Below are 121896 nucleotides of genomic sequence, written 5' to 3'. Positions count from 1 at the left end.
TCAAGGAAGTGTGACTGGCCCAAGGTCACCCAGCAGCTGCATGTGGAGGAGCGGAGACGCGAACCCGGTTCCCCAGATTACGAGACTACCGCTCTTAACCACTACACCACACTGGCTCTCAAACCCAACATTGTGCGTTCAGTGTAGTGGGCCCAAACCTGTGGAACACTCTCCCAACTGAGATTAGACAGGCAAAACTTCAGGTGCATGACTAAGACTATCTTGTTCCAACAGACATTTTAAGATAAGAGTTTGGTTTCATGATTCGTTTCTATTATTGTTATTGCTGTTATTATTACAGCAAGAAGGCGCAGGTCAATTCTGTGTCCAGAGCAACAGTCTACCACCTCCATCTGGTATGCAGGCCGAGACCCTACCTGCCCACAGACTGTCTCTCCAGAGTGGTGCATGCTCTGGTTATCTCCCACTTGAACTACTGCAATGCGCTCTTTGAAGGTGACTGGAAACTATAACTAATCCAGAATGTGGCAGCCAGACTGGTGACTGGGAGTGGCCACCGAGACCACATAACACCAATCCTGAAAGACCTACATTGGCTCCCAGTACGTTTCCAAGCACAATTCAAAGTTTTGGTGCTGATCTTTAAAGCCCTAAACAGCTTCGGCCCAGTATATCTGAAGGAGCATCTCCACCCCCATTGCTCAGCCCAGACACTGAGGTCCAGCTCTGAGGGCCTTCTGGCGGTTCCCTCATTGCGAGAAGTGAGGTTACAGGGAACCAGGCAGAGGGCCTTCTTGATAGTCAAGGAAATAAACAACTACAGTGGTACCTCTGGTTCCGGTGGTCCGTTTGTAACCTGAAACTGTTCTTAACATGAGGTGCGCTTTTGCTAATGGCGCCTCCCGCTGCTGCCGCGCCGCCGGTGCGCGACATCTGCTCACATCCAGGGGCAAAGTTTGTAACAAGGAGCATCTACCTCTGGGTTAGCGGAGCTCGTAACCTGAAGCATTCATAAGGAGGGCAGTACGTAACATAAGGTTCCACTGTATCTCACAGTGGAGGTTCCACTGTATTTTAGAAGACATCTGAAGGCAGCCCTGTTTAGGGAAGTTCTTAATCTTTGATGTTTTATCACATTATTATTATTATTATTATTATTATTATTATTATTATTATTATTATCATTATTCTGTTGGGAGCTGCCCAGAGTGGCTGAGGAAACCTTGCCAGATAGGCAGAGTATAAATAATAAATAATAATAATTATTATTATTATTATTATTATTATTATTATTATTCACCCTCCACCAACAGGTCCCAGTGTAATCTCAGAATTCAAGGTTAAAAGCAGTTAAAATAGATTACAAGCGCAGGAATAGGGTGGGCCTTGAAATTTTGTTTTTTTATTTGGTCCCATTTTCTGTGGATTGTTTCACCCCTGAAATTGAAGGTGAAAGGAGCTAAAAAGGAGCTTCCACTTTGGGTTCTCTCTGGATGTTAAAAAGTTAAGTAAAAACGTGAAGAATACAGTAAAAATAACCGTGTTGTAGTCTTGATGTTTACATTGACAAACGGTTTTGGATTGACATCTTCAAAGGATGCTGGAAACCTCATGTACTTTAAATTGAGGTGGCATCTGCATCTTGCTGTGACTTCATCATGAGTTTCTGCCGCCATGTACTCATCCTGGCTTTGGGCATTGCCTGGAAGCCAAATCCTGCATGTGTTGGTGGGACCATATGTCTAGCTCACCACAGACTGGAAAGCTTTGAAATTATAGTAAGCAAGTGCCCAGGTGTGACTCAAAACTGATTCCCAAGTTGAGCTTGCTATAAGGCAGACTGGATAACTTGCTTCGGAGTGCAGGTGGCACTGAGCACCACACAGGTAGATGGATATTCAAAATTCAGCACAACAGGTAGCACTTTTTAGGATGCTTTTGGTTTCTCCTGTTTTATGCTAAAGCGCCAAGATGCCCAGAAAGCTCCCATGCTGACGTCCTCTAAATAGCATTGGACACCATTCAGATACCAGGACCTCTCAGGCAGAACCTCATCCAACAGCTCATTATGACAAAATAACTTGGCACGCACTTTTTAGGGCTGTAGATTTTGCCAAGCAGTTTTCCTTTGCGACGCACATGCATCGTGCCGCATTTAAACTAATTTAAAAACACTTAATATTCTAAATATTGAGTTTCCCCATTTCCTTTCCAAAAGGCTCTGGCTTTATTAAATCTATATTATTTCCAAAGCAGTCACTTTTTTAAAAAAAGATTTACTACAATTCTTAGTTTTTGTATTTTATCCCTATTTTTTCATTGCATCCCACTCGTCCACCTCCCATTTTTTGTGATTTGTGTGTGCGTTGAAAGTGTCTGTTTGTTCACACCCACCCCATGAATTTAAATTTCCGAACTGGCTTGATATACATCACACAATATAAACCTTTCCCCTAACCTGAGAAGAAGGCACAGATGAAGCAGACCTCTTTCTTGAAACGCTATGATATGGAAGTAGTTTGTAGCCTCTCAGCAATATTTTTACTGTTCTTAAGGGACACACACAATTTCTTCTGCTTGGAGTGTTTATATCACAATATCTGATTGGTGTCTATGAGGCTAGTGTGAGGGAATGTTTCTTGTGATTTCAAACATTTTTAGATTGCATATAAAAGGGTAAACAGATCAGGTTTTCTAAGTTTATGCAGCATAGTCAGAATAAGGGCTGGAAGGACCTGTCACTTTTGGTTCTCTCGGTTTCTCATCTTCCCAGTCTTAAATTCAGTTTCCAACATTCTTTCCTTTCCTTTTCCTTCCTTTGAACTCGGGGCTTTCTAAGCACATACAACAATGGGTAGTGTTCTGGCCTTGATTTGTTTTTCAAGCCCAGTGAACAGGTATTGTGTCCCAGCAACTTTCAAATGAGAGTACAGTGGTACCTCGGGTTAAGTACTTAATTCGTTCCGGAGGTCCGTACTTAACCTGAAACTGTTCTTAACCTGAAGCACCACCTTAGTTAATGGGGCCTCCTGCTGCTGCCGCGCCACCGGAGCACAATTTCTGTTCTCATCCTGAAGCAAAGTTCTTAACCTGAAGCACTATTTCTGGGTTAGCGGAGTCTGTAACCTGAAGCGTATGTAACCTGAAGCGTATGTAACCCAAGGTACCACTGTATTTCCAAGTAGGAAATGAGAACAGCATCTGCCAAGCCAAGCCAAGCCAAGCCAAGCCAAGCCGAGCCAAGCCAAGCCAAGCCAAAACCAAACCAAACCAAACCAAACCAAACCAAACCAAACCAAAACCAAACCCAAAACCAAAAACAACAATCAATCTCTCTCTCTCTCTCTCTCTCTCTCTCTCTCTCTCTCTCTCTCTCTCTCTCTCTCTCACACACACACACACACACACACACACAGAGAGAGAGAGAGAGAGAGAGAGAGAGAGAGAAGGGCCTTTTTTCAGTCGTAACTCGCTGGAACTGAGTTCCAGCACCTCTTTTTCTAGAAATATAGCACTGCACACAAGCATCTCAAAAGGCAAATGAATTTTTAGCTAGTCTGAGCTGTTAACATACAGTGATAACCAAGCTAGAGACAGAAATGAAGTAGATGTCAGCGATGCCTCTTGGGAGCAGGAGTTTATCAGCCTCTTCTCTGGTCCTCCGTTTGCTTTTAGCTATTGCCAAGTCTGGCCTGGGTAGACTGGCCTTCTCACCCAGTTGCCTTCTTCCACTTCTGCCCCATTCTCCTGGTTTGCAATTTCTTTTGAAAAAAAAAAAAAGAAGTCTTCAGGAAAATTGTTCAGCATGTTAGTGTGAATTTCTCCTAAGACAAACATTGCTGTGTTAAATTTTTCCTGAAAAAAGCAATTTCCCCTAATATAAAATGATATTGGTTTTTTTTTATTAATATATGCATTTACAGTGGTACCTCGGGTTAAGTACTTAATTCGTTCCGGAGGTCCGTACTTAACCTGAAACTGTTCTTAACCTGAAGCACCACTTTAGCTAATGGGGCCTCCTGCTGTCGCCGTGCTGCCGGAGCACAATTTCTGTTCTCATCCTGAGGTAAAGTTCTTAACCCGAGGTACTATTTCTGGGTTAGTGGAGTCTGTAACCTGAAGCATATGTAACCTGAAGTGTATGCAACCTGAGGTACCACTGTATATGAATACTTGACCCTAGTATGCACATTTGGGATCACACAACTTGGCTGGAGAACTACCTTGCAAAATCCGGAAACATTTTGAAAGCTGTGTTTGAGTTCACATACAAAGTCTGCCATGTTCATTTTGAATGCAAACTGACTAAAAGATTTCTGTAATATCCTTTCCTAATACCATGACCTAATATTGATGTGTCAGCTGCTTAGCGTGGCTGCCTAGTGTTAAGTTTATAATTATCTAAATTGAAATTGAAATTGTGAGGCTTAGTAGATGTGAAAATGGCTTGTTTTACTTGTTTTATTTTTTTTCTAGTTTCACTAGGATTGCTTTTTAAAATCCAGCTGATGCTTCTTTCCTCTGGCAGATTCTAGTCAACCACAGATCACACAGTGAAAATCATGATGTCACAATGCTATGTAGCCAATCAGAATGGGCAAGCCAAGTCATTTGAGGAGAAGGGCCATGCTCCCTATATTAGTCACATCTAATCAGGACAGTGGGACACAGGTGGCGCTGTGGTCTAAACCACAGAGCCTAGGGCTTGCTGATCAGAAGGTCGGCGGTTTGAATCCCCGTGACGGGGTGAGCCCCCTTTGCTCAGTCCCTGCTCCTGCCAACCTAGCAGTTTGAAAGCATAAATAGGTACCACTCTGGCAGGAAGGTTAATGGCGTTTCCGTGCGCTGCTCTGGTTCACCAGAAGCGGCTTAGTCATGCTGGCCACGTGACCCGGAAGCTGTATGCCAGCTCCCTCGGCCAATAAAGCGAGATGAGCGCCGCAACCCCAGAGTTGTCCGTGACTGGACCTAATGGTCAGGGTTCCCTTTACCTTTTAATCAGGACAGCAATACCTCAAGGACTGCCTCTCTCCATATGAACCTTCCCAGACCCTGAGATCATCATCTTGAAGCCCGTCTTTGTGTGCCCCCTCCACAAGAAGTCTGGAGGGTGGCAACACAAAAAGAACCTTTTCTGCAGTGGCTCCCCATCTGTGGAATGCTCTCCCCAGGAAGGCTCGCCTGGTGCCTTCATTATACATCTTTAGGTGAAAAATTTCCTCTTCAACCAGGCCTTTGGGTGTTTATAATCCTATACCTTTTAAAATGTGTTTGTGGGAGGGGTTCGTTTGTCCTTGTTTTTATTATGTATGCTATGTTTTTATCCTTAGCTAGCCCTGGGGATTATCTAAAGCTTATTTCCCCTAAACTGATTTTTGAATTTTGAATTTTATTGTTATTCATGTTTTTATACTGTATTTTATGCTGCTTTTATAATTAAGTGTTTTAAATTTGTTGTTAGCCGCCCTGAGCCCGGTTTTTGAACCGGGAAGGGTGGGGTATAAGTAAATTATTATTATTATTATTATTATTATTATTATTATTATTATTATTATTATCATCATCATCTTGAATTTTTACATTGTGAACCACCCTTTAATGAAAGGTGGTATACAAATTTAATAATAATAATAATAATAATAATAATAATAATAATAATAACCAGGAATCATGCAGTTCATACATGAAGGGTATTGACTTCCTGGTCATCTAGAACAATACCAATTGAGTTCTTCAATCGCTATGGTGCGCTTTTTAAATATTATATTCTTTCATTGTGTTTTGTACTTAGAGAGGACACCTGGTTACGATTATAGACAGCATGCCTCGCTTGGTGTCCGCAACGCAGAAGTCTCCCGTGTTAGCAGCCACATTTCCAAAAGCCGTCGCGGCAATACACTTGCTTATTGCAATTCTTGGATTCTTCTTTGAACTCGATAATCATCTGCAGCCTGTTCCCCCCCCTCCATATTTGCCCATGATTACTGGAGGGAGCAGGCTTCCTCATCCTTTCTCCATGGTAATTGGTCTCAGTGCAACCAGGAGAGGGGAAGGGGAAGGAAGATTCCTTCTTTTCCTCCTACCTTAAATTGATTCTTTTGTCTCGGAGGCTAAGCAAGCCTCACTTCCTGGTATGCCCCAGGGCTTGGAAGATGGAGGCCGCTTGATTGATAGGCCCAAACAAAGTAATGGGCAGTGGTTGTACCAGACATGACACAGACACAAAAAGTAGTCTGCTACAAGCAGCTTCTGATGGATGTCAACATTAATTATTCACCAATCCGGATGTGCGTTCGACAGTAGCTTTAGAGCAGCACGAGAATTTCATAATGAAAATATTCTGGGTTGTTTTTTGGGGGGTGCGTGTGTATGACTGGTGTCCATTTGTTCTTTGCTGTTGTTGTTGTTTAGTCGTTTAGTCGTGTCCGACTCTTCGTGACCCGGTGGACCAGAGCACGCCAGGCACTCCTGTCTTCCACTGCCTCCTGCAGTTTGGTCAAACTGATGCTGGTAGCTTCAAGAACACTGTCCAGCCATCTTGTCCTCTGTTGTCCCCTTCTCCTTGTGCCCTCCATCTTTCCCAACATCAGGGTCTTTTCCAGGGAGTCTTCTCTTCTCATGAGGTGGCCAAAGTATTGGAGCCTCAGCTTCAAGATTTGTCCTTCCAGTGAGCACTCAGGGCTGATTTCCTTCAAAATGGAGAGGTTTGATCTTCTTGCAGTCCATGGGACTCTCAAGAGTCTCCTCCAGCACCATAATTCAAAAGCATCAATTCTTCGGCGATCAGCCTTCTTTATGGTCCAGCTCTCACTTACCAGGAGCCAAAACATAATGTCTTTCTATGGATCCACCTTCTGCCTGATGCACAGGGAGCTTCTTAGTGCATTTCTTAGGCATCAGTGGTGGCTGGTGCCGACTAGACCTGGTGCACTCCTCGGAGGTCACAGGGCCATGGCAAACGAGGGGTCACAGGGGTGTGGCCAAGATCTGGCTCCTCCCCCACCTCCCTCCCTTGCAAAGCTACCATGGGCACTTAAGCATTGCAATCTTTCAACTAAACTGAAAAGTGTCTTCCTTTTTTCCAGAAGGGGTCCAGACCCTCCAAGTGTCCCTATTTTCCAGGGACAGTCCCGGATTTACAGAAGCCATCCTGGTTTCTGATTGGATCCCGGAATGTCCCACTTTTCCCTTTGGACATCCCTATTTTCATCAGAGTAATGTTGATGGGTTCGGTAGGACATCCCTATTTTCTTTGGAGAAATGTTGGAGGGGATGGAGTTACGTGACTCCTGAGCCAAGCAGATAAGTAACCATGCAACCTTTAGAAGAAATCTGAAGGCATCCCTGTACAGTGGTACATCAGGTTACAGACGCTTCAGGTTACAGACTCCACTAACCCAGAAATAGTACCTCTGGTTAAGAACTTTGCTTCAGGATGAGAACAGAAATCGTGTGGTGGCAGCAGGAGGCCCCATTAGATAAAGTGGTACCTCAGGTTAAGGACAGTTTCAGGTTAAGAACGGACTTCCAGAACGAATTAAGTTCTTTTTTTTTTTTTAAATAAATTTTTATTTGTTTTCCAAACACATAATTAAAAACAAACAATAAACAAACTAAAAACATACAAACATATAAACATGTATAATTCCGTTATCTTGTTTTCATACACCTTATTTCTCCGACTTCCCCGTACCTCCCTTTTACTGCATCCTTATTTTTTACATTTCTTTAGCAACTTTCAATAATTAATTATTTAATTCACTTTCATTACAATCCTTTTTCTTTAACTTATTAGTTACAGCTGCAATTCTCTATTTCTTATTCCCTGACATCTAGCACTCCTCAATTTTACAATAATTTTTAAGATATATCTTGAATTTCTTCCAGTCTTCTTCCACTGTCTCTTTCCCCTGGTCACGAATTCTGCCGGTCATCTCTGCCAGTCCCATATATTCAATCACCTTCGTCTGCCATTCTTCCAGAGTAGGTAGTTCTTGTGTCTTCCAATACTTTGCGAGAAGAATTCTTGCTACTGTAGTCGCATACATACAAAACGTCCTATCCTTCTTTAACACCAACTGGCCGACCATACCCAGGAGAAAAGCCTCAGGTTTCTTAGAAAACGTCCGCTTTAGGACTTTCTTAATTTCATTATAGATCATTTCCCAAAAGGCCTTAATCCTCGGGCAGGTCCACCAAAGGTGATAAAAAGTACCTTCAGTCTCATTACACTTCCAGCATTTATTATTGGGCAAATGGTAAATTTTTGCAAGCTTGGCTGGGGTCATGTACCACCTATAAATCATTTTCATTATGTTTTCTTTTAAGGCATTACATGCCGTAAATTTAACACCGGTGGTCCATAACTGTTCCCAGTCAGCAAACATAATGTCATGACCGATGTCTTGTGCCCATTTAATCATAGCTGATTTCACCGTTTCATCCTGTGTATTCCATTTCAACAGCAAATTATACATTCTTGACAAGTTCTTAGTATTGGGTTCTAACAATTCTGTTTCTAGTTTGGACCTCTCCTTCTGGAAGCCTATTTTCCTGTCCTGTTTAAATACCTCATTTATCTGATGATAATGCAACCAATCTCGTACTTTAGACTTTAATTTCTCATAACTCTGTAATTTAACTTTTTCACCATCTTGTTCTAAAATTTCACAATATTTTGGCCATTTAGACTCCATATTAAGCTTTTTCACCTCTTTAGCTTCCATTGGTGACAACCACCTGGGAGTTTTACTTTCTAACAAATCTTTATACCGCATCCAAACACTGTATAATGCTTTTCTAACAATATGATTTTTAAAGCCCTTATGTACTTTTACCTTGTCATACCATAAATATGCATGCCAACCAAATCTAATGTCGAACCCTTCCAAATCCAAAATGTCTGTATTCTCAAGAAGCAGCCATTGTTTCAACCAGCAAAAAGCTGCCGATTCATAATAGAGTCTTAAGTCCGGCAGGGCAAACCCCCCTCTTTCTTTTGCATCAGTTAAGAGCTTATATTTTATTCTGGGCTTTTTGCCCTGCCAGACAAATTTAGATATGTCTTTCTGCCACTTCTTGAAACAGTCCATCTTGTCCAAAATCTGCAACGTTTGGAATAAAAATAACATTCTAGGCAACACATTCATCTTAATAACAGCAATTCGGCCTAACAAGGAAAGTCTCAGCCTTGACCATATATCTAGATCTTTCTTTACCTCTGTCCAGCATTTATCATAATTGTCCTTAAATAAATTCACATTCTTAGATGTTAGATTTACCCCCAGGTATTTCACTTTTTTCGTTATCACTAAACCTGTTTCACTCTGAAACTTCTCTTTTTCAGCCATTGTAAAATTTTTCTCCAACACTTTCGTCTTCTGTTTGTTCAATTTAAATCCTGCCACTTGACCAAATATCTCAATTAATTCTAATACTCTTTTGGTACTAGTGTCTGGCTGTTGCAAAGTCAATACTAGGTCATCTGCAAATGCCCTTAATTTGTAATGTCTAGCTCCGACCTGAACTCCTTTAACCAGCTGGTCCCCTCTAATCATATTTAACAAAACCTCCAGGACTGATATAAAAAGTAAAGGGGATATTGGGCATCCTTGTCGTGTACCTTTTTCTATAGATATTTCTTCTGTAACCACATTATTTACAATTAACTTTGCTCTTTGTTTAGAATATATCGCACCTATACCATTTTCGAAGCCTTGGCCTACCCCCATTCCTTGGAGATTTTTCTTCATAAAACTCCAGCAAATATTGTCAAAAGCTTTCTCCGCGTCCACAAAAATTAAAACAGCCTTCCTATTAATGTCCACTTCTAACATTTCCAAAATATCTATAATGTTCCTCACATTATCTGACATATGTCTCCCCAGAAGAAAGCCAGCTTGGTCTTTATGAATCTCCCCTAACAACACTCTCTTTAATCTTTTTGCCAAAATGTCTGCAAAAATTTTGTAATCCACATTAAGTAATGATATGGGGCGGTAGTTTTTAACCTGGTTCTTTTCATTCTCAGTTTTCGGTATAAGTGAGATGAAAGCTTCTTTCCACAATTCGGGTGCCTTTTTCCCCTCTAAAATTTCATTACAAACTTCTTTCAATGGTTGTATTAGCCATTCCTTCAGCGCTTTATAATATCTGGCGGTCAAACCATCTGGTCCTGGAGATTTTCCCAATTGCATATTCTGGATGGCACCCTCTATCTCTTGTCCTGTTATTTTCTCATTCAAGATCGTTTTACTTTGCTCTGAAATTTTTGGCAGTCCATGCTTCTTAATAAATTCTTCTATTTCTTGTTCGTTAATTGGCCCTTGTGCATATAATTTCCTAAAAAAACTTTGAAAACAATTACTTATCTCGTTTGGTTTGGAGATGATTTTTCCGTCCACTTCTAAACTTGTCACAGTGTTCATTTTTTGCCTCTTTTTCAGTTGCCATGATAGAAGTTTCCCACATTTATCCGCCGATTCAAATGTCTTTTGTCTCATTTGCTTTATTTTCCATTCTATCTCTTGATTCATCAGTTCCATGTATTGCTTCTGATAATACTTTATTTCTCTCAAAATCTCATGAGACTTTGGTTTAGACCTCAATTTCTTTTCACCTTCTTTCATCTTTTCCAAAAAAAATTCTTTCCTCTCATTCTGTTTTTTCCTCTTTATAGAATTCTGTTGTATTAGGAAACCTCGCATCACGGCCTTGCTTGCGTCCCAAATTATTCTTTTTTCCGTTTCTGTTCTTAAATTTATCTCAAAGTAATCTTTCAGTGTTTTTTGGGCCTTCTTATAGATCTCTTCATCTCTGAATAGGGTGTCATTCATTCTCCATCTAAAGGATCCAATTGATGTTAGTTTCATCTCCATCTTCACCGCGTTATGGTCGGAGCAAGTCTTTGGGCAGATTTCTACTTTTTTTATCCTTGGCGCCATACTACTAGTTACCCAAATTTGGTCAATTCTTGTCCATGTCATTTTTGCTTCAGAGAAAAAAGTTCCCTCTCTCTCAAGAGGGTTCCTTGTTCTCCAAATATCAATTAAGTCCATAGTTTCAGTCATCTCAAAGAAAGTCTTTGGTAGTCTCCCTTCCTTGGAAATTACTTGTCTCTGTGCCTTATCCATGTTTGTGGAGACAACTCCATTCATATCTCCCATCAATGCTACTTTATGGTCTAAATAGTCCATTAAGATCTCATGCAACTTCTTAAAGAATTCAGCCTTCCCTTCATTTGGTGCATAAATTCCGACTATCAAAATTTTTTCTCCTTGAACTTGTATTTCAATTGCCAGGTATCTTCCTTGTTCATCTTTAAATATCATCTTTGGGATCATTTTTTCTTTTGCATAAATCACCACACCTCTTTTCTTCACTTTATCTGATGAAATAAATTCTTGTCCAAGTCTCTTATTTACCAACAATTTTCTATGAACCCTGGTCACATGGGTTTCTTGTAGACATATTAAGTCTAATTGTTCTTTCTTCAATATATGGAAAACTTGGCATCTTTTTCGGGGAAGGTTCAAGCCATTACAGTTCCAGCTAAGAAGTTGCAGAGACATTTTGTTGTTAGGTACCTGTTCCTCCAACTGCTCCTAACTTTTGTTCCTCTTCTGATGGTGGTATAAGTCCAAAAGATAAGTTTGCGATATCTGTCGATCCTCTTTCTTCTGTTGTTGTTTCTACTGTTCCTTTCTGCAGGTCCTCCAAATATCTCTCCAAAAACTGTTCTTTGTCCTGAACTGTTTTTATTTTAATTTTCCTTCCTTTAAATTTAAAAGACAGTCCTTGTGGAAACTCCCACCTAAAAGGTATGAGATTTTTCTTCAGCAGAAAGACCAAATCTTTGTAGAGGGTCCTCACCTCCAAAATATATTTAGGGATATCTTTAAAAATTTGTACTTGACAATTTTGGATCTCCAAGGCCTTTTGGTAATGCAAGTTCAGTAATTTGTCTCTTTCTTCCTTGGATCTCAATGTGATTAAACAATCCCTTGGCTTCTTTCCTTGCCTCCTGCCCAGCCGAAAGGCTGCTGTTATTTCAAATTCATCTTCCTCCAAATCTTCTAACCAAAATTCCGAAAAGTTCTGTGTAAGGAAGTCCACAAGGCTATCACCCTCGTTTTCAGGAACCAATCTCAATTTCAGATTTTTCTCCTTCCTCTGTAGCTCCAGCAAAGACAGGGCTGCATCATGTTCATTCACTTTTTTTGTAATCGGTGCAAGCTTTTCCTTTGTCTCCTCAGCTGTATTTTTAGCGCTTTCGGCTATCTTTCGTGTTTCAGAATTCTCTTGAATCAGCTTATTAATAGAATCTGTATTAGATGCCACACTTGCTGTGTTCAAGTCCAGTCCTGCTGTCAGTTCTGTCAATTTTTTAGAATTTTCCGTGGACTGCTTTGTCAATGCTTCCAGAGATTGGTTTATTTTAAGCAGTGCCTGTGTCATTGATTCCATAGATGCTGTTGGTATTTTTTCCTGTGCAGCTGGTATTGTGCCTGTTATTGAGCCCCTTTTCTTTTGTGTTTGTTTTACTTTAGATCTAGTTACTATCTCTTCTGCTGGGCCGCTCATATCCTCAAGGTCGTTTCTCACAGGAAAAGTTTGCAAGTGGAAAATCCCACTGTTTCTTTTTGACTATAACAGTTTCTCTTTAAACCCTCTAGAGGGAGCATTCAATTGTATCCAAGTGAAAAGAACAAAGAAGAAACATAGAGCTATGAGCCAAGAGTTCAAAAGTCCACAATAAAACTGACAGCTCACTTTCCCGGTGCCTTGCTCAGGCAGTTCAGCCAGGGGATTTGACAGTGAAAGATCTCTCTTTTTTTTTGTTAAATTCGAGCAGGGTAGCAGTGTCCAATTTTTCTTCCCCCTTTTCCCCGTTTATTGGGGGAAGTTAAAGTCCGATGTCAGTTAGTCAGTTTAAAAGGTTGTTTTCTTTTAAATGCAGCTTTGATTTTTCGTTGCTTTACTTGTCATGCAGTTCGGGGAGGCAGACTTCCTTAATTTATGCCTTTCCCGTTTTCAGCCAAAGTTCAAAAATTTAAATTTCTATGTCCCGTTCAATCCCTCGATCTTACTCACGGGTGTTACGGTCAGATTTCTGTTTCAGGAAGGGAATCGGCGCTCTCCGTTCATGGCGACGCGGCTTCACTCCACGGGCTGGGTTGCGACTCTCAGCACCGCGCTCACTCCCGATGCCGCTCCGGAGCCTTTAAAAAGGCTCTTTCACAGTACCGGGGAGCGCAAAAGGTGCCCACCGAGTCTCCTTGCTCACAGGCTTCCGCGCCTGTGATTTTAGGGGTCCCCCGCTCGCCGTAGCGGGTCAGACCCGAACTCGCAGAGCAGTCCTCCTTCGGAGCTCGAAGCAAGGACCGCCATTAAACGCTGGCGCCGACCGGAAGTCAGAACGAATTAAGTTCTTAACCCGAGGTACCACTGTATAGGGAAGATTAAAAATAAAATAAAATGTTATGATGTTTTTATATGTTGGAAGTTGCCCAGAGTGGTTGGGGCAACCCAGTCAGATTATTATGGAATAGGATGTTCATATTTTCATTGGAGAAATGTTGGAGGGTATGAGATATAGACACAGACATTTAATGTGGCTGGCGACGCAGTCAGATGGGCAGCGTATTATTATTATTATTATTATTATTATTATTATTATTATTTAGGACACCCCTGTTTTCATCAGGGAAATGTTGGAGGGTGGGGGATCCCTGTTGTTGTAGTTGCAAAAGTTTCTGTAGCCTATACCTGTTCTGGTTTTCAGCCAATCTTCCCCCTTTGCACAGAAACAATGGGCACATTCTAACTTTTCTGCTGTCTTCATGTGCTTTTCAAGTGGGAACCTAGAGATGACCTACAATCAGCTGGTTGGAAAAACAGCGATTCTTTTATTTCCCAGAGTCCCTCACTTCATGAGCTTAGATCTTAAGGCTCTCATTCTATTTGGCACCCGCCCATTCTCTATTTTAACATGCCCTTTCCTGGTTACGAAAGGAAACGTTGATCAGCTGCCGATTACCCTCTCCTCCTGCTCCAGAACCTCCCAAATAAATGTGTTTGGTGGTCAAGGCTGATGTGGAAGTCCAGGCAGGCATAGACATCTATTCACCCAACTATTCATTCCACAAGAAAAGCAAATTTGAAGCTGCATGAGACTTTACTGAACTATTTAGATTACAACAACATTATTATGCTGGGAGATATGAATGGAGTTGTGTCTGTAAACATGGATAAGTCGCAAAGTGCAAACATATCGAAAAATGGCAGACTACCTAAAACTTTCTTTGAAATGACTGACAATATGGACTTGATTGACATATGGAGGGTTAAGAACCCCCTAGGAAAAGAAGGAACTTTCTTTTCCGAAGCTCATCTGTCATGGACAAGAATCGACCAAATATGGACAACTAAAGGACTGGTACCTAAAACTAGAAAAGTGGAAATCTGCCCAAGAACCTGCTCCGACCATAATGCTCTGAAAGTGGAACTGAGACTAAACACGACCGGATCCTTCAGATGGAAAATGAATGACACTTTATTTAGAGATCAGGAGATTGTAAAGAAGGCCCAAAAAGCTTTAAAGGACTACTTTGAGATAAATTTAAATACTACGGTGGAAAAAAGAACAATCTGGGACGCAAGTAAAGCAGTAATGAGAGGGTTTCTAATACAACAAAATACGATCAAGAAAAGACTCTGGAATGAAAAGAAAGAGAAGATATTGGAGAAAATAAGAGAAGGAGAGAAAAAATTAAGATCTAGGCCCAAGTCGAAGGAAGTGCTGAGAGAAGTGAAATTTTTCCAAGCACAATATTCGAAATTGATAAACCAAGAGGTGGAATGGAAAATTAAACAAATGAAACAAAGATCTTTTGAATCAGCAAATAAGTGTGGGAAACTGCTAGCATGGCAGTTAAAGAAGAGACAAAAACTAAATACTGTTACAAATCTAGAGATTGAAGGGAGAATTGTTCAGAAACCCGAGGAAATTAGGAAGTGTTTCCAGAGATACTTCAAAGAACTTTATACACAAGGGCCGCAGAAAGAATCTGAGGTGGATCAATTTGTTAAAACCAATGGATTACAAAAAATACCCCAGGAAATGAGAACAATCCTGAATGGTAAAATTACACAGCAGGAAATTGAAAGTGCCATTCAGAACCTCCAATTAGGCAAATCTCCAGGCCCTGATGGACTCACCTCCAAATATTATAAGGTTTTGAAGGACTATTTGTTGCAACCCTTGATGGAGGTCTGTAATCAGATCATGGAGGGGAAGAAGGCACCGGAAACGTGGAAAGAAGCTTTCATCACATTGATACCTAAACTAGAAACTGAAAAGACCCAACTTAAGAACTACCGTCCCATCTCACTCCTAAATGTGGATTACAAAATTTTTGCAGACATTTTGGCAAGTAGATTTAAAAAGGTTCTTAACGAAGTCATCCATAAAGATCAGGCAGGCTTTCTCCCCGGTAGGCATTTGTTTGACAATACAAGAAACATCATTGACATTTTGGAGCTTTTACAAACCAATCTTAATACTAGAGCGGTGTTAATTTTTATCGATGCGGAGAAAGCCTTTGACAATATTTCTTGGATGTTTATGAAGAAAAATTTGGAAGGGATGGGAGTGGGACGGGGGTTTGAAAATGGTATAGAAGCAATATATTCAGAACAAAAAGCTAAATTGATAGTAAACAATGTGGTGACAGAGGAGTTTAAAATTGAAAAAGGAACACGGCAGGGGTGCCCCCTATCCCCCCTATTGTTTATTTCAGTCCTGGAGGTGTTATTGAATATGATTAGAAAGGACAGGTCTGTACAAGGAATTGAGGTCGGAGTGAAACAATATAAATTGAAGGCATTTGCAGATGACTTGGTATTAACATTACAGGAACCAGTCTCTAGTACTAAAAGAGTGTTAGAACTAATTTCTGACTTTGGTCGGGTGGCGGGATTTAAGCTGAATAAGCAAAAAACCAAGGTTTTAGCAAAAAATTTGACAATTACAGAAACAGATGAATTTCTGAAAGAAACAGAATTAAATGTGGTTTAAAAAGTAAAATACCTAGGGGTGTATCTGACCTCCAAAAATTTGAATTTGTTTAAAGATAACTATGAGAAATGTTGGTCAGAGATTAAATGAGATTTGGAAATATGGTCAAGATTGAAACTTTCCTTGTTGGGTCGAATAGCAGCTATAAAGATGAATGTATTGCCGAAAATGTTATTTTTGTTTCAGGCCCTTCAGATCGTGGACAAGGTGGAATGTTTTGGAAAGTGGCAGAAGGATATTTCTAAGTTTGTTTGGCAGGGCAAAAAGCCCCGAATAAAGTTTAAAATACTAACTGATGCGAAAGAAAGAGGGGGATTTGCCCTGCCAGACTTGAGGTTATATTATGAATCTGCAGCCTTCTGCTGGATGAAAGATTGGATTTTATTGGAGAACACTGATGTCCTAGATCTGGAAGGGTTTGATAATGCTTTTGGGTGGCATGCATATTTGTGGTATGACAAGGTTAAAGTGCACAAACTGTTTAAAAACCATATTGTCAGAAGAGCAATTTTGATGGTCTGGACAAAATATAAAGACTTACTGGAGAGTAAGACCCCGAGGTGGCTTTCACCGGTGGAGGCCAAAGCACGTAAGAGGCTTAATATGGAGGCCTATTGGCCTAAATATTGGGAAATAATTGAAAAAATTGGAGACAATTGGAGGTTGCAGAGCTTGGAAAAATTAAAAAACAAGGTGCGAGATTGGTTGCACTATGCACAAATTCAGGAGGTTTTTAAAGTGGACAAGAAGGTGGGATTCCAGGTGGAAAAATCGAAACTAGAGACAGAATTGTTAGAGCCAAAAAATAAACTACTTTCGAGAATGTATAACTTGCTGCTTAAATGGAATACTCAGGATGAGACAGTCAAATCCGCCATGATAAAATGGGCACAGGATATTGGGTACAACATTATGTTTGAAGACTGGGAAAGGTTATGGAACACCGGAATGAAATTCACGGCATGCACTGCCCTGAAGGAAAATATTATGAAAATGATATACCGGTGGTACATGACCCCAGTCAAGCTTGCTAAGATATATCACTTGTCTGACAACAAATGTTGGAAGTGTAAGGAGGCAGAAGGGACATTCTTTCACCTCTGGTGGACATGCCCGAAAGTGAAGGCCTTCTGGGAGATGATTCATAATGAGTTAAAAAAGGTATTCAGATATACCTTGCCTAAGAAACCAGAGGCCTTCCTTCTGGGCATTGTAGACCAGAGTGTGTTAAAGAAGGACAGAACTTTTTTTATGTATGCTACTACAGCAGCAAGAATTCTCATTGCGAAGTATTGGAAGACACAAGATTTACCCACACTGGAGGAATGGCAGACGCAGTTGATGGACTATATGGAACTGGCTGAAATGACTGGCAGAATCCGAGATTTGGGAGAAGAAGTAATAAAAGAGGACTGGAAAAAATTCAAGGACTATTTGCAAAAACATTGTAAGTTGTATGAATGTTAAGAAAATGCATTTTTTAGGAAACACCAGCCCCAGCAATTGTAATTAGATGAAATGAAAACTAAGGTACAAAAAGTTAAAGGTGGAACAATGAAATAAGGTTTATTGTGTTTCAAATAGGATATATAAGAATTGGGATACAATATTTTGAATTTGGAAACATGATAAATTGAAAGATACAATAAGTTATGAAACAAGATAATAAATTGCTGAAGTTTGTATTATAAATAATGCAGAGTCTGGAAGATGTGGGGAAGTCCAGATAAAGGGAATATGGAAATTTGAAACATCGACTCTTTTCTTTTTCTGTCTTTGTTTGTTTCTCTTTGTATTTCTGTATTCTGTAAAACCAATAAAAATTTTATAAAAAAAACAAAACACAAGAAAAGCAAATTTGGAATGCTTATTACAAGGTTGTTGACTAAGCACCCCAGGGGGCAAGCTCTGTGATTCAGTTACAGTCCAAGAGGTCAGCCCTCACATAACTTGCTCTAGAGTCATTAGCTGAGTCAGTGTGAGAGATAAGTAATTTCCTATTTCTATTCACACGAAAAATGACAGTGAAGTGAATAATAATAATAATTTATTTATTTATATCCCGCCCTCCCCAGCTGAAGCCGGGCTCAGAGCGGCTAACAACAGTAAAATGATACCACATTCTAAAATCATTTCATTATAAAATCAATTCAAATCAGATTAATGGCAACCATTGGGCTAGAGTTCCGTGAGGATTGCCAAAGGCCTGGTGGAACAGCTCTGTCTTTCAGGCCCTGTGGAAAGATGTCAAGTCCCGCAGGGCCCTAGTCTCTTGTGACAGAGCATTCCACCAGATTGGAGTCACAGCCAAAAAAGCCCTGTCTCTGGTTGAGGCCAGCCTAACCTCTCTGTGGCCGGGACCTCCAAGGAGTTTTTGTTTGAAGACCGTAAGGTCCTCCATGGGACATACCAGGAGAGGCGGTCCCGTAGGTACGAGGGTCCTAGGCCGTATAGGGCTTTAAAGGTTAAAACCAGCACCCTAAACCTGATCCTGTACTCCACCGGAGCCAGTGCAGCTGGTATAGCACAAGGTGAATGTGATCCCGCAGCAAGGACCCCATAAGGAGTTTCTGGGTTAGTCTCAAGGGCAGCCCAACATAGAGCGAGTTACAATAATCCAGTCTGGAGGTGACCGTCGCATGGATCACAGTGGCTAGGTCAGGGCGAGAGAGGTAAGGAGCCAACTGCTTAGCTTGGTTTTTTTCACTTTTTGGGATGTTCAGTTTGCAGTAAATTCCCCCATTATTATTTTTTAAGCCATTGAACAGCTGATACAGTTGAAAGCAAGTATAAGGTGCAACACAGCAGAGGCTAGTGGTATGAGGTGTGTCAATTTTGTTTCTGATTTATCCATCCATGCTTAAGAAGAGAAGAAGAGTTTGGATTTGATATCCCGCTTTATCACTACCCTAAAGAGTCTTAAAGCGGCTAACAATCTCCTTTCCCTTCCTCCCCCACAACAAACACTCTGTGAGGTGAGTGGGGCTGAGAGACTTCAGAGAAGTGTGACTGGCCCAAGGTCACCCAGCAGCTGCATGGAGGAGCGGAGACGCAAACCCGGTTCACCAGATTACGAGTCTACAGCTCCTAACACCACACTGGCTCTCTAAGAGTTTGGTTCTCCACATTTATACATCCGTTTCCATTTTTAAAAAATCCCTCCCAAAATTCAACAGCGTTTGGGAGAATCCTTCCGACTATACACATTTGTTATGCAATTCTGCCGCATGTATGTTTTCAAAGCAATTGCCCCCTAATATAATAATGAGTTTGGAGGAAATTTTGATAGTTGGAAGAGGCATTAACTAAGAGTCCTGATTTCATGTCTCAGTACACACTAGTAAAAAAAAGATAAAGGACCCATGACAGTTAAGTCCAGTCGCAAATGACTCTGGGGTTGCAGTTCTCATCTCACTTTACTGGCCGAGGGAGCTGGCATTTGTCCGTAGACAGTTTTTCCGGGTCATGTGGCCAGCATGACTAAGCCGTTTCTGGTGAAACCAGAACAGTGCACGGAAACGCCGTTTACCTTCCCGCCAGAGTGGTACCTATTTATCTACTTGCACTTTGATGTGCTTTCGAACTGCTAGGTTGGCAGGAGCTGGGACTGAGCAACGGGAGCTCACCCCATTGTGGGGATTCGAACCACTGACCTTCCGATCGGCAAGCCCTAGGCTCAGTGGTTTAGACTACAGCAGGGGTCAGCAAACTTTTTCAGCAGGGGGCCGATCCATTGTCCCTCAGACCTTGTTGGGGGCCGGACTATATTTTGAAAAAAATAAATGAACGAATTCCTATGCCCCACAAATAACCCAGAGATGCATTTTAAATAAAAGCACACATTCTATTCATGTAAAAACACGCTGATTCCCAGACTGTCCGCGGGCCGGATTTAGAAGGCGATTGGGCCAGATCCGGCCCCAAGCCTTAGTTTGCCTATCCATGGACTATCTTGACAGACTCTAGGGTTGTGTGCTCATCTCACTCTAGAGGCCGGGAGCCAGCGCTGTCCGCAGACACTTCTGGGTCACGTGGCCAGCGTGACAAGCTGCATCTGGTGAGCCAGCGCAGCACACGGAAACACCGTTTACCTTCCTGCTATAAAGCGGTCCCTATTTATCTACTTGCACCCGGGGGTGCTTTCGAACTGCTAGGTTGGCAGGCGCTGGGACTGAGCAACGGGAGCGCACCCCGCTGCGGGGATTTGAACCGCCGACCTGACGATCGGCAAGTCCTAGGCGCTGAGGTTTTACCCCCAGCGCCACCTGCGTCCCTCTACACACTAGTAGGTATTGGCAAAAACTGTGACACCTGTGGCACAAAACTAGCACAAGACTTTGGCTTCAGTTTCAAGGGGGTGGAACGGCTTTTGGAGTACAGTCCTACCTTGGTTGTCAAATGCCCTGGAACTTCCCGCCGGAGTGGTACCTATTTATTTACTTGCACTTTGATGTGCTTTCGACCTGCTAGGTTGGCGGGAGCTGGGTCCGAGCAACCCTGTACATCTTTCAGCAACTGAGCAGGCCTTACTGCCTGTTTTCATGTGCTGAATGGTCATTCCTAGGTAGAATTTCTATCTCAGCTTAAATTGGTTTCTCTCAGAATAAATTTGTAGATTAGGATCTGTCTGCTCTAAGCTTTTTTGCCCCCCCCCCCCGCAGACTGTTTCATCTGCCAGTCAACCAGGCCATAAACAAGTTGCACCATAAGGATGAATTTCTCAAAAACAGGTCTAAAGAGCTTGACTCTCTCGCTTTCTCTTTGGGCCTGCAGATAATTAGAGAGCGGGAGTTAACAACGCATTAGTGAAGAGTGTTTGCCCTCGGGTTAGTTTCTAATGAGTTTTGTCTTTAAGTTCATAGTGTCTGTTTTCTCATGTTGTTGAGAATTTCATTTTGTCCTAATACGGTCTCTGCCTTCCTCACTCATCAAGTTTCCACTTGTCCTTTAGTCTGCAGAGAAGCTGCAGCTCATAAGAGAGGAGAAGGAGGGAGATCAGACCAGAAGTCCATCTAGCCTAGTATTCTGTCACTAACAGTGAGCAGCCATCTGGAGAGGATAGTAGAGACAACCACTCCCTGTTGTTCCCCCCCCCCGGTGTCTCCTTCACAGTTTCCTCACCTTCTCAGATTCCAGCACAGGTTACTTTGCCAGCCTACTCTAGAGGATGGGCAGCCTTATAATAGGATTGATAGACATGCATGGAACACCATAGTGTAGACTTGCAGAGCTCTTCAATCATGGGTCCCCAGATATTTGATGGACTACAACTCCTATCATCCCCTGCCAGGTTAGCCAATAGCAGGGGTGATGGGTGTAGTTGTACAACATATGGGGACCCAAGGTTGAAGCACTTAGTTTCTAAAATGACATGGCAGGACATTAAATATTCCAGCTGGCACTCTTATTCCTTCTCCCACCTGTGTATTTACCGCTGGCAATTTCTCGGGGCTGAGGAATAGCACATTCTTCTTTTTCCATATATACATTTCACTTTTAATTTGAATGCAGCCTTTCTACACGCAAGGCGGTTTACAAGCTGAAGAGACAACAAAATAGACAGCAGAGACCACACACCTAATAATCTGATCTAATACAAAAATGTCGTAATAAAAATGTAACTTTAAAATAAACATATCAGATAAAGCAATACAGTGGTGCCCCGCAAGACGAATGCCTCGCAAGACGAAAAATTCGCTAGACGAAAGGGTTTTCCGTTTTTTGAGGTGCTTCGCAAGACGAATTTCCCTATGGGCTTGCTTCGCAAGATGAAAACGTCTTGTGAGGTTGCTTCCTTTTTTGTAAAACCGTTAATACCCGGGGAATCCGCGCTCCGCAAGACGAAAAAATCGTAAGACGAAGCAACTCGCGGAACGAATTAATTTCGTCTTGCGAGGCACCACTGTATTCAATAACCCAATAGAATGTAATAGCAAACCGTAAAATACCAGCAAATAATAATTAAACAGTTTTCACTTAACAATTGCAATAAAGAATTACTAAACTACAATCAATAAAAATAACGGCACTTCAAAATGTGTAAAATACAGTTGTATCTTGGAAGTTAAACGGAATTCGTTCCAGAAGTCCATTCGACTTCCAAAATGTTCAGAAATGAATGCAGAGCTTCCGATTGGCTGCAGGAAGCTCCTGCAGCCAGTCGGAACCCACATTGGACGTTCAGGTTCCAAAGAACGTTCGCAAACCAGAACACTCACTTCCGGGTTTCCGGCGTTTTGGAGCCAAAACATTCGAGTTGCAAGGCGTTTGACTTCCGAGGTACAACTGTACCACAAAACATACACATCCATGTAAAAGGTTGTCAAATTGAGAAACAAGGGCACACAACTTACATTCTTATTATTATTAATAATAAAAATCCCTGAAGTCCTCTCTTCCCAGCTGCTTCTGCTGTTCCTAAAGCCATGGTCTGGAAAAGTCTCCTAGGGTCGGAGGGTAGGCCAAGGCAGGTTCAAAAGGTCATTGCCTGGTGTCCAGCACAAAGTCTCTCTTCCAGTGCCGGGGTCTGGAACCACAAACTGGTCTCATGACGGAGTCTTGGCTCACATTTAATCTTGTCAACCTCTTAGAATTGATGTGGACAACCTCCTCTGCTTGATGGGGCTACTTCCTTTCCTCCTGTTTCCTACCAGAGGGTGTTGTAAACAAAATCTGCCCTTATAGAGTCTTTCGTAGGTTCTCCATCGGTAGGAGAAAATAACAGAGGCCAACCAGAGAATATTGAGAAGCAAAGCAGCTAGTAAGCCTGATCTTTATTAAAGCTGTTGCAACAGGGTGCTGCCCTCACACACAGGAGAGCGGAGGAGGACCCAGCACAAAGGTGTGCCCACCTTTACGTATGTAGACATTTTGAAATTCCCTGCCCTGGAGCTCAAGACCACCCTTTCATACATCATCCATCCATCCATCACAGAAGAGGTGGTCTATAACAGAAATTTGAATGTTGTTGTTTTTCCTGTCTGCCAGGTTATCTGATAATGTCTTATCTGATTGCCTTTTCTGATAGTCTGGCCATTCCTTTGAGATGGTAATTACTTAATTCCTGAGACAATGGGAAAGTTCCCTCACCCCCTCCCTCCTTGCAGAGAAACATTTGGTCAGTTTGGGAGTCAAAATGGTTTCAGGACGGTCTTCCTGTGCTGATCCAGACCTGTAGTTTATATATTTATGTACGTGTTTGCTTGGTACATTTATGAACTTTTATTATATATTTATTATATATTTATGTAAAAAGAATTAAGGAATAAATGGGAAGTTGGGTATAAAAGATAATGAATTTTTTTAAACTTTTATTGTAACATGAAATTGTAATCACAAATTTTTGTCATAATTTTTATCTTAATAACAGATTGTGTAAATTTCATTTTCTTTCCTTTTCCCTCCCCTCTTAAATTGTACCCCCTTTTCAGTATTGTTTCCTTTTTTTGTATATAATAAGCATGGAAATAAAATAATAATAATAAATTATTACAAGGCCCTGCTGAAATCAAACCTAACCCACCTTTTCTGATGATGGCAAAGGGCACTCTGAAGTTGCAGCCTCACCTTTGCCCATGCAGGTGAGGTGAGCCCTACCAGATGGAGCTCAGATTTGACTCATCGGCTTGAACATTTGACTGGAGACTTTTCTTCCCATTGTTTTCTTTTGTTGTAGCAATGCTGCTGACTAAGCACCAGTTTATTATTTGTTCTGCTTCCCCTCCACCCTTGCAGGCTGCTGGGTCATTGCTGAGCAATCAGTCAGACTTGCTAAAAGCCATTGCCTCCATTCCATGTGGCTTTCCTACTTCCAGATGGGGTGAAGAAGGAAGGGGGGAAAAAAGAAAAAGCTATTTCCAATGTTTATCAAAGGGCTGAGCTACAGTGTGCAAGCAAACCATCATTGTGCTTTATTGAGTGTGGGGCTCATGGGATTTGACATCACTGCAAATTCACGTCTGGAAGAAAAACCCAGCTAGCGGAGAGAAAAAGGAAAGAAACACACACAAAAGAAACACGCACATCACAGGCTAAGCAATTAGTGTGATGCTTTGAAGCCTCTCAGGATTTTATTGTTTTTTTGTTAATGAGGGGTCAGGAATGGGGCTACAGGGCAAAGCCCTGAGTCTCATCTCTTATGCTACTTTTATGAGCTGCTAGGCTAAGAAGTCAGCAAAAATGCAGAGCAGAGCAATCATATCCAGGTACCGCTGGTCCTGGCTGCTGATCTTTCTTATCAGCTTTGTTAAAGGGATAGCTGTACTGCAAACTTAAGCAGGTTTTCCATCAGCTTAACTCTCACAGCTTGCTTTCCCCCCAGAGAATCCTGGGAATTGTAGTTTAGTGCTAATTATCTGAGAGAGTTGCCTTCAAAGAAGCACGACTCCCAAGATTCTAGGGGGAAAGGGAAGTTGCTATTAACTACAATCCCTATGTCGATTTAAGACTACAAAATCCATTATGCACTGCAATGGTGGATGGAAACATGCATTAAAATATGTATTGTTTTATAAAAGATGCTGTTCTCATTTCCTACTTGGAAATGCTCTCTTTTGAAAGTGGACGGAATAGAATACCTGTTCTCTGGCTATGATTAGTTAAAGGTAAAGGTAAAGGGACCCCTGACCGTTAGGTCCAGTCGTGGCCGACTCTAGGGTTGCGCGCTCATCTCGTTTTATTGGCTGAGGGAGCCGGTGTACAGCTTCCGGGTCATGTGGCCCCATGACTAAGCTGCTTCTGGCGAACCAGAGCAGCACATGGAAACGCCGTTTACCTTCCCACCGGAGTGGTACCTATTTATCTACTTGCACTTTGACGTGCTTTCGAACTGCTAGGTTGGCAGGAGCTGGGTCCGAGCAATGGGAGCTCACCCCATTGTGGGGATTCGAACCGCCGACCTTCTGATCGGCAAGTCTTAGGCTCTGTGGTTTAACCCACAGCGCCACCCACGTTTAATAACTAAGAAAGGTCTAGCTCAGAGGTTTTCAACCTTTTTGAGTCCCTGGCTCCCTTGACCAACAACATTCTTTCTGCGGCATCCCTGTGGGGCTCAGGAGTCCAGTTATGTCAGCCCTTGCCTGCAGAGCCAGCAGCCCCTTGTGGAGCGTTCTCTCAGCCTTCTCTCCTCTTCTCTCTCATTGGGAGTTCTCAGGGCTGCCACAGCTGCCACCCCGGTCCCCTGCCCCAAAGAGAGGTGCCTCCTCACACTGCCCCACAGGGGCTTGGGAAGCACCCACTAGCCAGCCCCAGAGGCACCATTCACCAAGGGAGCTTGTAGTTAGGGCTACGGCAACAAACAGCTGTTGTGAGCCTTTGGGAGGCAGAGACGCAAGAGGGCATCAGAGGATGGAGGGAAGGAAAGAGGGACAGAGGCCAGTGTTGCCCGGGGCACCCCTGACTATCATTCAAGGCACCCCAGAGTGCCATGGCACACTGGATAAAAACCACTGGTCTATCTAATACAGCATGGTTTGGGTGTGTTCAGGGTTGCATGCAAACCTGGACCTCAAATCCTTTCGTCTGAGAACATCTGCAGGCACTTATTGGCATGTTTTCACCAGTGCTAAAAAGAGGGAATGCAGAATGCCATTCCCTCGTTGCCCAAAGAAACCCTAGCTATAACCACTATTTCCAGCAACCCAATTTTACCCCTTTCTATTTTGCAAAGTGCCCTGGAATCTGCTTTGACTTATTTAAATGTTAAATCAATATATTCACCTAAGTTAAACGATTCCACCCTCCCCTCCCCCTGCAATAACCTGTGATTTTTGCTAAACCAAGAAGAAGGGATTCAATCTGAGTCAGGACTCAACAGGATGTGTAGCACCAGAACCTGTTTAGCATGCCATGGCTCTGTCGTCGAACAGGAGCCAGAGACTGACTGTCTTTCACGGCCGTCCTCCAAAAACAGCCTGCGTGTATTCTTAAGAACAAAACATGAATAGCTCTTTACAAAGATTAATCTGCCTTTAAGGGAGAAGTAGTCATATCTGCATCCACCCATTGGCAGCAGCTATATGTACACACACACACACACACACACACACACACTCGTATTCAGTAAAGTTTAGCACATCGAACATCTGCAGTCTTTACTGGACCTTTGATTTGATTGTGGCACAGCTGTTATGTTCTTAAGAACAGAGCAGGTACACACCCAAATTGCTCCCAGCGTAAATGAGTATGAATATATGTTGTGCTTGAGCATGCCAAAGGATGAGGCAAATATATACCAGGGGACCTGCAACAAGAAGTTGCAGCATGAAGTTCTGCTTTTCAGGATTCCAGCCACTTCGATTCCACCCATAGGCACCAACTCCTAGGAGCTAAGGTCCCTTAGACCTCCCAATAAAATATTTGAAGGGGCTAGGTCCCTCTAAAATTGATAGGCATTGCCATTAAAACTGTGTGCATGTGCAACATCATGTGATCGATTATGTGGGGCAAACCTTAAAGGTAAAGGGACCCCTGACCATTAGGTCCAGTCGCGACCGACTCTGGGGTTGCGGCGCTCATCTCGCTTTATTGGCCGAGGGAGCCGGCGTACAGCTTCCGGGTCATGTGGCCAGCATGACTAAGCCGCTTCTGGAGAAACCAGAGCAGCACACGGAAACGCCATTTATCTTCCCACCGGAGCGGTACCCATTTATCTACTTGCACTTTGACGTGCTTTCGAACTGCTAGGTTGGCAGGAGCTGGGATCGAGCAACGGGAGCTCACCCCAATGCGGGGATTCGAACCACCGACCTTCTGATCGGCAAGTCCTAGGCTCTGTGGTTTAACCCACAGCACCACCCACGTCCCGGGGCAAGGCTGAACCCCTCCATATTTTATTAAAGTTGGCACCCCTGATTCCACCTCCCCTTGATTCCACTCTTCTCTATTGCCAGTGCTTCCCCATATTTTGTGCTATTTCCAAAAGGACCAAGACAGTCACAGTCTCAGTCTCTCTCTCTCTCTCTCTCTCTCTCTCTCTCTCTCTCTCTCTCTCTCTCCTCTCTCTCTCATGCCCTGGCAATTTAAATACAGTGGTACCTCGGGTTACATACGCTTCAGTTTACAGACTCCGCTAACCCAGAAATAGTGCTTCAGGTTAAGAACTTTGCTTCAGGATGAGAACAGAAATCGTGCTCCAGCGGTGCGGCGGCAGCAGGAGGCCCCATTAGCTAAAGTAGTGCTTCAGGTTAAGAAGTTTCAGTTTAAGAACAGACCTCCGGAAAGAATTAAGTACTTAACCCGAGGTACCACTGTACTGACATTCTGAGCACACCTGAACTAGAGTATATGCTTGCACTGGTGGCAGGGCACATATTTTGGGGTGCAATTCAATCATATACAGGCAAATTCCTGTTGCACAATTAAAGTGGATTTGGAACTCTAGCAGAGCGACCCTTTTTCACCCAAAGATTGGACTTGTTGCGAGAAGGGAAGTGACAGGAAAATGGAAAGTTTTAGGATAACACTTGCTCTGCTGCGATGTAGCCTCTAATCTCCCTGAAAACAGTTCAGGATCAATGCTAACTAAACTGGTTGTCTGGAACCATCCTGACTTTGGAGCAAGCCCCTTTGATCATAGCAGGACTTAGTGTTTAGTAAACATGCTTAGGATCATAGAATCGTAGAATCGGATCACAGTCTATGTCATGTAGAGGAGGAAATGACTATGTATTTGAATAGTAATCCCACCTGAATGCAGTTCTTTGCTTTTACTCTTCCCATTCCTCAAGCAAAAAACCCCCATTTATCCTCCATAACGATGTGTAATGGGGTTTCTGCTGCAGAAACAGCCAGGGCAGAATTAAGGGACATTCAACACGTTGAAAAATAGGGTTTGCTAAAGAGAGGAAAAGCAAAGCTTGATTGGGAAACACAGCACAACATGTGTTCTGTAGCTCCGCTTTTAGGACAGTAATAAAGACAAATGCAAAGTTATGGGATGGGAAGGCTAAATGCGGCATAATAGCTCCATTTATTTTCCTCTCACCCTGTACACATTAAATGTTGGCACCTAGAGCTGACAGCTAAACAAACTGTGCTCTCTTTTAGAGAGGACTCAGAACAGCATTGCACGTTGTCAGCTTTGTGGGCCAAAAAATAACAAACACAGATGTACGAGACAGAGAGAGAGGAGGTGGGGGGGGGGCAGCCTCTGAAATCGAGAATGAGGGAAAGAGAGAGTCAGGGGGGCTGGGTGTGTAGTGCTGAAATACAGGCATTCCACCTCATTTATTAAAGCGGGTCTAGCTCGGTTGCTGTAAGGCAGTGGTGGTCATCGATATACACAAGGAAAAGCCAGCAAATACATTTCGAGGGCTTGTTCACAAACTCCAGCCTGAGAGGTTACTGTCGTAACCTTTGTCTGCAATGACAAAACAATCAAACTAGGAGTCAGGTTCCAGGGTCTCAGAAGTTGCTTGGGGACCCTGTGGTGTGGGTGCTGAGCACCCACAACATTTTGTGTGTGTGGGTGCTTGGTATCTATCTATCTATCATCTATCTATCTATATCTATCTATCTATCTATCTATCTATCTATCTATCTATCTATCTATCATCTATCTATCTATCTATCTATCTATCTATCTATCTATCATCTATCTATCATCTATCATCTATCTATATCTATCTATCTATCTATCTATCTATCTATCTATCTATCTATCATCTATCTATCTATCTATCTATCTATCTATCTATCTATCATCTATCTATCATCTATCATCTATCTATCTATCATCTATCTATCTATCTATCTATCTATCTATCTATCTATCTATCGTAAAGGTAAAGGGACCCCTGACTATTAGGTCCAGTCATGACTGACTCTGGGGTTGCGGCGCTCATCTCGCTTTATTGGCCGAGGGAGCCAGTGTACAGCTTCCGGGTCATGTGGCCAGCATGACTAAGCCACTTCTGGCGAACCAGAGCAGCACACGGAAACGCCGTTTACCTTCCCACCAGAGCGGTACCTATTTATCTACTTGCACTTTGATGTGGTTTCAAACTGCTAGGTTGGCAGGAGCAGGGACCGAGCAATGGGCGCTCACCCCGTTGCGGGGATTTGAACCGCCGACCTTCTGATTGGCTAGAGTCCTAGGCTCTGTGGTTTAACCCACAGTGCCACCTGCGTCTCTGTCTCTCTGTCTGTCTGTCTGTCTCTCTCTCTCTCTCTCTCTCTATCTCTATCTCTCTATCTCTCTATCTCTATCATCTATCATCTATCTATCTATCTATCTATCTATCTATCTATCATCTATCATCTATCTATCTATCTATCTATCTATCTATCTATCTATCTATCTAATCATCTATCTATCATCTATCTATCTATCTATCTATCTATCTATCTATCTATCATCTATCTATCTATCTATCTATCTATCTATCTATCTATCATCTATCTATCTATCTATCTATCTATCTATCTATCTATCTATCTATCTACCTAAAAAAAGAGGTGCCAGAACTCACCATGAACGCCTCCTTTGTTCTTGTATAATGACAATGGTCCCCACCTGAGAAGTGTCGGAACTGAGTTCCAGTGACTTCCTGCTGAAAAAAAGCCATAGTGCTTGGCCACCCAGAGCCCCCGATGGTTGGAGCCCCTGCCAACTACATCTGAACCATTAAGGAAATGAAAGCCACCCATAGACTATTGACCAGAAATTTGCCAAGTAATGGAATGGTCAGCCAGAGACCTGAGCTACCTATACCACCTTGAAGTCTGGATAAAACATGCACTAAACCTTTGTTGTTGCACAAATATAGTTGCAAGAGAAATGTAAACTAAGCCATAGTGAGCTTGTAGGAAAGTCTGGAATAGAACTTAGCTTTTCTGGCTCCCAGGAGCCATCTCCATATGTTCTTAATCAGAAATTATTTCAGTACAAAAGCACTAGTTAAAAATTATGCGAGGTCTCAAATAGAGCTAAGAAAAATGATGTTAATTAGGAAATCATTGTGGCACAGTTATTTATCCCCAAGTATAAATGCAATTAAAATTTTAATCCCCGCCCTGCTATATTTGCGACACATAACAAATCACAAGTTGTCCCTTTTTATAATTTACCACCCAGAAGATTCTAAATATTTTACTTAGACCATGCTGAGTCGGTGGTTTCATTTATTTTTTAAATGTATCCTGCCTCTTTCTGGGGGAAAAAGAAAACTAGAAAGAGGGAGGCAGAAAGGAAGGGTTATCTTAACTTCTGAATATGTGTCATCTGGCCCTGATCCTACCTATGTTTACTCAGAAGAGTGGGCAGTAGCCAGTGGAGTCATTCTGCAAGGAGTTAGTCTTCAGACCAGCCCTCTGCTAGGAAGCCAGACAGCTTCTTAACATGGTGATGTTAGACCTTGATGGAAGGTTTAGGTTACAGGCTCTGCTGAGCTCACAACTCTTGCCTGGATAATTCCCACATCAGGGGTGGTGTTTGCTTGCCGAGACCCCAGCTTCTTAGAAGGAAGTTAGCAGCCAATTCACTGCTGGAAGGTGGGTGGTGACTTGCAGCGGGGCCGGAGATAGTTTAATTGGAGACAACATGTCTCTCATACGTCACTGGACTTTTTAAGACATATGAGGCTGAGGCCAAAAGCAGCAGAAGAGATCCTATGTATTCTGTTAGAGTGCAGAGCAAGTGTTTCACATGTTCTTGGGAATCTTAGGAATAATAATTAGCAGCATTTCTCCCATGCCTACTCAGGCATTGAAGATATTCTCCATGCCAGCTGTTTTCCTGGGGACGTGTCTCTTGACATACTGGGAACAGCTGGTGAAGCCAGAAGCTTATCCACAGAGAACTCCCCAACTAGGGCTCCCCTTCCAGGTTGCATGCTGGGAAAGTCAGCGGTGTTCCATGATGGGGGGGGGGGTCTAATTTCCTAGCAATGCTCCTCATAATACCAAGACATAAACAACAAGGAGCAAGGTGCATTCTCTACCCATTAGAAGATAAAGTTGAACAGTGGTACCTCAGGTTACATATGATTCAGGTTACATACGCTTCAGGTTACAGACTCCACTAACCCAGAAATAGTGCTTCAGGTTAAGAACTTTGCTTCAGGATGAGAACAGAAATTGTGCTCCAGCGGCGCGGCGGCAGCAAGAGGCCCCATTAGCTAAAGGGTGCTTCAGGTTAAGAACAGTTTCAGGTTAAGAACGGACCTCCGGAACGAATTAAGTACTTAACCCGAGGTACCACTGTATGTGGATGCTTCCAGATGAATGTTTGTTGTGGAATCAGTGCTACTCATACACATGAGTTTTTCACACCCATCATCAAAATGCCAGCCCACTACTGTGCTATAAGATCCACTATCCTGTAACATTACATATGGTATGTACAGTAGTTTAAGGTTTTTTAAAATATTATTTTTGCTGAAAAATGTGTGAGATTACGATACTGTATTTATTTGCATTACCTAGAGCCTGTACTACTGATGAAGCCTAGGATGGCGAAATAAGGCTAATATTCCGGAAATCCTTGTCTTAGACTCTGTGAAAAGATTCTGTGGAACTTTAACAACGCTTCATGTGGATTATTGGACTCTATGAACAGACAGGTGGAATAGATACTTATACATGTATGGACCTTATGCATGAACTGACTAGAAAATGAACTGGGCCTTCTGCTTTTTTCGTTGAACTTTATGAGACTTCCGTTGAAATCTACAATCTGGTACAATGAATAGTATACCTTATTTATTCAGAAGTACAGCTGGTTACGTCTTGTGTGTTTCTTGAGTATGTTTCACGTAATCATAGGTTTGCTGTTGTTTTGCTGATGTGCCTGAACAGCATGGAGCATGCAGTGGCAAGGGATGACATTTCAGGTACAGCATGCATGCTTTGGGAGATGCACGCTTATGACTCCTGCCTGAATGCTCTCTGGCAGTGAAAGCAGCTCTTCAATGGAGCTGTAACAAAACTGATTCTGTGAGGATGCTTTTGGATTTTTTTATTTTTTAATAAACAGTATCCTCCCCTGTAGTCCACAGGCGTGGAGAGATGGTTGCTTGTCAGGAGATGTGGGCATTTTACACTCGCTAGCTTTGTTTTTGCAGTTGTCTGCTGTTCACAGAGCCTCCCCGCACCCCTCTGTACGGTCACATTGTCTGATCGTGCGCAGACAACTGTCTAGACTCCACAAGGGGAAAAAATATTAATGCATCTGCTACACCGTAGTGAGTCTCACAGGGGGACACAGAGATGCATGAAGGCACGGCGTGGAAAAGATGTGCGAAACCCAACAGCTGCGGAGGAACATGCCGGTGGCCAGGCAAGAATAACAGTGCAGCTAGTTAATAATCAGGCCTTGACTTATCCATTAGTCTTTGCTAAGCCGCATTTTTTAGTCAAAGCTTACCTCAGGTATTCCATTTCTGATGATTCACTGTTGGCAAAGAGTCAACAGTGGCAGGGGGTTTTCCCAACGGATGTCAAGAGTATCCTATAACATCTGTCCTTTTTCTGTGGTGTTCTGTGGAGGAGCTATGTTTTGTGCTGTGTTGGGAAAAAAGTAGAAAAACTAAGCTGGAATCTGATGCAAGGTCATTGTTACAGGGGCCTAAGCTCTCAGTCTTTGGCACCAGGTCTCCTGCAATTTCCCCTTCCTTCCTTCCTTCCTTCCTTCCTTCCTTCCTTCCTTCCTTCCTTCCTTCCTTTTTCCCTAGCATAGAAAGCTACACTGCAAAGTGCAGTCCTGAGCAGACATTCACCATATTTCATACAAATTGTTTCCCAGCCTGCATAACAACACCTCACAGTGCTCTCGCTGTGGTGACACGCAGGCCACAACCAATTTGGCACCAATCTGAGCATGCGCAGAGTAAGACCTGTATGTGGGGCAAATTTCATTAGCTTAACGGGTAGCGCTGTGGTCTAAACCATTGAGCCTCTTGGGCTTGCCAATCAGAAGGTCGGCGGTTCGAATCCCTGCGACGGGGTGAGCTCCCGTTGCTCTGTCCCAGCTCCTGCCAACCTAGCAGTTCAAAAACATACCAGTGCAAGTAGATGAATGCATACTGCTGTGGCGGGAAGGTAAATGGCATTTCCGTGCACTCTGGTTTCTGTCACAGTGTTCCGTTGCGCCAGAAGCGGTTTAGTCATGCTGGTCGCATGACCTGGAAAGCTGTCTGTGGACAAACACCGGCTCCCTTGGCCTGAAAGCAAGATGAGCGCCGCAAGCCCATACAGTGGAACCTTGAGTTGTGGACGTAATCCATCCCAGAGGCATATCCAGAACTCAAAGCGTTCACATCCAGAAGCAATGCGTCTGCACACGTGTGCAGCGTGATTTAGTGCTTCTGTGCATGCGCGTGTGGCGAAACCCGGAAGTAACATTAAGTACTTCCGGGTTGTCGTGGGACGCAACTTGAAAGATGTAACCTGAAGCGGACGCAACATGAGGTATGACTGTAGTCGCCTTTGATTGGACTTAACCAACCAGGGGTCCTTTTACCTTAAATGACTATTAAACCAGTTTTCACTTCTACCAATTTTCTAGTGCATAAACAGCACATGTTTTTCATCTCTCTCTCTCTCCTCCAGGTGAAAGAAGCCTCCCACACCATCTAGAAAATGCTTTGGTCACTGATACTCTAAAATAAACCCCAAATGTATCCAAACTGTTGCGGTGGGATTAGTCAGATGACCTTCTTAAAACTCCTGACAAGCTCTGTATACTCTTAATCCATGCAGATAAACAGTTCTGGCACCGATTAGATAGCAGTGCCGCTTCCACGAAGAAACACCCCCCGATCTGGTTTGCCTGTTGGCTTTAGGCCTTGATGAGTCAGCAAGAAAGAACACAGCTCGTCTTTATGCACATGTATTCCCACCCCTTCTGTTTTTGCATGCATTGACCTTCTGCACCTTTGGAGTCACAAGATTTATTGCACACTCACATTGCAGCGTTTGGGCGTGTCTGTTTTCTGGCATCCTTCATTCCTTTCGCATAGGGGGAGTCTGGATTTCTGTGACCAGAGAATCTGAATTTTTGGTTTATTTGTGCCGTATAAACTGTTTTTATTTAGTAAAATAAAACAAGGTTTTTAAAAAACCTGATTTTTCATTTTTATTGAACTACTTGAACACTGGATGTGACCTTGTTTGGGGGCTGCATATGAGTTGTGAGCCGTGAAGTGTCCACTTGGGTATAAAGCCTTTAAGAGTGTTTCTAGCATGATGGTCTAGGGACGCGGGTGGCACTGTGGGTTAAACCACAGAGCCTAGGGCTTCCCTATCAGAAGGTCTGCGGTTCGAATCCCCGCAGTAGGGTGAGGTCCCATTGCTCGGTCCCTGCTCCTGCCAACCTAGCAGTTCGAAAGCACATCAAAGTGCAAGTAGATAAATAGGTACCACTCCGGCGGGAAGGTAAACGGCGTTCCGTGCGCTGTTCTGGTTCGCTAGAAGCAGCTTAGTCATGCTGGCCACATGACCTGGAAGCTGTCTGCGGACAAACGCCGGCTCCCTCGGCCAATAAAGCGAGATGAGTGCCGCAACCCCAGAGTCGGTCACGACTGGACCTAGTGGTCAGGGATACCTTTACCTTTACTTTAGCATGATGGTAATGAGCCAGCAGTGGAAAGTGGGAAATGGGGACTGCTGAAAGTAGAAGCTGGGATTGGGGTACACCAGGTCGCCATGTGCCCCACCTTATAGAGGACAATCCTTTGTTTGAAGATGCCCTCTATTTGAAGGTCTGTCCAGTCCAAGTCCAGATTTTACCCTTAATCTGGATGGTGCTGGTATAGCTCAGTTGGTAGAGCATGAGATCTCAGAGTTGTGGGCTCAAGCCCCACCTTGGGCAAAAGATTCCTGCATTGTAGGGGGTTGGACTAGATGACCCTCGTGGTCCCTCCCAGTTCTATGATTCCTTCAAGCCAGACCAGGAAGGGTCTTGAAGTTGCCCATTGACGGTTAGCACATGAATGAACAGCAGACTGAATGGGTGCACAAGTCATCTAGTCAAAGTCTTTCAGTTAAGCTGAGATGTGCAATATTTCCACTGCAATGATAGATAGCAAGGTTATTTCTACCTTTGCAGTTGTACATTAAAATTAGCGTACAGTCATACCTTGTGTTGCGTCTGCTTCATGTTGCATCGTTCCGCGTTACATCCTGCAGCAACCTGGAACGGGTTACTTCCGGGTTTCACCGCTCGCGCATGCGCAAAGCGCTAAATCGCGCCATGCACCTGCGCAGACGCAGCACTTCGAGTTGCGGGCATTTCACGTTATGGACAGGCCTCTGGAACAGGGTCCCATCTGTAACACGAGGTACCACTGTAAGCAGATTTCATGTAAATCACGGTCCTCCTTTTGGGAGATACATTAAGTGGCTACTGTAGGGAAGTGCAGGATAGTACTGTTTGGTCATGGCAGCAGTAGTGTGGGAATGCAGAGATGGATCTTCTTTTTTTTTTATAAATATTTATTAAAGTTTTTAAATATAAATGCACAAATAATAAACAGTCTTACTTCTATCACAGACATAATTTCATCACTTCTTTGGACTTCCTCACGTCTCCCGCTCCCATTTACATCGTTAAAAGTTTTTTCCAAACAAATTATCAACTTGTTTACAATCTCATGTCCACTCATTCAAATATAATCTAGCACTTCTTCCAAAAAAATTTATATTTTCTTTAGTCTCACTTATCATCAAATTTCAAATCTAATTTAGTGGTGGCCAGTTTTTTATAATCTAGCATCCTTCTTAACATTCAACCAAATTACAATGTTTTTGTAGATACTTCTTGAATTTCTCCCAGTCTTCCTCCATCTTCTCTTCTCCCAGGTTACGGATTCTGCCTGTCATCTCGGCCAGTTGCATATAGTCCATCAGTTGCATCTGCCACTCTTCCAGTGTGGGTAGATCTTGAGTTTTCCAGTTTTTTGCGATGAGTATCCTTGCTGCCGTTGTTGCATACATAAAGAATGTTCGGTCCTTCTTTAACACCTTCTGGCCGACAATACCCAGAAGGAAGGCCTCTGGTTTCTTAGTGAAGGTATACTTAAATACCTTTTTCAGCTCATTATATATCATTTCCCAGAAGACCTTCACCTTAGGGCATGTCCACCAGAGGTGAAAGAATGTTCCTTCGTTTTCTTTACATTTCCAACATTTATTATCAGACGAATGGTATATTTTGGCAAGTTTAACTGGGGTCATGTACCATCTATATATCATTTTCATTACATTTTCCTTCAGAGCATTACATGCGGTGAAGTTCAGCCCAGTGGTCCACAACCTTTCCCAGTCCTCAAACATAATGTTATGCCCAATGTCCTGTGCCCATTTTATCATAACCGATTTAACCATTTCGTCTTGTGTATTCCATTTTAACAGCAGGTTATACATTCTTGATAATACCTTAGTCTTTGGTTCTAACAATTCAGTTTCTAACTTCGATTTCTCCACCTGGAACCCTAACTTTTTATCATTTTTAAAAACTTCTTTAATCTGAGCATAATGTAACCAGTCTCGCACCTTATCCTTCATTTTCTCCAAACTCTGCAATTTCCAATTGTCTCCATCTTTTTCTAATATTTCCCAATATTTTGGCCATTTAGCCTCCATATTGGGTCTTTTTAGGGCCTTAGCCTCCAGAGGTGAGAGCCACCTTGGAGTTTTATTTTCCAGTAAGTCTTTGTATTTTGTCCAGACATTAAACACTGCTTTCCTGACAATATGGTTCTTAAAGGCCTTATTGATCTTAACTTTGTCATACCATAGGTATGCATGCCAACCAAAAGCATTGTTAAAACCTTCCAAGTCCAACACGTCAGTGTCTTCGAGAAGTAGCCAGTCTTTTAGCCAGCAAAAAGCTGCGGCTTCATAGTACAACTTTAAGTCTGGCAGGGCAAAGCCCCCTCTTTCTTTCGCATCTGTTAATATCTTAAATTTAATTCTGGGCTTTTTGCCCTGCCAGACAAATCTGGATATATCTTTCTGCCACTTCCGGAAGCACTCCGTTTTGTCCACGATCTGTAATGTTTGAAACAAAAACAACATTTTTGGCAATACATTCATCTTGATAGCAGCAATTCGGCCTAACAAAGAAAGCTTCAATTTTGTCCAACTATCCAAGTCTCTCTTAATTTCAGACCAACATTTTTCATAATTATCCTTAAATAGACTCAGGTTTTTTGCTGTTATGTTTACCCCTAGGTATTTTACTTTTTTAACCATAGTTAGTTCTGTTTCTCTCTGAAACCTTTCCGACTCTGTATCTGTCAAATTTTTTCCCAACACTTTAGTTTTCTGTTTATTTAATTTAAATCCTGCCACCCGACCAAAATCCTGTATCAGTTGTAATACTCTTTTCGTACTAGATTCTGGCTCCTGCAGAGTCAAAACTAGGTCATCTGCAAAAGCTTTCAATTTGTATTGTTTCGCTCCGACCTGAATCCCTTCCACCAACCGGTCCCCTCTGATCAAGTTCAAGAGCACCTCCAGAACCGAAATAAATAACAAAGGGGAAATCGGGCAGCCTTGTCGTGTTCCTTTTTCAATTTTGAACTCTTCTGTGACCACATTGTTAACTATTAGTTTAGCCTTTTGTTCTGAATATATTGCGTCAATCCCATTCTCAAACCCCCGTCCCACTCCCATTTCATTCAAATTTCCCTTCATAAATTTCCAAGAAATATTGTCAAAGGCCTTCTCCGCGTCTATAAAAATTAACACTGCTTTTGTATTTATATCTGTTTGCAAAAGTTCCAAAACGTCAATAATGTTCCTAGTATTTGCAAACATGTGTCTACCTGGGAGAAAGCCTGCCTGGTCTTTATGAATTACTTCATTAAGAACTCTTTTAAATCTACTTGCCAAAATGTCTGCAAATATTTTGTAATCCACATTCAGAAGGGAGATGGGACGATAGTTTTTAAGTTGTGTCTTTTCAGCTTCAGATTTTGGTATCAATGTGATAAAAGCTTCCTTCCACGATTCCGGCGCCTTCTTCCCTTCCATAATTTCATTACAGACCTCCATCAATGGTTGGATCAGATAGTCTTTTAGTGTCTTATAATACTTGGAGGTGAGACCGTCTGGCCCTGGAGATTTGCCCAATTGCATGTTCTGGATAGCTTGTTCAATCTCTTGCTGTGTTATTTTGTTGTTCAGGATTAATCTGTTTTTTTGTGACAACTTTGTTAGTCCATTTCTTTCCAAAAATTGTTTAATCTCAACCTCATCTTGCGGCCCTTGAGTGTATAATTTTTTAAAGTATCTCTGGAAGCACTTTCTAATTTCCATGGGGTTCTGGATATTTCTTCCTTCAATTTCTAGGTTTGTAACTGTATTTAGTTTCTGTCTCTTCTTCAACTGCCAGGCTAGCAGTTTCCCACATTTGTTTGCCGATTCAAAAGTTTTTTGTTTCATTAATTTAATCTTCCATTCTATTTCTTGGTTTATCAATTTGGAATATTGAGCTTGATACAGTTTAATTTCTCTCAGAATCGGCTGTGACTTCGGATTTGATCTTAATTTCTTCTCCAATTCTTTGATTTTCTGCAAAATCTTATCCTTCCTTTCATTTTGTGTTCTTTTCTTTACAGTGTTCTGTTGTATCAAGAACCCCCTCATCACAGCTTTGCTTGCGTCCCAGATAGTTCTTTTTTCCACCGTAGTGTTCATATTTATTTCAAAATAGTCCTTTAGAGTTTTTTGGGCCTTCTTGACAATCTCCTGATCTCTAAACAAGCTATCATTCATCTTCCATCTAAAGGAGCCGGTTGGCAAAAATGTCATATCCATCTTCAGCGCATTATGGTCGGAGCAGGTCTTTGGGCAGATTTCCACTTTTCTGACCTTGGGTGCCAGACCTCTAGATATCCATATTTGGTCGATTCTTGTCCAAGTCAGTTGGGCTTCAGAGAAGAATGTTCCCTCTCTTCCCAGGGGGTTCTTAGTTCTCCAAATGTCAATCCAGTCCATATTGTCAGCCATTTCAAAAAAGGTCTTTGGCAGTCTGCCGTCTTTTGTAACATTTTGATTTTGTGACTTATCCATGTTTGTCGATACGACCCCATTCATATCTCCCATCATAATGATGTTGTTGTAGTCCAGATAGTCCAGCATAATCTCATGCAACTTCTTGTAAAATTCCGATTTCCCGTCATTTGGTGCATAAATTCCTAATATCAAAATCTTTTCTCCTTGATATTGTATCTCAATTCCTAATATTCTTCCATGTTCGTCTTTGAATAAGAATTTAGGTGACAGGCTCTCTTTTGCATATATCACCACTCCTCGCTTCTTTACTCTGTCCGAAGATATGAATTCTTGACCAAGTCTTTTGTTTATTAACACCTTTCTATGGAGCCTAGTCACATGTGTTTCTTGTAAGCAGATAATATCCAATTGTTCTTTTTTTAATATATGAAAAATTTTCCTCCTTTTTTCCGGGATGTTGCAGCCATTAATGTTCCAGCTCAAAAGTTGCAGAGACATCCTGAATAAATCTGGTTATTTTTCAAGGGGTGGTATCTTATTCAGAAGATCTTCAGGGTCCAAGGGTGCAGGTACCTCTGGTGTTTCAGGCCCTGGAAGTTGGTCAATTCCTTTGTGAAGGTCCTCTCCGTATACGTTCAGAAATTTATCTCTATCTTCCGATGTTCTGATTTTGATCTTCTTCCCTCTAAAAGTAAAAGATAGTCCTTGAGGAAATTCCCACCTAAAGATGATTGAATTCTTCCTTAGTAGTCTTGTCAACTCCAAATAGTTAGATCTAAGATCTAGCAGTTGTTTAGGAATATCCTTGTAAATCTCAATTCTTTTGTCCAAAATGTCCAGTGACTTTCCGTAGTGTAGGCCCAAAATCTTATCCCTTTCCTCCTTTGACCTCAGTATTATCAAACAGTCTCTGGGCTTCTCTTTCTTTAGAAGTCTTCCGAGCCTAAAAGCCGAAACAATTTTAAAATCCTTTTCCTCTAAGCTCCAAAATTTGGAAAATTCTTTAGTCAAAAACTCAGCTAGGTTGCCTTCTTCCACTTCTGGTATTGCTCTTATCCTTAAATTGCTCTCCCTGTTCCGCAGTTCAAGCATGGACAAATAGGTCTGATGTTCACCTACTTGTTTGCAGAGTGGTCTTACCTCTTGTTCTAAATTTTCAAGTTTTTGGCTGGTATCTTCAGCCAATTTCCGATTTTCCCCTGCAGCCTCCTTCAATTCTGCGATTGCTTGAGTATTCTGTGCAACTTGTCCAGATAATTTATTTAAACATTCTGTGTTCTGCTCAATTTTATATGTTTGCTCATCGGCTTTCTTGTCCAAAGATTCTACTTTCTTGTCCAAAGATTCCAATTTTTCAAAAATTTTCTCTAAAATAGCAGTGCTTGCCCCTGAGGCCATATCTTCCAGTTGTAATTCCTCAGTTTCTCCCTCCCCTGCCCGAGGCAGAGAAACAGGCAGAGAGACAGCTTCCACCTCAGAAGGCAAAGTAGGCACAGATGATCTACGTGCCTGTGAGGCTGCGGTTAAAGTTGTCAAAGTTGTTTGTTTAGTTCTTCCTCTCCTTCTTGTACCACTCATTCCAAAGTTATCTAAAAGTCAAGGTCAAGCTGAGTTGTTCCCATGAGAAAGCCACGGCCCAGATGGTAACAGTCAGCAGAGGGCCGGGAAAGGGAAAGTAAAATAAAAGTCACTGTTATAGGTCCCAAATCCTCTAGGGGGAGTTTAAAATATTTCAGGAAAGAAATCAATTTCAGTTAAAATAAAGTCAGATTTCTAAGTCCAAGAACCTTCAATAAAGAGATTTTTCAGCAGAGTTGGGGTTTGGTACAGCAACAGTGTTTCTGATGGTGCAAGCTGGTAATCCAAATGCCTTAAAGTAGCAAGTTCAAATTCTCTCAGATTGTTTCAAAGTTCAGATTCAAAGTATCCAAACTGCAAACTGCAAGCTGACAGCTCAGTTTCTCAGGCAGCTCCAGCGCCTGGGGTTTTTAGTTAGAATGTAGCTCCAAAGGGAGAAAGATATCCCCGTATAAATTAAAGTATAAAAGTCCAACACATAAAATTATTGTTCCACTTAGAATAAAGTTCAATGGGTGCTCAGATCAAATAGTTTAAAAGATCTCTCTTTGCCTCCACTCCTCCAGCTCTTTGCGTTCAAGTTCAATGGGAGCGGAAGACGGACTTCCTGTTTTTCGTCACTCCGCTTTCAGCCAAATTTAATATTTTAAAGTCCCAAATTGCATACAGTCAGTTGTTTACTCACGAGTTGTTGTTTTCAGAGCATAAATTTCAGGAAGAAAGGTCAGCGCTCACTGGCAACAGCTACGCGGCTTCACTCTGCCGATTGCGGAACGACCCACAGCGCCGCAGCCTCCTCCGCGATCCGGAGCCCCTTACGGGGTTCCTTCAACGTTTCGGTGGCCGCTGCTGGCGCCCGCCGGGTCCCGGGACCGCAGGCTTCTGCTGCCTGCGGGTTTCCGTTTCGGGTCTCCGCTGCGCCGTAGCGGACGACCCTTTCTCGAGCGGAGCTTCCCTTCCCGTTAGGAAAGGGCAGCCATTGCCCTTCGCGCCGCCTCCGGAAGTCGCAGAGATGGATCTTCAACCAAGGAACAATTTCAAATTTCATTGGTAATTTCCCTTAGCATGCTGTTAAACAGCAATATGTTTGACTTGATCTCCATCCTCTGGTTCTCTCCTGCATCTCTCTGCTCTGGATACTTCCCCCTGTCCTCTCCTCACTTGGGCTACTTGGCTGCCCACTGGCTCAGCAGCTCATCACACGGTAGCTCACAGTGCCACCTGTCTGTGGCCAAGCAAACTGCAGCGTGGCGACATCCTTATGATTTTTTTTATATATATTAGAGAGACATTGGCAAGGAAGTGTTGCTATTCTTACAGGTATGCCAATGTTATTTTAAAAAAATCCTTATTGTTTGCTTCTCTCCTTTTATTGCCATCTCTACTGGAAAAAAGAGAAAAGGTTATGCTGCTTTTCCATTTGACACATCCCTACTGTGAGCCTTCTTCCCCGCCCTTCTCTTTGGTTTCTATTCCTTTGTTCTTTGAAATAAAAGATTAAAAATTAACCCCAGTAGTCTTTAGAGCTGAATATGGAATATTGTATTATTATACCCTTAAAAAAAATTATTGATACAGCAAGAAAAAAGAAAAAACACAAATACCAAATTACACACAGGAATAACCATAGACACATAATTTTCTTAACAAAAAAACATATATTGGTCTTAACACTAAAGACCCAACCTCCCGTCTATTCCATATTTCATATTACTTATTGCCAATACACACTTTTATAATAATTAAACTTTTTCTTAATATATCTAATTTCTTATATCTACCTTGCAACTATTACTGAAGTTCCTCGAATGCTGCAACAGAATTTAAACTACTATATTTATTTTTCAAATATTCTTTGAAAACCTCCCATTTTGAAACAAATTGCTGTTTTGATTTATTCTTTATTTTTTCTGATAGACCGTCTAATTTGGCATATTCTGTCAGCTTTTGGATCCAATCTTTTATTATACCCATTTTATTGGAACAAAGGGCAATTTGAGTTTCAACAGATTGCTGTTGGCTGTGATTCAGCAGTAAAGAGCTGGGTTTTGTGGGGAAAGCACCAGGGCAGAAAAAGAAAAGTGCTCAGATAGAGAGCTTTAAAGTGCTGTTCTATGCCTAGAAGCAAAGATAAAGGTGGATGAGCCCATCTGTGCAAGCCACGTTCTACGATTGCACTATATTTGCTGCTTCTAGCTGCTGCATCAAGCATTAAGTGACACACTCATGATGAAATCTTTGCTTTCCAAAGTTCATATGAAATTTGAACTATTGACCACATATATCCACACAATGAGGATGCTGTATGTCACCCGTGTTATGCAATGCAGTAATAACTGGAAATTCCCTAGAATTACTGCATCGGACAGATCCATCAATCTTTGGAAATATCCAAGGATTTCAACAGTCTCTGCACCGTTGTAGCTTATTCAGTTCCTCAACTAAAGCAGTTAGAAACCGGAATCACCACCGGTTGATTTTCTTGAATTTCTGTCTAAGGCTTAGAAAATGCTTTGAATTTAGAGGACCTTTCTGATGAGAGAAAACTCTAGATTTTATTTAGACACAGTATGTCCTTAAAATCACAAAGCCTCTGGGTAAGACCTTTAATGGCAGCAAAACTGTTTATAGCCACCAAATGGGGCAAAAATTGTTACAGCCACCAATATATCTTTTCATTCTGGCCTTCAGAACTTCTTGAGGTTGTCACCAGATTTGATCTGTGGAGCAGTCTATGGAATTGTTCCCTTGTTGCTGTTTTAGGATTGAAGACGGTTTTATGGTTTTCTTTTTGTCTGTTATGAAGTGTGTGATTTCTGAATCACTCTGGGATTTTTTTTTTAAATTAAGGCTCGTCTATAAATGCATTTAATAAATAGAAATAAATAAAATATCTAGCATCCCAACATTAAAGGAATGGATTAATAGTTATATTTCATTCCGTGGTAAAGCTAACAGAATTTGTTTATGTGAAAGTAGACAATAACCGCTCACACCTCTGACTGTGGGCGCCATTTGCGAACCAGCGCACAGCACCTCCGATGCCCCTTGTGACATGCCAGGTTTGTTGGAGCTGGCCTGCCTTCCCAGTGCCACAGACCATTGGGGTTCCCGCCAAACCCCCATTCAAATGAGCCAATCCGTGGCACCGCTGGGGGCAAGGCCAGGTGAGAGGACCGAAAATGAGTCAGCTTCACTCTGCTCCGCTCCAGGGATTTATAAGCAAGGCAGAGAAACAAAAAGTTGCACAACTATGCATGCCATTTACAGTGGTACCTCGTGTTGCGTAACTTCCAGGTTACGGAATCTTCAGGTTACGGCCACAGCAAACCCAGAAGTGTATACTTCCAGGTTTTGCCACATGCGCCGAAGCGCTCTGCGCATCATGCACATGCACAGAAGCACTTTGCATGCCGCGTGTGCGCATAGAAGCACTCTATCATGCCAAACGCATGCATAGAAGCAGCACCTCTAGTTACGGATTTTTCTGGGTGCACACAGCACCCCAGAATGGATTAAATCCGTAACCAGAGGTACCAATGTATTTAGCATATGAAACAGCTCCGTAATGTGGATATTTATAAAATAAGTTGAGCTTTCGCCCTCCTAGTATGATCTGGTTGCTAACAGCTTAATGAGTCATCTATATATCTAATTGTCTACATGCAAATTGAGTACGTAGCACCCATTGGTGTTAACTTGCTTTATGACTATTACCCAATATAGTTATATACTGTGCATTATATATAGTTACAGGTATCACCATGCTATTACATTAGCCTATGGTGTGCCTACAGATTTAGAATATTGCGGTCAGCTGGATGACCGTCTCAACATGGATGTTGAGGATTTAGAAGAGATCATGGAAAAGGATGACAAAAATGATTAAGGGATTGGAGCATCTTCCCTTTGGGAACTGCAACAGTTTTGAATCGGAATAAAAAACTGTGTCAGCCAAGGAAGAAAGAAGGAGTAATGGGGAAATTTACAGCTTCATGCTATATTATCTTGCATTCAGTATCCTTAGATTCTATACGAGAGAAAGAAAAAGGAGATGCAGGAATGTTTTTTTTGGCTACAGCCTTGCATCTCCTATTAAATTTAATTCATCAGCTTTGGAATGTGCAAGTTCATAGTACGAAGTGCTTATTGGTAGCATAAGACTGGGAGGGGTCTGTACAAAGACAGTTAACAGAGCCAGATGTACTGCTGTATTAATATGTATTAAGATTCCCTTTATAGTTCTGGTAAAGTTGCCAAGTACTTCTTTTCTTTAGGAGATTGGCTGATAGGTCTCAATAGTTGGAGATGCTCATAAGGGGATGCCCAAGATGGTTAAAGAATAGTGCTCTGGCAACTTCTTTCCAAAGAAATTAAACCTGAGACAGAGCTGGACCCCAGGAATCTCTCACCGCTTGGAAAAGTGGTTCAAGCATAACAGTATATTGAGATTCTGTAGCTAGTGAGGGTTTAAGTCATGGTAGGCAAACTAAGGCCCGGGGGCCTGATCCGGCCCAATTGCCTTCTAAATCCGGCCCATGGACGGTCCAGGAATCAGCGTGTTTTTACATGAGTGGAATGTGTCCTTTTATTTAAAATGCATCTCTGGGTTACTTGTGGGGCCTGCCTGGTGTTTTTACATGAGTAGAATGTGTGCTTTTATTTAAAATGCATCTCTGGTTTTTTGGTGGGGCATGGAAATTCGTTCATTCCCCCCCCCCAAAAAAATAGTCTGGCCCCCCACAAGGTCTGAGGGACAGTGGACCGGCCCCCTGCTGAAAAAGTTTGCTGACCCCTGGTTTAAGTCAACCAGGGGATCCATGGAAGAGTTAAAGCACACCACAGTTGATTGGTGAAATAAAATTTAAATGGGTCGGTGACAATTTAATAATAGCATTAAAAAATGGCACCTTTAATGGGTTTCCCCAGGATTCCTTATTTTTCTCTGCGAACAAGGAGAAATAGACATGGTTTGCTGCTATTTGCCAGAAGAGCTCTGAAGGGGCTGGCTGTTCCTTACTAAATCTGACTAAGCCAAGCATTCCTGTACTGTCATTTATGCAGCCTTTGGGAATGGAAGCGGACGGCCCTCCAATGGTCTCATTCAGTAGATGTAGCACCTTTCCCTGTACAAATAACAAGCCGAAAACCTGGCACAGTAAAAGTGAGAAATGCCGAGCTGACCCCAAGTCCTTATTATGCAACATGACTTGATCTGGATGCTGCTGAGCTGCACCTTTAAAGAGAGCAGAGAGGGACCTCTGGAATAAATTAGCAGTTCGCATCCTAGCTCCCAGTTCCCAGAAATGCTGCAGCGGCATCCCAGCTCCCCTTAAAGGGGACATTTGCACGCTTCCCCCTTTGATAGGCCAGATGTTAAGGCTGCGAATCTGAGTCGTGCAGATAGCCAGGTTGCCAAGGCCCGTCGCGAGTCTCATAATATCATTCATGGTTTTCCCTTGTTGGAGCCCGGTTCACTGAGTCATGCGAAAAAAATCTCTCGGCTTTCAGGCGCTTCCTAGTTTCCATGGCTCAGGAGGCTAAATAAATATGAATCCTCAAAGCTCTCAAATCATGGTTAAAAAATAAAAATTAAAAAAAGCTAACTGCACCAAATAGAGCCAGGTTTCCTGTCGTAGAGCAAAGTACGGTTTGCTGAAATGGAGCTACGCAGCCCAAGTCATGTTTGCTAATCCTGCACAGCAGTGCTATGCAGACCAGATTTATGCAGCTCAGGTGGATCAGCTGGAGCCCCTTGCAAAACAGTGACTCAGGGGAGCGGACGTGGATGTTTGCTGGAACACTTTACCAGCTGTGCTCCAGCAGTCCCAGTCGCTTCAGGTCTTTATCAAAGCTCCGAAGACCTGTAGCAAGAAAAATGGATGAGTTATGCAGAATTGGCTAAATTGACATATAAACTGCCTGATAAGGACAACTGTGACTTTAAGGGACAATGGGAACTTTTTACAAATTACACTGGGCAACAATTTTTTACTTTTTGAATGTTGTCTAGATTTCTACAACTGATTTAGGGTATTTGTGCACTGCTGAATCAGGAAATGGCATCCGTTTCACTCCATCAGGTCAGGTTTACTGTAAACTGAATTGTGGGCATTGATAAAGGTAAGTACACGTAAATTGCATGTTGCTTCACCATTTTTCATACTTCAGGGCTTGAACTTCTGTTTCTTGGAACTCCTGGAATGCTCAGCGGCAGGGAGGTCTCTCTTCAGAGTCCAATAGTAGTCAGCCATCATGACTGCGTCCCAGCGACCCTGATACCTGGTCTCCATCTCTTTCATGTCCTGATGGAATCTCTCCCCCTGCTCGTCACTCATTGAACCCAGGTTCTCAGGAAACCGGTCCATATGTGAAAATAGGTAGTGCATCTTGACGCTCATGTTGCAGCCCAGGTTTCTGAAAGCAGTCACCATGCTGTTGACAAGTTCTGCGTAGTTTCTGGCCTTATTGTTGCCCAGAAAGTTCTTCACTACCAGAACTAATGCCTTCCACGCTTCCAGTTCCACTTCATTCATTGAGTTTCTGAACTCTGGATCTCTGATGAGCTGAGGGATCTGAGGACCATCAAAGATGCCAGCTTTCAACTTCTCCATGGTCAATCCTGGAAAAGCCTGGCACAAGTAAGTGAAGCAGTCACCATCCTTGTCCAGAGCCTTGGTGAACTGCTTGATTAAGCCGAGCTTGATGTGCAGCGGTGGGAAGAGTATTCTATCTCTGTCCACCAGAGGGTCGTTGATGACATTCCTTTCTTTGCAAGGCACCAATTCCTCCCGCACAGGCTAGTCCTTCTTTGTGTAATGCTGAGCACGGTCCCTACTATCCCACATGCACAGAAAACATGGGTACTTGGTGAAGCCAGACTGCTGTCCCAACAAAAAGTTCACCATCTTCAGGTCAACACAAATAAACCACTTATGCTGATCATAACCAATTTTCTCCAGCATATACTTCACTGCTTCATAGTTCTCCTTCAGTGTACTTGAGTGAGCCAGGGGTATAGAGGCAAACAGGTTGCTGTTGTGTAACAGAACACATTTCAGTGATCACTTGCTGCTGTCAATGAACAGTCTCCAATCTTTGGGTTCGTACTGTGGCACTCCAAGCTTGAGCAGAAGCTGCGCAATATCTGCACAGTACACCAAGTCCTTCTGTTCCGAGAAAAAACAGAGGTACTCTTGATGCCTATTGCGGAAGAAGCTGATGCGAGCACTGTCAGAGAGGAGGTTTTTTTTTTCTTCAATCTGGATGCAAACAGTTCGGCAGAGTCCTTTGACAAGCTGAGGTCGCAAACTAGATCATTCAACTCCTTTTGGGGAAATGGATGTGGAGCATCATCTTCAAGAACCACTTCTTCTTCATGTCCTTCAACACTGGAGGCATCTTCGTCACTAATGTCAGGAAGTTCTCTGAAGATAGGCACTGGAATTTCATCACAATGAGCTACAGGACGACGTGCTGATTGAAGATCAGGATACTTCGTGGGGCGGCTGCCCCATTAACTTAGTTTTGATCCCCCAACTTTATGCTTGCCGCACCAACTTATGGAAGATTTTGAGGTTTTATGACTTCAAACTGATCCCTTTTTGACATAATCACCCAGAACTATCGGACCTGAATACTTCTTGTCATTAAAATAATCATTTCCAATCAAAACAATTATTCGACATGGCATTTTACCCCCACCAACTTCTTCTAAAATGCTCCACACAAGCGTACATGTGAACAAAAACGTAAAAAAAGACATGTGGCCATAGCTCAAAAACTTGACCTGATTGAGCAAAACCAATGTGATTTTTGGATTCAGCGCATCAGATTCGTCCTAAATCAACTGAAAAAACGCAGACAACAAATTTGTTGTTGACCAGTGTTATCTAAAAAGACAACAAAATGAACTGGACTCCTTGGCAGGTTTTGAATAAACATACACAAATGTATTGGTTGATTACATGATAGATAAGGCAAGGATATATATAATTTTATAACATGCAGAGAACAATATGTGCAGAGAAATCAGAGAGAGGAGCTGAGGGAAGTCTTTGGGGGGGAGGGAGGGATTGAAGGGGGGGAAAGGGGGAAAAATAACATATGGGATTATATGGATTGACAATTTGTTATGTTGGAATTGTTTAATAATATTTTTTTTTAAAAAAAAGAAGCTCTGAAAACCCCATTGTGTTTGTCTGCTTTTTTCTTGAGTTGTGTTCTGCTGACAGTTTATTATTATTATTATCATCATCATTATCATCATCATTTTTGTAGCTACGTACTGCATTTTTCTATTGTCTGGGCTGCATGCTTACGTTTTATTTCTACTGGCTTTTATGGGTTTGAATATCATGGCTGTATTTTAATGGTGCACTGCCTTAGGAGCGTCTCTCCCCCCCCCCCTTAAAGTCAGCGTGAAAATATTTTAAATAATTAAGCAAAATACAGTTAGACTGTACTTAAAAGTGAGCCCCACTGTGTTCCAATAGGGTTGCACACTTGTATGGGTAAGATCTATTGAGAGAAGAGGCATTTGCTTCTGAGAAAACATACTTAGGATTGCACTGTGAGAATTAATGAATAGGGTCGTCTGAGACATTCTTGGTCCCAGGAATTTGTTTTCAGCATGAGAGCTGATCTCACAACATTTTTCATGTAGAAAGCGCCATTCCCAGTCACTCCACAAAATGATAACACATTTTGAAGCAGAAATGCCACCTCTGGCAGAATGATCAGCAACAGAGAGATGATGGCCAGGGAGGGGCACAAAACCCTTTATACAACCCAAGCTGTTTCCCTTCCCATGGGGATTTAAACAGAGAAACACATTAAAAACCACCGCAGGGTAGTAGTGTGGCTCACTTGTTTGAGTTTGAGGCATCTGCTGGTACTGTGTAGTGCAGTGCACCTTTGTGTGTCTGTATTGCACTTCTCCTCTGTGTTAAAAATACAGCATCAATTTAAAAGTATCATATATCAAAAGAGCAGAAGCATATTTGCTAGGAATCTCGAGTAAGGATATCGAGTAAGGAGAAAATAGAGAACATAAAGATTTGACTGATTATGAAAGAACCTAAGGAAGGGAAATGATTGAAGAACAGGTGTAAAGGCGAGCAAGATAACCAAGAGACGTGCGGTGAATGCAGTGGAAGTCTTTTATAATATTTTTATTAGGATTTATATATTGTAAGGTTTGAAGCATGAATTTGGTAATATTATTGGTTATGAAAAGTATATTTTTTCCTTTTCTTTTGACTTTTGTCCTTTTTTTAGTTTGCATTTTGGAAAACATGTATATAAATGTGTTTACAGTGTTGTGTATTGTTCTTTGTTACTCTTTCTCTTCCTCTTCTTGTAAAATTCAATAAAAATAAATTTTAAAAAAGCACCAATTATGTGGCCAGGAGACTTGTATTTGCAGCATCGCATTTTTGGAGAATGCCTTTCCTGGCCTGCTTTTGTTAATTTTTTTAAAATAGGACCACACTGTTGTAACTGTACTTCTGCAACCTTCTGCACCCTTGCTTGCTACTCACTCCCCAGGAGTAACTTCCACTGAACTCAGTGGAATTTACTTCTGATGGAAAAGGACTGAGCAACACTATGGACAGTTCACTATACCATATAGATGCTGCTTCATGTCACTATATGTGGTGGCATTCTCACCCCCTGTAAACAAGCCAAATATTGAGACTTTACTTTCTTGGGCTCCACGATCACTGCAGATGGTGACAGCAGTCACAAAATTAAAAGACGCCTGCTCCTTGGGAGAAAGGCGATGGCAAACCTAGACAGCATCTTAAAAAGCAGAGACATCACCTTGCTGACAAAGGTCTGTATAGTTAAAGCTATGATATTCCCAGTAGTGATGTATGGAAGCGAGAGCTGGACCATAAAGAAGGCTGATCGCTGAAGAATTGATGCTTTTGAATTGTGGTGCTGGAGGAGACTCTTGAGAGTCCCTTGGACTGCAAGAAGATCAAACCTATCCATTCTTAAGGAAATCAGCCCTGAGTGCTCATTGGAAGGACAGATCCTGAAGCTGAGGCTCCAAGACTTTGGCCACCTCATGAGAAGAGAAGACTCCCTGGAAAAGACCCTGATGCTGGGAAAGATGGAGGGCACAAGGAGAAGGGGACGACAGAGGACGAGATGGTTGGACAGTGTTCTCGAAGCTACAAACATGAGTCTGACCCAACTGCGGGAGGCAGTGGAAGACAGGAGTGCCTGGCATGCTCTGGTCCATGGGGTCACGAAGAGTCGGACATGACTAAATGATTAAACAACAACAACATTACTGGTACAGAACAGGATATTTCACAATGTCGGGTTAATTGCTTGCAGTCATCTCTCATCTGTTTGCTCAATGAAAATTCTGCTCCTACCTCACCTGTTCCCTTTGCTCCCCCAAAGCTGTTTTGAGTGTCCCCCAAACCTCTAGAACAGAATTGGGGGGGCATGAAATGAGAGTAGCAGAAGCGGTGCTCATCTTGCTTCAGGCTGAGGGAGCTGGCATTTGTCCACAGACAGCTTTCTGGGTCATGAGGCCAGCATGACTAAACTGCTTCTGCCACAATGGAACACTATGACGGAAACCAGCGCACATGGAAACGCTGTTTACTTTTCCACCGCAGTGGTACCTATTTATCTACTTGCACTGGTGTGCTTTCGAACTGCTAGGCTAGCAGGAGCTGGGAAAGAGCAACAGGAGCTTGCCCCGTTGCGGGGATTTGAACTGCTGACCTTCCGATTGGCAAACCCAAGGGGCTCAGTGATTTAGGTCACAGTGCCACCCACTCCCTAACATGGGTTTGAAATTATTTATTTATTTACATCCTTTCCAAACTGCTTAATATATTAAAAATACCCCTAAGTGGTGTAGAGGAAACTGAAGCCACAACTGACAACTTATAACAAAATATTGGAATTACAGTCGTACCTCAGAAGTCAAGCAGAATCCATTCCAGAAGTCCGTTCAACTTCCAAAATGTTCAGAAACCAAAGGGCAGCTTCTGATTGGATGCAGGAAGCTCCTGCAGCCAATTGGAAGCTGCAGAAGACCTATCAGACATTCGGCTTCCAAAAATAGTTTGCAAACCAGAACAGTCACTTTGGGGTTTGCTGCGTTTGGGAGCCAAAATGTTCGAGAACTAAGCTGTTTGAAAACCAAGGTACGACTATATTACGTAAGTACATAGATACAAATAAAAACAAATAAAAAATATTTATTATTTACTAATAAATAAAAACTGACTATTGATTCCTTCTCTTTTAGCCACACCCTCCCTCTCAGCCTGCTGGCTCTTATCCAGGCTCTAAAAGAACTCTCAACTCACCCACAAATGTCTTACAAAGGGAAGGGTTCCTGGAAACTGTTGACATCTCTCTGGTTTCTCACTCTAGGCTTGGTTTAATGGGCAGACACAAGGTGAATAGAGCTTCCTTAAACTGCCCAGCTATGTCCCAGTCAACTGCACTTTCCACACCCATTTCCATGTGCAGTAGGTGTGGGGAGTATCCTAGGGGTCCCCAAGGATGGGTAAAGCCCTAAACATCCCTGGTCCTGTATACCTGAAGGAGCATCTCCACCCCCATCGTTCTGCCCGGACACTGAGATCCAGCTCCGAAGGCCTTTTGGCAGTTCCCTCGCTGCGAGAAGCCAGGTTACAGGGAGCCAGGCAGAGGGCCTTCTCGCTAGTGGCACCCTCCCTGTGGAACGCCCTCCCACCAAATGTCAAGGAAATAAACAACTATCTGACTTTTAGAAGATATCTGAAGGCAGCCCTGTTTAGGGAAGTTTTTAATGTTTTATTGTGTTTTTAATATTCTGTTGGGAGCTGCCCAGAGCAGCTGGGGAAATCCAGCCAGATGGGCGGGGTATAAATAAATTATTATTATTAATTATTATTATTATTAACACCTCCACTTATAGTTCTTTCTCCAACCTCTGACCTCTCTTCCTTCTCCAGTTGCTGATATGACTTCTTACACTTGTGAACTGTAGAAATAATGCAATATATGACTTCTGAAGACTCATGAGGCTACCACCTTGTAGTAGCTGAGCAGACATGGACCTGGTCATTGACTGGACCTTATCCACGTGTATGCTACCTTGTGTTCTATGCTGGAAGAAAGGTGAAACATAATGTAAGATAATAAATAGTAAATTGATGTATGTAAAATAAGTTGAGACCTTGGGTGTCCTTTTGAGGAGAGCTCTGTGATTATAGTACAGTCAAATCTGTGCAGGGCAATTAGAGATGTAAAGGCCTGGTAAAAAAAAAGCCAGAAATTTGGGAGTGGGGGTGGTCCTCTCCCTATTTTTCCATTCCCTCCCCCCACCCCGGTCCTTCACACCTCCAAGACCAATAGATAATTTCAAAATCAAAGGGTGAGTTTCTTTGCTCATTTCATGCACCAACATATACATTTCATTTTAGGGGCATTCCAACCTTCTTTGCAATGTAACAGGAGCTCTCCAAAGTGCTGATTACCCCCACAAGGTAACCAAACACCACCGTAGGCTGCCAGGACTTAATGATTTGCAAAGTAACAATGTAAACAAGGCAAATGTCAATCTGGGGAAGTGATAATCTTCCCTTTGAAGCTGTCAGCTGTCCAGCAACACACAGAAGCAGATTGTTTAAAACCTGGTCAGCTTAATTGATGCTAAAGAGAACCGAAAAGATTTCAGAATTCTAGGAAGCACTTAAAAAACGTTTAAAGGAAAAATACAGTGTAGGTTGGATGCTTACATAGCCATAAGTCCCCACTAGTATATAAGGGAGCAGGTCTTAATATTTTTGTATATATCTTGGTGGTCCCTTCCATTGCTGTTCCTTCTCTCATTTGGTGCATAGAGAGGGACATAAAACTGAGTTCATTGTAGTATGACCAAGAAACCAAACCTAGTGCTGTGCTGGGCAGAGAAAGGGGTGGGGCTATGCAAATAACTGAACACTTAATTGGATGCAGACACCGAGGGCAGGGAGTCAGTTTAGTCCCAGTGTACAGGGTATTCTTAAGCACTCATATCACAACATCCGTATAAATGGATACCATTCACTGCTTTAGTAAAGGTAAAGGGAGCCCTGACCATTAGGTCCAGTCGTGGCCAACTCTGGGGTTGCGGCGCTCATCTCACTTTATTGGCTGAGGGAGCCAGTGTACAGCTTCTGGGTCATGTGGCCAGCATGACTAAGCCGCTTCTGGCGAACCAGAGCAGCACACGGAAACGCCATTTACCTTCCCGCTGGAGTGGTACCTATTTATCTACTTGCACTTTGACGTGCTTTTGAACTGCTAGGTTGGCAGGAGCAGGGACTGAGCAACGGGAGCTCACCCTGTTGCGGGGATTCGAACCGCCGACCTTCTGATCAGCAAGTCCTAGGCTCTGTGGTTTAACCCACAGCGCCACCTGCGTTCCATTCACTGCTTTAGGGGATAGTAAAATGTGACACTTGGAACAATGTTGCTGTAGAAAGAAAAATGCACCCTACCTTTGACTCCAGGTTTGAGCTCCATTGTAGAGACCCTATCCTAGTCACGTAACACATAAAGATGCACAGCATCCCAACAGTTTTTGTGACGCAGAAGCCTGCCATCCATGGGCATTTTGCTGGTATAATATTAAATGGACACCATCCCATTGTATTAATGGATAACATGAAATGTACGGCCATCAATGCACTTTTAAAAATGCTATCACAGTGAAACTCAGAGGGCTGTTCCCCACTCTTTCCTATGGTACCCCATGTGTACCGTGTGACACAGATTACACAGGATCCTTTCCCACTTAAAAGGGGGGAATAAATTATAGAGGTTGTCCTGGCTCCCACCCCAAACACAAGCAGACAGAGGCTCTTACTTGTAAGTAAAAAGGAGTTCTTTATTCAGGCAAGTCGTGGTACAGGTCTGGCAATAAACACTGTTAAGGAATCACGAGTCAGGTGTTGGGGAGGGGAGGGCAAAGTAGTTTGGAACTGGATGGAGATAACAAAGACGTCCCAATAAGTTTCCCTGTCCCTCCTGCCAAGCTTTTGAAGATGAGGCATTGTGATGGCCTGGGATTCCGATTCAGAGGATGAACCAGAGGAATCCCAGCCTGCACAGGAGTCCCCGCCTCCAGGGCCGGCTGAACTGGGGCAAGGCCTAGATGCTGAAGAGCCTGCACCTGTGACAGAGCATCAGGAGCTGGCCCCAGGTGAAGCCCTTCTGGCCCCAGAGGGGCTTGACGACTCAGTGGCCACAGGTGAGCCTCCTCCAGGGCCCAGTAACCCTTCGGCCTCTCCTGATCTGCAGAGGCTTAGGGCAGAGAGGCGAAGGGAACTGGTTGCCCCCAGGAGGAGTGCTCGCCTTAAGGCCAGAGGAGGCGGGGCTCCTGGGGGCCGGGACCGCCCCCGGCCTTAGAAGAGGATAAAAGCCCAGTCAGCCTGGCCCCAGGTTGCGGGAGCAACGTCGTTGTTGGCTTTGGACCTTCCTGTGTTCCTGATCCCTGCTTGGCCTCCTGTTCCTGACTATCCGGTGTTCCAGTTCCCAGCTCGGCCTCCTGTTCCAGCGTACCTGTTCCCCGCCCGGCTCCCCGTCTTGGACCTCGCCCCTCTTCGTGTGGACTCTGCTTACACCCACGGTACCTTCCCCCGGGACCAGCACAGTTTGCTCCCGCCACACCCGCACTCCCCCTTCGTTGGGGTGCGTTCGGGAAAAGCCAGAGGCCATGGCTGACCAGGCGGCTGCGCTGGTGGCATTGGCCCAGGAAAGCCAGGCCTTGACCCACACCGTTCAGCAGCTAAGCGATGTGGTTGCGGCGCTTCAGCAGCGGTTGGAAGCTTTTCCAGATCCTGGGGCCGACGCCCTAGCTCCAGGCAAGTACCCAGTGGCCTTGCCAGAGAAATTTGATGGGACCCAGGCCAGTTTTCCCATGTTCCTCGCCCAGGCCAAGTTGTACATTCAGGGGCGAGCCCGGAACTTCCCTGACGACCGCACCAAGGTGCATTTTTTAATCAGTTTGTTAAAGGACCAGGCGGCCAAGTGGGCTTTGCCACTGCTCCGGCAAGACTCTCCTTTGCTAATGGACTATGTGGGGTTTTGTAACCACTTAGAGACTGCGTTTGGTAACCCACTGAAGGAGAGCCAAGCCAATCGGGCGATTCGTCGGTTGAGACAGGACAAGTCCACAGCCGCCGCCTACGCCACAGAATTTCGGCTGTTGGCACAAGACTTGTCTTGGAATGACTCTGCACTACGGGACCAGTATCTTGAGGGACTGTCGGACGAGATACTAGACCAGCTGGCCATGATGGATCGTCCCACCACACTGGATACCCTCATTCAGCGGAGCCTGCAGATAGACGATCGGTTGGAGGACCGTCGCCAGACCCGGGACCGCCAGCACTCCCGACTCCTGGCGCCAGTCCTTCCCAGCAGGTCCACGCCCACAGCCGAGTTGCCAGTCGAGCCAACGCCGCTCGGGGCTGCGCGACCTCGGCTCTCCCCCTCGGAGAAGTCGCGGCGTCGGGAGGGGAACCTGTGCCTTTACTGCGGTGGGGGTGGACATTACGCCCGTTCCTGTCCCGAGAAGCTACCAGTCGCAGGGAAACCGCCAACCTCGGTAGCCGAAGGCAACGTGGGGTCCCAAACCATGCAACGTGGGGTCCCAAACCATGCAAGAAGGGCCCTCACCAGTAGAATTGCGACATCTCATGGTACCGGTGCGTCTCTACCCTCCAGGTGGGCCCTGGATTCTTACCCACGCTTTGGTAGATTCGGGGGCAACCCGCTCCTATATGGACGCTGCCTTTGCCGCTCATCATCAGGTGCCACTTCAGAACAAGCCAGAACCGGTACAGGTGGAGGCAATTGACGGACGGCTCCTGCGTTCGGGTGCCGTCACTCGGGAGACCCAGCCCTTGGTCCTGTGTCTCCAGCAGCACCGGGAGGTGCGAACCTTGGACATTGCCTCCATGCCCCGGTTCCCCCTGGTGCTCGGAATGGACTGGCTAGAGGCTCACAACGTTCAGATTGACTGGGTCAAACGGACCGTACACTTCCCAGATCCATGTTCCCATGCTCAGTCGCAGATGCTAGCGGCCGCACCCACGGAGGAGGCAGCACCCACGCTCCCAGCCGTGTACCGGGACTACCAAGACGTGTTCGAGGAACGGGGGGCAGACCAGCTGCCGCCGCATCGGTCTTTTGACTGCGGCATAGACCTCCAGCCCGGAGCGCCCCTACCGGTGAGTCGCTTATACTCTCTAACAGAGCCAGAGCGCGAGGCTTTGCAGGACTTCTTGCGCAAGAACCTGGAGCGTGGGTTCATTAGGCCTTCCACCTCGCCTACTGCGGCACCAGTGCTCTTTGTTAAGAAGAAATGTGGGGAACTCCGTCCTTGCCATGATTACCGAGCCCTGAACAAAATCACCATCCCAGACCGGTACCCCTTGCCCCTTATTTCGGAGTTGCTGGAGCGGGTGCAAGGGGCACAGGTGTTCACCAAGCTGGACCTCCGGGGGGCCTACAACTTGATTCGGATCCGAGCCGGGGATGAGTGGAAGACAGCGTTTGGGACCCGGTACGGGCAGTTCGAATACTTGGTTATGCCTTTTGGTTTATGCAACGCGCCTGCTGTGTTCCAACGCTACATCAACCACGTGTTCCAGGATTTGTTAGACAAGTACGTGGTGGTGTACTTGGATGACATACTGGTTTACTCCCGTGACCCGGCTCGCCATGAGGGACATGTCCGGACCGTGCTGCAGCGCTTGCGTGAGCACCGTTTGTACGCAAAGCTCAGCAAGTGCGAGTTCCATCAGCGGACTGTGGACTTCCTTGGTCACCGGCTCTCTCCAGATGGGGTGCAGATGGACCCTGGGAAGGTGGCAGCGGTTCGAGAATGGGCGGCACCCCGGAACCGCAAGGACCTACAGCGTTTCCTGGGGTTCGCCAACTACTACCAGACCTTCATCGCAGATTATGCTCATCGCACCACCCCGTTGACCCAGCTACTGCGCCCAAAGACGCCGTTTTCCTGGGACGAGGAGGCAGAGGAGGCGTTCCAGGGGTTGAAGGCCTGTTTCCAGAGGGCGCCGATCTTACAACATCCTGACCCCTCTCGACCCTTTGTGGTGGAGACCGACGCCTCCAGTACGGCTCTCGGTGCCGTCTTGTCTCAACAGAATGGACCTGAAGCGCCACTCTTGCCCTGTGCCTTCTATTCCCGCCAGCTCCTACCAGCGGAGCGTAACTATACTGTGTGGGAGCGGGAACTACTGGCCATCAAGGTGGCCTTTGAGGTCTGGCGCCACCATCTTGAGGGGGCACGACATCCGGTGGAGGTGAGAACCGACCACCGGAATCTGGAGTACCTCCAGACCACCCGCAAGCTGAACCAAAGACAGATCCGGTGGGCGTTGTTCTTTTCCCGGTTCCAGTTCCGGATCCGCTATATCCCTAGCTCCCAGAACCAGAAGGCAGATGCCCTGTCCCGGAAACCTGAAGACAACGCAGACACGGTACAGCAAGCAGAACCCACCACGATCCTACCTCCAGCTGCGTTCCTGGCCACCCAGGAGGCGGAACCACTGCAGGCTCGGGTGCGGGAACAGCAGCGGGTCGACGCTTGGGCCCAGGAACGACTCCGGGAGCTGGCTGAAGGGTCCAGCCCACAGTATCCGGGGCTGGTCCTGCATCAGGGCCTTCTGCTGCACCACGGCCGTCTGTACATCCCGCCAGGGCCACTGCGGCTGGAGGTTCTCCGGATGGCCCATGATGCCCCAGCAGCGGGGCACTTTGGACGGTATCGGACCACCCATCTGGTCAGTCGTGAGTTTTGGTGGCCCCGCCTGAAGGCCGACGTGGCTCGCTACGTTGCTGGTTGTGATGTCTGCCGGCGCGCCAAGGGTCCTACCGGGCGACCCCCCGGCCTACTTCAGCCATTGCCAGTTCCACCGCGCCCTTGGCACACGGTTTCGTTGGACTTTGTAGTGGACTTACCCCCGTCTCGTGGCTGTACCTGCCTTCTAGTGTTCTCCGACCATTTCACCAAGATGGTGCACTGCACCCCCTGCCCATCTGTACCCACAGCCAAGGAAACCGCTCAGCTGTACCTTCAGCATGTCTTCCGCCTGCATGGCCTACCAGAGCGCGTGGTGTCCGACCGGGGCGTTCAGTTCACATCCTGGTTCTGGCGAGCATTACACCAGACCCTCGGGACAGAGGTCTGCCTCTCGTCAGCCTACCACCCACAGACCGATGGCCAGACGGAACGGGCGAACGCGGTGCTGGAGCAGTACCTCCGGTGTTACTGCAGCTACCAGCAGGATGACTGGGTCGACCACCTGGCATTGGCGGAGTTCGCCTACAACAACGCGGTGAATGCGTCCACCCAGCAGACCCCGTTCCAGGCCAGTTACGGTTATCATCCACGGCTGTTTCCAGATGTGCTGCCGGCATCCGCGGTCCCGGCGGTGACGGAGTGGCTTCAAGAGCTCCAGTCCCAGCAACAGCTTTTGGTGGAGCAACTGCACCAGGCCAAGGAAGCGTACAAAGCCCAGGCCGACCGCCACCGCCAGGTGGGGCCGGAACTTCGCGTCGGTGACCTGGTTTGGCTCTCCACTCGCCACCTCCACCCCTCTCGACCTTCGCGGAAGTTGGACGCCCGCTTCACCGGCCCGTTCCCTATCGTGGACCAAGTCTCTCCTGTAGCATTCCGTCTCCGGTTACCCGCAACCCTGAAGGTTCACCCGGTCTTCCACAGGTCCCTGCTGAGTCCGGTGGCCCCACCCGACGAGTTCCACCCGAACCGTCCCCGTCCGCAGCCAGTGTTGGTTCAGGGAGAGCCTGAGTATGAGGTGGAACGCATCCTGGACTCCCGATACCGCAGGGGAAAGCTGCAGTATCTCATTGACTGGAAGGGGTATGGACCGGAGGACCGTTCCTGGGAACCAGCGGCCAACGTCCACGCACCTGCCTGCCTCCGAGAGTTCCATGCGACGTACCCCGGCAAGCCGGGTCCGGACCCTCGGTTGAGGGGGGGGCCTGGGAGGGGGGATGGTGTGATGGCCTGGGATTCCGATTCAGAGGATGAACCAGAGGAATCCCAGCCTGCACAGGAGTCCCCGCCTCCAGGGCCGGCTGAACTGGGGCAAGGCCTAGATGCTGAAGAGCCTGCACCTGTGACAGAGCATCAGGAGCTGGCCCCAGGTGAAGCCCTTCTGGCCCCAGAGGGGCTTGACGACTCAGTGGCCACAGGTGAGCCTCCTCCAGGGCCCAGTAACCCTTCGGCCTCTCCTGATCTGCAGAGGCTTAGGGCAGAGAGGCGAAGGGAACTGGTTGCCCCCAGGAGGAGTGCTCGCCTTAAGGCCAGAGGAGGCGGGGCTCCTGGGGGCCGGGACCGCCCCCGGCCTTAGAAGAGGATAAAAGCCCAGTCAGCCTGGCCCCAGGTTGCGGGAGCAACGTCGTTGTTGGCTTTGGACCTTCCTGTGTTCCTGATCCCTGCTTGGCCTCCTGTTCCTGACTATCCGGTGTTCCAGTTCCCAGCTCGGCCTCCTGTTCCAGCGTACCTGTTCCCCGCCCGGCTCCCCGTCTTGGACCTCGCCCCTCTTCGTGTGGACTCTGCTTACACCCACGGTACCTTCCCCCGGGACCAGCACAGGCATGTTGCAGTCACTCACGAGGCTCTCTCACCTTACGGGAATACTGAGATTACAAATGCATGCTCTGTTGGGGTGAGAAGGTCTGAACCCATCTGAGAAGGTGGCAATTGGTTCTAGGCAACAAACTTGCACCCTCCAGTTTAGACACTTGTTCAGATACTGCAACCCCCAGCTTCCCTCCTCAGTTGACCAAAGTCCTCCCCAGCCCACATTGCTTTGCAGGAAGGTTGGAGGAGAGAGCTGACATGAAGTCAGTATGGAAAGAGGAGATACCCACCTCCCCACCCCCTGTTTCTTGTTCCTCCTCCTCCTGTGTCAAAGCCTGCCAATCCAAGCCCGACCCCAGCAGCACTGTGGGGCTCATGGCACACATGTGTGCACATGTACCTTGTCCCGTTGGTTGCATTGGTCACATGGTGGTGGTCACCCTAGTGGTGGTACCCTCAGTGGCGTAGTGCGAGGGGCCCACAGGGGTGGTTTCCCCGGGCGCAAAATTGTTGGGGTGCAAAATTTCAACACCCAGTGCTGCCTCAGTGCAGCTGCTCACTTCCATTGCTGGGCTCCATTGCAAACGGCTTCTCCATGCAAACCAGGAAGTGACCTCTCCAGACTATGGAATGACTCTTCTTTTCTTATCTCTGTGGCTGTGATTTCCTGGGTGACATGGACTCTGTTAGGCAATGGAATGTGCTTGCGTACTCTGTCTGTTTCCCACCCACCCCCTTCTGCACTGGCCCGGGTACTGTCAACCCACGCTACACCCATGGATACACTCACACCCTGCATTCAAAGCGTCTAATGCAATAGATGTCTGAACCCCAATGTAAGCCAGTGAACTGGTGGGCTGCTCATTCCACAGGTGACTGCTGTTTCATCTGCCCTCTTATTCCATCCTGTTGGTGAGTTTCAACGAGGAAATCAGCATTCAACAGGAGTTCAAAGTTACTCTTCTCATAAAAAGGTCCTTTCAATGACAGGCACGTCATTATTCTATTTATGTGGATGACTAACCGTCCTAAAATCCAATTGTAGGAATTTGGTTTTTTATTTTTATTCCTTGAAATCTAACACCATTTGCGCTTGTAAATCAGCACGGCTGCATTTACATAATATTGCTCATCCTTCGCCTCCTCCTGACTTTGCTACTGAATCACCCAGCGATGCTCTGAACTGTGTATCACACTCGTCTGCCTCGTATATTTGTCAAGGTGAAGAAATAAGAACTTGAACTTTGGCTGATCTGGAAGACCTTGAGATAGGAATTTCTTGATTCTCAAGTGAGGAGTTTGGAAATATATATTCATTCTCTACAATGGATGAATACTCTCCCGTTGATGCTGAATATTCATGCGGCTTGTGGAAACCTACCAAGACGTGCTACAAAGTCTTCCGTTAATATATTTATGGGTCAAAAACATGCTGCTGCTGCTGTCAGTTTCGCATCAAGCAAGCACCGACACTCGAAAACTGGATACTCAGTTTTCATATTAAGGGCTTTTACATAGATCCTTGAAACAGGCAGCGCAAAGAGCTGTCTAAGAGAAGACTAATGGTCAGAATGACAGGAAGAACCCAGCTGGCTGTGATGCAGAAGCCAGCAGCTGGATTGGTTGATGGCAGCCAGAGAGACATCCCATGGTCAAAAGACACAAGCAAAGGTCAATGTCAAGGAAAACAGCTGTGTGGTAGTCATAGAGGCAAGGGAAGCTAGATACTAAAGGCTATGAGAAAAAACAAGTGAATGGGCTACTTATTTAGTAAATTTATTATTAAGAACATTCCCACCACTGATTTATTAATCACATTTTATCCAACCATCTTAAAATGATGTCTAATAAAACAACTAGAAACAGAAAAAAACAGTTTTTTTTAAAAAAAAAAAACCAACAACATTGAAAACTCTATACATTTTTTCAGCTGTGGAACTCAAGGCAGCATACATGTGATCATCGCTTTTTTTTCAGCTGGAACTCACTTGAACTCAGTTCCAGCACCTCTCCTGACTGGGTTGAGGACTCCTGAGGACTTGCTGAAGCTAAACACCTCAGACACTCATCAGTTTCTGAATGGGAGACTACTTGGGAATCACATGTGGTGCTGTTTTTCTAGAAAAAGAGGTGCTAGAACTCACCACGAACGCTTCCTTGTTCTCTTATAATGCCTTCCTTCCTTCCCTTGCGACATATTGGTTAGGGGGAGCAGAACCAGTGCTGCATGGGGCCTCTGGGTTTGGGGGTTGGCTGCCCCACACATACCAACTTAATTCTTCTGCACACTTTGTGAGTAACTGCACTGTGTGTGTGTGTGCATTTAAAAGTTTGATTTGCGCCTGTTCCCAAATCCCACCATACATTTTAAACATTGCAGATCCTGCTGAGCAGAATAGCGTTTTGAAAAACAGCAACCTGTCTCTTCTTTGAACTCTCTACAGCCTCGTGGAATCTATCATTGCCTCTTGCCACGGTCCCGTTCCTTTCACGAAGAGGAGTTGTGTCAGATTTTCTCGTTAGGGAAACCGAAATTCGCCCTCTGAAGGGAGAGACTAAACTCCTTTTTCTTTTTGCTTGTTCCTTTGCACTTTGGCCCACGCCAGCTGAACTGGTCAGGACGATACATTCCATTTCACTGAGATTAATTACAGTGCTGGCATGCATATTTGGAAAAGTTGGAGCAGGAGGGATGTTTTCAGCCACCAAACCTGCTTGTCACTTGACTCCCTTCCCTCGACTGGTTCACCAGGAGGGAAAAAACACACACACTTACCATCAGATCTTCTTCGGATATCGGTTACAAGCCAGTGGCTGTGAGTATTTCGAGGGCTTTTAATGGCCAACCAAGAACCCCTAGAGTAGAACCTCATTAGCGAAGGCAATACTGCAAGCGCCACTTAATGAATAACCTGCTTGCCATTAAAGTGTCAGGAAGCAGATGCTCCGGGGCAGGTGCTGAGAAGCAGATTGCATTACATTTTAACAGTTTATTAATACAGTCTCCTGATGTAACGGTGGAGGGAAGTCTTCCATAACTCTCCCTGTTCCTGACAACAGATGGGGACTGAGCAATGAGAACACAGTGGATCTCTTTTCATTCTCGTTGTCTCCGGGGAGTATTCAGTAGCATAATATGAACTGTACAGTCGCTGCAAGCATTTGAAATCTGGAGAATGCTATGCGTCCCTGTAAGCAGGAGCGCAACCCAGCGAGATCATAATCTTCACTTGTTTCTACGGGGCTTCGAAGGAAACTGCCTCAAAGGGTCAAGATACGGGTTCCCCCCTGACACACTCTTTCCTGGACACCATCCCAGCCCCTTTTAAAAAGTTGCTATAGCTGTCACTATCGTTGATGCTGTATAACCTAAGACATGGGTAGGCAAACTAAGGCCCGGTGGCCTGATCCGGCCCAATAGCCTTCTAAATCCGGCCCACGGACGGTCTGGGAATCAGCGTGTTTTTACATGAGTAGAATGTGTCCTTTTATTTAAAATGCATCTCTGGGTTGTTTGTGGGGCCTGCCTGGTGTTTTTACATGAGTACAATTGTGCTTTTATTTAAAATGCATCTCTGGGTTGTTTGTGGGGCATAGGAATTCGTTCATCACCCCCCCCCCAATATAGTCCAGCCCCCCACAAGGTCTGAGGGACAGTGGAATGGCCCCCTGCTGAAAAAGTTTGCTGACCCCTGACCTAAGATGTAACCTGAGATCCATGGGCTTGCTCTGAGCCCATTACCATAATTCTGAATTTTTGCTCCCTGTTTGCTGAAGCTTATCCAGAAGGAATGCTGGCATGGCTTGGAGGAACTTCAAAGTCAACAATTATGGGAAAGTGGTCATGGTATGCCATAGGGGAGGTGCTTGCTGCTATCGTCGCTGTTTATGGTGATTCCACACTGCCTGGCAACAGAGAACAGCATTCGTTCCACCAATCTTCTTTTTTTTTAACCAAAAAGTTTTTATACTTTTCAAGTTTATGCATTTCATTAGATTTACAATCAATTTAACATTTCAAAGTTTGACTTCCTTCCCCCCTCTTTCTGCAGTTCCTTAAATTTATTTTTTAAGATCTGCATATCCAAATTCATTTAATTTGCTCATTTAATTATCTACTTTAAATATACTCTTATGAAGCTGCTGGTTATTACAATAACCCTGCAGCTTCAATTGCAGTTTGCAATTTATCTGTAAATATTCAATAAACCATTTCCATTCCTTTATAAAAAGTTTGTTATTTTGATTTCTTATTTTTCCAGTAAGTTTTGCCATTTTTGCATATTCCGTAAGTTTTTGTATCCATTTTTCCTTTGCTGGGACTTCTGCTTCTTTCCACTTTTGGGCAAGTAGCATTCTTGCTGCTGTAGTAACATACATGAATAAATTTCTATACAATTTAGGTTGTTCTGTCCCTTGTTGTTGTTGTTTAGTCGTTTAGTCGTGTCCGACTCTTCGTGACCCCATGGACTAGAGCACACCAGGCACTTACAGGTTCTGTCCCTATAATTCCCCAAAAGAAAAGCTTCCGGGGTTTTTTTGTTTACAAAAGTTATTTTGAACATCCTTTTCAATTCATTGTATACCATTTCCCAGTAAGCTTTAACCTTGCTACAAGACCACCATCCACCAGTCTTCTTATTAGATATTGGAACACATAAGAAATACAGTGGAATCTCAGGTTACATACTTTCTTCCTTATGAACGCTTCAGGTAACAAGCTTCGCTAACCCGGAAGTAGATGCTCCCGGTAGCAAACTTTGCCCCAGGATGTGAGTGGAAGTCGCGTACTGGCAGCCCAGCAGCAGCGGGAGGCCCCATTAGTGAAAGCGCACCTCACGTTAAGAATGGTTTTGGGGTAAGAACGGACCTCCGGAATGAATTAAGTTCGTAACCGGAGGTACCACTGTATTTAAAAACTGTACCAACAAAGGAAGAGTGGCAGGTGAAAATGATGGACTTTGCAGAGCTGGTGAAGCTGATGGGAAAAATCTGAAACCAGCACGATCAAAAAGACTGGAGTAAAATTATACAAAACAGTGGTACCTTGGTTTGCATATGTTTTGGATTACAAACACGTCAAACTCGGAAGTGCGTGTCCCGGTTTGCAACCTTTTTTTTTTGGATTACAACCCATTTTTTTTGGATTATGAACAATTTTTTTTGGGAGGCCCCATTGACGAAAGCGTGCCTTGGGTTACAACCTGTTTTGGTTTACAAACAGACCTCCGGAACGGATTATGGTTGTAAACCAAGGTACCACTGTATTTGAAAGATCATTGTGAGCAACTAACAACACTAGTAGGGTTATCTGAAGACTTGTAATGAGAATTTTTTTACCTGTCTATATTTATTTAAATTTATTTAAATTTATTTATTTAAATTTTGAGGGATTTAGTAATGAGTTATATTAGAATTGGAAAATATATATAATGCTGTGATATAAAGGTTAGTTTTGAAAGCCAAGAGGTGGGAGGGAAGGAAGTCGACAGGCTCTAAAGAGCCAAAGAAGTAAAGTCGATAATAATGATGTGATTATATGTGTTTAAATGGGAAATTAATATTTTAAAAAAAAAAAAAATGAAAAAAGAAAAGAAAAGAAATATCTAAAAACTACTGAAATGTGGCATGCACTGTATGCAGAAAAAGATACCAATAAAAAAACAAAATACTAATACAACTGTGCAATATACTTATGTATATGTGTGGGCCCCCTCCATATGTACTGCATATATGTATATTGTTATAGATTTGAGGGGAGCCCCCTAAACCCTATACCACATTGGTTCTCTAATTAGGTTGGGCCATGTATCCGATGCTGCAGTTCCATTGGCCCAAGAGACTACTATTCATACAACAGAGTTTCCTCTTCCTCTCCTGTTCCCTTCACCACCCCTAATAATAATAATAATAATAATTTATTTATATCCTGCCCTCCCTGGCTAGAGCTAGGCTCAGGGCGGCTAACTCTAGTAAAATTACAATAAAAACATAATAGCGGAAAAAAACCAATTTAAAATACGGGTTAAAATACAATTTAAAATGCAGCCTCATTTTAATAGTAGCCCATAGATCAAAACCATAAGGGGAGGGAAACATAAGGGTCAGACTGAGTCCAAACCAAAGGCCAGGTGGAACAGCTCCGTCTTGCAGGCCCTGCGGAAAGATGTCAAGTCCTGCAGGGCCCTAGTCTCTTGCGACAGAGCATTCCACCAAGTCGGGGCCACTAATGAAAAGGCCCTAGTTGAGACCAATCTAACCACCTTGCAACTTGGGACCTCCAAAGTGTTGTCATTTGTGGACCTTAAGGTCCTCCGTGGGGCATACCAGGAGAGGCAGTCCCATAGGTACGTGGGTCCTAGGCCGCATATGTAGCTTCATCCTGCCCTGTTCATCCTCTTGCCCACTCCGTTTGCTGAGAACAGAAGTGGACCTCTCTTTGCGACACCAGAGGGCTCTAGGAAGGCTGTGGGTCAGAGGAGCAGTGCCATATTTAATTTCTTAACCCCTTAAGTTTGGAGACTCACAAGAACTGTTCAGCGACAAGATTTCCTATGGTAAATAAGGTGGTACCTCTGCCTTGCCAAATAAGAAGAAATGGATGACCAGAAAGGACGACACGGAGGTGCATAAGAATTGCATGTGTTTGTTCGTATGAATAGATACAAATTTGCAACTGATCACTCTACTTTAAATAGAAAGACAGTGCTGCTCTTCAGATACTGCTGGACTACTAAAACATTTGGAGAGCCACCAGGTTGGGGGAAATCTGCCTTAAGGAATAAGGTTTCACCTGTCTTCTGAATGGCAACATTTACTTCCAGGCTGCTCTGACACCAGTAGTTTGAGGACAGGACATCAAAATAATCCATGGCTTCCCTTTGCTTTGCCACTAGAGGGAAAAAAAACCGAATTGCTGTGCAAACCAACCGGTTTTGTTTTCTGAAATAGATTTTGGGACCCAACCCAACGTAGCAGTTCCCCAAGCTGAATGGGATACGCTGGGAATGCTTTGCGAAGCAAAGTTCCCAGGCTGTGTGCAGAAGATTTACCACTCTTTTAATTCAACCTGAATGAAAACGCTATGAGCCAAGTTACTTAGGAGACTTGTTTCTGGAGGGACATTTGATCCCTTTAACTGTGCACGGAAATTTTAGATGGAGATTTGGCTTGGGGCAGGCGGGTGGCTTTCCAGATGCAGCTTTTTCAGATAAGAAAGACGCAGTCGTTGCGTGGGATCCAGAACTTTTGGGAAATTCTTGCTTCTGCTCAGAATTAAATAAAACACAACAGTCACTTCCAGACAACTGATTTATTGAACATTTATCCTCAAGGCCAGTTCATCTACGGTGCAAGTTGAGTAATTGACTCAGGGCCCATACCTGCAAAGGGGCCCAGAATCTGAGCTTCCGTTATTTTATTTTTTAGAAAGGTGAGTTTCTATGCCTTCCAGAAGGTGAGTTAAACTCTCATTGGAATCAGCGGGGTTTACCCCCTGAGCCCAAAGTGTGTGGGGTTAGGGCTGCAGCCTAAATATTTGAGAATCTGAGTAATTTACAGTATGAAAAAAATCACATTCTATCTGCGTTTAGTTCTCAGACTTGCTCTTGGGTGGATCATTTTTATTTCTTGCTCTGGGTCTGAAGCAAGCAAGCATGCAATTTTTGGTTGTAGAAGGTGGGGCTGTTGGAGCAATGATCAAAACATGTGCTCTTTTGCCCTCCTACCTGCCCGTTTGACCTGTTTCCTGATGTTGTGCAATGTACTGGACACATTTTCTTGTTTACTAGGGAAGGTGAGGCAATCTGCTCTATTTGTCAATAGCTCCCCCTCTCAATGTGTGTGTGATAAAATGACCATGCCAGAATGTAAAGATAAAGGTAAAGGGACCCCTGACCATTAGGTCCAGTCATAACCGACTGGGGTTGAGGTGCTCATCTCACTTTATTGGCCGAGGGAGCCGGCGTACAGCTTCCGGGTCATGTGGCCAGCATGACTAAGCCTCTTCTGGCAAACCAGAGCAGCGCACGGAAATGCCGTATACCTTCCCGCTAGGTTGGCAGGAGCAGGGACTGAGCAACGGGAGCTCACCCCGTCGCGGGGATTCGAACCGTGACCTTCTGATCAGCAAGTCCTAGGCTCTGTGGTTTAACCCACAGTGCCACCCGCGTCCCTATGCCAGGATGTACAATTGTGTAAATGTTTAGACTACCACAGTAGTTACATATGTGGCAGTCTTGGAAGATGGTCCAGAAGCTTCACTTAATCCAGAATGCAACTGCCAGGAGACCAACAGGGGCCAATTGTTGGGAATATACCTCACTGGTGTCACAGGTTTCCTGTCTACTCCAGAGCTGCCTTCAAGATGCTGGTGCTTACCTACATTTGTAGGTAGTAAAAACACTGGCAACTGGGAAACACTGGCCTACGAGCTCTCCAGTTGGAGAATAGCCTTGACCAAAGGTGTCATGGGCTTTGAAGATGCTCAAACTCAGAACAAAAGGGAGAAACGTGCTAAGAGGAAGGCATGCTTGGCAAACCCTCACTGTGATCAACTCCCGCCCGGAAACCTATGTCCACACTGTGGAAGGACGTGTGGATCCAGAATTGGCCCCCACAGTTACTTACTGACTCACAGTTAAAACTGTGTTCATGGAAGACAATCTTACTTGGCTACGAGTGATTGAAGAAGAAGAAGAAGAGGAGGAGAAGGAGGAGGAGGAGGAAGAGGAAGAAGAAGCTTACCTACAAAGCCCTACGTCAGCAGGGGTGGGGGACCTACGACGCTCCAGATGTTGTTGGACTCCAATGCCCATCAGCCCCAGCCAGCATGACCAGTGGTCAGGGATGATGGGACCTGTAGTCCATCAACATCTAGAAGGCCATAGTTGCTTGGGGAAGATGAACTGACAGTTGTCGGTTCCTTACAAGCTCTTTGTTGGCTGCAGAGTTTTCTTGTTCTGTTTTCTCTTAGTATAACCAAACAGACCTTCCAGGGCCGTGTCTTACTACTAGCATGCAAATCATTCTCTCTCCTCCCACCTGGCCTTGTGTGCAGGGGTGTGCCAAAAACACATGCCAAAACACAGTCTTCCCATTGACTTCATTCACTTTGGGATGAGGCAAAGTTAATGCATTCTCTGTAGGGGCTACATTATAAATCAGAAACCCAATAAATATCTTTCAACAATGGGGCTGATTGAGGGGAGGGGAACAGTGGCGTAGCGTGGGTTGTCAGCACCCGGGGCAAGGCAAGTAATTTGCGCCCCCTAACCCGTGGATTTGCGCCCCCTAACCCGTGGATTTGCCCTAACCCCAGATGTTGCGCCCGGTGCGGCCGGCCCCCCCTGCACCCCCCACGCTACGCCACTGGAGGGGAATGCCAGTTGTGAGTACAATAGGCTCACAGTGTCGTCCACACAAATGGTTTTGACTCCTACAGAGCCTCACACAGAGAAACCCTCAGTCAAGTCTTGGGCCTGTATTATGTTTTGCTACTTGACTACCGTACCAATAGGTAACTTGCTCGCTGCAGCTCTTTCACAGATGTTATGTGAACCAGCTGGTCTTTCACCACAAATCTGGTACTGCTTCACCTGCTGTTCTGGCAGCGATCTCCTCTCAGTGCTTGACGTTCTTGGATCGAATGCCTATCCTGGTGACTTCTCACCAGGCTACATTGTATCGGGGCGACATCGCCAGGCCTCTGACCCCTCAAGACTGGGGGAGGGGCCCTGAGCCCCATCCCAATGGACACTGGGGGCCTTCTCGGTAGTGATGACTGCCCTGTGGAAAAGGACAACAGGTCACTATCTGACTTTTAGAAGACGTCTGAAGGCAGCCCTGTTTAGGGAAGTTTTAATGTTTGATGCTTTAATAATAATAATAATAATAATAATAATAATAATAATAATATACTGTTGGAAGCCACCCAACAGTATAATAATAATGATTATTATTATTATTATTATTATTATTAGTAGTAGTAGTAGTAGTAGAGGCCTTAGCCACATAGAGTTGTCATGCCTGCTACTGAGGTAACCCACTGCATAGACTTGTGCTGTTTCCTGTTCAGAGTCAACTTCCACTAGGAGTGCATTGAAATAGCCTGTTTGCGTTAGCTCTTTGGGCCTCATTGGTTCTTAGAACTTTTGCCTGGATCTTAAGCTCTGAGGAGCTGCCGCTCACCTCCCCATGCAAAGACCAAAATGTCCAGAGTCTTATTAATGTCCTTCCCGCTCTCTTGTTCTCCATTAACAGCCTTGTCAGCCTCAACTGTAAAATTTGACATGTGGTTTAAAAATAGCTGCTCCAGAAGAGCTCAGAGTTCCTCAGCACAGTTTGCGGCGGAGGGGGGGAGGAGGAAACCCTGGGCAACTTTGCAGCGCTAAAGGTTTCCAAAATTAATTTTCCATGTCATGGACTCCTCTTCCTTCCCCCTCTGCTGTTTAAACAGCCGTGGAACAGGGGACAATGAAAACAACCCACATTTTCAAATTGTTATGGGAAGAGAGGTGGTCGCTGATCTGGTCTCCAGTCCAGAAATGCACTGATTGAGATCTATTTATCTTACCGTAAAAGCAATGTACACCTTATACACAAAGTTTAAAGTGGGAGGGATATTTGTGGAGAGGTTGGCACTAGAAGGGCAGGGAGAGTTCTGGGGATTTCTGGAGAGCTCTGGGGGCCTCCGTGTGTGCCAGAAGTTGTCCTGAGAAGTTATGTCATTAAAAGACAGGTCATACCCACACCATATATTTACAGCACATTTAAAGTACATTACCTCCCCTAAGGAATCCTGGCAACTGTAGTTTGTAAAGGGTGCTGGAAACTGTAGCTTTGGGAGGGGTAAGCTATAGTTCCCAGATTTTTTTTGGAGGGCATGCACTATAAAAGTGTGGTGCGACCTTTGCTGGGGAATGGAAGAATTTCAGGTCTCTCTTGGGAGACAGAACTGCTGTTTCTTGTCTTGCCTTGAGCAACTTTCTGAAACTGGGGGGATCATAGAGGGGAGAGAAATGCTATAATGATCCCAACCTCCATGACAAAGCAATTCAGTGGTTGAGCGGTTGGAGGATGGATGGTGGCTAACAGATGGAGGTTGAATTCTGACAAGAAGAAGTACTGGTTTTGGGGGTCAGGGGGTGGGTGGGGTGGAGGACGCCCTGGTCCTGAATGGGGTAACTGTGCCCCTGAAGGACCAGGTGCGCAGCCTGGGAGTCATTTTGGACTCACAGCTGTACATGGAGGCGCAGCTCAATTCTGTGGCCAGGGCAACTGTCTACCAGCTCCATCTGGTATGCAGGCTGAGACCCTACCTGCCCGCGGACTGTCTCACCAGAGTGGTGCATACTCTGTTTGTCTCCCGCTTGGACTACTTCAATGTGCTCTGCGTGGGGCTACCTTTGAAGGTGACCTGGAAACTACAAGTAATCCAGAATGTGGCAGCTAGACTGGTGTCTGGGAGTGGCTGCTGAGACCATATAACACCGGTCTTGAAAGACCTACATTGGCTCCCAGTACATCTCTGAGCACAATTCAAAGTGTTGGCTGACCGTTAAAACCCTAAACAGCCTCAGCCCAGTATACCTGAAGGAGCGTCTCCACCCCCATCGTGTATACCTGAGGTCCAGCTCCGAGGGCCTTCTGGTGGTAACCTCACTGCAAGAAGTGAGGTTACAGGGAACCAGGCAGAGGGCCTACTCGGTAGTGCCTGCCCTGTGGAACGCCCTCTCACCAGATGTCAAGGAAATAAAGAGCTATCAGACTTTTAGAAGACATCTGAAGGCAGCCCTGTTTAGGGAAGTTTTTAATGTTTGTTATTTTTTTCGTGTTTTTAATATCCTGTTGGAAGCTGTCCAGAGTGGCTGTGGAGGCCTGGCCAGATGGGCAGGTTATAAGTTGTTGTTGTTGTTGTTGTTGTTGTTGTTGTTGTTGTTGTTGTTATCCACCCATTGCTTTCTATGTGGATCAGCCATTGTGCTACAACCCATGAAATGCTTATGCTTGGTAGGGAAGCCACAGTTCCCAGGATTCTTTGGGGCAACCCTTGACTGTCAAAGTGGTTTAAATGTTCTTTAAATATATGGTGTGGATGTGAATATAAAGAGGCTTGGACTGCATAAACGGAAGTTAATAAATAAAGTGTCTGTTGTTTTTCTTAAACTGGATCACTGCCCTTTTCACTGTCTTTTTCTGGATGATACCGACCTTGCTGAGCTGCTGGTTTAGGTGGCCAAGATTTAGGGCAGTGGCTGGATCTACACAGATATAAAAAGCGCTATAAAAAAGCTATTAAAAAAAGAGAGCTCCCAATGGAAATTTGCATTGACTTCGGATTGCTGCTCTATAGCGCTGTCTGGTGTCACATTTTTATAATGCATTTATAATGTTATGAATTGACCTGTGTAGCTGAGTTCAGTGTTTGCCAAACTTGGGTCTCCAGCTGTTTTTGGACTACAGTTCCCATCATCCCTGACCACTGGTCCTGCTAGCTAGGCATGATGGGAGTTGTAGTCCAAAACAGCTGGAGACCCAAGTTTGGGAAACACTGATTTAGGTTGTGCACAGGGGAGAACCTTCTATTGTGCTAAGAGAAATCCTTGGACTGATGGAATAAAAGATTTAGAGCTATGTTGGAATCCACCCGGAAAACAACAGGCTATTTGCAGTTTGGAAAGTGATGGGGAAATGTGCTGAAAAGCAGAGGATGAATGGAAAGATGTGTTATGCTCATATAACTACTGTGTTAACAAATCCGGGTGAAAGCTGAACAAAATCAGATTGTCTGGTGGAGCCCTTGGGAAGGTTTTCATGCCTTTTAATAACTGAACAGGAGTGAAGAATTCAGGTGTGGCATCTCCTGTTGTGGTAATGGGGGAACCACACCCGGCAAACATCTCCCTACCTCTCTGCTGTTAGGGCAAGAAAAGAATTCAAGGAAAAGAACTGGCAACCCAAAGACTTGCGCCTCTGCCTCCCTCTCCCTCCACCCTTGCAACTGTATTGTGGTCATGAGAAGTACAGTGTGTGAAATGGTATCGTAATAAAGTTCTTTCATGCACATTTTTGAATCTCCTCCAGTCCCGAAGCCTGAAAATTCTCCTGTTCCTGTGAGGAATGTTCTGCCCTGCAGGTTGCATTCAAGCTAAGCAACGCCAAATTCCGACGCAACACTCCCTTCCCATGGGAAACTTGGGAATCAGAAAGATCCTGGACTTGTTGGCACCTCTCATTTGGAATGGACTTCTGCCCACATTCTCTCCAGCAGGCGGGACTGCCATGTTGAAATTTTTTCGTTCTGTCCTACAGGCCTCTCTGGTGTTTGTGCATCTTCAAAACCGTCCAGCTCCTTCTCTGTGTAACATTCTGCTTGTAAGAGATGGGGGTGGGGGAGGCTGGTGCAAGCAAGCTTGAGACTTCCAACGAGGCAGGGGTGGGGGACTCGTAGATCCCCAGATGTGGAGGGACCATAGTTGGGTGGTACAGCACATACAAGATGGTCCCAGCTCCGATCGCTGGGATCTCCAGGCAAATCTGGGAAGCCCTGGAGAGCAGCTGCTGGTTAGCGTAGACAATACTGCGCTAGATGGATCATTGGTCTGACTCCAGTGTGGTGTAGTGGTTAAGAGCGGTGGACTCGTAATCTGGTGAACTGGGTTCGCGTCCCCGCTCCTCCACATGCAGCTGCTGGGTGACCTTGGGCCAGTCACACTTCTCTGAAGTCTCTCAGCCCCACTCACCTCACAGGGTGTTTGTTGTGGGGGAGGAAGGGAAAGGAGAATGTTAGCCACTTTGAGACTCCTTAGGGTAGTGATAAAGTGGGATATCAAATCCAAACTCTTCTTCTTCTTCTTCAATGCCAGGCAGCTCCTGTTAAGTTCCTCCTCAGAGCACTAAACCAAGAAACAGGTGCTCCATAACCTTGCAGGCCTTGTATCCATGACTAAAATGGATTTGGAACAAGGGGGGGGGGGATCTACACACAGATTTAAAAAAATGCTTTGAAATTGCTTTATTTTATTAATATTTTTTTAAAAAACGTTGTCAGGGACGCAGCGAGAGCGCAGGGAGGGGAGGAGATGGAGAGCGAGGGGGAGCAATCCGAGGGCAGCGTAGGAGAAGATGACAGTAGCCCGAGAGATTCCATGAGCCTCTCCAGCGAATCGGAAGATTCACAGAAGGGGGCGCCGATGGCCAGGGCAAGGGGGGCCCCAAGGGGGACACCCCAGAAGCAAGGGGCCAGCGGGGACTCCCAGAGCAGCAGTTGGAAATCAGGACCAGCTTCCCCACCAGAGCGTAGTGGGGGGGAGGAGTCCCAGGTATCAGGGCCAGTGTATTCACCACCAGCGAGAGAAGATGAGTCAGGGTTGGCCATGCCTCCATCGGAGAGCGAGGGAACGGTCAAGAGGAAGGTTGCCGGCTGGGCGCGCGCGCCAAGTTCAAATGTACAGGCGAGCGGCACAGCAGGTAGCCCGGATAGGGAACCAGGTCCTAAAGCCCGCCGGAAGGAGGGGCAAGAATCAGGGGGGTCAGCGTCAGAAGAGTCCAGAAAGGATGAAACCCCAGCGGGCAGGAGGGCCCAGAGGAGGAAGGAGCTAAGGAAGAGGTGGAGCAAGGCTAGAGTCTTAAACTGGTGTGGAAGGGGAGGAGAGTCAGATGGAACTTCGCCGGTCTAGACTTTAAGACGTAGAGTTGCACGCTGCGGCTTTGAAATGGAAACTGAACTTCAATAAAGACTTTTGTACATAACTACAGCCGGGCGTTGGTCCTTTGTGAGCTGGGACCTAGGGGCGGCTCTGACAAATGTTTTGAAAAATACATTGAATTTGGCGTAGCTCATTTTTGCCATCTATACATTTGTATATTTCACTTTACAATACATTTAAAACTTTTTATTTGCAGCTGTATAGCTGAGTCCAGTTTCTCACTTGAAGATCATAACGGAGTGCAAAGAGATAGTGGGATTCTGGGAAAATATCTATAACAAACTGAAAAAGATGTTTAGATTTTTGTTTGCTTTCCCGGGAAAATCAGAGGCTCACTATGTCAGGTTCCTATTGGAAGACTAGACAAACACTAGAACATTAGCAGTGGTGAAGTTTTTATCGGTGGTTGGAAGAACCAATGATCCCTCTCTTTAAGTTGGAACAAAATGCTTGTTTAACCTGGAGGTAGGCTGTCTGAATTGTGCATTGCTTTGTAACAATTTGTTGGGTCTCTGGACCATAATAAACATTGATTGATTGATTGATTGATTGATTTGTAAAAAACCAAACAGAATCCTTTCTCCTAGGTATCATGTCAGAGGAAATAAAAAGAACGGTCAGACCAATATTTATGTATGCAGCTACGGCGGCAAGGTTATTGACTGCCAAAAATTGGAAAAGTAGCAGCGTCCCAACTAAAACAGATTGGTTATCTAAAATGATGGAATACTTCCATATTGCCAAACTAACAGGGAGGATAAGAGGAGATATGGTACAAAAAGTCAGTAAGGAGTGGGCTATCTTTAAGGAATACATCAAAATTTATATGGAAAAAGTAGAATTTCTGACAGATATTGAGTGAGTCCAGAAAATGATTAGAGTGAAAGGAGAGTAAAGTCAAGATAAAAGAAGAGATTAAAGAAATAATGAAATGCGTTTAAGCTAGTTGGAAAAATAAAGTAGCGTAATAAGAACGGCTGGAAGTCAAGTCACTTGGTGGGTGTCCGTGTGGGGTAGGTGTGTAGGCATGTTGATATGTACAGTGTAGGTAGATATTATATAGAGTAATGTAGGTATGTTTTATGTTATGAAAATAAGGTAGTGTGTTGTGTATGTGTACTGTGTAAATGTATATGTATGTGTTTTATATGTTAATAATTTTTTTAAAAAATGAAGATCATAATGGGCGAGGAAATTGAGAAGGTAGGATCACCTAAGGTAAAGGTAAAGGGACCCCTGACCATTAGGTCCAGTCGTGGCCGACTCTGGGGTTGCGGTGCTCATCTCGCTTTACTGGCCAAGGGAGCCGGCGTAAAGCTTCCTGGTCATGTGGCCAGCATGACTAAGCCGCTTCTGGCGAACCAGAGGAGTGCATGGAAACGCCGTTTACCTTCCTGCTGGAGTGGTACCCATTTAACTACTTGCACTTTGATGTGCTTTCGAACTGCTAGGTTGGCAGGAGCAGGGACTGAACAACGGGAGCTCACCCTGTCACTGGGATTCGAACCGCCGACCTTCTGATCGGCAAGTCCTAGGCTCTGTGGTTTAACCCACAGCACCACCCGCGTCCCCTGAGGATCACCTAAGAAACACCAAATCACAGTACTTTTATATGTAGGGAAACAAAACAAAATGTGATGTGGCCTGGGATGTCTCAGTAGGTATCTGGGGACAGGAGTGTGGATAGGGTATGCACTGCAGAGATCTTGATTTATTGGACTAGAAATAATAATTAAAAATTATTTACTTTCATTTTAATTAACATTTCCCCCCTTTTTAGTACTTTATTGTCTGTCAGTCTTATGCTGTGTCAGTTTGTTTCTATGAAGTGCATAATGGTTTTGACAGCTTGATATTTTTTCTGTTTCTTTTTTTCTGTTTTTTAAGATTTAATAAAGATTAATTTAAAACCAAAAATGATTGCCATTAGCCAGAAAGCTAAGAAAGAAGGACGTTCAACATCAAGTTAAGACACATCTTTTACTTCAGGCTTATGAAGATGGATGATTGATGTGTGTGTGTGTCTGTGCAGCTGGATTATGGTATTTATTGGTTTTGGGGTTTTATATTAGGAGTTACAATGTTGTATTTTAAGGAATTGTTTGTGTAATACCCTGGGAGACTTCGGGTAGAAGGGCAGGATGATGATGATGATGATGATGATGATGATGATGATGATGATGATGATATGGATTCTAGATGTGGAAACTGGGCACATATCCTTCAACAATGATGATCCCTTGAGTGCCATATCTGATTTCAAGCCTGTGGCTGGTCCTGTAAACCTCAGTAACAGAGGGGACACAATTCAGCTGAGATTAATGCTTTGATGCATCGAAACAAGAATGTACAGGACAAGTGAGCCATTTCTTTTTGAAGTTTTGGTTTTCACATGTTTCAGGCTGAAATCTGCCTGTTTGATGAAGGAGAACAGTTTTTGAGCATCTAAGCAAAGTGCATTAAATAATAAGATGTCACAGCTTAGCGAAGCCTCTGAAATTTGGAGCAAAGGAGCTGTGAAGCCCTGATAATATCTATGTTATGTACTGAAGTTCTTACCCTGGGCCAGCAGGGGGATACTGTAGATAGTTTTCACTCAGGTCCACATATACAAATAAGGGATTGAAAGTGACAGTCAGTGATTGGCTAGTTACAGAAAGTTGTTACAGTTGCGTTGTACTGGAGCTCTATATAAGCAGACTGGCTGAACCCTTCTGTTCTGTTCTGTTCTCGCCTGTGAATAAACAAGAGCTGTTTGAAGAATCGCTGTGTCGTCTGATATATTCACCCACAACTTAACAATCTAAGTTTAGGAAAACTCCCGAAATGAATTTCTTTGTGGGTGGGGCTGGGGTGGAGCTGTTACCAGTCACATGAGCTGGGCAAGGATTACAGGAAGTACAGACCCTCAAAGCATACCCTGTTTTCCAGGGACAGTCCTGAATTTACAGAAGTTGTCCCAGTTTCTGATTTGATCCTGAAATGACCCGCTTTTCCTTAGGACATCTCTATTTTCACTGGAGAAATGTTGGAGGGTATGGAGTTATGCGACCCTTGAGCCAAGGAGATAAGTAACTATACAACCTTTAGAAGACATCTGAAGGCAGCCCTGTAGAGGGAAGTTTATTTTTAATGTTTTATTATGCTAAATATGTTGGAAGCTGCCCAGACTGGTTGGGGCAACCCAGTCAGATAGGTGGGGCATCATCATCATCATCATCATCATCATCATCATGGAATAAGTCATCCTTATTTTCACTGCAGAAATGTTGGAGGGTATGGAAGTACAGTGGTACCACCTCAGTTTTCAAACATAATCCATTCCAGAAGTCTGTTCGAGTTCTGAAATGTTCGAAAACTGAAAACTCTATAGCTGGCAGCTAGGCCTGAGGATCTTGTACTCAGTGGAAGCCACGTGGCATGTTTGACTTCTGAGGTGTGTTCAAAAACCGAAGCATTTACTTCCGGGATTATGGCAGCCTTGTTTAGGGAAGCTTTTAATGTTTAATATATTTTTGTATTTTAATATTCTGTTGGAAGCCACCCACAGTGGCTGGGGAAACCCAGCCAGATGGGCGGGATGTAAATAAATTATTATTATTATTATTATTATTATTATTATTATTATTATTATTATTGCGTTCGAAAACTGAAATGTTCGTCAGTGGAGACGTTTGAAAACCTAGGTACCACTATGTATAAATGGGAAGCTGCCAAAGTTTCACTTTGGCTTTCCAGATTTTGGACAAGAGAAGATGCATTTCAACAAAGAAAGAAAGTGAAAATGAAACAGAAACTGTTTTGGTTCCACTTTAGTCTACAGATCCTTCTTCAGGGTCCCAGGATTAACTCACCCTTGTTTGCTTTCTGGTGACAGCGACCATTAATTTGTACCATGAACGTTATTGAGGGCACATTGACCTACATGAAGCTATTTAGATGAGAATCTGGTTTCTCTGCAGACAACAGACTCTGATTCTCCCTCGCTCCACCCTACAGCAACACAAGGACATAACAGCACATCATCAACAGGAAGAATCTGCCCCCTTTCAAAAAATAACTTTTCATTTGATTTTATAGACAGGGATCATAGGAATATTAAATGATACAAACAAACAGACCAAGTTGTCAATGCCAGAAGGTTATGTCCATATTTATCCCCCTTATCTCTCCTTTGGTGTAGCTGAATAATATTTTTAATGGAGCTGTGGATGTTGCTGTTTAATGTCAAAGGCATTGTCATTAGCCAGAAAGCTAAGAAAGAAGGTTGAACAGATAAACACTGATATCCCCTCATATGTTTCAAACATGCCTATGAATACAGATTAATATAATACCATTAAATATGCCTCTTCGCATCATGTTGATTGGAAATGTCCTCCTAGCTGCAACTCATGAACCCCTTTCAAATAACACTCATGCATGTAGGAACAAAGAACAGCAATTTATCCAATGCAGCAAGGAACTTGCATAGGATACCTTGGTACCTGATAAATATGTGTGGTTATTATAAATAGTATATGTTCTGAGAAGGGCACTCCAATTTTCATTGTGATGCCACACATAATACCAGGACACACATCTGACACCCTGTGTTGCTTCCAGCATTGACTACCATGTGAGATCTCATAGATTCGCACCCTCCTGTATCTCAGTTCCTTAGCTACTTCCAGCATCACCAGCAATTTCCTCTCCCCCTTCCGTTCCCAATGGAATTCTCCAACATCACACCCTCCAACATTTCTCTGATGAAAACAGGAGTTCCTATTCCATCACCATCCTAATTTTCTTACATATACCCTGCCCATCCACCCAGCCACTCTGGGCACCTTCCAACATATATAAAGGTAAAGGTAAAGGGACCCCTGACCATTAGGTCGAGTCGTGACCGACTCTGGGGTTGCGGCGCTCATCTTGCTTTACTGGCTGTGGGAGCCGGCATACAGCTTCCGGGTCATGTGGCGAACCAGAGCAGCACATGGAAATGCCATTTACCTTCCCGCCGGAGTGGTACCTTTTTATCTACTTGCACTTTGATGTGCTTTCAAACTGCTAGGTTGGCAGGAGCAGGGACCGAGCAACGGGAGCTCACCCCATCGTGGGGATTTGAACCACTGACCTTCTGATCGGCAAGTCCTAGGCTCTGTGGTTTAACCCACAGTGCCACCCGCGTCCCTCCAACATATATAAAAAAAGTTTAATGTTTTTATATATGTTTCCCCCCCCCAACATATATAAAAACATTAAACATTTTTTTAAAAAGCTTCCCTAAACAGGGCTGCCTTCAGATGTCATCTAAAGGTTGCACAGTTACTTATCTCCTTGTTTCGGGGGTCACATGACTCTTGGGACACTTGGAGGGTCTGAAACATCCTTAAGCCTTGTTTTGCTGCAGCTGCACATTGTGGGAAGCTTCTGCTTGCGTAGCTGGCTTGAATGGGAGCGAAACATCAGCAGATGTAGCAGATCCTTGCTCCGGCAACCAGGAAACATCAAGCGTATCTGGGAGCATGTCAGGTTAGAAGGTGATACACCTTTTCCAGGGCCACTGGTGGTTGCTCTGCATGGAGCTACTTGCCAGCATTCTGAACTGGCTCCATCCCTCTATGAGGTTATTGCACGGGCAAAGCAAGACAATAATTATTCAGTGTACTTCAGGCTGTAAAGTGCAGCAGAACAGATCGAGCACATCTCGTAACAGGCCAGCGCCACCTTGGATTAAAAATGCAAATAATAATAATAATAATAATAATTTATTTATACCCCGCCCATCTGGCTGAGTTTCCCCAGCCACTCTGGGCGGCTTCCAATCAAGTGTTCAAAACAGTACAGCGTTAAATATTAAAAACTTCCCTGAACAGGGTTGCCTTCAGATGTCTTTTAAAGATAGGATAGCTGCTTATTTCCTTCACATCTGAAGGGAGGGTGTTCCACAGGGTGGGCGCCACTACCGAGAAGGCCCTCTGCCTGGTTCCCTGTAACTTGGCTTCTCTCAGTGAGGGAACCGCCAGAAGGCCCTTGGTGCTGGATCTCAGTGTCTGGGCTGAACGATGGGGGTGGAGACGCTCCTTCACGTATACAGGACTGAGGCCGTTTAGGGCTTCAAAGGTCAGCACCAACACTTTGAATTGTGCTCGGAAACGTACTGGGAGCCAATGCAGATCTCTCAGAACCGGTGTTATGTGGTCTCGGCGGCCGCTCCCAGTCACCAGTCTAGCTGCCGCATTCTGGATTAATTGCAGTTTACAGGTCACCTTCAAAGGTAGCCCCATGTAGAGCCTGTTGCAGTAGTCCAAATTCAGCTCCCGTTCCCCTCTCTGCTTTCGATTGTACGTGGTGAAATCAGGACAAGAAAGAAATGGAAGGCGTATAGAAAACTATATTTGCTTTTCTTCACAGAGGCAATACTGACTCGCTTAGGAGTTCCCGACACATTCGGTCTATGAAGGACTTTGGTCTCCTGCCAGGTTTAATACACTGATCTGTTGCTGGCAATGTGGGCAATTTTAAACAAAACGTTTACATTGCCGGCTCTATTACATGTTACATCGCTAGGCTGGGGGAAGTGGTTTTCAATTACCCAATGTTCTGTAGTTGTGAGCGCGGTTAGTCCGGGGGAACAGCCTCTTCCTAATGACACACTTGAGCTAAGTTTTTAAAGCAATTTGGAGAGCAGCGCAGCAGTAAGGCCAGCCCTTCCATCTGGGCTACTGTGAAAGCAGGGCAGGAGAGAGGCACCATTTTGGTGGCGGTGGGGATTAAGCTGTTTGTTTTATGGATAAGTATAGTTACAGCTATTTCCTGCACATTCCAGCTACACAGAAGTCGCCACCCCCCCCCCATCACATCCCACAGCCTGCCCTGGCCAATTTGCTCTTGACATATTTACAGACAGAGAAAGCCACCTCTGGTTTAGTTCTTGCAAATCTGTTATGAAAACGTTCCTAAGGGGGCAAAGGCTTTGGGATACGGACAAAATATATTTCTCTGTCCCGCGTGGCGAGAGCCAGAGAATATGCTCCAGCTCCACTTTGGGGATAAAATGGATTAATCCTACAGCTTGCTTTTGTTCTTTTCAAAAGAGGCTGTGCTACACGTCCATTTGTGAGAAAACACACACACACACACACGGTTTTTCATTGGCATAACAGAAACCAGAGTCCTGGCTGGTTCTCTTCAGCTGGTGTCCAAAATGAGATTAAATGATTAATATTTCCAAGGAGGAATCAGCTTCAGAGAGGCCTTGGGTATGCGTTTCCTTTCGTAACAATGGATGTCTGGAGTCTGTAATGAAATCAACTCGTGCATAGGGGCAGCGCCTGCACATGGATTTGTGGCACGGAGGAGAAGATGCACTCGCTCAGCGCGTCTCCTGTTAGGTCCCCTGCCAAAAAGGAGGGTTTTGGTGGGGCCAGTAGGGGCCAGGGCACCTTTATTTATTCATTTGACAAGATTTATAAACTGTTTAATCAACAAAAGCCTCTTGGCCTCCCTCGGCCAATAAAGCGAGATGAGCGCCGCAACCCCAAAGTCGGCCACGACTGGACCTAATGGTCAGGGGTCCCTTTACCTTTTTACAGTAGACCCTCGGGTTACGTTACTCTCGAGTAATGTAAACTTTGGGATGCGAAAGCGGCAAACCCGGAAGTATTTCTCTGGATTTTGCTGCATGTTCATGTGCAGAAGCGCTTTATTGAGCTGCGTGAGTGCGCAGAAGCGGTGCCTCTGGATACAGATTTTTTGGGTGCACACGGACCCCCAGAATGAATTACATTCATATCCAGAGTCATATTTATAACTGAGAATGGATTTTTGTGTGGAAGGACTGTGAGTTCAGTTCAGTTCTTCTTTTTTAAAAAAATATTATTAAAACACATTTATTCTAAAGTTACAATACAACTCTGTTCAGAACATGATCACTCCAATCCTCAATTCCTCATCACTGTCATGTTAGCTCGCCAAATACCCTCCCTAGGAACCCAATTACCAATATGGTTTGCTAGATGTTTTCAATGTTCATTGATTGGAAACGCCCAGTTAAGTTCTGATATTCAGAATAAATCCCTGCGCTCAGCAGATGCTCAGAGGCACAGTCTTCTTTCATTTTCAGAGTATGTCTCTTGCATCTGGCTCTAGCCGGTAGAGCTTTGGGGTGATGGTGGTTATCCAACTTGTTCATTCCAACAGAACAAGGATTTACACTTGAACAACAAAACTCGCCCCCCTCCTTCGCTTGCACATCCCCTAAATCTGTTTGGTGGGTTTCCACAACCCTCTGGAGCAGATTTGGGGAGGGTGTGGGGACAGGACAGAGGCACTGGTGCAGGAAGAGGGGGGTGGGGGAACGCACTGCCCCCGGCATCACAGTCCCACTGGGGTGCCATCTTGGCTGCCCCCTCCCCGTGCTGGGTGCCCCGCCCCCGCAGGCACTGCGCCACACCCCTGCGGGCGCCACACAACGCCCCCATGAAGCTCTGCCACAGGACAAGGGCAGGTTCTGTTGCACAAGGGTAAATTTCTGCATTGACAGAACAAGTTAATGGATACAACCCTGAGATTCTATCAAAAATGGTAATCTTGAAGCCCTCCTTCTCCTCTTGCAGGATCTGTGCTGTATGTTTGACATGAGATTATGCATAGTGGACTCTTGTCCTGCCTCCCCCTTCCTTTTCACCCTGTGAATATGGAGAATTCTTCCAGATCTGCAGGCATTCCTTCAGATTGAGTGTCTGTGAAATGTGGTTTCTGAGCTAGTTGACTGTGGTAAGACATCGTATAAGTCTCCCTGTAAATGGCTACACACACACACACACACACACACACACACACACACACACACCATATTTGTGCCATGTAACTACTTGGAGTGATATTTTAAGAGTTTGCTACAGAGAGAAAAAAGGGGGAAAGAAAAAAACAACACCCCACATTTGTAGCTGAGCCAAGACCTTGTCTCTGTTCAACTTCATCCCCCAAGTGAACCGCTTACAGCCAAGTTATAATCCCCTGGAAAACTGAATTGTAACAGAAGTGCCGCTAACTGCTAACATAATCCTAAACGTAAACCACATTGCTTTACTAAAAAAGGGCATGGCTACTTTCTTATTGAACATAGTCATGACTCAGCAATGTGGACTTTATAGCAACCTGATGTTTAAATTTCTAGCACTCTTGGCAACAGGTAGATGTCTTGTCATCAAGGAACACAAACCTTATTTGCACCCGTTCTATGCTTATATGCTCCATTCACGGCACTCATTCAGCTGTCACAAACGCCAGGGATGAGATTGCTCTGATGTGTGAGTTTGGCACGGCAACTGCCTCCTTCTCCCTTGGTCTATATATATATCCTTATAAGAGAAATGGCAGTTCTCTGAAATGAACATTGTGTGTGTGTGTGTTTAAAGGAAGCCTCTCTGAAAGAGTAGGATCGCAAGTATCTTAAATAAACAGGAGGAAAAAAAACAAATTAACTGATTAACTAATTAAAAGCCCAGAGATAGCAAGTCATATAATAATTTTGTTAGAAGCTCAGTTTCTGGATTTTTCATAAATGAAATTATTTCCAAGCATCTGTACCTTCATTTCTAAGGTACAGACAACACTAATGATTAACCGTATTTTTAGATTATTGTGACTGTCCAAAGTTTGGTGACATTCACCAAATGTGGACACTCCCAGCTGAATTGTGTGAATGCTCCTCTCCTCTCCTCTCCTCTTACAAGATGCCCTCCAGATATTGAGGAACTTGAACTCCCATGATCCCTGACCATGGACCATGCTGACAGGGGCTGATGGGATTTGTTGTCCAACAACATCTGTAGGGCAACTCATTAGCCACCCCGATCTATAGATACTTAGAGGTATATCACACACTAATAATAATAATAATAATAATAATAATAATAATAATAATAATTTATTTGTACCCCGCCCATCTGGCTGGGTTTCCCCAGCTACTCTAGGCGGCTTCCAACAAAGACCAAAAATACACTAAGATGTGAAGAAGAGTTTGGATTTGATATCCCGCTTTATCACTACCCTAAGAAGTCTCAAAGCGACTAACATTCTCCTTTCCCTTCCTCCCCCACAACAAACACTCTGTGAGGTGAGTGGGGCTGAGAGACTTCAAAGAAGTGTGACTGGCCCAAGGTCACCCAGCAGCTGCATGTGGAGGAGCGGAGATGCGAACCCGGTTCCCCAGATTACGAGTCTACCGCTCTTAACCACTACACCACACACATACACATTTTGATGACACACAGACCATTCAGGCAATTGTCGCAACTGAGTGATGTTCTTTCACAAGCTTTCAGAAATCCACAAGGTTGACCAGGAATTGTCAATGTTTGCATGTGGACCAAAGTTTGGACGTTCACTGACACAGTTGTTTCTAGTGTTCTTTTCAGTCTAAACAGTGGCTTGTTGCAGAGGCCATGCCCACTATGCGCTTTTTGCCATTGCAGGCATTTTGTAAAACACAGCAGTTGTGAACAAATGGATCGGCTTTATACACAGTCAAACCATTGGCTTATCTAGCCCAGGGTTTGCCTGTTCTGACCAGTAGTGGCTCCTACTGGTCAGGATCTTTCCCTGCCCATCTACCTGAGGTTCTTTTATTTGGAGACACTGGGGACTGAACCAGACCTTCTGCCTGTAGAGTTTGCATTTTACCACTGAACTGTGGCTCCTCCCTCTTCCGACAATTATAATTTCAGTATTTATGCTTCCTTTTATCAAAAGACCCCAGGACAGTATACAACATTGAAACACATTACAGAACATCAGTGATAAAAAACATAGTACAGTGGTACCACGGATTACATATGCTTCAGGTTACAGACTCCACTAACCCAGAAATAGTGCTTCAGGTTAAGAACTTTGCTTCAGGATGAGAACAGAAATTGAGCTCTGGTGGCCCAGCAGCAGCGGGAGGCCCCATTAGCTAAAGTGGTGCTTCAGGTTAAGAACATTTTCAGGTTAAGAACGGACCTCCGGAATGAATTAAGTACTTAACCCGAGGTACCACTGTAAAAGCCTACTGACAGCCTACTAATAAAACCACCATCATAACAACGGCCTTCTCTTATCCCCAGACGTCAGGCGGCAGAGGAACCAATCCCACGGCAGGTTGCCAGGAATGGACAAGACAAGGAAAAGTACTTACCATTGGCTTTTATTCAATATTCACAGAGAGAGGCTTGGGAATTGAAATTGAAATATTTTATTGTCACTTGTACACCTTGTATACAGTGAGATTACACAAGCACCCCCCACTCAGCTCTCTTAGTCTTAATTCGCCTCGTTTACTGACACACACACACCATACCCGAAAGTCAGTTGCCCTGTTGTTATCTTTTCATTCAGCAGCCTAACAGCCCACAGATAGAAGCTGTTCTTTACCCTGTTGGTGCGACTAATCATGTTTCTGTATCTTCCGCCTGAGGGCAGGAGATCAAGAAAGTGCCGGCCAGGGTGTTAATCATCCCTGAGAATTTTCCTCACGCTCCTGAGACAACGTTCTTCCACTATTTCATCCAGCGGATTCACGGGACAGCCCATAATATCTTGTGCTGTATTCACCACCCTCTGTAGGCACTTCCTATCAGGTGATGTCAAACCAGTGTACCACACTGTGATGCAGCATGAAAGGACATACTGAATGTGGCCTCTCGGAATAATGGCGTTGCTCTGAGTGAAACTCCACCCCCTCCGTCTCTCCAACTTCCTCATGAGTCATCGCTACAGGTGCTGAAAATCTCCCTTTGCCTTTGAGCTCTTTGCTCTCCTACTTTCAAAGCCCGCCATGTTCTGGGAGAGAGGGGGAGTCTGGAATGCTTTCTAAAGACACTGAGTCCACCAGTTGTCTCTCTCCTGATACTTCTTCTTCCTTCTTCTTCCCCTCCTCCTCCTCCTCCTCCTCCTCCTCCTCCTCCTCCTCTCCCATTATTTCCCAACTTTTCACCTCATCTTCCTCTGAGCTGTGTGACCTCCCTCAAACCCCTGTTGTAATTCTGAACTCTCTCCTTCTTATCTGGAAGGGTCAGACTGGGGAGCTGCTCTCCACGGTTCCTCCTCTGCCCAGTCCCTGGAACCAGAATGCTTTGATAAGGGTTGGGGCATTAGCATGGTGTGAGTAGACAATGCCTCTTACTGTTGGTCTTGCAGCTCAACCAATTCTCCTTTAAATAGGCACATATATCACACCAGCAGCTAGAATGGTGACTGGGAGCAGCTGCCAAGACCACATAACACTGGTTTTGAAAGATCTACATTGGCTCCCGGTACGTTTCCAAGCACAATTCAAAGTGTTGGTGCTGGCCTTTAAAGCCCTAAACGGTCTTGGTCCAGTATACCTGAAGGGGTATACCTGAAGGGGTATACCAGTATACCAGATGGGGGTCTCCACCCCCATCGTTCAGCCCAGACACTGAGGTCCAGCTCTCAGGGCCTTCTGGCGGTTCCCTCACTGTGAGAAGTGAAGTTACAGGGAACCAGACAGAGGGCCTTCTCGGTAGTGGCGCCCTCCCTGTGGAACGCCCTCCCACCAGATGTCAAAGAGAAGAACAACTACCAGACTTTTAGAAGACATCTGAAGGCAGCCCTGTTTAGGGAAGCTTTTCATGTTTAACAGACCACTGTATTTTAATATTTTGTTGGAAGCCACCCAGAGTGGCTGGTGAAACCCAGCCAGATGGGCGGGGTATAAATAATAAATTATTATTATTATTATTATTATTATTATTATTATTATTATTATTATTATTACTTCTCATTAGCAGCCCCAACCCTGCTTTAAAGAGAGAGAGAGAGAATGAACTAATATTATATATTAAAGAAAACATCTCTGATCATATGCTGGCTGGGTATAAACCAGATATTTAAAGCATATGGTTTCCTCCGATAAATCATGGAAGCTGTAGTTCACTAAGGTTCTTGGGAATTGCATCCCTATGAGAGGCAAACTACAGCCCCCAGGATTCTCTGGGGGAAGTCATGTGCTTTCAATATATGGTGCGTATCCAGCTGCAGAATATTTTCCCACTGGACAATGTGCTATTGCAGCCCATCTCCAAACTCTTATAAAGGAGGAGAGCTTCCTTTCAAGACAGTGGGCAAGGTTCTCATATAATCCCAGAGTCTTGGAGACTGTCTTTTTGAAAAGTAAGCACCGATTCCCTTCTCCGCTTTTCATCCAGCAATGCTTTGCTGCAGCTTTGAAATTGAGCTAGTACAGATCGTACCAAGTCGCTTCCATCAGGGACTATCAAGAGCTGCCTTCTATCAGGCTGAAAGCTCGCTTAATTCCAGTCTGTTCTATTGTGTGTGTGTGTGTGTGTGTGTGATGGTTAAATTGGAAAACATGATATACTATGCATGCTATTACTCAGACTCAGTGAGTCAGTGGAACATTGGATTTTAATTAATTCTGTTGGTTTTCTTTAGGAAGGGAGACAGACAAGTCAGGCAATTCTGGCATTTATTTGTGAATGCTTTCCAAACAAGCAGACGTTTAAGAGCCAAAGATGAGAGAGTTGGCTGGAGAAGAAGGGGTAGGGCACCGGAACAGCACATTTACCTCACCTTGCTGCCTCCTAGTCAAATTCTTTCCATTTGAGCCCTGGTAGGGTGGTGTGAGGGGTGTTCTGGAGAACTTGGCGAGATCCTGCTTTACAGAGCAGTGGTGCAGACCTGTCTTCTTACTCTCAGGTGAGGAATCTTTGAGGGAAATCAGCCTCCTTCCTTCCTTGCACCTAAGAACATAAGAAGAACCTGCTGAAGCAGGCCAGAGTCCAGCACTGTTTTCGCAGTAGCCAACAAGGCGCCCACGGTGTCAGGAATGAGCCAGCGCCAAGCAAAAGTTTGCAGCTAACTGCAGAAAATAGCCAGGATCAGAGAGACTGCTTTGATGTTAGTCAGACAGAGGAAAGCCGGCAGTTGCATACTCCGGATCCTCCTGACCTTGATGTGCAAGCTGATAAGACAGTAATGAAGAACAGGCTAGAATACAGTCAAAACTCGCCTGAAGCACAAACAGGCAGGAAAGGGTTTAGAGACAGCCTCTCAGAGAATGGGAAAGAGGTGGGAGCTGCCCCACTTAGTCTGAGCTCTCAGCGAATGGGAGGTTGCAAGATAGGAAGCAAAACACAAGATGTAAGAAGCGGAAGTTCAGTTGCTTCTGGTCACGCCGGAAGCAGTCTTCAGAAGGGTCATCTTGATTGATGATGGTGGCAGCTGTGTTAAGTCGTCCGGAGTTACCTGCTTGTTTTGACAATAAATCATCCTTTTTAATTAACTACACTTACTGTGTTATCAAGCTGGGGACTGACCTCATGCCATCGCGGGGATTCGAACCGCTGACTTTCCGATTAGCAAGCCCAAGAGGCTCAGTGGTTTAGACCACAGTGCCACCCACGTCCCCAGAAGGACCAGAGCAGAGCATTTCACATTCTTTGAAACTGGTATTCGGAGTCATACTGAATGCCATTGTGGGTAGCAGCTACTGATAGCCTTCCCACCAAGATTTTTCTTCTTCTTCTAACCATAGAGTTGGTTTACAGACCCTCCAAGTGTCCCTATTTTCCAGGGATAGTTGTGGATTTACAGAAGCCGTCCTGGTTTCTGATTTGATCCTGGAATGTCCCACTTTTCTATAAGATGTCCCTATTTTCATCAGAGAAATGTTGGAGGATTTGAGTTTAGAGACGGGCCACTGCAAGCTGGATGGTGGTCTTCCTTATCTCTGAGACATGATTTTGCCGCCTTGCTGGAGATGAGCAGGTCTGGGTTTGGTCAGTGCCTGGATGGGAGACGGGCTGATATCATTCACCATGGGTAGGCATACTAAGGCCTGCTGGCCGGATCAGGCCCAATTGCCTTCTGGATCCAGCCCATGGATGGTCCAGGAATCGCCGCGTGGATTGCCAGTGTGTGCGTTCTTTCCCTCTCTCTCACACGCCGTCGCCTCCTCCTCCTCCTCCTCCCTCCCTCCTCCTGGCTTCTCCCTGCAGAAGCAGTGCTTGAGTGGCCGCCATTTTAAGCAGCCCCTCTCCGGAGCCCTTTCGCGCGCTGCTCATCGTCCCTCCACCGCCCCTGCCACTTGAAAGACACAGGTAAGCTGCCACCGGGGCTTGTGGTGCTCTTGCTTCACCCCCCCAAAAATATAGTCCGACCCCCCCACAAGGTCTGAGGGACAGTGGACTGGCCCCCTGCTGAAAAAGTTTGCTGACCCCTGTCACTCACTATGCAGTGCCGTGCCCATCAACTGCTGCTCCTTGGCAGATTGGGCATAAAAACCAGTGTGTGAGGATATACTGCAAACAATAGGCTTACCAGCTGCAATTGTGGGAGTTGTCAAGCATAATTTCACACAGAAGCATATCATTGCTTACTTCAACTTGCCTGTGGAAACAACTCAGAGGCCATGAAAGAAGGAAGGGCAACAACAGGAAGATTTAAAGGAACTATTGGAAACTCAAGGCAGTAGAGATAGAAGATGATCAGAGCCCCACCGAACTTGACGCATGGGAAGTCCCAATAAAAATTTATAATTTGGCGGAGTATTTGGACTATATGAAATGTATTTGTATAATTTGGAATATTTAATGTCATTGGATTGGATTGTTAAAATGGAAAAATTAATAAAAATTATTTACAACAACTGCTGCTCCATGGTAAGAAGTGGGATACAAATGTAAGATAATGAAATCCTGAATGGCCAGTACCTCTCCCAGTAGAAATCTTACAGGATAAAATTTTATTCAAGTGAAATAAACATACGGGGGAAAAGAAGATGAGCTCTGTCATAAGAGTCTTTCTATAAACTGACTAAGCGTACTGAAACTTTTTCCTCATACCTATGCATATTCTCTTTTTGTACCCCCCCCAAAGAAAAACGTTCTTCACCAACCTGCTTCCCTCCAAATATTTTGGTCTAAAACTCCCAGTAGCAGTCCAACATATCTGGAGGGAAGCACATTGGCAAAAGCTGCCCTGAAACTTTAAAATGCAGAGAAGAAGAAGAAGAAGAGTTTGGATTTGATATCCCGCTTTATCACTACCCTGAGGAGTCTCAAAGCGGCTAACATTCTCCTTTCCCTTCCTCCCCCACAACAAACACTCTGTGAGGTGAGTGGGGCTGAGAGACTTCAAAGAAGTGTGACTGGCCCAAGGTCACCCAGCAGCTGCATGTGGAGGAGCAGAGACACGAACCCGGTTCCCCAGATTATGAGACTACCGCTCTTAACCACTACAGCACACTGGCTCTCAATTCCCCAGCACAAAAATATTCAAGAAATGACTCAATGATACAGGGCATGTCTTAAATCTCAGGGCTTGTCCCCACTTCTGCTTGTTCCGTGCCTAGAAAGAATGGGGCCAAGCGTTTCCCCCTTGCCCCACTCCTTTCCAATGGAAAACCCGCAGTTTAGTGCTAAATCGAAGCAAACGTCAACCTGGGGAAAATCTGAATTGCCATTTGTTCCGATTGAGTATTAAAGAGTGGTTTTCCCCAGAGGAAAGCAGCAGGCGAAGGGGAAGCGTGGTTAAGCCCTCAGTGAGACTAGTAATTCTGCACAGGACTGAAACCTAATATTTCAAAACGTATGCAACAAAGCTGGGCAATTGCCATGACCTACATATCTATTTGCACAGAGTTATTTTGCAACGCACTGTGCCATTTATTAATTGCTAATTAAATTGTAGGAATGATTCCCGAAGTAAAAGGTAAAGTCAAAAGGATCTTTTAGCAAAGCACTTCCTCAGCCAGCCCCTCTTCCTTGCGCCTCTTCCATCCTTAGGAAATCTGAAACGGGGTGAAATCCCCAGAATGGATGGAATCCGTGGTAAAATCCCGGCTGAGTTTGCTGGTCTAGCTAGCAAAGCAGGAAGAAGCTGTTTTAAAGGCAAGAGCTCCTCTCTGTTCATCAACAAAACAGCAGAGCACATCTGTCTCTTCTAGAGATTCAGATTTCCATGGAGGCAAGATGGTCACACTGCTCTTTCTGCCCTCAGAAAAACTGGTAGAAAAACCAGTATCCCATTGGGACTGAATCCAGGACTGCCGCAAACCTACTGAATGGCTGCTCCATTGATCTCAACGCTGAATGTGGCTCCCTTACGGAAATACAGGAAGTTCTGCTGAGTGTGAGCTTCTGAGCACATGCCCAGTAGGAAAGACTCTTGTCATCATGGCGACCATTACCATCAGATGACTTGTGCAATTTTGGGATGGCACAGAGGATTCACAAGTATCCAGACTTGTAACGCTGAATGTCCCAATCCCTTTTGCTGCCCACCCCCCAATAAACACATGGTGAAATCCGCTCCTCACGTGACCGCTGCATCATAAACAAAATGAGAAGACAAACTATCCCCGGGGAATGACCTGCTGCTGAGTGTTTCTTCGGTTAAAATAAATTTATGGATGGCAAACAAGCAGAGGAATCTCACGTGAACTTTGCCACACTATTAAAATGTATTTATAGCTTGTTTCTGCGTAAAAATATACTTTGGTCTGGCACACAGGATATTTTTCTTGTGACCCTCATTAACCCATCTCGTGATGACTCCTGGTGTGTGTGTGTGTGACAATCCACTCATTGAAGATTCCTGGCTTAAGTCTGAGAACCCTTAAGCAAGTAGCTTCTGCTCCGTTTGGCTGCCAGTTGAAAACTCTGATCTGTTTCATAAAGCTTGCCACCTAGAAATACCGTATTTTTCACTCTATAAGACGCACCAGACCATAAGACACACCTAGTTTTTGGAGGAGGAAAACAAGAAAAAAAATATTCTGAATCTCAGAAGCCAGAAAACAAGAGGGATTGCTGTGCAGCGAAAGCAGCTATCCCTCTTGCTGTTCTGGCTTCTGGGATAGCTGCGCAGCCTGCATTCGCTCCATAAGACACACACACATTTCCCCTTACTTTTTAGGAGGGAAGAAGTGAGTCTTATAGAGCAAAAAATATGATACTTCCTCCCCTGCATGCTCACCTACTGCCATGTGTACCATATAATACAGTGGTACCTCGGGTTACAGACGCTTTAGGTTACAGACGCTTCAGGTTACAGACTCCGCTAACCCAGAAATAGTACCTCGGGTTAAGAACTTTGCTTCAGGATGAAAACAGAAATCACGCTCCGGCTGCGCAGCGGCAGCAGGAGGCCCCATTAGCTAAAGTGGTGCTTCAGGTTAAGAACAGTTTCAGGTTAAGAACAGACCTCCAGAACGAATTAAGTTCTTAACTTGAGGTACCACTGTATGCAATACTGGTTTATACAGACCCACCAAGTGCCCCTATTTGCCAGGGACGGTCCCGGATTTACACAAGCTGTCCTGGATTCTGATTTGAACTTGAAATGTCCCTCTTTTCGTTGAGTCCTAAGGAAAAATGGGACATTCCAGGTTCAAATCATTTCATCAGAGAAATGTTGGAGGGTATGGTGTTATGTGACCCCCTGAGCCAAGGAGATAAGTAACTATACAACCTTTTGTAAACTACTGAAGACAGCCCTGCACAGGGAAGTTTTTCTCTCTAATGTTTAATGACTTTATATATGTTGGAAACTGCCCAGAGTGGCTGGGGCAACCCAGTCAGATGGGCAGGGTATAAATTATAAAAATCACATAATTGTTGTTATGGAATAAAAAGGTAAAGGGACCCCTGACCATTAGGTCCAGTCGTGGTCGACTCTGGGGTTGCGCCGCTCATCTCGCTTTATTGGCCGAGGGAGCCGGAGTACAGCTTCCGGGTCATGTGGCCAGCATGACTAAGCCGCTTCTGGAGAAACCAGAGCAGCACACGGAAACGCTGTTTACCTTCCTGCCGGAGCGGTACCTATTTATCTACTTGCACTTTGATGTGCTTTCGAACTGCTAGGTTGGCAGGAGCAGGGACCGAGCAATGGGAGCTCACCCCGTTGCGGGGATTCGAACTGCTGACCTTCTGATCAGCAAGTCCTAGGCTCTGTAGTTTAACCCACAGTGCCACCTGTGTCCCTGTTGTTATGGAAAACGACGTGCCTATTTTCATCAGAGAACTGTGGGAGGGTATGTTTATATGGATCACATCTAATGTCTGACTCCTGTGATTTCCCTCCTCGTATGCATATCAGCCATTCCACATGTTAAATGGAAGTAATGGGGAAGTCATGGCTTCTCCACCTCCTACCTTCACTGATGTCCAGCTCCGAGGGCCTTCTGGCAGTTCCCTCCCTGCGAGAAGTGAGGTTACAGGGAACCAGGCAGAGGGCCTTCTTGGTGGTGGCACCCGCCCTGTGGAACGCCCTACCATCAGATGTCAAGGAAATAAACAACTACCTGACTTTTAGAAAACACCCAAGGGCAGCTCTGTTTAGGGAAGTTTTTAATGTTTGATGTTCTGTTGTGATTTTAGTATTCTGTTGGGAGCCACCCAGAGTGGCTGGGGAGGCCTGGTCAGATGGGTGGGGTATAAACAACAACAACAATTATAATAACAATTATAATTATTATAATTATACTGAGTAGATGATATTCCAAATATTCTAGTCTTAATGGAAAATAAGGTTAAAAATATGTTAAGATATTTATAGTATGACAGAAAATAGAGAAAGATGGAAAGGATTTGCTGAAACAATTAATAGAAGTGGAATACAAAAAGGGAGGTGAAACAAGGTCGATGAAACAAGGGAATGAAAAACAGAGTATGGGAAAGGTGTGATGTATGTTTTTAAATTGTTTTTGTTTTTATTTAGTTTAATGTGTTTAGTTAAGTTGTGTATTGTATTGTATTGTATTTTTTCCTTTTGTTTCCCCCCCCTTGTGTTTTTTTCTTTTCTTTTTCTTTTTTTCCTATTTTGTAAGCTTTAAAAGTAATAAATATCATTAAAATAATAAAAAAAGATATTCCTGGCTTGCTGGGCTCATGAACCAGCTTTCAGCATTCTGTGGGATTGTGAGGTTACAGAAGAAAGTAGGCATCCAGAATGTTTGTGGGATCGTAACTATTTGCAATAAGTTGAGCAACAGGACTGTGTTCAGATGTTTTTATTTGGAACTAAACTCGGCTAGAGAAATGCGTGGCCCGCCTCTCTGCTCCCAATAAATCTGCACATCACGCAATAAAACTTAATTTTTATATGGTATCGGGGACAAAAAGCATATTTAAAATTTGAAATACAGAATGCAGAGGCACTGTGGGGTGAGTTGTTTTGTTTTGTTTTTTTGAATCATGGATTTGGCCATCAACAGCCTGTCCTCCAAGGATGACTATATGCACAGAGGACAGACTGTCTCTGTTAACGGAGTCACTTTTCTGTTCTCAGACCCAAGCTACATGTGGAAGAAGACTGCATTGTACCGCTGCCAGTCCGCACCTCCCCAGTAACACAGAGCTGCTATGGTCTGCTGCATGCTGCCTTTAGCAGCGGCTAATGAAGCAGAGCAGGTTGCGATTGTAAAGAAATACTAATTATTGTGATGTCACATTGCACGGTTTTTCAGCTTGCCTGCAACCAGGCAGCGTGGCCCATGTGTCTCAATGCACAGCCTCAGCTGGACCTCAGATGCTTTGCTATCCTCTTTTCTGCTGACAGTACGTACCTCTCACAACACTCCAACTACACATGAAATCCCCAGTTATGCAAGCCACTGCAGTGACGCCCTTAAATCCACTCCAAACTATTTTGCAAATGCCTGAGCCCACATGCTTATGCAATGAATGCCAGTGTAAGGATGCCCTCCCAAAGATAGATCTAATCTCCCTATTATTTTTTTAAATTATTTTTTTTTTTAATTTTATTAAATTAAAAAAGAAAAGAATATCAAATGAGAAAAGAAACAAAGAAACAAATTTCATACATATACACATGAACATAATTATTTATACATCTGTAAAGCAATATTCAAAAAGAAGAGGAAGAAATAAAAAAGAGAATAAAAGAAGAAAGAAAAGTTAAAAATACAAATTTAAAGAACAGAAAAGTGTTCACCATAAACAACAATTTCAGATCTATACTTGCATACAATTTTACATTTCCATATTGCAAAATATCAGTCTTAATTAAAATGTTTTAAAAGACTTCCCTATGTTCGTGTGAGTCCTCTGTAGGAACGGGAAAATCTGCCCATTTGCATTTCTCATTTTTCCAATTTTCATTTGTCCATGTTTCCACATCAGCATTTTTTTTTAATCCTCAGGAAAATTCATTAGTATTTTACTGCGAATTTCTCCTAATCTAGACATGTTTGTATGCAGTTTTGTCTAATAGACATGTTTTTTTGCAAAGCAATTTTCCCCAGTATAATGCACTTGGTATGTTATTTCCCCCCACCATGGTTTATCCCAGTAAAGGAAAAGGACCCCTGGATGGTTAAGTCCAGTCAAAGGCGACTATGGGGTTGTGGCGCTCATCTCGCTTTTCAGGCCCAGGGAACCAGTGTTTGTCTGCAGACAGCTTTTCCGGGTCATGTGGCCAGCATGATGAAACTGCTTCTGGTGCAACGGGACACCGTGACAAAAGCCAGAGTGCACGGAAATGCTGTTTACCTTCCCACCACAGTGGAACCTATTTATCTACTTGCACTGGCGTGCTTTCGAACTGCTAGGTTGGCAGGAGCTGGGACAGAGCTACAGGAGCTCACTCAGTTGTGTGGATTTGAACCGCCAACCTTCTGATTGGCAAGCCCAAGAGGCTCAGTGGTTTAGACCACAGCACCACCCCTAGTATATGCATCTCTGTACACATCATTTGACTGAAGAACTACATTTGAAAATTCAGAGAAGAGCATATTTTGAAGAACGGCTGTGATTTGGTTTGCATGGTGTTTCAGGAAGGGAGAACTAGGCAGGTTTGCCTGGAAAGATGAACTGAATCAAATTTCTCCCCACCTCCTTGCTCTTCATAATGTTCATGATCCACAAGGCTATTAGTGACTCCTGACAGCATAAGAGCAACCATCCTGCAAATAACTATGGGCAGGGGACCTTTGCCTTTCTGCTACAGGGGTCTGCAGGTCAAATGGGGACTCTGAGAAGATTCACACAGCTGTTGAAAGCAACATGCTGTCTCCTCGATAGAAAAGAGGGAGAGCTCGAACCCTGTAATAAAAAATTGAAACGGTTGCTTTGTAACAAGTTTTGGGATAACATTAACTGTTTGAAGGAGATGTCTTAGCACATTTGCAGATCACAGGGTGGGTTTTCAGTTTGCGACATGTGCTGCAACCTGATTTACGCTGCAATCCTCGGCAAGGGTATTGCTAGCCCAGAAATGGAAACAAGAAGAAATTCCGATGAAAGAAGAATGGCAGACGAAATGAATGGACTATGCAGAATTGGACAAACTGACAGGAAGCATTCGAAACCTGCGGGACCACAGATTTACAGAAGACTGGAAGAAGTATATTAATTATTTGAAGAGCAACTGTAATCAACAAATTACGCTAGTAGGACTACAAGAGGTTGTGTAAGGAGAAATATATGAAGTGTTACAAAGTAGAAAAAGATAGAGATATCGGTCATGAGTTTGAAATGTAATAGGGAAGATAAGAAATGCATACTGAGAGATTAGATTGGAAAATTTTCAGACAGGATTGATGGAAGTCGAAAATTGGAATAAGATGTAAAAGTATGTTTAATTACTGTTGAAAATGATATGCTAAAAAAACTAATAAAAATTATATATATATATATATGTGTGTGTGTGTGTGTGTGTGAGAGAGAGAGAGAGAGAGAGAGAGAGAGAGAGAGAGAGAGAGACTTATGCTGCAATCCCAAGACTCAGTTTGGAAACTTTCATTTGAAATTTTGCATTGTCAAAAACCCAGGTTCCGAAAAGACTAAATTCTGAAACAGAGCAGGTTCAAAGTGTAGGCAAAATGTTGTGTACAAATTAATTTGTATAAATGAAGGCAATCACTCTTTCCCTCCCCACCCACCCTGTGTTCCACATCTGGCTTCCCTTAACATTCTGAAAGATGACAAAGACCCTTAATAACTCGGCAATCAGACATTTCCTGTCCCTCTTTTTTTGTTTGCTTGCGTTTTGGGAGGCAGAACATGAGGAAGGGAGAAAGAGCAGCCTTACAAAGCAGAGCTGGCATGGAAATACCAGGATGAGCTGAGAGAGGAACAAAAAAACAAAGTTTTGAGGTTCTCACCACTTTGCACTAACATTTCCATCAGTTATGAATGTATGCAAGTACAATACGGGAGCTTGTTTTTCTTCTTCTCACTCTCAAAGCTAAGAGTGGCTTGGTAGTTGGGGGCAGATTTTGTTTGGGGAAATGGCCTGGGAGGAAGAGTTAGTAATCCTTCCCCTTTTGCAACTTCCCTGTTCAGATCAGAAGCCCTCTGTGGCTGCTTTGAAGTAAAGAGAAAGATGTAAAGAGATCTGACCGAGCCCTTGTACAATAAGGCAGTTATCTAGCCAGACACTATCAGACTGCAATAATTACTCACTGTCAGTTGGGAATGCAATGCCAATGAGTTCAGAATTGCACCTCCCTTACCACAAATTCTGACCCAGTTCTTGAGAATGACAATTGCAAGCTGCGTTGGTCTAAATCAGGCATGGCCCAACTTGGCCCTCCAGATGTTTTGGGACCACAATTCCCGTCATCCCTGACCTCTGGTCCTGTTAGCTAGGGATGATGGGAGTTGTAGTCCCAAAACATCTGGAGGGCCAAGTTTGGCCATGCCTGGTTTCAATGAATCAATGTCTAACAGACAAAAACTAAGGGATTACAATAGACCAGAGACAAAAATAGCTATTCTGATAGATGTTGCAAATTACTCTATTACTTTATTTATTTATTTTCCTGAGGAAAATGAGAGCAACGTTGAAAGAATAATTCCTACACATCCCAGCCTTGGAATTCAATATTCTCTGCAAACTCTAGACACTTCATATGGCTCCCTTATCTCAGCTCCATGAGTTCTTCCAGAATTTTCCAGAAGCAAAATTTAAAGGAGAGGGCATGTGCTATCATTTCAGTTAAATGCAATGCAAACAGTTGTCTGTCTCCGGCCTACAACCAAGACAATGAGTGCTGGGAAAGCAATTTCACCTGCAGTTCTATCGTGTTTCTCAATAGTGGATTGAATCAAAATCTGCAGGGTGCCTTAATACTGAAGTTAAAGCAGGATCGCCAACCCTTTTCCTTCCACCTTGCAAACCAACCAACCAACCAACCAACCAACCAGATCATCTCCCATCCCATTCCCCCAGATCTCAAAGGTGTTCCTAGTGCCACCTTAACTGAAGAGAATGCAACCAGTAGCAACATAAGATTATGCTTTTGAGTTCTGCTTTCCTTTTTGGATTTTCCCAGGAGTGGGGGAATCTGAAATTCACTCAGCACAAACGGGTTGTGGTTAGGATGGGTTATGGTTCATGGCAGTGTCATGTGAATGATGCCCAGAAATCTTGGGCTCAAAGATCCTTCAAACTCACAGTAAAGCCCAATGTGATGACAAGGCCTGTGTCATCCTGGTGGCAACACTCCAGGTTGTTTCTTGAGGAGCTTCCTGGATCCAGCTCTGCCTTTCTGATCAGGATTCAACAGCGGTCTTCTTTTTACATGCTGGAGAGGAGTGATTTTCATGTAAGGCTTGTAATGTCTAATCAATATGAAGACAGTGTTGATGCAGTTAGGAAGACTGACACAACGGACAGTCCAGCCAAATAAAAAGCAATGCTCCCTTTCTGGCAGACTCTATGGGGGTTTATCAGTGATACCACAGTGTTAACACGTCCTCCAGATTTTGGAATGTGTTGTGGATACCAATTAGCTGCTGTTCTCCAGGGAGTGAGATTTCCTTCAGCTCAACTATCCAAACTGAGCCAAATGAAACAAATAAGTAAGGGAAAGGGAAAGGGAAAGGGAAAGGGAAAGGGAAAGGGAAAGGGAAAGGGAAAGGGAAAGGGAAAGGGAAAGGGAAAGGGAAAGAGACCCCTGACCATTAGGTCCAGTCGTGACCGACTCTGGGGTTGCGGCGCTCATCTCGCTTTATTGGCAGAGGGAGCCGGCATACAGAGGGAGCCAGCATGACTAAGCCGCTTCTGGCGAACCAGAGCAGCTCACGGAAATGCCGTTTACCTTCCTGCCGAAGCGGTACCTATTTATCTACTTGCACTTTGATGTGCTTTCAAACTGCTAGGTTGGCAGGAGCAGGGACCGAGCAACAGGAGCTCACCCCATTGCGGGGATTCGAACCACCAACCTTCTGATCGGCAAGTCCTAGGCCCTGTGGTTTAACCCACATAAACTCAAAACTCTGTAAGTGTCGGATAGCCAGGTATTTCCATCTCATCAGGGGCTATGAACCATGTTACAGTAAACAGGTAAGTGTCAAAAAGTCAGAGCCCTAACTAATAATAATAATAATAATAATAATAATAATAATAATAATATACACCCCCACCCATTTGGCTGGGTTTCCCCAGCCACTCTGGGCAACATACAGCTCATTAAAAATTGTAAAACATTAGACATTTAAAATTTCCCGATATAGGGTTGCCTTCAGATGTCTTCTAAAAGTCAGATAGTTGTCTATTTCCTTGACATCTGATGGAAGGGCGTTCCACAGAGTGGGCGCCACTATTGAGAAGACCCTCTGCCTGGTTACATGCCCCTACCCCTGGTATCTGCCCAAAATATTTCCCTGGGGACACCAACAAAATAAGCCCAACCTTATTCAAATTTCCCGAAGAACTTAGAAGATTAGGGCCACTTCACACACTAAGCAAGATTAAACCAAGCTTGCCAACAGGAAACACCAGTTGTGCTTCTGAAGAGTGTATATGGAGCTATATCAGGCATAGGCAACCTTCGGCCCTCCAGATGTTTTGGACTACAATTCCCATCATCCATGACCACTGGTCCTGCTAGCTAGGGATCATGGGAGTTGTAGGCCAAAACATCTGGAGGGCCAGCAGTTGCCTATGCCTGTGCTATATGGCACTGGTGTTACAATACACATGTGTGTGTTGCAATCATAGTCGTGCTATGCATTTGTACAGTTTGACGCACACCCAAAACTGTGATGTGTGAAGTGGCCCTGATAGACGAAATGTGGTTTCCTGGCTGAATGCTGAGCAATGCGTTGTCATGAAGTCCTCATGATGGCTCCAGCTTGTTCTTCAGCAGGCTGCCATGAACCTTCTGAAACTGAGCCACACAATCCTGAGGTGAGCATGTGCAACCAGATTGGCCACGTTGCCACAGGGCTTGTTGCTTCATCACTACATAAGGTTTCCATGCCTGGATAGAAATAGCTTAGCCAGAGTTACTCCTGCTCCAGCCACCTCCTGCTTCGACTACGACGCAATACGTTGTATGTGGGTCTGCCTTCAAAAATAGTTCAGAAGTTGTAGGTGGCTCAATCCAAGGCTGCAATACTATTAGCTGGCATGGGACATTTTGACCGAATTATACCAATGCTTTATCAGCTGCACTGTCTCCCAGTCTGTTTCTGGGGCCATTGGAAAATATTTATTTTCCTACTTATTTACTGGATTTAAGCCACATCCTTTAACCCCAAAGGCTCCCCCAAAGGCTTACAAAAATCAGTTCTAAGGCTGTGTCTTGCAAGAGTAGAAAGGAATGGGAGGGAAGAAAAGCAAGCTTAAGGACAAGTCAGCAGCCAGCTCCTCGCAAGCAGCGGCGGCCTGCTCCTCAACAAGTCAGGGCCCCCATTTTCTAAATTTGGAGTCCCCCCAAATAGGGGTGGTCCTATACATAGGTACGTCCAGTACACAGAAAAATACGGTATTTGCTGCCCATCAATAGTCCAATCAAAAGCCATCCAGGGAATATTTAGTGATGGGCAGCTATAGAAATATAATGCAAATACAGTCTTCCAGACCTTTTGTGACTAAAGGACGTCACATTCCCCATTCTTGCTTCCAGTAGCTGACATGGTGAATTTCAAGGAACAAGCAAGTTAGTTTCTCTTTCTGGCATGCATGATCCTCTGTAAACCACAAAAATGCTACTTCCTCTTGGAAATGGCCTTTCCCAAACCAACGACTTGTTCTATAAGCTCCTGCAGCTCTTAATTTCCAACGTTACATTAACGTTCTTCCAAGGACTTTCTCCATACTCCTTCCATTATCTCAAAAGCTGCCTAGGTCAGCTTTTTCTCCTTCCTATTGTTTTGACGTGCTCAATTTTGGGGACAGTTCTCTATAGAGCAACTCTGTTGCTTATAGAAAACATAACACACAAAAGTCGGGGCTCTCTTGTTTTCATTTGACTATGCAGTAAATAAAAAAAGTGGGGAGAAAAGTTCGGAGGAGGGTCTAGCGATGAATGATAACATACTGCCTCAGATCAGTGTCAGTCCTCTGCAATTGTTTGTCAGTTGGTTGGTGTTGGACTTTATCCCACAATAGATGGTTAGAAGGTGAGGTAATCACATTACTAGAACCATAGCTGTCAACCATCCCTTATTTGGTGGGAAACTCCCTTATCCCAGCGCCGTGTCCCGCTGCTGTCCCTTATTGATGATGTCCCTTAAATTTCACGGGTTTCAAAGGAAGCAGCTCCTCTCCCTCCCTCCCTCCCTGCCGGCCAGGGAGGAGGGAGGCTCCAACTGTGTTGCTTGGCTGCGTTGTTCACCCAATAAGGAGTCTAAGAACGACTGGGGGGTGGAGCTTGCATGCCTTGTGCCAATCAAATTGGCTGCATTGCCTGGGGACTTGCCTTTGCTCAGCGCTTCCCAGCGGAGAGGTGACGGTGGTTTTCCTTGCTGAATCCCCTTTGCTAGGTTGCTGCACTGTGGGAACCACTGCTTGAGGCTTCGTTTGGCTGCTGGCTGGGCTTTCTGCCTTTGGCTCGCAGGGGCTCAGAAGTTGAACATACCTTATTTTGGCCGCTGATCCCTTATTTTCGAGGCCGCTGGTCCCTTATTTTCAAATCTGTAAGTTGACAGCTATGACTAGAACGTTAGTCCCATTACAATTCTGTATTTCATGTGACTCAACACTTAGACCGTAGAGTAGGGATGCAGAACAGAACAAGAGCCCTCCTGGATAAGTTCTAAGGCCTAACTTTCTGTTCTCGTCGTGGCCAGTCAGATACCTATGGGGCCTAAACACTCTCCCTGTGGTTTCCGGCAGCTGGCATTCTGGGGCATACAACCTCTGCTAGTTGTTATATGAAAAAAAAACTGCTCTTTTTCCCTTGTGGGGTATTCCAGAGCCCTTATAGAGTCCTTAAGTGGGTTCCCTATTGGTAGGAGAAAATAACAGAGGCCAACCAGAGTATATTGAGAAGCAAAGCGGCTAGTAAGCCTGATCTTTATTAAACTGTTGCAACAGGGTCCCCACTCACCACACGCAGAAGGGAGGAGAGAACCCTGAACAATGGTGCGCAAGCCCTTATATAGACTTCTGAAATTGCCTGCCCTGTAGCCCAAGACCATCACCCCTAAAACATCATACATACATCACAGCAGGAGGCGGTCTGCAGCAGAAATCCTGCCCGCCTCACGGTCCCTTCCAACTTTAAAATTCTATTATTTTGAGTGTCCTTTTCTGAACCTTATCCAGCTCTACAATAGCTCAGCTGCTGGAACTACGGGTCGATCGTAGGGTGTCCCTGGTCGATCATGGTTGATCACGGGACCCTGACCCACCCAAAAAGCTCAACAAATTTGATGAAACTTCCCTGGTATACAGTATTCTGGCAGTTCCCTCACTGTGAGAAGTGAGGTTACAGGGAACCAGGCAGAGGGCCTTCTCAGCAGTGGTGCCCGTCCTGTGGAACACCCTCCCACCAGATGCCTGGTCACACCACAGGTTTATATAAGAGCATTAATACTTGGGCGGTTTTAAGTCCCCTTCCTAATGATTCAGAACATGAGATTTCCTTTCTTCGCATCCATCTCTCTCACACACTTGTGGTTCTCTTTTTATTTGGCTCCAACTCCCATCAACCCTAGGCAGCATGGCCAATGGTTAGGAATGATGGGAGCTGCAGGCGAACAACATCTAGAGGGCCTTTCCTGTCCCTGCTAGAGAGGGTAAGGTTATGAAAGACTTATTTGCCATAGGCAAGTTTATTCATCTTGCAGGCTTCCCAAAGACATCTGCTTGGTCACTGTGGGAACAGGATGCTGGACTAGATGGGCCATTGGTCTGATCCAGTAGACTTGTCTTATGCACCCTCCAAGTGTCCCTATTTTCCAGAGACAGTCATGGATTTATAGAAGCCGTCCTGGCTTCTGATTTGATCCCAGAATGTCTCACTTTTCCTTAGGACATCCCTATTTTCATCAGAGAAATCTTGGAAGGGATGGAATAGGACGTCCCTATTCTCATAGGAGGAATGTGGGAGAGGATGGAATAGGATGTCTCTATTTTCATAGGAGAAATGTTGGAGAGGATGGAATAGGACGTCCCTATTTTCATAGGCAAAATGTGGGAGAGGATGGAATAGGAAGTCCCTATTTTCACAGGAGAAATGTTGGAAGGGGTGGAATAGGACGTCCCTATTTTCACTGGAGAAATGTTGGAGGGTATGTTCTTATGTACTTATGATAGTAAGTAAAGCCTGGTCACACGACTAACTTCCACAGTGCCACTGTGCATGCTAGACAGCAGTATTTGGCTTTGGCAAACTAGTGCACTGGTACGTTTACCTCAGAGAGGGAACAGACCAGGAAAAGGTGAGGAAGCACCAATGGAAACACCAGTCATAGGCGTCACCTTGTCCTACACCGCAGGCCTGCAGTATTCTGAAAGTTAAACGCATGTTCTGATGGCAAGGACAGAATGTGTCGAACGTTCTTACAAGGCAGAAGAACTTTGCCAAACCCCATTTTCGATTTAGGTGGTGCCCACTGCCAAGAATTGCTAGGCCCTTGTGACTCTTTAGTCACGAGGCAGTGTGGTGCAACAGTTATGGCGCTGGGCTAGGACCTGAGAGAGCAGAGTTCAAATCCCCACTCAGCTATGAAGCTCACTGGGTGACCTTGGGCTGGTCACTGCCTCTCAGCCTAATCTACCTCACAGGGTTGTTGTGAGGATTAAATGTGGAAAACTGTGAATACTAGCTTGAGTTCCTTGGAGAGAAACAAGGAAAATTTGTTGTAAACAAACAAACAAACAAACAAACAAGCGAACAAACACGGATTTGACATGAATAACCTCTACTGTTCCTGGTACAGTGGTACCTCGGGTTAAGTACTTAATTCGTTCCGGAGGTCTGTACTTAACCTGAAACTGTTCTTAACCTGAAGCACCACTTTAGCTAATGGGGCCTCCTGCTGCTGCGCCGCCGCCGGAGCACGATTTCTGTTCTCACCCTGAAGCAAAGTTCTTAACCTGAGGTAATATTTCTGGGTTAGCGGAGTCTGTAACAAAGCCTATGCTGATGGGGCCACTCCAGATCCAGGGCTGCACGCGTCCACGCAAAGGGCGCCCCCCCGTTTTAAGTGGGGAGCGGTCATTTTCACCCTGCAACTCTACAGTGAGATTTCATCATGCTACTCTTGGGTTCAGCAGTCAGCCAATGTCACCCCATGTATATATGGTTCTTAAAAGCTTACAAGTGGGTGATTTAAAGACAGTTTCTCTCAGCCCACTTGTAACTAATGAGGTACATGAATGCCAAAAATTATATATTCAATAATGGAACATCTAAAGGTTACTGCTTGTGCAATCCACTATAGATGTAAACTTGTGGCTTCCATTGCATAATCTTGGGCACATGCCTAACATTGCTCTCTCTGATCAAAAGGGATTACTCGTTTGTTAGATGTCTTAATTGTGATGAAAGCCCTTTGGTGCTGGCTGCTGGCGAAATGTCATAACCTGGCACAAAATGGTCTGCTAAGCCTGTCTTTGAGAGAGAATGTTGGGGGCAGGGAGGCAAATTGTTGGAGCAGTGGTTCACTAGAGGGAGCTCGAGATTATGTGCTCCACCCCAGAAGCCGTCCATAAAGAATGTCACATTTTTCAAAAAGAACAAAAACCCATCGGCAACTCTGTCATTCTTTGCCCAGTTTTAAACAACGTTCCATTTCCCTCCTGTATCTCAAATTCTGCAACCTTCCCACTGCCTGTATGATGCTTTTAAAGATGCTATTTTTCTCAGTGCTATTTTTCTAAAATAAAGAGGTGCTGGAACTCACCATGAACACCTCCCTTGTTCTCTTATAATGGCAATAGCACCCACCTGAGATGTGCCGGAACTGAGTTCTGGTGAGTTCCGGCTGAAAAAAGCCCTGGACTACAGGAAAGATGGTGTTGACTAGCTGAAAAACCTTAGGTACTGCATTACTTACCGTAATTTATTGAACTAGATAAAAGGTAAAGGTAAAGGACCCCTGGACGGTTAAGTCCAGTTAAAGTCGACTATGGGATGCAGTACTCATCTCACTTTCAGGCCAAGGGAACCGGCGTTTGTCCACAGACAGCTTTCCGGGTCATGTGGCCAGCATGACTAAACCGCTTCTGGCACAATGGGACACCGTGACGGAAACCAGAGCACATGGAAACACCGTTTACCTTCCCACCACAGTGGTACATACTTATCTACTTGCATTGGTGTGCTTTCAAACTGCTAGGTTGGCAGAAGCTGGGACAGAGCAACGGGAGCTCATCTCACTGTGTGGATTCAAAATGCCAACCTTTCAATCAGCAACCACAAGAGGCTCAGTGGTTTAGACCACAGCGCCACCCGCTTCCTAATGAACTAACACTACCCATAGCTAATGTACATAACCAAAAGCTTGGTTTTGTCTCAAGCCAGTTACAACATCATCATCATCATCATCATCATCATCATCATCATCATCAACAACAACAAAAACAACAACAACAATAATAATTTCCCACCCATCTGACTGGGTTGCCCCAGCCACTCTGGGCGGCTTCCAACAAAATATGACAACACAATAAGACATCAAACCTTGAAAACTTTGCTATGCAGGGCTGCCTTCAGATGTGTTCTAAAAGTTGCAAAGTTATTTATCCCTTGAAGTCTGACGGGAAGTCGTTCCATAGGGTGGGCACCACTACCGAAAAGGCCCTCTGCCTGTTTCCCTGTAACCTCAATTCTTGCAGTGGGGGAACTGCCAGAAGGTCCTCAGAGCTCGACCTCAGTGTCCAGGCTGAATGATGGGGGTGGAGATGCTCCTTCAGGTATATGGGGTTGTGGCCATTAAGGGCTTTAAAGGTCAGCACCAACACTCTTAATTGTGCTCAGAATGTCTGTAATAGGTTCTTGATAGATTTTAACAAAAAACGAAAGAAAAAAAAAACCTTCCGTCCCTTTAACCCCTCCTATCATGAAAGTGGGAATTAGTGTTTGAGGAATGGGGGGGGGGGAGATCCAAATGGTAGTTTAACAGTGAATAGGAAAACTGTCTGGCTCTGTGGGAGTAATAATTGTAGCAGTAGCAATAATAAAACCTGAAAAGCCTTTAATGATGCTTCCTCCACCTTTATCTCCTTATTACATCTAAATAATTAGGTGATCCCCACTGGAACTATTTAAGAACCCAGCCTGGAGCTATTCAAGATAGGTCAAGGTGGAATAGGGAGCTAATGATGCTGAAATGTTAAGGGAAGGCCTCTCTCTCTCTCTCTCTCTCTCTCTCTCTCTCTGTATCCCCCCTCCCCCCTCTTTTTGTTGTGATGAAAAATAATGGAATAGAATGAAAACACAGCATGAATAAGTAGAGGGTGACTGGCTTGATTTCCCCCTGGTAAAATTCCATCCACCCCTACAATTTAGATTTCACAATTCAAGTTGGACTCTGAAATGTTCTGTTGGGGCTATCCTGGCCGTGTAGATATTTTGGGACATGTTTTCAAATGGTATTTTGACTAGCATAGGTGCCAGGATTGATTTTCTAGCTAGCGGGGGGCATTGGAGAGATGGATTTGCTCCAATCTGTGTTGCTGAAGTTCCAAAATGATTCCTTTGGTTTCTGGAAGAGCTATACTGCTGCTGCTGCTGCTGCTGCTGCTGCTGCTACCATGACTATTAAACCATGGAAGTTGCTCCCAGAAAAAGCAGTGATGGCCACGGACTTGCACGGCTTTAAAAGAGTATTAGACAGTTTCATGGAGAAGAAGGTAATGCGTCTGAAAATCAGGAGGCAGGGGCATAGTGTAGGGAGGGCCAAGGGGGGCACAGCTCACCCTGTCCTTGAAAGATTCCATCAATTGTGTCTCCTAAAAATTGTACACATCATGTGGAAAGACAGGCTTGAAGAGAGGGGTGGTGGTCAGGAATACTTTCCAAGGACACTGAGTCCTGGATCTTCCTGCACACCTGCTCCAGAATGACCCTAGGAGTCCATCCTCAGGGGCACACTCACCTCCTTTCACTCCTTGAAACTTACCAAATGTCAATGCTATTGTCTAAATTGGAGGCCCCCCTCGAGCTTGAGGTCCAGACACCACCCACCAATTCACCCTGCATATGTTTCACTAGGGTTCATAAACTTACTGGATGTCCAGGAACTGATTACTAACTCTCAGTCTATCTCAAGTCCTTGATTACTAACTCTCAGTCAGCTATCTCTCCTCTGGTGCTTCTTCTTCTTCCTGCTGTTCCAATATTTCCCAGCTTCTGCCCTCTGAAGCCTCTGAACTATGCCCTTCTGCAAACCGCTGTTCTAAATCTATACTGTCCTCCTGTTCTCGGGAAGGTTCAGGAGAAGGGGGTGGTGGCCCTCACCATTCCTCCTCAGTCCAGTCCCTGACAGGATCGCTACATCGCCCAGGACTGGTTTGAGGGCCAGAGAGCAATGGCACCTTCACCTGGTGGTATACTGCGAGCGAAAACACTGCTCCTGATTCCTTCTACTGTCAGTGTCTGGCATGCAGAGGGGGGTGGGAAGCTGTATTGGCCCCAGCCCCATGAGGTGCCGGGTGAAACCACTGCCGCTTCCACTGAGGGTACTGAGGCGGTTTCACCCCAGTGCCTTGCGGGGACGGGGCTGATGCAACTCATTCCTCCCTCAGTGTGCCAGGTGGCGGGACATCCCCTTTGGGCTCTGGGGTGGGGCTCCTTGCAAGCCACTAGGATTCTCCAAGGTGCTCCCCATTTGCGCTCATTTCACTGACACACAAGGAGGTCTGGAGCGTAACCCCCAGGTAAACGGGGTGCGGTCAGTACTGCAAATAGAGTAAGTAATAAAACAGAGTTAAATATCAATTGATAAAATCAACTTAATTAAAAATTTAACAGCTTACCTTTCAAAAGGGGTAATTACTGAGTGGGGCCCAGCCAGTTATTTACCTAGATTTATATCTCCATCACATCAGTTTCTATTTTTAGTTTGTAGATAGCTACTGGTAAAAATGCAACATACAAAAATAAAATGGCAATAATTAAGATGATTAGGGCTTCTCGTGGTATTGCCTACATTTGCCTTGTAGGATTTGGCTTGTGCCTTGGCTACTGCCTTTTTAAAGGGGGATTTTAACATCTTTTTCAGAAATCAAGAAATCGACCAGTGGGTGCCATTTGTTAAACAAACCAACAAGAGAGTCTCTCTAATGCCTTGTATCAGTGAACAATTGAACAGACACTCTGCCAATCTACACAAACTGCTGGACGGCATTAATTAGAACCAAGCAAACCTGAGTTCCTTCCTTAAACAAAACATTGATTTTAAGTAAGCAACCCTTCTTGGCTTGGTTTATTTTTAAGCAAATTGTACCAGTGGGATGCCTTTACTGACTTAAGAAATGCAAACTATTTCTGCATAATTTGTGCATCATTTGAACTCCTTCTTGGCCAAGACAAGAGCTCTGAAATTTCTGGATTATACATGGGTCATATTTTGATACCAGGATTTCTTCCTCAACCAACGAAAAGTCAATTGTTCCTGATTGCCAGATGGTGTTCTGGCATTCCCTTATGTTTGAGCCAATAATTAAATATCTGCTGAGAGATCTTCATGGACTAGACAAAAGATCCTGTTACCACATGCAAATACTGGATGGGGCATATGGGAGCGTAGTCCCTTAAGTTTTATAAGCGCAGAATATTTTCTGGATGCTGTCAGTAGATCTAGTAAAGCAATGTGGATTAAGTCTGCCCCAATTTTCAAGGCATAATTCTGCACTAGTGGAACTTAAACATTTCATCTCACAGATCCAGCTAGGCAGAATCTGGTGACAATTGACGTATCAACAGAATTGCCTACCAGCTTTTTGCACTGGGTAAACCAGCCAATGTTTCTTTGTGTTTGTGTTTTGCTTTGCAGTGTTTTGCAGTGTTTGTGTTTTGCTTTGGCCTTCTCTTGTGGGCTTCCTTTTCGTCCTTGCCCATGGCCTCTTGAAGTCAGAAGACTAGCTTTGCACAGTGGAATTTCCTTTCCAACCAGGCAGGTAGACCCATCTCCTTGCCCTTGGATCACGGACTTTGATCCTTGAAAACAAAAGGGTATGAGTAATTACTTCTCGATCCACCCGGCCCTGTGTGAAACTTTGAAGGAGAGCTATGACTTCATCGCTTGGCGCCCGTGGGTTGCAGACACCACCCGTGGGAAGCCTGGGTGATCTCACCACTGTCCTTACAGGTACAAGGAGCTACCTTGGGCAAATGGAAAGCTGTCTGATCTTTGTATAAAGAGGTTGTAGGTTTGCAAGCAAAGCAGTTACTTAGGATATATTACTGTCTTCTGGGCCAAGTTCATAACTCCTTGCACAGTCCTCTGACTAATGACTCAGGATTTGAGGAATTTTGCCATAAAACGCTGGCAGCAAACAGAGCGTCCAAGAAGTGCTAAGACACTCTGTGTGTGCGTGTAGAAGAAATGCCCTTGTAACTTTTAAAATCTGTTTATGCTTGGAGGTGACTTTCGAAAGGACTAGATAAGCATGACTCTTTCTCTGATTGTTGTGACATGTGCAGTACACAACAATGTGCAACGCAAAAGGAGGGATAATCACTTTTCCCTGAGATAATTCTTGGGCCATGCCTGAGGAATGGAGTGTCACATTTGTGTGTTCTTGTGTAACTATTGTTTATTGCGATGTACTTGCTCAGATGTACCAAGTGGATTGGGCTACTGGGAAGTGGGGCACCAGAAATGATGTGCAGAATAGACTGTTGTTTGCCATTCCCTTTATCTCCCGACACTTTGGGAGACTGCATTTCTCAACGTTTTGAGGACTGAACATTTGATTTCGAAAATGAAATCAAGAGAACCAAACCAGTGCCAGAGTTTTGTCCTCTGCAGCACACATTAAGAGATGGGGGCCACAGCTCACCCTGTCTGAGATTATCTCTAGATAATCAAGCTAAGTGATAGCATTGTGAGAGCTGGCCTTTTGTTGTGCTATTTTGAAACCATGTGGCTAAGACCGCAAATTTCTTTGTTAGACTTTGAGGTGCCAGAAGACTCTTTCTTGCAACATTTCATTTTGTCCTCCTTTTTTTTTGCTGTCAGATGAAATCAAGTAGTAAAAGCAGTTTCTCTGTGCTTGCAACTATCAGAATGACCACTGACGCTGGTTTGAATCGTGTCTGTGTTTCTGACTAAATGACCGCTCTCTTCTCTGTTGCTGCTGCTGCTGCTGCGGCTGATATTGCCCTAAAACCATTTTTTTCATCAAGGTAAAGAGCAGATGCTATCTCGGGCTGAGTTAAATCGCCTTTTTGTTTATGCGATCTTCTAAATTCAGTGTTAATAGGCTTCGAAGAGGAACATATTCTGCCAACACAAACAGTTTCTCGGAAACGCAAAAGAAATGAGTTCTTGCTTGCAGGAGTCTGCAGCAAGAATTATGAAAGCTATAAAAACAGGCGTATGAAAAGTTCTCACTGAAGATCAGAAATGACTGTCAGGGGGGCACTTCAAACAGGCCACACAAAGGTATAATTTTATGCTTCTCGGAGGAGGGGCATATTTAAACACAGCACCTAACTCGCTTTTGACATATTGCCCAAACCTTGGAGGTCTGTAAACTTCCTGGAGGAGAATAAGAACTGAGCGATCAAAATCAAACCATGGAAGGCAAGAATCTGAAAAGGAGAAAGAGAAGTTCTACTCAGATTAATTTGCTTGCAATAAAATAAAACAGATTTCCCCATCCCCCTTTCTCAGGTATGAATGCAGATGGGTTTTGTGATATTTAGTGGGAAGATTTGAATTTAGCAAGTTGTTGCTTGGGCTTCAGGCAGGTATCACACTGCCTGTTCTCCTAACTATTGACTTCATGTTCTGCTATCACACCTAAGTTCTACTTATGGGCTTCCTATAGGTATCTGGTGAGCCAATGTGGCTAGATAGGACTTTGGTCTTGTCAGGGAACTGACATCAGAACGAGAGGTGGAGGCAAGGCTCCAAAGCGATGCAGGAGAGGGGACCAGCAGGGGGGAAGGAATTCAGCGTAACACCGGTAGAGAAGGGGGGGAGATGGAGGAGAGAGAGCTCCAAGACTCTTCACCCGAGACTAGTGGGGAGAGCGCGGGCACGCCTCTGCCTTCCCCTTCCTTGTTCCACGCAGGGAGAGTAGGAGGAGACTTGGCGTCAAACAGCTCTTATGCTGGAAGAGGTTCAAGAAACACCCACTGACGGATTCTGCAAGTGACTGAACGGCCACGGAGTGTGAGCTGTCAGCCAAAGCATGGTTGGCCAGGCAATCTAACCAAAACTGAAGGCAACTTATGCACAAGTAACCCCCTTATAACCATTACAGGTCTTGATCTAGCAGGGCTCTTGGTAGGTTTGCAAACATGGTTAGGAGCACTCAGCTGCATCCTCCCCACCCTATACTATCATCTGGGCATCATTCTGCTTACTTTTCAGTCTGGAAGTTAAATTATGGTTTATCAGTTAATACAGTGGAACCTCGGTTATCAAACATAATCCATTCCAGAAGGCTGTTTGACTTCTGAAACGCTTGACAACCAAGGCGCAATGGGCGGTCAGCAAACTCCATTGAGAAAAATGGAAAAAATGCACCTTGGAAGCCATTCAACTTCTGATGCGCGTTTGAAAACGGAAACATTCACTTCCGGGTTTTCAGCGTTTGGGTTCCGAATCGTTTGGCCTTCCGAGACGCTTGAAAACCGAGGTTCCACTGTACCAGGTAGTGTCATGTTTGCATGTATGGGGATGTTAACTTTACAACTACAGCTTGTGATTTGAGTTAGAAGGAGATTTACAAACTATGGTTGAGGCTACCTATGGTTCGTGCTAACAATGATACAGAGGCAGATGAATATGATGGACTTTATGGAGCTGGCTGATCTCACTGGGAGAATCCACGACCAGAAAGAAGAGGAATATCAAGAAGACTGGAAGAAATTTAAAGATTATTTGAACAAATACAGTAACATTAAAGATTAGTAATTACTTGAAAGAACTAAATAGGCCTAGGATTAAATTAGGATTAAATAAATAATTGAGAAATAGAACGACATGAAAAGTTAAGAAATTAGATTATAACCGGAATATTGTTTTTTGAATAATGATATTGGAAAACTGCTACATTCAGTTACATGGAAATTCAGATGGAAGAGATTAGAGGAAGTCAAGTAATATGTTTATGAAGTTGGAAGCTTAACTAACTAATTAAGTCTCATTGGACTTGTGTATGTGGTTGTATTCTTGGTTATTATCTGTTAGGTTTGTATTATTTTATTTCCCCCACCCCCCTTTTCTTTTATTATTATTGTTCTTATTTTTGTTTTAGTGAAGTAATGTGTTTGCATGAAACTCAATAAATATTATTGGGGGGGAAAACAACAAAACAAAACACTGATACAGAAACCTGAAGGCTGGAGGGCCAGGGTTGTGAGAGGAGGGGAAGCCATTGTGGAAGGGAAGAGGGGTGATGATGAGCACAAGGTTCTATGGAGTACTCCCAATCTCCTAGCTGTAGTTCAGACAGCATTGCATCAGGGTTAAAGTCAGACGTGATCCAGACCTGCAACATTCCTTAGATGAAAGTAGGGACATTTCTCAATCCTCCCTCCAATGAACAATTCTTAACTCCCCATTTTTTGTGACCCTCCCACTGCATAGCATTTCCTATCAGAAAAAGGCACTACAAGACCAATGGGACATAGCACACACACCCTCCACTGTCCTGAGAAAACCGATTCTATTCTATTCTATTCTATTCTATTCTATTCTATTCTATTCTATTCTATTCTATTCTATGGTAGATTTGCAAGAAGGAAAACACAAGCCAATAAATACATTTTAGAAAGGGGGAAAGATTAGACACAGACGCACAAAGCATTTTTTATTTAAAAATCAAGACCCATAGTGCTCTGCTCTCCTCCCCCCTTCTTACCATCCAGGGTGGTGCTGCCATCTGCCTGCCCCTCTGAGCCAGCCAGAGCCGTCTTTACCCGGGGGTGCACTTGGGCGTTGAATTCTGGGGGGTGGCCGCCGCTGAAGCCTCCTAAGCTTTTAACCGTGATGATGGTCGATGGGTCATTTCCGTTCTCTTTTGTGGAAGAGCTGCCGAATCAACGTATCTGGCGGCGCCCCCTAGCGGTGTCTTTCATTTCCGCATGATCGCAAAACCGGAAAGGCGGAGTTATCGCTGCCGCTTTTTATTTTTTCATGTTAGCGGTTTTCGCTGTTTCCCTCCTTAAAAGCTCACCAACTTTAGGGGTGCTGGGCGGATCTTTGCACCCCGGCGCCACATGTACTAAATGTTATGTACTGAAGTTCTCACCCTGGGCCAGCAGGGGGATACTGTAGATAGTTATGCAAATAAGGGATTGAAAGTGAGGTTCAGTGATTGGATAGTTTTAGAAAATTGTTACAGTTACGTTGTACTGGAGCTCTATATATGCAGGCTGACTTCAGTTCAGTTCTGTTCTGGAATGTGAATAAAGAAGAGCTGTTTGAAGAATCGCTGTGTCGTCTGATATGTTCACCCACAACTTAACACTAAAGATGGCCCTGGAGCCAGTGCATCATGCGAGGCTGGGCCTTGGTGGCGGCAGATTCTGTTCCTCCTTGCCTATCCTCTAGCAGTCGCTATGAGCTGCCCAAGGGCGGAGGCCAGTGGCAGCAGCCATGGAGAGGCAACGGGATGCTCCTTCACAGCAGCTGCTGCTGCTGCCGTTGCTCGCGACAAGCGCCGGCTCATTCTCCTCCCTGAGCTCGCAGTGCTGGCGGGGGAAATAGGGACATTCTGGGATCAAATCAGAAGCTGGCCTGGCTTTCATAATTCTGGGACTGTCCCTGGAAAATCAGGGTATCCCACAATCTGCTTTCATTCTTGGGGTTTGTCTTCGGTGGTTTCTACTCATTGAAACCGACGGCCCAAGGGGGCTCAGCTGACAATCTTTCTGCTTCTCTTCTGCCACAAGGTATATTGACCGATAATGTTATTTATTGGGGAAAAAATCGTGCTGCTAAGGTGTAGCTTTGGTATTATGCTCCGTTTTAATTTTACCCTCCCCCCCCTCAGTTGCTTTTAATTTGCACATAGCTTCAAGTATGTGTGTGTGTACACACACACACACACACACACACACACACATACAGAAAGTGAAACAAATTAATTTAAAAGTGGAAATGTTTGTAACTATCATCCTTCCTCATTAATTGTATCCTTGCTAGACTGCTGCGTGGAACAGACTGACAAAATTCAGGCGCATGGTGGGACGCAGTGAGAGACTTTTATCCGTTCCAAACCCTGTTCAGCATGGTCATGTGACCTAGGGCACAATCCTCAAAACTAGGGCACAATCCTGACTTAGATGAAAGGTGGGATGTAACAGAAAAGTGCATCAATGCATCCTATGATTTACCGATTCTGGAAATTAATGCTGCCATCATTTTGAAATCGTTTTTGAATCGGTGACTCATCACAGCCACTGAGCTGGCCTCAGAGAAGAGGATCGGTTTGTAGGAAACTCTATTTCCATGTTTTGGTGACTTGAACCACAGCTGCCCTAGATTTATATGCTTGAAACTATGAGCACCTCCAATTCTTTCTCCTAGTCTTAATTGAAATAACAAGGACATATCCGTGTATGAAAGATGGAAAAAGATAGTGCCCCAAATCAAAGGGAAATGATTTGCAGGACTTTACAAAGCAGGTAGTGCTTAGGTATCAAAGGATGCTGGGGAATTAAACATGAGGTGTGTAATTAATTGAAGGCTGATTCAGACTTGCAGCTGTGTATCTCATAGTATTCAGGCTGCATGTGGGCAGGGATTGCTTTTTAAAAATCATCCCGTGGAAAATTCCCCCCCCCCCAAAGCAGAAGGCTAGCACAAACTAGATTTCCATGTACATGGATATTTGGTCGCAGGGCTTCTATCAAATAAACATGTGCATTTCTGAGGTTATACAGTCATGGGAGAGGCCTATGGGCCCCTCTGCGTATCCTTTCTATCATACATTCATGATTATCTCGGTGGCTGCTCCCAGACTCTGGAACTCCCTCCCTGGACTAGCTAGAGTGTCTCATTCCTTGCAAACCCTCCAAGTGCCCTGAATTTTCCAGAAACTATAGCAAATTTGCAGGAGTCCATCCTGCATCTGAAGGGATCCGGTCAGTGCTTTTTTCTCTCTCTTAAAAATGTTTAGGGGTACTCTCATTTTGAATCAAGAAAATCACTGGGAAAGGAAATGAAGCCACCATCGGAGGTGGCAACACCGAAACTGACCAATCACCGTGCTAGGTTCAAATTCCTACTTCACACATTAAGCGCCTGCTTCCGCCTGAGACTCAGGAAACACCGTGACAGGAAATGAGGCCCCCATTGGGGGTAGCAACGGAACTGACAATTCACCGTGCTAGAGAAGAAACTTTTTTTTTAAAAAAAAATGTCTTCTCTCGTTAGATTCACAAAATGTTTAGGGGTATGTGTACCCCTGCGTCCCCCCCCAAAAGCACTAGATCTGGCTGCTCAGCCTATCAGCTGTGGGGGAGGGTAAATATATCCTCACCCTTGGGTTTCGCTTTAATCCTGTCTAACGCTGGTGTCCTTAAATGAGTTCATATCACTCCCAGGGGCTTAGCTCAGTTTAGCTTATTGCTCAATAAATCAGACTGCGTAGAATTCTGGATCTGAGTTTTCCTTCTTACTTTAGGATTGGGACAATCGGGCAGGGGGAATACTCCCCCACAGAAAGGGAAGGCTGCCATTGGAAGACAAAGAAGCTCATTCATTTCTCTAAGCCTTTTATTTATTTATTTTTTAAAATATTTTTTATTAAGTTTCCATTTTGTCATATTTAAACACAAGCACGGGTGGCGCTGTGGGTAAAACCTCAGTGCCTAGGACTTGCCGATTAGAAGGTCGGCGGTTTGAATCCCCGCGGCGGGGTGAGCTCCCGTCTTTCGGTCCCAGCTCCTGCTGACCTAGCAGTTCGAAAGCACTCTTAAGTGCAAGTAGATAAATAGGTACCGCTTTATAGCAGGAAGGTAAACGGCATTTCCGTGTGCTGCGCTGGTGCTGGCTTGCCAGCTGCAGCTTCGTCACGCTGGCCACGTGACCCGGAAGTGTCTTCGGATGGCGCCGGCTCACGGCCTCTAGAGCGAGATGAGCACGCAACCCTAGAGTCGGACACGACTGGCCCGTACGGCAGGGGTACCTTTACCTTTATATTCCCTACTTATTTGCCCACTTGAGCTTCGACTTCCCTCCCTCCCAGTTTGTGGTTTTCCTAATTCCTTTTTACTTCATATCATTTATACATTTTCCAATTTACTTTTCACTGCTTCTATTTATCGCAGACTTTTAAATAAAGATAAAAAGATACATATCTTTAACATTGCAAGTTTTCTTACAACAACCCTGCTAGTGTTGTTATTTGTTTACAATTCTCTTTCATGTATTGAACAAATTCACTCCAGTCTCTTTGGAAAGCTTGATTACGATGCTTTCGGATTTTCCCAGTCAGCTTTGCCCAATTCTGCATAGTCCATCATTTTTGTCTGCCACTCTTCTAACAATGGATTTTCCTGTTGCTTCCATTTTGGGGCTAAAAGAGTTCTTGCTGCAGTTGTCGCAAAAATAAACAGTTTTATATCTCTCTTTGGGATCTCTTCCCCTACTATACCTAACAAAAATGCCTCTGTTTTTCCCCACAAAGGTACAGTGGTACCTCGGGTTAAGTACGTAGTTTGTTCCAGAGGTCCGTTCTTAACCTGAAACTGTTCCTAACCTGAAGACCACTTTAGCTAATGGGGCCTCCTGCTGCTGCCGCGCCGCCGGAGCACGATTTCTGTTCTCATCCCGAAGCAAAGTTCTTAACCCGAGGTAATATTTCTGGGTTAGCAGAGTCTTTAACCTGAAGCGTATGTAACCCGAGGTACCACTGTACTTTTAAACATTTTCTTTAATTCGTTATATATCATTTCCCAATAAGCTTTTCATCTTGCAACAAGTCCACCACATGTAATAAAAGTTCCCCTCCTTTTCTTTACATTTCCAACGTTTGTTATTTCTCATCTTATACATTTTGTTTCTATAAACCTTTTAAGAACTGTACTACATGCTGCATACATATCTTGGAGCTTGGTAATTCAAGGGGCCCCATACCGTAAAAGCTCATGGTTGCATGGCTTGCGTCTGGAAGATTGTGGTAGGTCACTGGCACCCCGTTGTCCTCTAACCGCTTCTTGTACAACAGCCCGTCGTCTCGGAGGACATCATACTCGCAGGTTAGAATGAAAGTCTCAGGGAGTTGGCGGATTATGTGATCCTCTGCTAGAAGTGGGACGTAGATGGCCTCTCCAGCTCTTTTAACTTGCTCATAAAGTTCTTCTACAAACGGGGCAGGTGCTTTAGGGACGTAACCCCTAGCCTTGAATCCTTCTGGAATGTAATCAACGTTGATCCATTTCCGGTATTTCTCCCTCAAATCGTAAGGGATATGGGAGCCTTTGATAACTCCGTCCACATCGATCTCCTTCCCGGTGAGATGTCTCAAGCCAAAATGATCAGCTCGTTTCCTGAACAAGGGAGGGACTGCTTGGTTTTGCTGATAGGAGGGCAAATCAAAGTCCCCTGTCTGTAGGAATGGGTAGATCAGGACCTGACCTCGCAGTCTTGGCAGGTCCTCTCTGGTCACCAGCTCTTGACAAACGGCCGCGGCAAATGTCACCCCGCTACTCTCCCCAACAATGGCAATGCAGCTGGGGTCCACTCCATATTCCTTTGCGTTCTTCAGAAAGTGGATTGCAGCAGTACAGCAGTCCAGGAATGGGACTGGATACGGATGCTCAGGAGCTAAACGAAATCTAAAGAGAAAGCAAAAGGTTGCCCACATTCAATCACATACAGACCATTTTGGCCATCTGTCATGGATGCCCTAAACGGCCTCAGTCCAGTATACCTGAAGGAGCGTCTCCACCTCCATCGTTCTGCCCGGACACTGAGGTCCAGCACCAAGGGCCTTCTGGCGGTTCCCTCACTGTGAGAAGCCAAGTTACAGGTAACGAGGCAGAGGGCCTTCTTGGTAGTGGCACCCATCTGTGGAATACCCTCCCACCAGATGTCAAATAGAAAAATAACTACCAAACGTTTAGAAGACATCTGAAGGCAGCCCTGTTTAGGTAAGCTTTTAATGTTTGATGCATTATTGTATTTTAATATTTTGTCGGAAGGCACCCAGAGTGGCTGGGGATGCCCAGCCAGATGGGTGGGGTATAAATTATTATTATTATTATTATTATTATTATTATTATTATTATTATTATTATTGCTTTGGCTGAGATTCCTGCATTGGATTGGACTAGATGGCCCTTGGGTCCCTTCCAGATTCTATGATTACTGCATGGCATACTGCAAGGGTTGGGAATGTTTTTAAAACCCCCCCCCCCGGGCCACATTCCTTTCTATGTAACCTTCTGGGGGCCACAGCTGTGAGTGGGACCTGAGACAAAAATGGCAAGCAAATGCAAACTTTCCTTTTGGACAAATAGACTGGTTCATACACATAGTCGCACATCTTCCGCCACCCTCCAGCTGCTTCCTTCTGGTTTTTCCCTTTCCATCAGCAGGATCCTGTAGAATCGCCCCAGCTACCTGAGCAGCAATGAAGTTATTATCCCCAGCACTTGATGTCTGTCTGTCCTCCCTCCACTGCAGCTCTCCTGATCAGGTTGGGAAGACTCCTAGAAGAGGCAGTAATGCTTCTGAATACCAGTTGGCTCCCAGTACGTTTCTGAGCACAAATCAAATTGGTGGTGTTGACCTTTAAAGCCCTAAACGGCCTCGGCCCAGTATACCTGAAGGAGCACCTCCACCCCCATCATTCTGCCTGGACACTGAGCTCCAGCTCTGAGGGCCTTCTGGTGGTTCCCTCACTGCGAGAAGTGAGGTTACAGGGAACCAGGCAGAGGGCCTTCTCGGGAGTGGCGCCCTCCCTGTGGAACGCCCTCCCACCAGATGTCAAGGAAATAAACAACTACCTGACTTTTAGAAGACATCTGAAGGCAGCCCTGTTTAGGGAAGCTTTTATTGTTTTATCATGTTTTTAATATTCTGTTGGGAGCCACCCAGAGTGGCGGGGAAACCCAGCCAGATGGGTAGGGTATGTATATGTGTGTGTGTGTGTGTGTGTGTGTGTGTGTGTGTGTGTATATATATATATATATATATATATATATATTTGCTTTCGTAGATTTTCACGGGTACAGGAATTCAGGTTTTGGTGTCCTCGGGTGTCTTCCCGTGTAAAAGTTGGGGTGTCTAGGCGACGTTTCGACGAGGTCTCACTCGTCATCTTCAGGCTGGTGCTTTCGGCTTCTTGTTACTGGAACAGAGCAGGATCTCAGTGTTTGAGTTCCTATAAATACTGTAGAGGGGGTGTGGTGTATAGCCTCCAATGTTCTGGGCAGAGAGGAAGTTCCCAGGCTAGTGTGCCTTTTCTTCTTTTGTTCCTTAATTACTTGAGAGATATCTTGAGTGATTTCTTGAGTGATATCCTGAGTACCACTTAGGTGGGTCATTAGGTGTGGATTAGTTGCTAAAGTCTTTGTGTCTTGACCTCTTGAACTTTGTGAAGAGTTTTCATGAGAAGATGGCTGTACTGTACTTAGTTGTGCTCTGGCTTGGCTTCGTGTATAGGGGCGAGCTGTGGTTTTGTGGCTTGTGTCAGCCAGATCTGTGTAGGGATTGCAGGGGGGTGCAGCATCCGGAGGTGCCACCATGGATTGGCTACTGGATGGTGTCTGTAATTCATCTGTGGAGAGGGTCTGGGTTTGGGTCTGGTGTGGTTGATTGGTGTTGGCGTTCTGTGTGCCTCTGGATCTGGTGTCAGTTTTTGTGGGGAGGGCTAATTTCCAGATGTCTGGCAAGCGGGATGTGTCGTCACGCTTGTTCATGTTGTGAGGGTGTTTCTCTATCTCGATGGCTTCCATGATTATTCTCTTGTGGTGATGTTCCGTGTTAAAGAGCAATTTGGAATCTGCAAAATTAATTTCGTGTCCTGTTTCTTTCATGTGTTGGAAAAGAGAGGAAGTTTTTTCTTCTTTTTTGACGGCATTCTTGTGTTCTGCGATACGTGCATTTATTCGTCTGTTTGTTTGTCCAATGTACGTGGCTGGGCAGACTTTGCAGGGTATTTCATAGATCCCTTGGTTTTCCAACTGGATTTTATCCTTGGGGTTTCTGAGGATATTGGCTATTTTTTGGTTGGTGCAAAAGGCTGTTTTGATATTGTGTTTATGGAGGATTTTGCTAATTTTATCTGTAGTGCCACTAGAAGAAAAGGCACACTAGCCTGGGAACTTCCTCTCTGCCCAGAACATTGGAGGCTATACACCACACCCCCTCTACAGTATTTATAGGAACTCAAACACTGAGATCCTGCTCTGTTCCAGTAACAAGAAGCCGAAAGCACCAGCCTGAAGATGACGAGTGAGACCTCGTCGAAACGTCGCCTAGACACCCCAACTTTTACACGGGAAGACACCCGAGGACACCAAAACCTGCATATATATATATATATATATATATAATATTTCTGGAAATTGCAGCTAGGGAGAGGCCTCTTCTGTTCAGGTCCTGCTTGTGCGT

General features: G+C 44.6%; 2 long non-coding RNA genes and 1 pseudogene across 4 annotated transcripts in view; all 3 read right to left on the bottom strand.

Moving 5' to 3' along the window:
* Nucleotides 1–21970: 21970 nt before the first annotated feature.
* On the bottom strand, nucleotides 21971–62258 carry LOC309335158. The gene is made up of 5 exons (XR_014153407.1): nucleotides 62142–62258; nucleotides 46386–46440; nucleotides 32403–32539; nucleotides 23562–23843; nucleotides 21971–22482 (listed from the first exon to the last, which is right to left on the bottom strand). It is a non-coding gene; the product is annotated as an uncharacterized lncRNA (long non-coding RNA).
* Nucleotides 62259–86900: 24642 nt separating this feature from the next.
* Nucleotides 86901–92390, bottom strand: LOC309335129. 2 transcript variants are annotated; one of them, XR_014153375.1, is made up of 3 exons: nucleotides 92262–92390; nucleotides 88498–88683; nucleotides 86901–87142 (listed from the first exon to the last, which is right to left on the bottom strand). It is a non-coding gene; the product is annotated as an uncharacterized lncRNA (long non-coding RNA). The 2 variants fall into 2 exon arrangements; XR_014153376.1 differs by lacking the exon at nucleotides 86901–87142 and adding an exon at nucleotides 87698–87719 and having other exon boundaries at nucleotides 88514–88683.
* A 25394-nt stretch (nucleotides 92391–117784) lies between these two features.
* Nucleotides 117785–121896, bottom strand: part of LOC309336376 (arylacetamide deacetylase-like 3) — a 28884-nt pseudogene continuing 24772 nt past the window's right edge. The window contains exon 5 of the transcript XR_014161643.1: nucleotides 117785–119114. The product of XR_014161643.1 is annotated as an arylacetamide deacetylase-like 3 (transcript). The remainder of the gene's footprint in view (nucleotides 119115–121896) is intronic.

Source organism: Podarcis erhardii, assembly GCF_964252035.2.
Source record: "Podarcis erhardii genome assembly, chromosome: 2".
Lineage (NCBI taxonomy): Eukaryota > Metazoa > Chordata > Lepidosauria > Squamata > Lacertidae > Podarcis > Podarcis erhardii.
The sequence above is the reverse complement of the archived record's forward strand: the minus strand, read 5'-3'. Positions and strand labels throughout refer to the sequence as shown.